Source organism: Dipteris shenzhenensis, chromosome 7 (genome assembly GCF_047967505.1).
Source record: "Dipteris shenzhenensis isolate YYH24624 ecotype China chromosome 7, Dip_SZ_1.0, whole genome shotgun sequence".
NCBI lineage: Eukaryota > Viridiplantae > Streptophyta > Polypodiopsida > Gleicheniales > Dipteridaceae > Dipteris > Dipteris shenzhenensis.
Genome location: NC_141602.1, coordinates 5,102,551 through 5,246,729, shown reverse-complemented (window position 1 = coordinate 5,246,729; position 144,179 = coordinate 5,102,551). Strand labels below are relative to the sequence as shown.

The following is a 144,179-nucleotide window of genomic DNA, read 5'->3' as shown; positions in this document are numbered from 1 at the left end:
ATATGTTAGGTGTGCAGGGTCATGTAGGGCCGATGGTAGGATCTGAGTGAATTTTGATAACACGTAGGGCAGAGATTAGATATCACACTTGCAATAGGGTCTCACTTGATTTATAAGAACTGAAGGTTCAAAATGATGTAGCATTTTTTATGTTGATATAAATGTGCCCAATAAAATATAGATAAATTTTTTATGAAGTATTGTATGTCTTTTTTCAATGCTTATTTTGACGTTGTTACTCTTATTTTTTACCCTTTTTTCAAAAGTTATGTCAATGTTTATAGAGGCCAAGCAACATGGTGGCTTGGATCAAAACCTTGGCAAGGGCCAAAACAAATCAATTGGGGGCATAGAATATGAATAACCAAATGAATCTTAAGTGGGTTGAAATGAGGCATATATCCAAAGAGAACTTTTGAAGGGCTTGTAGATCAACCTAGGAAGCAATGTTTGCTTGAACGATAAGGATCAAATGGACTCTGTGTGGTACATGGTGCCGTATTCAACCTTGTTGATAAACTCTCTAATGGTATTCGGATTACTTTAAGCACTTTAATTGGTGGTCCACACACCTTTGCCCTTAGATGGCACTTTGGTACATGCAAATCTATTGCAACTAGCTGGTGCACATCCACCCACTCGTGGAGGCTTAGCCTAAGAAGAAAACCTCCCCTTCAACAATCATGTTGATCAATAACAAACACTCTTACATGGCATTTGGTTCAATGTCAACTCCCTACTTTGCTACTCTTTGGAGAAGTTTTAGCCACCTACTTAGTGGCTAGATGTTACATTCCTGTACCCTTGGATGGAACTTTGGTATTCTTAACCTATATGGCACCCTACTCCACCACTTTAGGTCAGTGAAGGGCCAACTGCTCCATCAACTCATTCCCACATGGTATTGTAGTGGATAAGCTCACATATTGAACTCTACTTTGTTTTGACTTTGAGCATTCTTGCCAAAAATGAAATCTTGTTATCTCACCGCTGTCACCAATGCTACCACAAGCCATGATCATGGACTTTAATAGCCATGAGTACATTTTATTACATTCAAAATCTCAAGTAGCTTTAAAAATAAGGGCTTGGTTTTTGTTTTAATCCTACTCGCATTTATCCCAAATCTCCCCTAATGTATGCCGAGTCACCCATAATGTAGTATGCCTTTGATGGCAAGATATATAGAAGATGGGCTAATGCATGATTGGGTGTAGCCGTTTTTGTGAAGTTCAGGGAATATATTGCATTTTGTACTTATGCATTTATCAATGGAATTTCACAAACTTGGTGTCTAAACTAATCTACACATTTTGAGCTTGAATTTGAGATAAAAAAATTACACAATTGGCATCTTGAATGAGATCATTAAACTATTGCAAATGCTATAATGCCAATGAAGCATGCATCTTGGACTACACATTATATCCCAAAAAAATTAAAAACATGATATAATTGTTCTACACATATACGAAAGAAATTGTTTATTTGAAAGTGAACTACTTGAGCTTCCCCAAACCAAAGGAGGCAACCAAACGAGAACCTTTGCTATAGTTTAGGGGGTCTCCAATTCTATGCTACAACATATTTTAGGGCAAGCTCAATAACTTTTTCTCAGTTGGCTATAAAGGCAAACTCTTTGAAAAAATGTACTCTAGATTTGTGTGGAGATAGTGCATGGCAATCTTAAAAGTTTGATATTTAGTGAAATTTGTAGCTTAGCTCACCCATAAGTGGATGCACTAGAAAAAAATAAATTCCATGACTCTGTGTAGGTAATTGTGGATTGGTTGACCAAGATGGATCACTTTATTCCAACCAATGAGGAGGTTAAAACTCCAAACTTAGCTAGGCTATTTGTGGAGCATATTTATAAATTATGTGGGCTATCGACGATGAGTATTGTTAGTGATCAGGATAGCAAATTCAATAGCTATTTTTGGAGGGTTGTGTTTATGAGGTTGGAAACTTATAAGCAACATAGATCATCCATAGAGATGACACTCGAAAGAATTTGGCACATAATCATTATAATTCAAGACACATACTCTACCTTGTAGAGCAGGTATCCATCTTCAATAGTATATTTTTTCCACTTGATTCCTTTATCACCAACCTATGGTGCATCACCATTTCCATGATTCCTTAGTGAAAGCTCCTCGATTAGTTGGTTCCCTCCTCATAATTGCTTTTCATATTTTGGAAAGTGAGGATAAATTTCACATTTTTCCTTTAATGATTCTAGGAAATCATTATGGAATTGAGTAAAATTCAATTCATTAGCAATTCACATTTGGCTTAGGGACTCTACTACCATGTTGAACTTCCCCTTCCAGTATGTCAATTCGATATCAAACCCTTGCATTTTTTCAGACCATCTAGCTTTTCTTTCTTTAAGTTCTGCTGATTGCAAATCCATGATAAAAAATGATCTCAAATTATGCACCGTACAAATAATTCCTCCATTTCTTCAAAGCATAGACTATAGCATACAATTCCTTCTCATGTACCGAGTAATTACATTGGGCATGGTCTAACTTTTTGCTTTCAAAAGCCAATGGTTGGCCCTTTTGTAAAAGTAGCACTCCAGTAGAGCAAAATCATTGGCATCTATTTCAACCATGAATGGTTCATTGGCTACCTTTAAGATAGGAGCAAATGCTTTAACCACTTTTAATTTCTCAAAACTGTCCTTTTGAGGTTCATCACATATGAAGATAGATACTTTCCTTCCCGTTAAGCTGGTCTGTATCGGAACAAAAATCTTAGCATAGTGTTGGATGAATCTTCTTTAAAGCCCAGACAAACCTAAGAATGTTTGCAACTCTTTTAGGTTTGTAGGAGTGGCCATTGTGGCCATTCTAATAAGGCCCTTACCTTTTTCGGATCCATATGAATCCATTATTGGGATATAATATGTCCCAAGTACTTCACTTATGTTGCAAAAAATTCAAATTTGGATTCTTTTGCAAAAGGAGAGTTATATCTAAGCAATTGGAATACTTGAGAGATCTCAACAATGGAAGCAAAATGGAAGAAGGTGAGAGAAAGGGAGAGCCAGAAGAGAGAGTCACACATGTTTTTAGTGTGTGTAGAACACCCTAATCTTCTATGTCATCCATATGTATATGTGTTTAAGTATTATACATAACTGGGGTTAAGGTATAGTGGCCTTTAACCCCCACAACCTTCCACTTAAAGGCCAATGTACCTTTAAGGGAGAATAACCAATGAGCATACTATGCCCATCAATACATGACAATACTCAAACCCCTGACTAGCTAGACTCTTTGTCAGCATATCTGTAGGGTTATCATCTGTATGAACCTTGACAAGCTCTATGCGCTTGTCCTCAAGTACCTCCTTGATAAAATGGCACCTGACCTCAATGTGTTTGGTCTTTGCATGAAAGACTGGCTTTTGTGCTAGCTAAATAGAACTCATGGAATCACTATGCAATGTTGGTACACCTATATAAATCCCAAAATCTCTCACTAGTCAATCAAGCCATATAGCCTCCTTGCAACCCTCTATGGCTACAACATACTCAGCCTCATACTCAGCCTCTGTGGTAGACAAAGCAATGCACTTCTATGCGTGAGACATCCATGACACTGCACCACCTGCAAAGGTGGACACATAACCAGAAGTGGATCTCCTACTATCCACATGCCCTGCATAGTCTGAATCTGTGTACCCAAATACATGCATCTCTCCTCTACCAAAGTAGATACACACCTCCTTGGTACCCTTCATGTACCTCATGATGCACTTAAGTGCCTCCCAATGCTTCTTTCCTGGATTAGCCATATACCGGCTAATAATTCCCACTGCAAAATGCAATGTCCGGTCTAGTAGCTATCATAGCATACATATGACTCCCAACTGCTAATGCATAAGGAACCTTGGCCATCATGGCCCTCTCCTCATCTGATTTGGGACTATCTACCTGACTCAATTTCACATATGGAGGCAATGGAGTACTCACTACCTTCCCCCCCTCCATATTGAAATGCTGCAACACTTTTGTAACATACTCCTTCTGTGAAAGCCAAAGGAGTTTCCTACTCCGATCACGCGTGATGCGCATACCAAGAATATGACTTGCAGGTCCCAAATCCTTCATGTCAAAGGCCTCATGCAACTTGGCCTTCAATGCATCAAGCTCATAAGTGTTCTTATTACTAGCCAATAACATATCATCCACATAAAGTGCTAGGAGTATCGGGCTATTATCCTTAGCCCTTTTAGTGTAGAGGCAATCTCACTTCTTTTGAAACCCTAGGACCGAGTGAAAGCATCAAACTTGTGATACCATTCTCTAGGCACTTGCTTAAAGCATAGAGACTCTTTTTCAGCTTGCAAAGCAAATGCTCTTTGCCCTTTTCTTGAAAGCCTTCTTGCTGTACCATGTAAATTTCCTCATGCAAATCCCCATGCAAGAAAGCTGTCTTGACATCCATCTACATAAGATCCATACCCTTTGTTGCCACCACGAGCCCAAGTACACATCTAAGTGTGGTCATCTTCACAACTAGAGAGAATATCTCATCAAAGTCCATACCCTTCTCTTGCTTGAACCCTTTAGCAACCAAATGGGCCTTATACTTAGGCACATCATCACCTGTGACCTTCATCTTGTAGACCCATTTACATGGCAATGCTTTCTTTCCATATGGCAAAGAAACCAAGTCCCAAGTCTTATTCTTTATGAGTGAACTCATCTCTGATTGCATAGCATACTCCCACTTGCACTGATCCTCGTGCATCATAGCCTCTCTGTAGCAAGAAGGCTCCCCACAATCAATAAGCATCACATAATCTACCCCTAGAACAAATCTCTCGGGCGGTCTAGACACTCTAGATGTTCTTCTCAAGGGCATTTCAGCTTGCTATCCTGCCTGCATATCAGCCACATTTGGCTCATCATTGCCATCAATAGATGATCCATCATCTGCCCTTGATTATGTACCTATGAGAGTACTTGGTGACACCATTTCCTGCACATTCGGTGCATGGATAGCTTGCTATCTATCAACATATGCGGGTGGATTCACATCCTGGAAAGCATTCTCCTCATTTTCACATCCCTCATGGGTGTCTTATTCATCTTCTTCTCATTGAAGACCACATCATGGCTTCACATGATTTTCTTTGCTTTTGAATCCCAGAGACGATAGGCCATCTCTCCACTTTCACCATAACCCAGAAAGATGCATTTCCTAGACTTAGGATCTAGCTTCTTCCGAAGCTCTTTTGGCACATGTGCATATATGCCTCACACCCAAATATATGTAAATGAGAGTAAGAGGGCTTCTTGCCACTCCATGCCTCTTCAAGAATACCACCATCCAAACTCTTGCTAGGTGATCTATTGATCACATGCAATGCAGTCTTCATTGCCTTAGTCCAAAAACCACTAGAAAGACTTGCATTGGAAAGCATACATTGCAACCTTTCCTGAATGGTGCGGTTCATCTGTTTTGCAACTAGATTTCGCTCTAGAGTATGAGGGGGGGGATGTGAGCTCCCTCTTGATTCCATGTGTATCACAAAAATGCTGAAAGTCATGAGAGATATACTCTGCACCATTATCAATCCGTAGGCATTTAAGCGTTCTATCTGATTGATTTTCAACCAAAGCCAACCATTTTTGAAATACTTGGAACACATTGCTCTTCCGAGCTATAGCATGAGCCCATACTTTCCTAGTTGCATCATCAATGAATGTCACATAGTATTCAACCCCGCCTAATGACCGTGTAGGCATGGGACCACATACGTCTGAATGCACTAAATCAAGCCTTTCAAGCTCTTTCTTTCCCTTTCTTTAATGGGTTGATTTAGTTTGCTTCCCATTGAGACAGTGCTCACAAAATTCAAAATTAGAAAAACTCAAATGCGGTACATAACCCAAACGGCATAAGAATTTCATTCCATTCTGGCTCATGTGCCCCAACCTACAATGCCACAAAGAAGTACTTGGCTGCTTGGTTATTGCAACAACATGATCAGACACCCCTGATACATGTAAGGGATACAATGTCCCACACTTGGCACCCCTTGCCAAAACCATACAGTCCTTCTGAATTTTCCAACTCTGAAAGCCAAAAGTGGTCTGAAAACTAGCATCATCTAGCTGACCCACTGAAATAAGACTCTTGGTCAGCTTAGGCACATGTCTCACATTTTTCAAAAAAAATGCAGACCCATTTGCAAAAGAAAACTTTGTCACCTGCTCCCACTATGTCACAAGCATAGTTATTTCCAAGATGCACACAACCTGTCTTTCCACTGTCATAAGTAGAGAACCATTCCCTATGGGGAGTAACATGGAATGAAGCACTAGAATCCAAAATCCAATCATGGGAATATGCATCATCTGAAGTGGTGAGCAAGTTTGCAGGTAGACTAGACATGAAGAGAATGTCATTGTCACTATCATCAGTGAGACTGCATTAATCTCCTCAATCTTCCTTTTTCCTTTGTCCTCCCTTAGACTCTCTTCCTTCTTCTTTGCACCCCAATTTGCATTCTTTTTCTTATCCTTTTGCTCTCTTTTCAGCTTGTAGCAATCCTTTTTCATGTGGCCCTTCTTGCCATAGTGGTAACACCCAATGTTCCGTGCCCTGGATTTGTTACAAGTGTTTCCTCTTTCTTGGGACTTCCCCCTGAACTATGATCTGCCCCTTTGCACATTTAAGTTGCATCCTACTTGTTGCCATCCATAGACTTTCGTCTGATCTCCTCAGCCAACAAGCTACCCACAACATCATCAAACTTCAGTACTCCACCAAGTGTAGAGTTACTGATAGCTGTACAGAAGGTATCTCATGAGGATGGCAATGAACATAAGAGAAATATTGCCTTAGTCTCCACATCAAAATTCATCTTCTGAACCTGAAACTGGCTAAAAATAATATTGAATTCATTCAAGTGAGAAGCAATGGAGACCCCTTCCTTCATCTGTAGCTCAAACAATCTCTTCATGAGGTCAACTTTATTAGAGGCAATTTCCTTCTCATAAGTGGCGTATAATTTCTTCCATAAATCTTCCGTAGTCTACTCATTTACTATTGTGAAATAAACTGACTCTGCAAGATGAAGTCTAATAGTAGACTTTGCTAATGCATTCAACTCATTCCAATCATCCTCAGACATATCTGTTGGCTTAGCTTCACAATCCCTGCCAAGGGTTTAATCTGCTTCTTTTGAATAAGCACATCCTTTATCTGTTCTTTCCACAAAGAAAAGTTTGTCCCATAAAACTTTTTAATGTTCAAAAACTCCTTTTCAGACTTGGAAGAGGATGCCAAGATGCAAATGAAACAAAATCCCAAATGCTAGTACCTTTGCAAGAGAGAAATCACACCAAATACTAGGTGCACCCAATATATATGTCTTAATGAAGGATAGTGTTACCAAAACTCAAGGCTCAAAGCATCAAAAATGCATCTAACTCATGTGCATATACTATGCTTCCATGTGAGCAAATCTGGCCTAAAAGAAAATGTCAACCCACAATGACAAAACAATGGCAAATATAATGCCAATAAGAGCCAAATGCGTCAAGCATAAACACTGTCCATGGGCATAAGCATCAATAATGTCGCATCCAAGAGATCATAGCACAACTTGTGCATCCACTGCAATATGTCAAAGCTGTCTGTCAGCATAAAATAGCATCTATGTGCTAAACATCTATCAATGAAGCATCCCACAAGGCAATGGGCCTATCACCGCATCCAACAAGGATCGCAATGCATCCAAATGGCCTATAAAGCATCCACTGCAATCCAATGCAAACCACAAATGAGTGCACATGGCTCAGACTACAACCAAAGTGATTTGCATAATGTATATCCAAGAAATCATGGTCCCATGGCAATGACCACTAGTGAAAATAGAACTTGGGATGTCTCAAAGCATGGGCATCACTACATAATCAAACTTAGCAAGACAATCTGCAAATATCTCTCTTCTGCCACAACTCCAAAATCTCATCCAAGGATGGAGTAAGAGCCAGTCAACCCTTGCATTTACTTGCAAAAATGAACCTTAAGAAACTTAACCTTAGCCAAAATGCCACATGGCAATCAATGAGAAGGTCTTGGAAACTTTGAGAAATTTCCTTTAAAGAGATGACAGAAAAACACAGAGAATCACAACTCCCTCAATTCTTCACGAAATGGCAAGCAGCTTTGTAGACGTGTTTTAGGTAGTCTTGGATCCAACGAGACAGATAGCTCTACAAATGGAGGCCCAGATGTTGAGTTTCCACTCACACAGGAAATGACGGAATGAAGACATTGGAGTAGACAGAGCTTCACTAACAGCTTCAAAACTTCACGGAATGAGAAGTAGCTTCACAGCTAGAAGTTTTGGACTGCTTTGAATCCACTAGGCCCTGTCTAAATTGCAAATGGTGGCTTGGATATGGAGATCTAACACACGAAATCCACTTAGGAAATTGAATTTCGTCACTTTTTGTAGGAGCTATAACTTTTCACTAAAAACTCGGATGACAGAGATGTAAAAAAGGAAAACAAAGTACTCAAAGTCTTCTACAACTTTTCTTTTGATCTTAGGGAGAGATTTAGCTTCTAGAGAAAGATATCTTCATCACAAGACTCTCAGGTCTAAAATAGACTATCTTTTTGCCTCTAAAACCACCTATTAGCTTGCAAAAAACCACTCAGAGAACTTTCCAAAGGTTTTTACAAGGTCTCTGCACATATGGATGCAGGTTAAGACACCCAACAGAGTTTCTCCTTCCTCCCATAGAGCTGTAGAAGCAGACTTCGAGCTCCAGGCTCACAACCGAGCTTAGCTCTAGAACACCCACGCTTTGATACCAGTTGAGAGATCTCAACAACAGAAGCAGAATGGAAGAAGGTGAGAGAAAGGGAGAGCCAGAAGAGAGAGTCACACATGTTTTTGGTGGGTGTAGAACATTCTAATCGTCTATATCATCCATATATATATGTGTTTGAGTATTGTCCATAACTGGGGTTAAGGTATAGTGGCCTTTAACCCCCACAATACTTTCCTCAAATGTCCCAAATGCTTTTTTCTCGTTTTACTATAGAGGAGAATATCATCTAAAAATACTAGAGCAAATATTCCTAAATATGGTCTCAAGACACTATTCATAAGTGTCATAAAAGTTGTTGGAGCATTAGCTAAACCAAACGGCATGACTTTAAATTGATAATGCCCGTACCTACTACAAAATGATGTTTTGCAGACACCCTCTTCTCTAATTTGCACTTGGTGATATCATGATTTTAAGTCAATATTAGTAAAATATTTTGCCCCAGCAAAGAGCTCCACAATGCGAGGCATAGGATGCTTATTTTTTATTGTGATTTTATTTAAGGCTTAGTAATCTATGCATAAATGCATAGTGCCATCTTTCTCTTTGCTAGTAAAATTGTTGAAGACTAAGGTGAACTACTAGGATGAATTCGGCCCTTCCTAAGGTATTCATTTAATTGCCTTTCAACCTCATCTTCTTCCATTTGACTAAGTCTATAGGTTTATAAATAGGGGTAGAGCCAAGAATTATGTCTATTTTATGATCTACATCTTGCTCATGAGGTAAACCATTAAGCAAATCACATGAAAAACATCTTTAAATTCAACAATTAAAAAGTGGTGTTCTAGGAGGATGGATAGCCACCATATGTGCCACGTGTAGGACATTTTCCATAGAATGTAGCTCAAGAACAGCCTATAGATCGTGAGGTGGGAGAGCCACTTCAAGGTGTGCAACCTCTGATTATGCAAGATAATCAGTTGGGAAACCCAAGTGCTCCTATTGAGCAATTGTTGAGACGACGAGGGTATCACATCCTCTAGAGAGATTTACTCCATCTCTTGATTATATCATGTTAACAGATTTTGGTGATCCTTTGTGTTATGTAGATGCTATGTTTAGGAATGACATGCATACGTGGGACAAGACTATGAATTCAGAAATGGATTCTTTGTTGAAAAATGTGACTTGGGAGTTGGTTCCATTGCCCAAACGTAAGCATGCATTGCCATGCAAGTGGGTGTATAAGTTGAAGATGTCTCTAGTAGATGCATTGCCTAAGTATAAGGCAAGCTTGGTAGCCAAGGGCTTTAAGCAGGAGAAGGGGATTGACTTTGATGACTACCCTTCATAGAATGTTGCCAAAGAGGGCTTGGAGCTTGTCCAGATGGATGTTAAGACAGCCTTCTTGCATGTGGATCTTCATGAGAGCATCTATATGTAGTAGCCAGAGGGGCTTTTTATGCAAGGCAAGGAACAAATGGTATGTAAGCTTCAAAAGATTCTTTATGGACTAAAGCAGGCTCCAAGGGAATGGTATCATAATTTTGATGCATTTACACGATCACAAGGATATACATGGAGCCAAATGGATCGTTGCCTCTACACTAAAAACACATCAGCAGATGGGAGCCTTCTGATTTTGATTTCTTTATGTGGATGATATGCTTATTGTTGGGAAGTCTACCTTGGAAGTGGATTCTTTGAAGAAACAGTTGCATGAGACTTTTGATATGAAGGATTTGGGAAATGCAAGCCATATTCTTGGCATGAGGATTGTTAGGGACAATTGCAAGAAATTTCTCTATCTATCTCAGAAGGAGTACATTGTCAAGGTACTTGAATGTTTCAATATGGAGAGGGGGAAGCCCATAAGTACCTCGTTGCCTCCATATGTGAAACTCAACCAAGAGGACAGCCCCAAGACACACGAGTAGAGGGCTAAAATGGCAAAGATACCTTATGCGTTTATGGTGGGTAGTTTGATGCATGCTATGGTAGCTACACATCTAGACATTGCTTTTGCAATGGGAGTGGTTGGCAAGTTTATGGCAAACCTTGGCAAGAAGCATTGGGAGGCAGTGAAGTGTGTCTTGAGATACTTGAATGGTACAAGGGATATGTGCATTTGCTTTGGAAGGAAGGATCCAATTGTGCAAATGCAGATTTTGTAGGGAATGTAGCTCCAAGAAGTCTAAGATAGGATATGTTTTCACATTTACTAGAGGTGCAGTTTTATGGATTTCTCATTTGCAAGCATGCACGGTGTTGTCTACCATTGAGGTAGAGTATGATGTAGCCACCGAGGCATGCAAGGAAGTTATATGGCTTACTTGTCTAATGAGAGATCCATGCATTGCAGGAGTGGTTCCAGTTTTGCATAGCGATAGTAGTCAGAGTGCCATTCAGTTAGCATGGAATCCTATTTTTTATGTGAAGGCAATGCACATTGAGGTGAAGTATCACTTCATTGGGGAAGTTCTTGAGAACAAGCACATTTAGCTTGTTAAGGTTCACACTAATGACAACCCTGTAGATCTTCTTACGAAGAGCTTATCCTTCGACAAGTTTGCACATTGCAGACTGTTGATGACAAGCATCAGGTAGCGTGTCCATTGGTTGCCTCCCTTAAAGGTAGATTGGCCTTTAAGTGGGAGGTTGTTGGGGTAAAGTCCAATGGCTTGGCATGTATCCCGTGTATAGCTATACACATTTTATGTACCATTGATATATGATAGAGGATAAGGAAAGATAAGGGCAATGACGCACCCACAAACATTCAATGTTTGTTCTCTCTCTTGCTCTAGCTTGTGCATCCTTTGTGCCCCTTCATTTATTGTGTCCTTGTTTTGTTCTTTCTCTTCTCCATTGAAAATTGATGGTTTTAAGTCCTTAAAAATGTTAGAGGTTTCTTTAAGTTGAGAGGTAGATCTTTCAACTTGACTTGGAGGACTTGGTGAGGTAGATCTTTCAACTTGACTTGGAGGACTTGGTGATTTTGCCATCAGGGTTACCGATTTGAGAATTAGATAACTTGGATATGGCTTCAGTTAGGGTGTTCAATGTATCATTAACGATTCCTAATTGCATTTCTATATTTTTTATTCAACTTTCTAGATTGATGCATTTTGAATACAATCACCCGTAATCAATGTCCTTCATTTCCATACTATTCTCTTGAATTTTGTTATGCGCTTCCTCATGTGTTTCCTCTTCAACAATAGCTTTTCTAGTTCCAGTCCTTTCCTCACTCTCCTTAATCATTTCATCTCTTTCTAGAGTTGTCATTTGAAAATGAAAATCCTTCAAAAATTTGTAAAGTAGAAAGCTTTATAATAAAGAGAAATGTGTGATGCCCACTTCCTTGGTATTTGTTTTAAGTTTGGATTTTGAATTCAAATATGACTCGCTCGTCTTTTGATCCGACTCTTTAAAATTACTTCGTCCATGAACTTGATCTTCGATCTTTTACTTGAAATTTTGGTGAGGCCAAAGAGAAAGCATAAATCCTTGGAAAGTTGAGATTGAGATGTAGGCCTTGGTTCATGAAGAAGCCTTAAACCTTTGAAAAATAGAAATGCCTTTTATACTTGGGAGGAAGGGGTAAAAATGCCTATATGATTTGGCTTTCCCAAGGTCTTGGAACCTTGGCTGACATGGTCATGTCACCTTCTCCTATGTGTAGAATTCGCATCACCAACTCCTTCTCAGATTCTCCCTTTAGATTGATGTGTTGCCGGTGTGACTTTGTGGGATTGGTAGTAGCATGCTGCTTCTCTTAGAATAAGGTGGTGCTTGAAGAGTCCCATAATTGGCTTCCCTCCTCTTTCAACCAACGGATTCCTGGCTACTAAATAATGAGACGGCAAAGAGCTATGAGCAAGAGAAGGAGATTGTTGGGTGCATTTCTAAACGACCAGTGCTACGCCCTGCTCTAGGCTCATGCATACATAACCTATCTTTAGCTTTGAATCCAATAAATCGACTAGGCTTTCATACTAGTGTTGCACAAACCACAATAGAAGGCTTTTTTGCTATTTACCACCCAACCACGAGCTCAAACAAGGGAGCCTCCTGCTTGCATACATGAGAGAGACAAAGATCTCATTACTTCTTTCTTTCTTTCTCCTACCACTTTTGGGCTCTCTCTAAAACTCTCCCTTTATCCAACACTTGCCATTTGGCTTCCTTTTTTGGTGTCATGTGTCCCACGGGGGACCTTACCATAAGAACGTTCACTTGGGTTCCTTTTGTACCTCCTCATTAATTCACAGGCCTAGGTGCAACCCTAGACCTGAGCCATCTAAGCCCTGTCAAAATGCAAGTCTTGTCAAGCCCTCTGGTTATCTGCCTCACCATAATCAAGTCGTAGGGCTTTCATTGTGGATGACATAATAGTAGCGCTATTGTGAGAAAGATCACTGCTAGGAAGGTGTAAAGGGCCCTCGGTAGTGAGGTAAATATGCGGGATAAATTGAATCAAAAGTGGGGGTTGGGGAGAGATCTAAAGTGGTGGAACGTAAAGTTTTAAGTTATTTGGAAAACTCCTCTAGTCAGGAGGGCTTCCTTCTTTCTATGGAAAGTCCTACATTAATGGTTCCTACATATTTTGTGGGCATGTGCTATTCCTAGAAAAATTTAGTGCATGGTTGTTGTTGCTGGGATAAGAAAAGTGGGCTAGGTTCTCCTTGAAGGCGAATTGAAAGATGGTGGTGCTGGAAGATGGGAGTGGATTGCCATTGACTTTGGCTATTTGTTGGCAGTTTGTACGTGTTGTGATCTTTCTGCCTATGTGGAATGTTTAGAATGAGCTAGTTTTCAAAGTAGAGGTGGAGGTGGGATAGAGAATATGTAGTGTTGGGTTGAGCTAAATCTATGCTGCTAGATATGAGGAGAGGAGGGATGTCTTGGTTGGGATGGTCTAAAAGATCCAAGTTTGGTTTCAGGTTAGTTCTATACCTATGTGGTGATGGCCATGGGCAGTTTTCCCTTTTTGCTTGACCAAAATTTATGATCTTTTCTTCTTTGTAAATAATAAAATCTGGCATGTTCTTGTTTTTAAAAGAAAAAATTGAAGCTATATGTATATATATCTATATTATCATGGAAGCCAATTTGAAGTACAAATAGATCATGGAGCAAAATTAGGATTCATGAAGAGAAAACATCTACAAGGGTGGTTGCCCAGATCAGTATTATTTTTACAAGATTATAGTTTCAGTATGTCATATAGGTTGCTGATGCTCTTTATCACATGTCCAATTGAATGCATCTCAAATTCAAATATGATATGCACCTTTACTTGTAGCTTTTAGATAACCATTGCCTCTTTCTAATAGACTACCTCTATTACCTTCAACTTGATTTAAAATCAATTCAAGCAGCGCAACTAGAAAGTTATAGTAAATGAGTTCTTTTTTATTTTTTGAGTGATTGATAGTTTATTACACTCTCATAAATGCCCATTCTAGCCTCGAATTTTTGTTCTAGTTGAGGCATGCAATCATTATTTACATGCATGTCATGGTCGAGATTTCAATGATCGTTTGGGTTTTCTCAATGTTTTGACCAAGTTGTAGACCAAATTGTTTTGGCCCAAAAATGTAGCATTCTTTGCACCTCTTTCTATAATCTTGCCCCATTGGTCAATTGTTCAAGACTCGCACTAGAAAGCATGCAATAGATATGATATAAATGTACCTCAACTATTTGAATTAGTGGCTTGTGACATAATGGGCCTTTTTCTAGTGCCAACAGGCAAGCAACAACTACATCATACTCTTAATAGAGTATCTGACATGATGGGCAATGCTTAGCCTTTGTAGTTGACTTTAGAATGTGATTCTACATCATGGTTGTCCAGAACATCTACTTTTAGATCAAGGCAATAATTTCAATTATACGGTGCTCAAAATTGTGTTACAGTGCTCAAAATTGTGTCATATAAACTAAGTATAAAGTAACAATTTCCTAGTCCTCATCATTCAATTGTAATGCTTGACATAAAGGTTGAACAAAACTCTATAAGTGACGTTAGCCATGTTTTTTTTTTTTTTTGGGGGCAGAAAAAGAGTTGATGCTTATATTATAATCATAAGATCTATACAATAATCTCCCTGTAGTACAAAAACTTCTCCTCAAAAGAGGGATAACTTCCAATCGACCAAAAGTCCCACTGAAAAGTGAAAAACCAAAATCCCTTAGTCCACTTGCACTTCTCTACCCTTTCTCTACTAGCAAAGAAAACAGGGAAAAAACTAGTCTGCCACTTTTGTTGGAGGGTGATGAACCTTGCATACTCTAAGAAATAAGCCTCAAGTCTAGGCAAAAGAAGTCAGATGTCTAGATCTTCTTTAATAGGAAAGAGAGAAGGGATAGGAAGGGTTTGTCATAGTATCTGTGATGTTCATCCACTTCCACCTGTAGCTGAGAAAGCTGATCATTAAAGTTATGAATATCTTGGTCCAGAAGATATTTAGCCTGGGCTAAAAAAGAGGAGAGTCAGTCAACAAGTACATGAGCATTCTTACCATAGCAACTTATGAATAACTGCTCAGCACTCAAGTACTCGTCATTAAACTGAAAGGCATTTCTGGCAATCCATATAAACCATAGTGCATGTGCTCTGACAATGACCCACAAGGCATAAGGCATCTTCAGAGCATCTCCCAAAAGTAGAGACTTCCAATTTGACAAGCTCTCCTATCTTGATCTCGATCTACTTTGAGACCTTCCTACCTCCAGGGCATGCTATGAATAGGTGAATAATATCTTCCTTTGTTCCTGGGCAAGCTTTGCACATTCTTTCTCCTTTACCAATACTCAAACTCCTACAATTGGTCCAAATAGTTTTGTGAGAGATTTAACCACAAGAGTGTGGACATTTTTTAGAATCTTTTTTTCCTAGATCAAAGAAAATCTAGTTTTCCACTTTCTCACATTGTCAAAGAGCTTCCATCTGGCATTGAGGGTGAGTACCACCTGGGAATGGGTAATAGAGAGGAGTTACCCACCCAACTAAATTCCCTGGAGTAATTTAAAATTCTACCTCTTTTCCAGGTCAGTTCCCCATCCCAGAGCTGAAGTCTTCTCATGACCACTTCTTGATTAGCATTGGCCAGTCTGAATTCTCTTCTAATCTTTAAGCATGTCTTCCATCTGATTGTACCTTTCTCCCACAAGTCATCCCAAGTTTGCAACCCTTTTTTGGAGAGATGCGAGGCTCTAGAAAGGTTCTCATCACTTAGCTGATTGTTCTTGAACAAAATTGATAGCCAAATTGAATCTAATGCCATGAAACATCCTTTTCCAGAGAGACTATTTGACTCTTGATCTATTCAAATCCATTCCATCGTGTTTTCCAAAGCTGACTACCCTTAGTCATACATGGCTCAGGGTTATAGAGAGCAGATAGAAGAGGGAATTCTTCCACTTAGGAGCCCTGTAAGGTTTGACAAACTTGGAGTTTCTAAGTAGTAAATTAGCCCAATCCCTATCAATAGAGGTGATGGCTTTTATAATCCAAGTAGCAGCAAGCTTGTAGGCAACCAATTGTATATTAACCACTGCCAGTCCCCCTTCACCTCTAGGCCTGATATAGTAGGACCATCTGACTTTTGAAATCCTTCTTTTTGTCAGTTCCCCCCCAAAGGAATGATCTGCAAGTTCTAATAAACTTTTCTAATCCTGGGCACGAGCAGGAAAGGTAGAAAATAGAGATTGGGTAGATATAGTGATTAAGGACAACTCTTCTACCTACCAGATTTGCCTGGAAGCCTCGGTCAGTCTATCCTTTTTTTGAATCTATCTAAACACCATTCCCATCTGTCCTTCATACTCACTTTGAAGCCCATAGGGATTCCCAACAATCGGAAGATTTGTCCATGTTGATTTTTTTTACACCCCAACTCATCTAAGAGTAGCTGAGACCTTCCTGAGAGTAATGCATACCCTATTTTATCCAGGACCTTAAAGCTAGGCATGATTGATCTAAACATTCCATGGCATTTTGAATGTCATGGTTAGAATTCTTAACAGTCAAATTTGTATCATTTGCAAACTGTTGGCTGACGAGCTACTTGCTCAAGGGGAGTTCAATCCCCTTAACTGAGTTGCTAGATACATGGTCCTTTATTAGCCACCCAAAGGCATTTGCTGTAATAGCAAAGAGCAAGGGTGCCAGAGGACATCCTTGTCTTATAGATCTCCTTAGAGTAAAGTTTTGGCTCATCTTCCCATGAACACATACTCTGTCTGAGGCATTGGAGAGAAGCAGAGCAACAAAAGATGTGAATTTCCCCCCTAGTCCTAGGTTCTTGAGGGATTGAAGTAAAAAATCTGAGTTTAACTTGTCATATGCCTTATCAAAATCAATTTCAATAAAGCAAACATCTTGATGAGTTTCCTCAACCCTCCCAAAAGTTTATAATTGCTTCCAATAGATGTTTGCCCTTTATTGAAGCCTTTCTATTCCTGGAGAATCCATTTGTCCATCTTGTTTCTCATTCTAAGAGTAATGGCTATAGCAAAACATTTATATGAACAGTTTAGCATAGTTAGAGGTCTCCAATTTTTCTAAACAGCTCTATCACCTTCCTTAGGGATGAGCTTGATGACACCTCCATTGAGGTGTAGAGGGAGATACCCAAGGTTATAACTTTCTTGCCACACTTCCAAAAAGGAAGGACCCACAATATAAAATTCTATTGGGAGTCCATCCTCCCTTGGAGTTTTGCCATCTGCCATGGAGAAAACCTCTTTGAGTTCTTGAAGGGAAAAATCATTTTCCCATTGCATCTTGTCCAGATTTGACACCATTGTATGTCTGACTTGTTGGCATCTCTTCCTGGCTTCCAATATTTGTTCATCAGTTGTGCCCACATTACTAACCATATTTTGAAAATGACCAAAAATGATCTCCATGTTCTCTTCATCTAATATTGCATAGGAGCCATCTTCCTTCTAAAGAAATGGGATTTCTTCCTAATTCTAATAACCTTAAAATTTTCTTTAGTTGGCCCGTCTCTTTTTCCTGCCCACACCATTCCCTGAGGTACACGTTAGCAATCTGGATGCTGATCTGCTCTTGTACTTTGATCTCTTTTCTTTTAATTAGTAGCTGCTACTAGGAAATTGTGTCATGTACCCTTGCTTTTTGTTCAAGCTCTTCCAGCTCCTCTTTCAATTTGTATAATTCTCTTAGCTCTAATTGCAGCCCTATTTTTCCTAGCTTCTTTTAGGATTTTTTGAGCACTTACAACTGCATTTTGCCACCCCTGAGAGCAAGACCCTGTAGAAGAGAAAGCTAGTTTCTAGGTTTCCATGATTTGCTTGTGAACAGTCTGAAGCTTAAAAAGAGAAGGATCAGCCTTAAACCATGAGCTCCCCTTCTTCCCATTTCCCATGTCAAACCAAGCATAGACAGGTTTATGATATGATAATGTAAGTGAAGAGAAAATCCATTGCTTGGCTTCCAAGGCCTGATCTAGGAGGGATTGTGAAACATAAATTCTGTCTAGCCTTGCCTCCCTTCTAAGCTCTCCCAACTACCTATTGCACTAAGTAAAAAGGCCACTAGATCAAATGTCAACAAGTTGCAGGCTTTCCTTGAGGTCTTCCCCAATTTGAAGGTTAGGACCTCTCCAGAATAGAAACCTTATGCAACCATCTATCATGGGACCACTCAACCGTATTGAAATCCCCTAATACAACACAATCACTACCAATGTCCACTAAAGTTTCCCAAGTGGCTCTTCTGGCTATAGAACTAGTAGGGGCATAAACTGAGGCCACTGCTGTGAATGTCACCCTCTTCATTTTGGACTTAATGGAAATCCATATGTGGCTTATGTTTTGTTGAAAATTGGACACATAGTCTTTGTAGTGAGAAAGGACACCTATTACAGTCCCTCCCCCCCTCTTTATGAGAGGAATAATACCAAACTCTTCTATTATCAATACTTCTCAGTCTATTCACCAAAACTTCATTTGTAACCTTGACTTCTTGCAAAACAAGAAAAGTAGGGGAAAGAGAGTTTCCTCTTAGCCAATTAGCTAACTCTTGACTTCTCAAGGGGTCAATAAGTCCACACATTCAATATGAGGAAAGAAAAAAGACTACTTACCATTTTTATTGCTCCCCCTTTTAGCCTTGGCGGCACGGCTTTTAGGAGGGACTCCGTGGCATTTAATAGGGAAATTCTTCTTTTGTTTTGCACCATAGCTTGAGGCTTTGTTTGAACCACAGTATCCTTTTCATTTTGTTTACCCAAAGGTAGTTCCTCCTCTGAGTCATCCAAGTCAATATCACTCATACTAGCATCTTGCTGATTGGCATCATCCTCAAATTCCTTAGACCATCCAAGTTTTACCTCATCTTCTTCCATCTTGGCCCCCTGAATCCATTGCTTAGTTTCTTGCTCTATCAGGGCCTCATATGCATTATTTGTTGCCAATGGAAAGGTGACTGTTTCACTCAAAATCAGATTCTTGATGTCCTTGATTGCTTCTATCCCTTTAACTAGGACACTATTGTCTCTTTTCCCCTCAACACCTTTTGGTATCTAAGGTTTTTACTTTTCCTTAGCAGACCACTTGGGTTTGGAGTTGCTTGGGAGGTTGATAAGGAGATCTGGGGGTCTTAGCTTTACTTCTCTCCAAAGGGCAATTTTTGATAACATGGGAGGATAAGCCACAAAGGAAACAAGAATTTGCTAAATTCTTGTAAACTAGAGGTTGTTTTATGAAGATGCTCCCATTTCTGTTGACAATCACCAGGGTATCACGGAGCTCCTTAGCCACATCTTGACACAAACTTGGGGGTGCCCTCTAGGGTTGATAAACTGTTCTTTTTCAACATCTATCACCTGGCCCAAGCTCCTACAAAGGTTGGGAGCTTGATTAACTATAGAAAAAGGGAGATCGAGAGTTCTACCCACACTGATAGGAAGGTAGACCTAGGTCTATCTAGATTGAACTCTTGGGACTAAAACTCTAAATATAAAGGTTGGTGTCTAATGGTCCAAAGACCATGGTGGAGATCTTTCCAGGCCATATCGTCTGTTTCAAACAGAAAAAAATAGATTCCCTTATAAAGAAATCTCACACTCATAACAACAAGGCCCTTTCTAATCAAGTCATTCTTAAGCCAATTTTCAAGCAAGACAGCTAGGGGCCTTGGGCCAGGAAGAAAACCTGTCAGGGTGTAGGAGGATAACCATTTAATAAATTGATCTATCTATCTTCATCCAAGAAGACAGCCACTTTACCTTTAAAATATGATCCCTCCTCATCTTCAGACTGAGGACTCTCAGGTTGAGATAGGCATGAGCCTGCTAGTGCACTGAAGGTTCCTCAGATGCTTGTGTCTGTTGTACTGGCTCTGCCCATGTACTTCTCTTGCTCTCATCACCTCTACTATTAGCAAAGTTTGCTGGGCCTCCATTTGATCTGCCTCCTTATTGGGATTGGTAGGAAGATATGTGACACATCCTTTTCTTTCTAGCCTTGAAGGCCTTCCTTCCATGCGGAGCCCATTAGGTTGGGGTTACTCTTCTTCTGGTTCTGTCTCCATCCTCTAGGACTCCTAAGAATTTGCTATTGCCTCTGCTTGGAGCTCTTTGATTGACAGATGAGGGCACGTTTTCTACGCTAGCAAGGTCGCCTTTCTTGCTTTGTTTGATGTTTGGTAGAGCTAGTAAAACTACATGTGAAGGGAGGAGTGAATAGGCCTCCCTTAAATTCTTGCACGACCCCTGTGTAAGAGGGCCTTGAAATCTTTTGCGATGATCCACCGACAACAGCTGGCAGATAGGCAGGGCTACTATGTTTGTCTCGTAGTCTTTGCTGTCATCATTTATGCTATGTAGAGGAGGGAAATGGACAGAAGTGTCAAGCTCCTTTGTCGCGTCAAATCATTGTCTCCAAAGCTCTTTCTCATAATGAGTAGTGAGCCAGTAGCAAACCCATGCAGAAAAGGGAAAGGCATCACATCAATAGTTAGCTCTGAGCTAGGAGGAATAGTTGGCACTAAGTTGAGGGGAGTCTCTTTCCCTTAAGAGTCTGTCTCCATCTTCCATCCGCTCCTCTATTAGCCATGTCTGTTGACCCTCAACACTCTAATTGGGATGTATTCCTACCTTATGTTGTAGTAGCCTATAATACAGCTCTTCAAAATCAATAAGGGTGAGCCCTTGTGAAGCACTATATGGATGTTCTCTGAAGTTCCCTACTGAAGTAAGATTGATTGGTCACAATGACATCAAACATAAAGGTTTGTAAGAGGCCCTTACATTTATTTGACAAAATGCAATTGACTAGATTTCTCCATAACAAAGATACATGCCAAAAAATTTCTCCATGTGAGATCTAGTGATGGTTCATAATTATGTTCGAAAAAGAGGTTTAGGAGACAAATTTAGGCACAATAGATTATGATAGAGCAAAAACTAGAGATCACATCTCGCGCATAGAGCGTTATCGTGCTAGATTGTCCAATTATAGGGAGTGAAGACGTGATAACTTGGCGTAGAGCATGATGCTCGAGATGCTTTCTAATAGTTGGTTCTCGATTTAAGGACGAGGAGGAGAAGTAGCAAGAGAGAAAGAGACGAGAGGGAGTTGACTTGTTAATACGGAACTTTAGAGATAGGGCAACTGGTTTATTTAGAGGAGGAGGAATGGACGTTGGCGGCGCAACTGTCTGCGACTACAAGAAGAAGAAGAAGAAGAAGAAGAAGAAGAAGAAGATTAGAATTACAATGATAAGCAGCATAATTCCCACCACCGCTTCAACAACAATCATCAACAACTTTAGTAGTAGTAGTAGTAGTAACAGCAACGACATCCACACCACCCGGAATGCAGGTGTAGAAAGAATACAAAGAGAGGCCCCTGTTTTCGGGTTTTCTCCATATTTCAACCAAACCTGACCACATGCCTTCCGTATTCCTTTGTTCCCCTTCCCCTTGCTCTTCTTCTTCCATCACCGATGGCCCCTTCCATGCCCATCGCCCCACAAGCCCACCTCCCAGTTTGTAGCTTCCCCGCCTGCCTCTCCCCGATTTGCTTTTCCAGATTCGTCCCTTGATTACGTCTTCTTTTTCTGCACTGCTGACGCGTCGTCCCCTCTCATCTCGCTTGCGCCCACATATTTTCATGTCCTAGCCCTATTAGCAGCCCTACAAGATGATGGTGGCACGGCACTGGCAGCAACGCAGGACCGGCAGAGTCCGGCGTCGTCTGGATTACGCCAATTTTATGGTTCTATCGGAGTATCATCAGTCTGCTCTCATGATTTCAGGTATATGACGTCTAGATATAGAATCGGTTTTTTGAGGGCTGCTTACTTTCTCTCGCAATCCATCGATCTTTTAATTACTTCTTCTGGGCAGCCTGCTTCCTCTAATGCTTCATCGTTCTCTGGTGGATCGGCGTGGTGCTCGTCTGCAGAGGATTCATCTCTATCTAGCCAAGAGAATTTTGGTGACATGTTTGTAGACACTGAAAGAATAAGTGTTACCCCGCCAAGTAGGGAGGAATCATCTGCTGCAGAGACTCTTTCGCCAGGTGCCATTGTGGTTTCTGAAGATGGCACTGACGCTGTTACCTCAGACATGAAAAGGTCTGCTTGGCTTCTCCCGTGTTTCATATTTTATCAATTTATCTGCATCATCGTCTTGTTCTTTATTCGGGCTACTTTCCCCATCTTCGGAATCATGAGGGATTTGGATTTGAGTTAGTTATCTGGGGGCATCTGTCTTGCATAAAGTTCAATCCATACTTTAGTTGACATAGTTCATAAAAAGACTGCAATATTATTGTCTGCCGGTCTTAGCTCTTTACAGATTGAAATATTTTCCCGCTTAGTAAAAATTGTGTGAGTGGAGATGGACACCTGATTTGTTTCCATAAACGCTTCCTTGCCCAGTTTGGCCAGTACTTACAGGTGCTTCCTCATGGCCTCATTATAGATGGTGAATGTCATATTGACCTCGTTAGTCATAGAGAAACTTAGTATAATCAAGGCCATCCTGTTGGAACTCTCCGCATCAGTGCCTCTCAAGACTATGTGATGGGTGACCATGACACAGTTTGAGAGCCCTTGATTATGCCACTTATGTGAGAGCCGATTGATGTTTTAAAACAATAGAATTATTCCCTGCTGTGTCTCTTTTACCTTTCTATTATTTTTTCACTAGGCAGCGGGGCACGTGATGGGTCGTGTCCATGTCCTCAACCATGAACCATGATACTAGGGAAAAAGATACACCAAGTGTGGGCCAAGGAAAATGGGGCTCTGCTCCACAAGTGCGAGGGTGGTGTCAGGTGAGCTCAATTGGAGAAGAATTCTTCTCCATAGATGGTGACGTCTTGGATGTGGTCCTTATGCTAGCATGTAACCAATCTTGTATCTGACTCCTCGAGGGCGTGAGTTCAACAATTCTGCCCACCATGGCCCTATCCTGTAGGGACTGAACTGCTAACTTCACTTGTTGTTTATCTTGGGGAGAAAGTAGAACCTTGATGGTAGAGGGAGTCGAAGGTGTTGCCATGAGAGCCCTTCTTGCTAGACAAAAGTTTCCACTAAGCTTCTTTTCTCCTAGGTAAAAACAAAGGTCCCCACACTGCTAAAAACGAAGGGGGAGGCAGAAAAAAAGGGGGGTAAAATTAGGCCGGAAGGCCAAGCAAGGAGCTCAGGCAAGGGGCTGCTCTATGCTTGGAAGGCTAGCAAAAAAACAAAATGAGAAAAGGCCAAACAAGCTGCCAAAAGAGCCTGCAGAGCAGGAGGCTAATAGACTCCACCGATCTGTCCTGAGAGCTTGCAAAGAGAGCCTGGAGGACACCTGGCCAGAAAGGAGCTCCAAGAGGGAGTCCTAGTCCAAAAGTGAACAGGTTGGAGGCTCCTGGGAGCAGCCCAAGGCTCGGGGCCTCTGCTGCAAGCACCTGCGACCAATTCCAGGTGGCTCGGGACTGTCGCTGGTGCTAGCTCTCTTGGGCTGGTCGCGATGATAGGACCAACCACAATCGAAACTGTGGCAACCTTTGAAGATACCGGAGCTGCCCTGAACCACGAAGAGGCTGAAGGCGGCCCAAAACAAATCAGAACCCGTTGAGAAGGCCCGGCTCAAGTTGGGAGTTGGTTGCTGCCAAAGTTTGCACTGTCGGAAACGCTGCGAGCTGCAAGTGAAGGCTGCCCAGGTGCGAACTGAGGGCCACAGAGTAACTGGCTGAAAATAGGCAGGACTAGCTGTAGAACAAACGTGTCACAGGTGCACTCAGCCAAGAGAAACGGGGGGGGGGGACAGTAGCAGGGGCTCCCACTGCCAGGGGCTCACAAACTGCCGCAACAGCTCTAAAAGACTCCATGAGCAGAGAAGCTCTGTAATGATGACCAAAGGGATGGGGGAGAGCAGGAAATGGAGGGCAAGGAGGAAGGAGACAGAAGTAGAGAAGCTGAGGGGGCAGGGGGAGCAGTCCTTTTTCTCTCTGCGACGCGCAGGGAGAGCAGTTTTTTTTCTCTCAGGTTCAAAAGCCACTATCACCAGACTGAGTTTCTAGGGTATGCATCCTCAATATACTTCATTGGAGATTTCAGTAGATTGTAAAACTCTTAGTTGGCGGGGGAATGGGGGTGAAAGCCTTCCGTACAGGCAATGGGGGATGTCTCATTGTAGTTTTTCACTAATCTCGAGTAATCTCGTCAAAAGCCTCTGAGCTGCAGATTAGTGGAAGTGATCGCGAGGCTTCTCCAAGAAAATCCAGCTGCATGATGCTGGAAAGACTAAGTGGTGATCCTGTCAAAGTCTTACAGGTAGAGACGTGCAATCTAAATGATCAAGAGAGGACTATTGGCTTGTGGAGGACCAGTGGGTGACAATAATATCCCAGAGACAGCTGTAGGGATGTCCACAACTGATCGTGCCTGCTCTGCACCTGTCTACAGGCGGCACCGTACAGCTTCTACGGCTGCTCTGCTGAGCTGCTGACTGTACGACCCAATATGCATGCAGCCCATCTGCTGACTGTATGTCTGCTTGTTTTTGTATCTGTAACAGAGGGTTACTTTTTACTTAGGCTAAAAGTTAGTAGAAAGGCCTTTATTGGCTTGTAAGCGTTTTCTTCTTTTTTTAGGGGATACCATAAGTTGCCACGTGGCATCCTAGGAGGTAATCCCATAAGCAATACTGCTTTGTACTGCCCTGGGCCATACCTATATAAGGGCTCTAGTTGTACTTGGCAATTCATTCATGACTTGTACTTCATTACTGAAACAGAATATACAGCAAGAGTTCAATAATCAGCTGAATTCTAAAAAGGATTGACTTCCTCCTGTCCTTGTGCAGCCCCTCACAAGTCCCTGTTGAAGATCCAGCCCATGATCTTCCTCTCCTACCTTTTTCCTAAAACATAAGGTACTTCACTACTCTAACTTTCCTGCATATTCTACCAAATTTAGGGGAGTTTACTGTCAGTTAGGAGCAGTCCCGTTGCAGTATCGTCATGGAATCATCCGTCTCAGACCAACCCTTTATGATACTCCGTACAGCAGCTGGTATGGCTACTGCAGTAGCAGATACAGCAGGTATGGAATGTCTGCAACAGGTCAGCAGTACAGCAGCAGACTGGAGCAGCAAAGGTCAGGGCAGATGCAGGGCCTTGAGAAGACTGTAGTAATGGAAAATGTCCAGCAGACAGGCGCCTACAGCAGGGACCTGTATAAATAGGCAGGAGCCTGTATGGTTGACTGGAATAGCAGCCCACAGACTGGGTCGGCTGGCAATCTGCCAGGTCGGCCAGTCTATCAGATCTGGTGATCACAGGTGAATCTTCCGCTGCAGAGTAGTGTTGGCCTCAAGCAAGCAACCTGCCTCTACTTTTCTAACAAGCTGACCCATGGTGATCTGTACTGCATGAGAAAGGTGAGTCTGTAGGCATCTGGGTGCCTAGATCGATGAAATGCTCTAGGTAAAAGTCCATCTTCGTTGCGAGTAGCTGCAAGGGAGAGAGATCCATGTCCGATGGATGTATTCCTGCCATACATTGTCCCAGATGACCTGATGAATTTCTTGCTGTCGTTCTCGATTCCTCTCTATAGGGCATGGGAAGTATCAATTGGCTTTTATACCATTGAGAAGTATCACCATGGACACATGCACAAACATCGGAAGCAAACATTGACCAAGAGAAATTTTCAGACAATTCACACACACACACACAAGCACAAACACAGAAAGAGAGAGAGAGAGAGAGAGAGAGAGAGAGAGAGAGAGAGAGTCCCATAGTTACGTTGTCATGTAGCTCCTATGTGTGAAAGTTGTTCTTCAACCATAGTAGGCTGGCCTATTGTTGTTGGAGAATTTCTTTGCTTTGGTCTTTGAACTTCTATGTAGATGCTTGCAATTGTTCATTTAAAATTGCTACATGTTTAAAGTCATGCTTTTATTGCATGTTGTGGGTTTATGTGTCTTGGCGACAACTTGTGGTATTTTCTTTATACATATTTGCATTTTTCTAGATTTTGATTTAATGCATCCTTAATTTGCTGGCAGGGTGGTGCAATCTGCTGCAGACATCCCTTATTTGGAAAGGGTATGTGAACGTTCACACCCTCCCCCCCCCCCCCCCCCCCCCCCCCAACTTTTCTTCCTGTTTGTCCTCTCCCTCCCCTTCCCTCCCCTCCTTGCCCCTTGTATAGAGAAGGATTGTTCACTAGAGACTTGTAAGATTTGTAGGAAATCCAATACTCAAGAATCTTTTTATAAGTGCCAAATGCAGAATTTGATATTGAAAGATTCTGCCCAATTTTAGATTAGGTGGGTTTTTCATGTTGTGATGTACGCTAGTGTTATAAAACCTTTTCTTTAATCTTCCTGTGTCCACTCTTACTTGTCATGGCTCACTCGTGACATGTGACCTGAGACTTTCATTTCAATGATCATCTCAATATTTGTTTTACGATGTAGCAGATTTCAATTATGATACCTATGATGAGTGATCTATCATAAATTGATGTTTCGTGTTCATTTTGGTAGTAGTTTGCATGCAAGCCAGTCTTTGGATTTTGGAATGTCAATTCTGAGTTCTGACTTGCAAGTTCTTGACTAGGGTCTCTAATCTCTACTGTTGAATCTTGAATATATAATGTGCTAAATGCGTAGGATCTAAAGTCAAAAGTATATGTGACGCGTTAAATGTTTAGATTCTATGCAATTACTTATATATGGCAGCTTTTGATTATTGCTATATTAGTAATTAAATCTTTATATTTGTGATTAATGAAAAAGTTTGCGTCTTATGTTTTTTTTAAGACACTTAAGACACCCATGTCTAACTTGTCGTGTCTTACCATGTCTAACAACCATGACTTTGTGGTGGGAAGGGGGGCAGTTTGAAGGACAATCTGGTGCATTCTTTGTTGGTGATAAATTGCTGGAAGTTTTGGGTTCTCCTCCACCCTTGCTATCATTGACCATCACTTGAGGGACCTATGGTGCCATGATGGAGGCAAACTAAGATGTGAATACAGTGCGTCTTGGTAGGATGGAATGGGCTTTTTTGGTAAGCCTATCGACCACCACATCGGTCTTGTGTCATCCCATGTCTTAAATGCAGCTCTGTAATACAATCCTTGGCAATAGGTTTGTAGTACAATCCATTGGCAATATGTGTCCACTTGCCTTTCGTGAATGGGCATTCTGAGAGCTTGTTGTCCAATTTGTTTTGTTTGATGGCAAGCATTTTAGGACATTTTTGAACACATCTCCACAAAAACATGTCCAATAGGAACTTGCTTAATGTGATATCAATCGTTTTGACATCCATATGCCCTGCCAGGGGAGAAGAATGCTTTCCTTCCAACACCAACGTTCCGTATTGTGGAGAAGGATGCTCAAGTATGTGTGAGTGTGTGGATTTGTATGTGTGAGAGCATATTTTTTTACTATGGTCTACACCCACTCTTGGGCACTGATGACGTCAGTGGGGATGTCATAGTAGCTAGTCCTTGCTATGTGTGATGGAAATTATGGTTTTCAATCTTATGAGTGACTATCGTGAGATTGAAACTGCACTATGTTGTGTTTTTAGAGGATGAGTTTGGGAATGTTCCTGGATTCATCTAGGTATGTGGTCTCAAACAAAGAAAAGTCCATGGAAGAGGGGCATGTTGGAGATATCATAGTCAAAGAATGTGTTGGCCAGTGTGTAGTACTAGGTGGTCTAGTACTAGTTTATGTGTGTGAGTCTTGTGTGAGTGCCACGCGTCATCATGGGACTTATCCCATATGCACTAGGTGCTAGAGTGTGAGTGAGTAGCCTACATAAGGCTTGTACTTCATTTGTCTTATATATACTTGATGAATGAATGAGAGCCTTTTCATTATGTCTTCATTTGTGCATCATTTCCTCACACCCTAAGCTTCTCTCTCTCTCTCTCTCTCTCTCTCTCTCTCTCTCTCTCTCCACCATGTTTCTAACATGGTATCAGAGCCACCTTCCATAGCTACCACTTCAGCCCTTCTTCTTGCAGCCTGCAGCCGCCTCCTTCCCTTGCAGCCCTTTGCACTCCTACCTGCTCACCTCGGAATCCTCACCATAAGCAGCCGTATAGCCGTACGACCAGGTGTACAATCGTATGAACTGCCGTACGATCTGTGCCAGTCATCGTTGCATTTGCTTGTACCCTACCGTACAGCCACACTGCCCCACCGTACGCTCTTGCCCGACTGTTCGTACTTTCGTATCGTACCTTGCACGGACGAAATACTGCTGCACCACCGTACGGATCTGCCGTACGATTGTACGACCAGCCCTCTGATTTGCCCGTCATACGACTTACCCATACAGTTCATGCTTTGGAGCTGCTGCTGCTCACGACATTTTGGAGGTGCTGACTTTGCCTCTACTCCAGCTTACGACTTGCTCCATGCAGATTTCGGACCTCTAATTGCCCCGAAACCCTAAAAGTCAATTTTTGCAATATCTGCTCAGATCTTCCAAAAATTTTAGGGATTTTATGATTTGAGGGAATTGTTGCAAGAACGCTCTCCTGCAAGAAATTTTGAAAAGCCCCAAAATTTCCCAAACCCTAATTTTTTGCTAAACCCTAATTTTCCAATTTTAGGGCATTTCTGTTCTTTGAATCCCCTGAGCTGTATTGAAGTCTCCTGCATGTAGACATTTGGGGATTTCTCAAATTCATGTAATTTCATTCCTATCTTGTACATTCATTTGGGCATTTTGTCCCCTTTGGGCATATTTGCTCAAATTTTAAGATCTTCTTCGCATTCGGTGCCTCTCCAATCAGCACATTGAGAGTCATGACATGATCTCCCTTGGTAGTTGCTCCTAGTGACTTCATCGGCACATCATTAGAGGGCATCCTTGCCTGGTTCTTCACCGACATACCTCTTCGCATCAGGATGTGCACACTCTTGTGCGGTAGCTACTTCGGGATCATGGGTTCTCTGCCCTTGCTATGCATAAAATGAATGAAAATATTTCTATTTTTATATGTTTGAGTTAAAGGTTCTCAACCTTGAGTTGTCCCTCTAAAATGAACGTTTGAACAATCAATAAGAGGTCCTCTGCCCGGGGTTGTCCCCCAAAAATGATTGTATTTTGTTTTACTTTGGTTGATGGTATTGACCACCCAGTTCAAAGTAAGGGGGGATGACGAGTGATGGTTTGCCCTTGCCGGTCGCAAGCTGACTGAGAAGTCACTATCACACGGGAGGTGTTGGATAGTTGGACTTGCTCTTTGCAGTATTGGGGTGGAGGGGGGATCGGTCTACTCTTGCGTGTTGGGTCTCACACCTCTTTGCTCTGAAGGGGGGTGTTGGAGATATCATAGTCAAAGAGTGTGTTGGTGTGAAGTGTTAGTTTGTAGTACTAGGTGATCTAGTACTAGTTTATGTGTGTGTGTCTTGTGTGAGTGCCACGTGTCATCATGGGACTTATCTTATATGCACTAGGTGCTAGAGTGTGAGTGAGTGGCCTACATGAAACCGGCCTCTAATCACTCAGAGGGCAGTGGAACTAAACCTTTAATCACTTCAGCACTTATTTATAGCTCACAGAGCATATATCACAACCATTAACCATAGCATGATCACCATTTGGCATTTACCTATTTGTTCACAAACAAAACCACTGAAAAAGGGATGGAGGCTAGAATGCCCTTGCTCAACAAACATAGACAAGTGCACCCGATTGGCCCCAAACACCGTGGCGCCCCTTTTGGTATTTCTTTATATTTCACAGTGAAATGATTACAAGTTGCATCTGGGAGACCTTCCCTGCAACTGAGCACGCAGTCCCAATTCATTGAGCCTTCGCAAGGCTTTCAAGCATAGGACACCGTCACATAAGTGCACTTAATCCATAGGCTCAATCCAAATTCATTCTCTTTTCCGAGTGCAATTCCATTGGCTGTCCAGATGCAATCACACTGCACCCCAGCTGCACTCTTTTTGAGTGGTTTCCAAATGGCATTCACAAAGCTTTTCAAAGCTCCAAAATAAAATCAGCAAAGTACCGAACGAAAGAATGAATCATGTAGCACTGCCTGGGCACCTGTGAACCAAGAAAGAGGCGGCACACGAGGCCAACCAATAGCTTATGGCAAAAAGAAATTGCAGCAGCAAAATCACAACTTACCAAGCCGTAAAAACTCAAACCAAGTCCTCAATCGCCAAGAGGACATAGTAGCCAATGCCCAATTGCATTCTCAGCCAAAGAGGAATGCAAAGGCATGAAGAAAGAGCATTTACAAGAGCCGAACAACAAGAATTCCATTGAAAAATGCGAAAAGAAGCACTTCTGTCGCGAAGAAGTGGGAGTTCTTGGGCTCAAAAGAAGCGTGCTTCATAGAGGAATGCATTGAGAAGGTTTTGGAGGAGTTTCATCGTCAGAAAGTCCTCTAAAACTGAGAAAAACCAGTCAACCAGCGCGTGGGACCACTCGAAATTCAACAGAAAGCTGTAGCTTTGCAACAGGAGAGGCCCAGGAGGCTGTAGAAGCAAAAAGGTCCAGAAAAAGTCACTTTTGCAAATTCGACCAGCAAAAGAAGTGCTCAGCTTTGCCCGTTCTACCAAACGCACGGAGGGAAAAGCATATCACTGCGAAGAGGAGGCAGAGGGGAAGCCATCGGGCCAAACGGAAGTCGAGGAATCCAAACGGGTGAGGAGTTATGAAGAAAATCGGAATTCAGCTAAAGGAGGCTGAAAAACCAGTCCAAAATCTCAACAAAGGGAGAAGATGAGAGAGAAAACCACACGTGAAGTTTAGAAGGCCCAGGAAGGTCCAGGAATGGCAAAGGAGCATGTAGAAGGCACTAGAGCCACTTGGAACTCTAGGGGGGTCACTGAAGGTACATGGCCCTCTAGGGGGCCCATTAAAAATGCCACGTCATTTCCTAACAACCACTCTTTTAATTCCTTGGAATGCCTTTGGGCCTAGGGATGCCTTTGGGCTTATGTGCTAGGTACCATGCCGCGTTTAATTACACATTATTAAGCCCACGCTTGGACTTTTAAAACCAAAGTTGTCACAGTCTTGTAGTACATTAAAGTACTTAGAATTTCACGCCCCTGTGACATCTACATAAGGCCTGTACTTCACTTGTCTTATATATACCTGATAAATGAATGAGAGCCTTTTCATTATGTCTTCATTTGTGCATTATTTCCTCACACCCTTAACCTTCTCTCTCTCTCTCTCTCTCTCTCTCTGTGTCTCTCTCTCCACCATATTTCTAACAGGCAAGCTCTTTCTTGCTCGTATTCTCTGCCTAGGCCCCCAGGGGTGTAGAAATGACCTCCAGCCAAGGGGAAAGAGAGAGAAAATGGGGATACAGATTCTGAGAGTTGAAAAGAGAGAGAAGAGCAAGGCTCACGGCCAAAAAATAGTAGAGAGAAGCTGTTCTGCGAAGAAGGGAACCCCAAACAGCTCTGAAAGCCTGCCTTGAAGTGCGTACCAGCTCCAAAATAGCCCGAACAGCAGCAGCCCCAATCCATACAGCAGGGAAAACAGTCCATACAGCAGCGTGAAGGTTCCGTACAGCCCGCCTAGCTCCGTGCTAAAGCAAATAAATGCTTTCATAAAGCCGTACGAAAGCCTTGGAGAGAGACCTTAGGGACAAAGATAAATGCCAAAAGACCAAAAAGATCTTAGGATGCGTGAGAATCAAAGCAAGAAGAAGAAGAAACGTCAAAACCGTGGAGGGAGAGGAAGGGGTAGGGGGGCATGCATGAGGGGCTGCCACATGGCCCTCTCATTAATGCTCTAACCGACCAAAACCAATGAAACATTGGTTTGCCCCTCACATTAAAATCCTAATCCTCTAAACCAATGAAATATTGGTTTCTCTTGGGCCTAACCTTTAGACCCCTCAACCCCTAGCATTTGGGCCTAGTAGGTGCACTAAGAGTTTGACTAGGGACTTTCTAGGAAGTGGGTGCTTCCTCTAGGCCAGTCCCGTCGGCCAAAGCAACCACGGAAGTAGCCACGGGGTTGGCTACACATGAAATTCACATCCGCGGGACATATCTTTGCTCAGCTGAGCCTGAATGAGCCTGTACCACAGTGGGCTCGAGCTGAAATGCTTGCAGGTAGAGCTGCAATACCCTAGGTGAATTTGTCATTCACCTTCCTCCATCCACTTGGCATCCAGTGATGAGTAGTTCAGAAACTTGATCAGATACCTTTTAGAAACTCAACCTCCGACTTTCCTTTCACGGTGTGCGAGAATCTGTTTCAGAACCAAAATCTCATCCGCAATGTGCCCCAAACGTCCCACCACTCTGATCATTTGCCAATGAATCCCATCCAGACTCCCATCCATCTCTGGGTCTCTCACAGTGAGTGCCTGGAGTAGGCCTCCAGGTCCTACACGAAAAAAACCGGGCTGCATGCTGCCTCGTTGCATCATCATTCTCAACTGGACACCAGTCCGAGAAAACTGACCAACTATGTGCTGTCCATCCACACGCAAAGTCCCTCCCACCAGGGCTCAGGGATGGCTAGGTCAATCCCTCTCATCCGCTACCTTGTCCCTCACAAATGCGCTAAGGTGCCAAGCCTGGCCTCTGCCTCCATGGGTAATCTTCTCCTTCTGCCACTGCTTGTGGCATGATTACCGTTTGCCAAGTGACCCAGGCTCTAATATTCCTTGTGCTGTTCGATCGTGCCCAAAGGAAGTTCTGAACCAACCGTTGGGGCTGCCCAATACACCCTTCGTGAAAACACCAGCAGGAGGCGATATACCAGGTCGTGGCAAGAAGGACCTGGTTTGCCACTAAGACACGGCCCGCTAGGGAGAGTTTGGCCGAGCTCTAGTAGAGAAGCTTGCGCCGAACACTCTCGAGGACCAGGGCGATCTGTTGCTTTGTTGTAATAACAATACCCACCTGGCATCTGAGGTATCTTGCTGTTTGGCCCCGTGGTATACAGCGGAAGCCAAAGTCGCTCCCCCACTCTCGAATCTCCTGTGTCTCCTCAGAGCCTGTGAAGAAACCTATGGATTTTGTCTAGTAGATCCGCGCACCCGAGGCCTCACAGTAGATAGCGAGGGCTCCCCTGACTCTCTTTAAACTCGCTGTAGTGCCCTCTACGTACAAGGCTGTGTAACTCAGATTCTAGCAGCTCCTCCTGTCTGATTGGGAGCCTCAACTTTGTGAGGCCCGTCACTGGTGATCTCAAGTAGTAGCCCAGAGCGTCCGCCACAAACAAGAAGAGGAAGGGAGCAAGGGGCAGCCCTGGGGGACTGAGCGAGAGAGAGGAAAGGCCTCGCCCATGTGTCCACGATAAGCATCTGACTAGAGCTCCCCGCATAAAGCGTAGAAACTCCTCTGATCCATTTGTCTAAGAAACCCAATCTCCGCATGGTAACCTCCAGGAAGGACACTCCACCTTGCCGTAAGCCTTCTCAAAATCCAAGAGGACGACGGAAAAAGGCTGTGACTCCTTCGTGGACCAATCCATTGCCTCACAGAACTTGAATATGTTGTCTAGGATGTTGCGCTCTTGAATGAACCCGGTCTGAGTGTCATGGATGATGTCAGTAAGATGAGGCTGTAACCGCAAACTCAAGACCTTGGCGAGGATCTTGTAGGGAGTATCAAGCAAAGTGATCGGTCTCCACTGCCGGATGTCTGACCTATCTCCCCATTTCAGGATCAAACAAATCCACACCCTCCTCAGGGACTGAGGAAGGGAGCCGTAAGATGTCGTGGTAGGCTAGGCGGAAAGGGGTGGAGATGATCTTCCAGAAGTTTCGGAAGGACGACGGAGTCAAGCCATCCTCGCCAGGACATAGGGAGAGCCTTGAGGGCTTCCCAAGGCTCCTCATCCGTGAAAGGCTCCTCCAGACTCCTATACAAATCCTGTGAGACCACCATCAGAACCTGGTCCCGAACTAACTCACGGGCCACAAGACAAGCTAGAGTCATCCTCTCTGTCTGAAAGAGATGCCTGTAAAATCGTGTAGTCGGGTCTAAAATTTCCTGCGGATCAGTGTGCATGATGCCCTGCAGATCCTATAGACGCTGCAGTTGCGTGCTTGCCGATCGTGGCCCATTGGTCTGATTAAATTGTTTCGTACCCACCGGGCTCGGGAGGAGTGATAGGAGAACTCAACTTGTCGAATCTCCGTGTCCTGAAGCTCAAGGTGCGCGCTCTCAAACCTGCCTCTAAGCCAGTGGGATCCTGGTTCCTGCTCCGTGAGCCTCTCTATGGAGGCGAGGTCTCTCCGCGATGCCCACTCGCCCTCCTGAAGAGCCCTCCTCCGTCTAAGGGCATGAGCCTGCAAGTCCTCACTGCTCCTTTCACCAGTGCGGAATCAAGAGGTGATATAGAGGCATAAAAACAGTTCCCTTGTTCCTTCTCAAGCTTCCCTCCACTCTTCTTCCTCGTACACATCAGCCCAAGTTACCTCTGGAGAGACTTTGTCTAAGCCATTTCCCTTGCCCACTCTGCTCACTAATCCTTTGCAGCCAATCCCAGCCTCACTTCACATCCCTTTCTAGTCTCATCTTTTCCATTTGACCCGGGATCCACTTCAACTCCTTTCAATCCTCTGTCTGCAGCCGAATGTGGGCTTCTAGTAGAGATTTAGCGGATGCGAAATTGGGACTACATATAGAGGCTATAGGTTTATATAACCTCATGCATTGGAGGTTGGGTGATTCTCCTTCAGCCTCGAAAACAGGTCAGTTCGGTAGCCCCACCCATCAAGTCCGTGGCTATAGGTTTGTGGCTTCAAGAAAAGGAATGTAGCTTCATTGAAGGAGTTGAAACTGCTTTTTGACTTCTTGTTGAAGGATCAAATCATGCAAATTCTTAGTCATCGGCTTGGTCTTGTAGGTAAAGCCCTTTGGATCATGTAAAGGGAACGGGGCAGATATGAGCTCCAATAGGCCTTGGATATGCCTTAGGTATGGAGGCTCCTTGTTTTCGTTTACCTTGATGCAGAATGGTAGCCCAGTGTTACACTGATCAAGATGGCTCCGAGGTTTTCGATTGCTGCCTCATCTCTAACGACCTGGCCTACAAGATAGGTGTGGAGCCAATAGTGCCTCTGGCACGGAGGGGCATGGACATGGATTATTCATACTCTGAACCCCCATCGAATTTTGTCAGATTGAAAGGCTCAGAACTGTTGGGATTATTGTGGTCACCTACCCACCTGTGAGGACATAGCAGGGGGTGTCCAGCATTGTATGGGAAAGAGAGATGCCACATTGGCAGAGAGAGAGGCTTCCACAGGAGCAGATCTGACAGGGGTAGCAGGGCTGCCATATGAGCAGCATGTATGACTGCATTGAAGGCCTGCACATGTCCTGGACACGCTGTAGTGCTGGCAGAAGTAGCAGCACAAAGAAGACCTGCTGCAGGGGACTGAAGCAGGGCAGCAGCAGCAACGCAGGTCTGTGGCAGGTCTGGGACAAAGGCAGCAGCACCTGCAGACAGAGGCAGCAACAGCCACTGCCATGCAAGGGAAGCACAGTCAGGGAAGAAGGACAGGCAGCAGACCTGTTGGCCTTTCACATGTCAGGCCGGCAGGTAGTGGACACTGCTGGGTTGGGCCAGTCTCCAGATCTGGGTCGGCTGTTTTGGGGGGATTACAGTCCTATATAAAGGGCCCAAGCCTTGGGCTCACTCATCCGTTCATTGTGCCTCACAACAGGCTGCATTTCTTAGCAGCAGGGAGGCCAGGAGTCATCCAAAGGTGCCTCAGCATAGGCTGCATCTAGCTGTAGCAGCAGGGAGGCCCAAGGCTTCAAGAGTCTAGTCTGCAGATCACCTTCCAGGGTGAAGAGCAGTGCATTGCAGAGGATCATTCAAGGTGCCTAGTGCCTCATCCATTGGCTGCTGACGAAAGCAGCAACAAGGTCAAGGAACAGAACATAACAGTACCTCACCTTTGACTGTTTACCGGAGTAGCAAGGAAGTCTGTAGGGAGGGCATCTACTCGGCCCACAGAAGCTCTTGGAGAGCATGCAGGCTGACAGACTTATGAAGGTGCCAGGATGAGGTAGAACAGTTTTGCGGTGCCAGGGGTCCACATCTAGGCAGTATAAGCTTGAGAAGACATGCACAATGTCATGAAGCGATCTGAGTCTTTTGCTAAAGATGAACAAGTTGGATGGCACCAACTACCCCATGTAGAAGTTTGTGATGAGGATAATCTTATAATCTGTCTTGCTCTCTCCCACACTGCCCTACAATCAAAACTGAGACACGCTCCTCAAAACTGGCTAAAGTAAAGAGGTAGGGTCTAATGGAATTTCTCTCGCACGTACACATAGTAACAAGTGGCTAATCTTGCCAGGCTCGAGGCTAATATGTGGGCTTACATTTTCTGCTAATTTGGAGATTTCTTTGATTACTTTAACTGAATTATTTGCTTGCAAAAGTGCTACCTGTGACGTGAAGTCCTTGACAGTGGGTGCAAGAAAGTCAATATCCATACTGGACAATCTTCCTATTTGGAAGCAGTGGTTTTACTGATGCAGCTTGTGCTTGCAGTCTTTGCAGTACAAGAAGCATGGCAGTTTCCCAACACAGCAAAGTCTTGCTTCCAAGCATCTGGGTGGATCGAGTCCTTTCCAAGTTGACGGTGAGCCACTGTTTATTCATAGTAGTATATTTGCAAGTTCCTTCATGCTTTCACCTGTTTTGAGACTATGCTGTTACATGTACCTTGGAAGACATTTTCAAACTGAATACATAGTTCTGTCATCGTACGATTCTAGACTTCATGGATATTGGAAACATATCATTGGGGGCAGGTTCATTGAAGTTCATGACTAAGCGGGCTGATGCTATAAAGGATGAGGAGCAAGAACAGAGGCGTGGCACCAGAAAGCGAAAACCAAAGGTCCCATACGAGGTGCACCCCAATCAAGAATTGAACTCTGTTGATTTTATCCTGCCTGTCTGTTTTCACTTTCTATTGGAGTTTGACATCATAGAGATGCATTCTGATGTTGCGATAACACAGGAGGAGTCAGTATCTCGAAAGCCTCAAAAGAAACTTAGGCAATTGAGAATTATGCGACATCTTGGCCTTGCTGCCCCTCATGGCTCACCATTTACAGGCAATTGTTTTGTAAGAACTGCTGCTTGAAATCCTGTAATCAGTGTAAATTCAGTGGAGAGAGGAATGCTCATGGCTAACGCTAGATAGGTTAAGTTAATATTTTTGATGGATTGCTTTTTGAAACAGAAAGGTGTTAGCCTGCCAATACTTGAGTAAAGGTTAGATGATAAGGATATTTTGAATGTTGAGGAAAGGTTCAACCGGCCGTTTGGCATTAAGCAAGCTCTTTTCTGTAGTTTGAGATCTGAATCATCTTTTACTGCAATGGAACTTTCGCATTAGTGTGGTGCAAAATTGTAAGGGCTGCCTTTTTTCCCCCATAACTTTTTAGCATGGTGCTTTTTAACTGTATATTGTTTTACATATGGGAATTCCGCTTTCATTTCCAAGTTACGATGGTTAGCGTGTGAATTCCTGCCTTTTCATCACGTGGACTTGATTCTTTCCAAATCAAGATCTCTTCCTACCCCTTAAGTTGGTTCATCAACGTAGCAACTAGTCTAGCATTTTCTTGAGTAATTATACAATAAAAACATGATAACCTAGGAATATTTGTAGCTCCTCTATACTGGTCAAATGTGGTCATTCTAGTATGTCCCTCACTTAAAGGATTCATATAGACACCATTTCAAGATATGATATGTCCTAAGATGTTCATTTGTTTTAGTTTAACCCCCCAAAAAAAACTCTTCCTAAACAATTGATATAACTTGGTTGATGTTGCAGATGCTTTTTTTGGGGGTTTCGCCATGGGGTAGAATATCATTAAGAAATACAAGATCGTAATTCTATAGGTAGGGCCTATGATTGTCACAACACATCTAAGGCATTTAATTTCATGATGCTATTATTGAGTTTGACGATTTGTTTGGACACATCTTCTAGATCAAGATATGGTTTGACGACCAAGGTTAACTTCAACCTTTCTCGAGCCCAAACATAGATCCAATATTTAATTCAAAGAAAATTTGAGCATGTACACTTCAAAAACGAATTTGAGGATTGGTTGGAAACTCAATTCAGCAGTCAAAACTCAACAAATGAACTAGAATATGGTTTGCAATAAAGGGAGAGGGAGAAAGAGAACAAGGCACCAGAGTAGGGCCCAGGATTAAGGGCTAGATCCCCTTGATGGTCTTTATTGCGATTGAAAACTCTTTTACAATTAGCACACGGTGGAGCACAACTAGGGTTCTTTCTACAACTAGGAGCCTAGAGGCCCTTATTGTATAGACTAGGCCATCTAGTGAGAAAGCATGTGCTTTCTAAAAGTGGCACCTACTTTTCTTGCTAAAAAGAAGAATTTTTTCTAGAAAGCATAGCTTTTTTCAATTCCTTTGCTTTTAGCTCTGTGGGCCCTCTTTTAAGTTGCTTGCCCCCTTGCCATCTCCTTTCTTCCCAAAATTGGGCGTCACATATTTGCTTTTCTCTTGTGAGATCTTCCTTTAGTACTTTTTTCCTTAAAACAAGGACTATTTTGCACTCTCCAAGGTCTTGCCACAATATCCAACACACTTTAAACCATTAACGTTACCTAATGCATGCATTGTAGATCTCTAAACTAATCCTACTCCTTTGGGGTGTTCTTAACTTGTACATAAATAACTTTTCTCTTGTTGACCAAAAGCAACAGTCTTTGATCAAAGTTAGAATAATTTTCTCTTTTATTTCTTGGGGCATCAAAATACTTGCTTCTTTTTCAGTTGTCCTCAATTGAAAAGCTTCTTGGTATGGCTTCAAAACTTGTGGCTACTCTAAGGAAAACTCCTCATCCACCTACTTGACAACTAGGGCCTTGAACTTGACAAGGTACTTGTTGGTAGCCTTGCCTCTGGTCTTTATTTCTTGGCACATCTAGGCCTTTTTGCCTCTTGGCAAAAATGTGCCCTTCTTTTTCTTGGCAAATCCTTGCCCTTTATGTGACTTTTCATGCTCCTCAAAACAATGGGCAGCCACATGCTCCTCTTTTTTCTTCAGCCTAAGGCTTTGGTTGCTTGTAACTTTTTTGCTCCTTGGAGCACTGGGTAGTCATATGCCCTTGTTTTTCCTTATCAGAAAAACACTTTTCTTCCTTAGCAAAACTATTATGGAGTAAAACTGGCTTTCTCTTCCAAGGGTTATGTGTCCCCCTCAGTTTCGTTAGCTACAATTCCAGCTTTAAATACGGAGCCATAACATGACAAACACTTCGCCAATGAAAACCTCTGCCATATAATCAATTCTTGAGCATATGATACTTTATAGACTTCTCATTTATGAGGAGTGTCTTCCTAGAACAAATACTCCGCCTTGGATATTGTAAAAATTATTTCTTGGAGCCTTTCCTTCCTTCAAATACTTCTCAAGTCTTCTCGAATGGAGTGATTTGGAGATAAACTCCATATTGATACTCTTCTAAGTAGTGTGAATCTCATATTCAAATTGCTTTGTAAAAAACTGTTCTTTAAAGACGTTCTTAGATTCCATTTACTAAAGTGCTTTCTTTTCAACAAGATGTTCTTGTCAACGTGTTTGTTAGGTGTAAACTTACTCTTCTTAACTTGGATGGATCTCGAAACCCCATCAAAAGAGTATAAAGATGTGCCACTTTGGCCAAATTAATCCATGAGAGACCATAAGAATTATTGTAAATCCCAATAAAGGAAACTATAGAATGAAAAAATCTTGAGTTAAAAGATACTTGCCGATGATGTTCATATTAAATATTGTCATATAAAGAGCTGGTACTCAAGCATGTCATGTTCATAATAAGAAAATGACTGAACTGAATATGATAATTGAAATCTTCTGAAATGAGATAGCTGGAAGCATATAACTGTGCCATTATGGAGTAAAACCATTTTCATGAATATCAATTGGGATCATTTTAGAACATGCTACCTCAAGTGGGGTCTAACCTTGAATCCAAAAAACTCTTCAAGCCAAGCTTGAATGATAGATATTATTTGTCCCTGAAACAATTAGGAAGACAACACGCTTCTCTTCCTTAGCACATCCATGCTTACTTTGTAAATACCTCTTCATGACAAACATTTGATCTTGTCAATCACAGGAAGTATTTCCATAGCTCCATATATATCTTTGTTGAGCCCAATGCTTGGGTTTTGTCCCTTTGAGAAGTTCTTTAAAAAATCCATGGAAGTGTAACTCTGGTAAATAATCAAACCAAGTGTCTATTACTCTTGTTTTCTTGAAATAAACAAGGAAAACAACACACAAATGTTCAAGGCTTAGCAACATAAACATAACTATTAAAGCAAACATACTTAGCCATTACTCAAAATTCCCTTTTTAATAAGGAATTCCACATGTATCTAATCCTTTGATCGTTTTGTGATCTTTGTGATCCTTGGTTACAATTACCACAAAGAACTTATCGTGCATGTTAGGTGTAAACTTTCTATTCTTAACTTGGATGGATTTAAAACTCCTCCATCAAAAGAGTATGTTAGTGATAGATAAATTGTAAAGCTATGACACTTTGGCAAAATTAATCCACCATGAGAGACCTCAGACCATAAGAATTATTGTAAGTCCCAATAAAGGAAACTGTAGAGTGATAAATCTACTTGCTGATGATGATGACCATATGAAATACTATCATATAAAGAGCTTGTACTCGAGTATATCATGCTCCATAATAAGAAAAAAACTTCACTGAATATGATAATTGAAATCCTCTAAAATGAGATGACATGAAAAACACATTTTCATGACTGTCAAGTGGGATAATCTTAGAACATGCTCCCGTCAAGTGGGGTATGACCTTGAATTTTGACTCTTCAAGCGAAGCTTGAATCATAAATATTCTATGTTGCTGAAATAATAAGGAAGACAACACACTTCTCTTTGTTAGCACATCCATTATTATTCTTCAAATACCTCTTCATGATAATCATCCCATCTTGTCGATCACAGGAATTATTCCCATAGCTCCATATATCCTTGTCATAAAAGCTTGAATATCTTTGCTGTGCCCACTGCATGGGTTTTGTCCCTTTGAGGAATTCTTGAAAAAATCCATGGAAGCATAACTTTGACGAATAATCAAACCAAGTGTGTATTACTCTTGTTTTCCTAAAATAAACAAACAAAACAACACACAAATATTCAAGACTTAGAGACATAAAATAAAATATACTTAGCCTTTATTGGAAATTCCCTTTTTAATAAGAAATTCCACGTGTTTGTTCCTTTGATCGTTTTGTAGATCTTTGTGATCTTTGGGTTTCTGATTCCATAAAATCAATATTGATAATGTTGTCTAGCATCAAATCTCAAGGTGTTGGAATAATCGTGAACACAAACAACCCCAAATATGGGCTATTCACCCATTTGTCTACCCCTTCTCAATAGCAACTTGTAAGTCTACTTTGAATAAGGAATTGATGTTCTGATTTGCGCTCTCTTTTCTAGCTCATCGCAAGAATTTGATGGGCTGCTTCAAATCAATTGCAAATAGCTCACAAATTCTAGATTGTGTAGTAGCTCAAATCATGATCTAAATAGGATTTTTCAGAAACGTACATTGAATTGCAACTTAAGATAGCAACAAAAATTTGAGCTTCCTTGGATGAAATCACAAACTAAGATAAGCCGAATGGACTAAACAAGTTGTGCCTAAAATTATGATCAAATCGAGGGCTCCTTGTCTAGATCTTGATGTCAAAAACTCTCTTTTGAGCTACAGATCTATTGTCTTCTATAATTCATTGATGTCCCTCCTCTATCAACAAGTAGCTCTTTGGATGGTTTCCACCAAGGAAAGTGGCAGGCTGAGCTTTATACCACTGTAACCATTCTTCAGCCAAAAAACAAATTCAATATTTATAGCACATACACTTTAAAAACGAGTTTGAAGACTGGATGGGAACTCAATTCAATAATCAAAACTCAATGATTGAACTCAAACATGATTCACAATATAGAGAGAGAGAGGGAGAAAGAGAACAAGACTCCACACCAGGGCATGGCATAAAAATAAGGGCTAGATTCCCCAAAGATCTTTATTGCAATAGAAAACTCTTTTACAACAACTGACTCATGGCCATACTAGATCCATTTCCTATTCCGTTCTTAGATGGTATACTTAATCAAGTTATAGGACATGAAATGTGCTCATTCATGGATGGCTATAGTGGTTATAATTTAAAAAAATTAATGCCACAAATATCATGCCATTTCGGCTTAGGTTAGAAACTTTTAGAGACTACTTGATCAAGTTAATTGCTATTTACTTGGATGCTTTTGTGTATACTTGGCTATCTCTATTATTTGGGGAGGTATTTCACAGATGTAGAAAAGTTATTATTTTATTGAACTCTTCCAAAAGTGTATTCTATGTCCAATTGGTGTTCTTCTTGGTCATGTGATTTTTAAAGAGGGCATTAATACTGCGCTAGTTAAGATTCAGGAAATAGAAAGAATGCCAAAGCCTGAAATGTTAACTTACTACCCAAAAGGTCTTTATTGCCATAGAAAACTCTTTTACAACTAGCTCATGTTGGAGCATGAAGCTGATACAACTTAAGTTCTTCTGACAATTGGGAGCCTTGAGGCCTTATTTTATAGACTAGGCTAGCCAGCTAGAAATCATGTGCTTTCTAAAAGTGAGCCTACTTTTCTTACCAAAAATAGGTGCTTTCTCTACAAAGCAATAGCTCTCTTATCAAAAAGGCAACTTTTTTGCTTTTAGCCCTATAGGCCCTCTTTTCAACTGCTTGCCCCCTTGCCATGTGCTTTCTTTGCAAAATTGGGCGCTCCATTTGCACTCTCCAAGGTCGTGTGACAATATCCAACACACTTTGGTTAGCTAATGCATGCATTCTAGTTCTTTGGAGTAATCCTAGTCCTTTGGGGTATCCTTGACTTGTACATAATCAACTTTTCTCTTATTCATCAAAGTCAACAGTCTTTGACCGAAGTCAAAATTATTTTCTCTTGTATTGCTTGGGTTGACAAAATATCTTCTCATGACATTATCAATATGTCATTGATTGAACCATTTTGAGCATGCCTTGCGCCTATGAGGTACAATAAAACATGTGCTTCAACTTGAATATAATTGGCAAATGTTGCAACACATTTTTTGTTATCTTATCCCACACCTGTATCTTACCTATATCATAGTGTGTCACACTTAGGACAAACATTGGTAGTCTCATGTGCATCACTATAAATAATACAATCATTTGGGCATGGACAGGTGGAATCGTAGTCCGTGCCCAAGGCCATAAAAATTTTCTTTGCTTAATGACTTCACTCTAACACAATATTGCCTTTTGGAAGCAAAGCAAATTGGAGCAAATTTAGATATGTTTAGACTAATGGTAATGAAAGTTCATGTCTACTCAAAGAAGAAGTTCCTCTTAGAATACATTAATGTTTCTTACAAAAATGTCACACTTACCATAAGTATCTTTTTAATTCAAAATGTGAAAAGTCTTCATAAGGCAAGATGTGTTGGAACCTTTTTATAACATTTGTATTTGCCTCATCTCTTCCTTGCAACTCATGGGGTGGTGCTGAACTTGCTCCTTGTCTCTTGGAAGGTCCTCCTCTTCATGTAATCCTTTGTGAATTGTAAACGTATGCACGTATGGTGTCTCATGGTTTGGTGTTGAAAGTTCTCCTTGTCTCTTCCTCTTCATGTACATTGAACCTTTGCAAAGGGTCAAAACATGCATGTATGATGTCTTGAATTGCATTGTCCTACTCATGAGAACTGGACTCTTGTTCATCCTGATCTTCATGTTCACCGGATCCTCTAATACCTTCTCCAAGATTATTTCATGGATTACTCTTATACACCTCCTCTTTTCCCATGCTTCTTTTAGCAAATGTTGTTAATCTTAACCTAGTTGAGAGTCATAAAGCCGAGAATGCAACACAACCTCTTGCAAACTTACATAGAAATGCCTTGACCTTCTTAAACTAAAATCTCCACATAAGAAGATTTATTTTGAAGCCCAAACAAGTACGTCCTTAGGAATCATAAATAAAAGTTCACACACTTTCATCATCCTAGGGAGGTTGTAGTGGTTGGAGCTATCCATAGTCTAAAATATGTTTTTTGGCTATGTAGTGTCTTCTTTACATAGCATCCTTTTGTCATGGGCATCCACTTACAAAAAAACTATGTCAATTTTGAGGCTACTTTATGACATCCATGGAGCTTAATGACATATACTTAAGCCTTATAGAAAAGTAATTTGACCATAAAAATTTATTAACAAGCATTGGAATAAATTTACATCTACTTAAGCCTTATAGTAAAGTAATTTTCCATTAAAAATGATAGGAAAGTAATTTTCCATTAAAAAATATTATCTAAACACCATGGAAACCAATTGTATTAATGGAAAATGTTTAAAAAACCATTCATATAAGACATTTCCCACACAACATCAAAAGACTTGTGGAAATAAAGTTGCTAGTAAATTATGGTTATTTTACTGATCATAGGTGTGACACCCCTAAAAATGAGAGTCCTTGGACCTTCAAGAAGCTTATCCATGTGTGCTTCTAGCCAAAGACATGGTCAATGCTTTGCACATGTGCTTTACGACATGGAGCCTTTGTGACCCCTCTTTTTTTAACCTTTTATGGCCATTTAGAGTGGGCTAATGGCCTCTAGATGTATTGTAACTTCACGTGCTAAGAATTTAGAGTAGGCTAATAGGTTCTAGGGCTTAGTAGGATCCTATTCCATGATGGAGTTAAGGTAGGTCCAAGGATCCATCCCCATTGGCATCCATTCAGCCCCTTGAATTCACTAATGCACAAACAATCAAAGATGGCATTGAAAAGTGGTATAACAATCTATTGGAAAATCCATCAAACTTTTGGTGCAATTATTTTGGACATTTTTTAGACAATGTTGTAAGATTCGAGGCAAAAATAGTGATGGAAACATACACATCACGATTTTTAAATAGTATTTTAGTAATGAAGAAACATACACATCATGATGCTATGCTACTTTCTTTCTTTTTAACCTATTAGAATCACCCATCCAGCCCAAGCTTCTCTCCATCCATCTAACACCCTTTGTCCCCCCCGCGAGTTAAGCTTGCAAATGGAACACGAAAAACTCTAGAATAGTAATTTGATCTTATTTTTGTCTTTAGTTTTGAATAATTTCTCTTGTTCCATCCTCTCCCTCCCTCCTCCATTGTTTTTCAAAATTTATCCCCTCCCCCCTCCTTTATTGTTTTGAGGGATCTCTCCCCTTCTTCCATTCTCCTATCCTTCTTTGTTGCCTTCGTCCTTCTCTCCTTCCTCTTTTATCTCACTTTCTCCCCTCCCTCTTTCTCCCTGCTTCTCGTTGTCTCATAGTTTTTCACTTATCAATGTGGAAGGCAAATAAAGAACACTCCTCCTTCTTCTTTACCCTCCCCTCCCTTATTTCCTCCTCCTTATGTTCTCTTTTTCCCACTCTTTCTAGAATGGATAGAAAATATAGACTGAAAATTTTCATAGTTGCCAAAAATTTTAATTTTTTCAAGAGAGAATGCCATACAATGCCATAAGGTTTTGCTTTTCCCTCTTGAAGATAGCATTATGTGTTGAAGTTGATGGTTATCATATAACAAAGCTACAATCTATCAAGACTATTGTTAACTATCCTAGTCTAATTTTGGTTTTCTGCTCCCTTATTTTTTAATACAAATCTATGCTTGTCAAACTTGTCAAATAGCATCTTTTAGCAATCCACTTATACATAGATAAGCATAATGAAGAAAGGATACTTTAATGAACGTGTAAGCTCCAATCTATCATGTTTTTAAAGAGCTGCTAGCTATCGTAGTCTGATTTGGTGTTGTGCACCCTCATTTTGCATAGAAATATGTACTTGTCAGACTTTTTAAATAGCAATCCATGTATACACACTTATGCATGATGATGAAAGGATAGATTGATGCACATATAAGCCCCAAATGATAAGTTTTTTTGAAAAAATTTACTACTATTGAAATATTTATCAATAGTTTGGATTTGTTTTCCTATAATAACGTTACATAATGTCACAATTAAAAATATCAGCGCAATAGTAAAAAATGTCATCAACATTAATATTTTGCCCCAAAACAATTACTATAATTTTTTGACAAATTTCTAGTAGAAAGGGTGCAAGCAATACTATTGCACCAGCTCTTTGAAAATGATTCCACTAGACTTTTTACATCATTGAACACCTCACACTCAAAATGTTGGTCTGTGTATCTATTTCAAGGAACTTGATATGCATCCATTGTCATATAAATCATGTAGCCTTCAAACGCCTTGCTTTGCATTGTCATATCAATCGCATAGACTTCCAAGACCTTGCTTTGCATTGTCATATTAATCACTAAATTTGTCACACTCTCCAACTATGACTTTAAAGACCCTTGCTTTGAATTTTCATATCAATTGCATAGACTTCAAAGATATTGCTTTGCATTGTCATGTCACTAACTAAACTTGGCACACACTTCATGTGGCTAATCACATAGACTTCAAAGACCCTGATCTATATTGTCATATTGCTCTTCAGTGCCATATGAGTTAAACTTGTCACACTCTCCAAGTGGCCCATGGTTATTCTTGTGTACTTGTTTCAAAGACCTTGCTTTACATCGTTCTATCAACTAAATAGCCTAGGAAATGAAGAAGAGGGAAGAGAGATCAATCTAATTGAAGCATTATGCAAAGGTGTAATTGGAAAGGCTTCTATATTTGCATGTTCTTTACCTATGCACATGTATCTCTCTCCCATGGATTCATGTGTTGCATCTTACATAAGGTATAACAAGAGCCAATGTGAAGTTTTGTATGTCTAAAATGGGCAAGGAAAATAATTTATAAAGATGACAAAAAGTTACTCTCTCCTAAATTCATCTTCCCACTATGGGAAAGTTACTGAAAGCATGAATATGAGCAGTTTCCATAGAGATAAATTATTACTTGCTCTTTTAAGACTGGGTAAAACACCTACTATAATTAATAAAGTAATTGTTGGTAGAGTAGATGCCTTTCTATGAAGAATGGATAAAGCGTATTTTCCATCATGTTTTAGTTTAAAAGGATCATGAAAATTGTCTACGTAAAGCTGCATGAGTATACCCTTAAAAATGGACAAAGTAGCTAGCACTCCCTTGAGAATTATGAAGTAGCTAGCACTTCATAATCTTGTGTTGAGAATCATGTCAATAATGTCCAATAATTCTTCCCTTTTGAAGAATCATGATAGCATCAATGTAAACTTACAACAAGTAATGAGAACTTCCTTGAGAATGGACAAGCAATTGGTGCTTCCTTGAGAATTGATAAAGCAATGGTGCTTCCTTGAGAATTGATGGAGCATATGCTCTTTCATGCAAATCTCTTCCATCATCTATATTTTGATGATTATTTAGTTTTCAAAAATTCTATTTTAATATTTTCACTATTTCACAAACATAGCATTGGATCCTATTTTTAAAAAAATCTTGTGATTTGCTCTAGACTAGGCATTGTACTATAGATGGTTTACAGATCACTTGAAATTTTTTGTAGGCTCCACAAAGTAACTTAAACGTACTTTAGCTACTACCAGGGTCAACGTATGGTGAGGATATGCACTTAGAGTTATATGCACTTAAACCTGCTTTAGCTACTACCAGGGTTAAGGTATGGTGAGGCTATGCTTAGAGCGCTAAATGTTGGATTTTGGCTGCTAAAGCGGCCAACTTTCAAGATCTAAGATATATGTAATGTGTATGAAATTTTTTCTATTGGCTACTTGGTGCTTGTTCGTGGTATCAGAATTTCATTCTGAGCAATTGATCATAATATACCAGTAATATCATTTACGGTTTGTTGATTTTTACTGATTTTCATATAGTTTGCCTCTCCACCTCTCCATTTGGCTTGCTTGCTTGCTTGTTGCCTCTCTAGATCACCACTTGCATCTCCAGCTCCGGATTCTCAACTTGGTGGTTTGACTTTTGCTCCTGCTCCAACTCAAGATCCTTGCTTCAGCTCATTTTCAGCCTCTCCTAGGTGGTTCTTGCAGATAGCATTGCACATGTGTCTTGCAATGGGATGGAAGGTTCTAGTTTTGTGTAGATCTTGGGCACATATCTCATTCTAGAAGTGCTTGCCTTTGGATGTGATAAAAGTAGGCTAGAAGGCTATTTTGGTAAGATTTTTATTGAAAAAGCATATGGATTCCAACTATATAAACACGAGAGGTGTATGGGTTAAGAACATGAAGAAGACAAGTTATATCAAAAGCACTCTTGAAGTATTGATGTTCACATGGCAATCATCTTGCTCTCTCTCTTTTGTGGAACATCTCCCCATGGGTCATCTTCATTTTTCTATCATGCCTGGTTGCCCATTTGAGCATATGCAGTGCATGAGGGAGATAGAGAGATCAAAGGGAAACAAAGGATTCATGTACATATCATGGTGCATAGATGTATCAAAGCACTCATCTATCATTTGATTTGCAAGTGGTGTTTTGCTATGATCGAATTTTGGCATTGAGGAAGCACTTCTTTCTTTTGTTCTCCATCTTGATGTTGATCTTGAAGGCCTACAAGTCTTACTACTGATGTATGCTTCATGATTAATCTTTCCTCTCACTTTCTTTTTGGTAGAGACATTGGGTAAGTGCTATGGAGCTATCACAAATGGCAAGTCAACTTTTGTATATGCTGCTTTTTGTCGAATCGCCCTATAATGTCTTATAGATTAGGTCTATTTCAAGAATTTTGAGAATTTCAAGATTGAACATGATGATGTTCTATTACAATGTGCAAAAGCTACAACTAGATCTTTGATTTTTTTTACACAAGAAAGGAATTACCTCTCCAAATGCGTCAACTTTTGTATGTGATGCTTTTTCCAAATTGGCTAGTGTAAGCTTGTAGACTTGGTTATTCTAAGAATGTTAAGTATAAACATGACTATGTGTGTAGTCTCAATGGTGACTCACTTGTTGTGGAGATCTTGAAGGAGTGCCGATGGAGCCTCCACGCCAAGCTACTCCTTATGAGAGAAATGCAAAGCATGAGTCATCCGCAAGTGGTGTGACTTAAGCAGCTCCCAGATTGTTCCAATGTGTTTTTATGAGAGAAAGAGGGAAAGGGGAGAGGGGAGAAGAAAACACCCAAAAACACTCTTGAAAGAGAAGAGGGAGCTTGTGATTCCAAACTTGTGCATCCAACAATGAAGACCAAAGTCAACCACTTGGCCTTTTATACATGTCATCTTTTAAAGGGAGGGCCAGACCTAATCTCTTTATACCAATCTCTCTTCTCATTCTTTTACCACCCTATTGGGCCCATCTAGCTCCAAGACACAATCCTGGCTCTACAGACTTGCCATTCTCCATCAAATCACATCACTAACTAGCAGTGGCATATTGTTAACCAATCGGTTAACACTATGTTTTGCCACATAAGACAAAGGTTAAGGTTGTATCTTTGATTGCTGCACAAGTTTAACTTTTATGTCCTGAAGTATATACTGAATACAAGCTGAGGCATGCGAGTTTTCTTTCTGATGCATGGGCTAAATATTTGCAAGCCTTTTGTTTGAGGTATGCACTTTACCAGTTTGATGCAAACCTAGAGATATATGTTGTTTTATTGCTGCACAATTGAACTTTTATGTCCTGATGTATATACTTAATACAGGTTGAGGCATGTGAGTTTTCTTTTTGATGCATGGGCTGAATATCTGCAAGCCTTTTGTTTGAGGTATGCACTTTACCAATTTGATGCAAGTCTAGAGATATACGTCTTTTTCACGGGATACAAGATGAAGCTGAAGGCTTCTTCCTCAAGATATTTTGGTGAAGAAAGGTGATAGCGATGCTGGTCTTCTAAGGAGAATAGGGTTATAACCCACTAGTGTATATTAGGGATTTATTCGAGGGTTTCGCACACTAACAATTTACATCAGTTAGACCAAAGGCATGAGATCTTACTAGACTTATTAGAAGGTTTAGCTATTACTTGGTATCAAGGCCTTATAGAGGATGTAAAGGATGATTAGATCCAACTTTTAACTACATTGGTAGAGTCTTCTAAAGTGGAGGAGCCAACAAAAGGTCTATTGCGGGGAAACTAGAGGTTTTCAAGTAGCAAAATGGTGAGTCAGGTCCAAGCATGGATCGACGCTACGAGGATTTATTTGGCCAATATGTTCAGGCTACTCTAAGGGATGTGTAAGCAGATGATAAGAGGACTCTTGCTAGTTTTGGTGAGTTGAAGATGAGTTATTTTATATCTAAGTTTGAATCTGCATCAAAGGAGAAGGTATCAAATCTAAAGGGTAAAAGACATATCAGGAGGCACTTGAGATTGTGAGCACATAAGGTTTTGCTAAGGTGCAACAAGAGAGCCTGCATATGGCCGCAACATCAAAGGAAGAAACCAAGAACCAAGGTAAATTTGATTGTTTGATTTTGAAAATTTCACATCTTAAACTTCAAATGATTCAATATAAGATCAAAGGAGGCTAGTACCAATAGTCAGTATGAGAGCATGAGGCTTGGAGAATGTTGTATTTTGAATGCCAAGAGTGATGACGTGTAAGGATGAATTTTCGACATAAGAGAGAGCAAGAAAATTCTAATACAAGACCACTGGTAGCAACTTTGCTAAGACATGAGATGGTCAATAGAGGAGAGGAGGAACTCAATGTCATGCTAGCTTAATAGACTAGGAAAGAAAAAGGAAAGGTGTTTGAAACTAGTTACCTTAAGCCACGATGAGGACATGGAGGAACCAATTGGAGCTAAGCATGTAAAGAAACCAAAGAGGAAGGTCATGAAAGAGATTTTCACCTTGGGACAAGGTATTCCTTCAAATGCTTTAGTAATAGACTTGAAGTCAAGAAAAACTAACAACAATTTTGGATTGTTGAGCTCTCCCCTCTCCCATGCTACATAAGGATTGGAATAGGGTAGTGAGTATCCATGTTTAGTAAAAGAAGAAGAGTATACATACAAAGATGGGAGCCATTGATGTAGAGCTATGTGATGAAGCCTTAGTAGTGGATATAATCAGCAATGGTAGGCCAATCAAGAATTCTTATATTGATGGAGATACATTAGTGAATGTCATGAGTGAGTATGTGGTATGAGAACTCAGCCTATAGACAACTATGTGGTGCCATCTCCTTGTTTGATAAAGTTAGCTAACAATGATTGAGTTAAGGTGCTTTTGGGAGGACCAGAGACTTGGTAATAAATATTTGTAATGTCACTGTCGCTTCTACTTTTCAAGTTATTCCTACAAAGGTAGACCAAAAGGGATATCCTAGTATTTTGGGTGAACCACCACTTTGGAGGGTTGGTGCAATTCAAGATTAGAAGATCCGAAACTTCACATTAGGAGATCAAGAAAGGATGATTCGATATGATATTGGTAGTCAAAGCTGAAGAATCTTAAAGAAAGAAGAAACTACAATGATGAATCTTTTGCCTTAACTAAATCCATGGATTGCGATATAAATATAAATGATGAATGGCAAGGGGAAAGAGGCTTAACCTTTCAAGCCTTTAGGGTACATTATGATGTAGCCAAAGACGTTGTGGCTCAAGGCCAAGAGATATAGGAAGGATAGAAAAAAAAAGTTAATGCGTAGGCTGACACTCACCAAAGATGAGGGAATTTTTTTTGGATGGGTTTGACATATTTCCAATATTTTTCAAGAAATGTGAGGGCATTATGGAAGTTAAAATAACACTTTAAAAGTAACAATAAAGAGATTGAAACATACCTTCTAAAGTAGTTGAGGCATGATAATAAGGGCAACTCTTTGAGGGCATTATGGAAGTTAAAATAACACTTTAAAAGTAACAATAAAGAGATTGAAACATACCTTCTAAAGTAGTTGAGGCATGATAATAAAGGCAAATCTGACCTTCTTCTGTGCCCCCTATTATCAAACCCAAATTCAAGCCACTTACAAAGCAATTACTAATAATCTTTGAGAAGTCCTTCCACTAATGCAATCAATTTGATGTTCTTAACTAGTAAACTAGAAATATTTTATCTTCCATGTCATGTATCATGATATGTGCATAAAGTCTCCATATCCCTTTGATCTCTCTCTCTCTCTCTCTCTCTCTCTCTCTCTCTCTCTCTCTCTCTCTCTCTCTCTCTCTCTCTCTCTCTCTCTCTCTCTCTCTCTCTCTCCCTCTCTCTCTCTCCCTCGCTCGCTCTCCCCCCCCCCCTCTCTCTCTCTCTCTCTCTCTCTCTCTCTCTCTCTCTCTCTCTCACATTCAATCTAATATGCTCAATGCGCAACGAGGCATGCTAGAAACAAAGACAAGTGATGGGAGGGGTGCTCGACAAAACATGAGAGGGCAAGATGATAGCAACATGAACATCAACACTTCAAGAGTTCTTCTAAAATAACTTGTCTTCTAAGATAACTTTCCTTCTTCATGTCCTAAACTCATACACCTTCCATGTTTATATAGAGGCAGTCCATATGCTTTTACAGTTTGATTTTTTCCAAAATAGCCTTCTGGCATATGATTATCACATCCAAAAGCAGACACTTCAAGACAGAGCTAGATGTCTAAGATGTACACAAAACTAGAACTTTCTAGCAAGATCTAGCTAAATAATGCAACCATGGGATCTAGCTAAATAATGCAACCATGGGACCATCCACTCCTAACCTAATCCACTCGTTCAATACGATACCACTCTTTTGACACCAATTTCCTATACATACAATAATAATTCATGTACTAAGAACGAGTTTCCCAATAACAAAAATTTCATGCACATCCTTCCTCTTCTAGGAGTTGAGGTGTATCATACTGAAACCCTTGGTGGGGATGGAACTTCTTAAGTAGGGATTCAGTATCCTTTCTCAACAATTCTCATCCATACAAGTGCCTCAGCATATACGTGTTGGTTGGATATTTCTTCATCACCTTAAAGGGTCTTTCCCAGCTTGGAGCAAACTTCTTGTGTAGCTTTTCAGATGTGGGACATTGAATTTCAAGATCAAGTCTCTTTTTTTATCTCTTCCTTCTAAATCTATTTCTATAACCAAGCTTGCCTCCGTTTAGATGATGGCCTTCAACTTTTGTAGTGCCTATTTCCAATCATCTTGCATCTTCTCTAGCTACCATAGTCTTTTCTTGAAACTTGCTTCTTCATCTTCCTACATAAGGTAACTCATCATGAAAATCTGTACCTCCAATTCAATAGGAAAAAGGGCCAAGTTCTTGCAAATTTTTTGAAAGATGTCTGATAAGCCTATGAAGCAATTAGTAGTTCCATATCCCACCTCCTCATATGTGGAGCCATCGTTCCAAGAGCTCTATATAATGTCCCATTAACACTTTCTACCAATCCATTACATTGGGGATAATAAGAAGTGGAATGTGTTAACCTGATCTTGAGTTTGGCTATCCAAGCTTTCACCACTTCATTTTGAAATCTCGTGCCTCAAGCTATGAGCACTTCCAAAGGCACTCAAAATCTAGCACAAATATTGCTAACTAAGAAAAATGTCACTGTCGATTCCTTGCAGTTTGATGTTGCCTTCACTTTTTCCCATCAAATGGCTTAGAGAATAGCCACCAAGGTGTAGGTCTTTCCATTGGAATACTTGGGCAAATGTCCCACAAAATTGTGTTCCCAATGCTCAAAGGGTCCGTAAGACCCCATTCAACAAACTGATGTTCTGGGTAGTACAGGTCTACTATAGCTCCAAAGGGCAAAGGATTGGCTCCTGCTGGGAGTAAGAAGAAAAGGAGCCACCAGCCAATAGCCCTTCCCAAAAGGCAGTACAGGCCTACTATAGACCCAGAGGTTCGAGACCTCAAAGGCGCAACAAACTGATATGCAAGGGCCTTATGATGAGATTCTTCTTTCCAAATTGTTGACACTCTTTATAGGCTTTACACCACTCATGCACATCTTCATGAAATATGGGCCATCAATAACATGTTTTGCCAAATCCTCCCTACAAAAATATCCTTGAAAGAGTAACACATACACTCATGATATGACTCCATAATTCATGCTACCTCTTTGGGTAATGTGACTTGTAACAATACACCATCAACACCGATCTTGTAGAGACACTCCCCAACCAAAGTGAATGGCTTTGTCTGAGCTTTTATTTGTCACTTACCTTCATGTCAGTCACGGTATTCTCCACTATTCAAGTAGTCTTCCATGGTCTTAACCTCCTCCCATCTTGCATTAATGAGACCCACAAATGGGTGGCCTTGATTTAACTCAAAGGCCTCATGAGCGAACTAATTTGCAAATCCATTGGCTTCTTGTGGGAGAGAAACAATCCTCCACCCATCAAAACATCCCAAAGTAGCTTCATACAAAGTTCATTTCATACGAAGCTTGTAAAGATTCCACACGTATCTTCCATGATCCATAAAGTTATCAGAAAACCAACTAAGAATCTCCATGGATCTATAATTCTTTGATTTCATGATCTACTGGAAGTCCTAGTTCCATCATCAAAGCTCAATACTCTGCCTCATTTTTTGTCTTCACACCAACCCATACTTGCTTATAGGTGGCTAATATCCTTCCTTGGTCATCATGGAGAGTTGCCCCTTAGAGCCTATCTTTTTAGATGAAACAGTAGGATTTCCATCCCATAACTATGACTTTGAGCTCTCTAGTTCCTCCTTGGTTTCTAGTGTATGCAAGTCCTATTGACTTTCCTCCCCTTTTTTGGTTATGAGTGCAGTACAAGATGCTCTAGTTGAATCCTCTATTTTGAAGGAGAAGGAAAATTATTGTAGCTCTCGAAGACATTTTGCAATCCTCCCGCTAGGGTTTCACATCTGCACTAAATATGGATACATTGAAACTTTAATAATATAAGAAAAGGGGTTTCAAGAGAAAATTTGACTTGAAATTCCTGATGGCATACCTAAATTTCTGCTTCATTGGCTTGTATCACTACTTAGCCTTTGCGAGTTGATTGCTTGCATACTAATTTGGATGCATATATACACTTTCACCTTTTTGCAATGAGGATAGCTTTAATTGCATGACAACTGACATTGATGCTTACAAAATAGATTATGTTTAGATTGGTATTGGGTCATCATCTCCTTCAAAGCTAGGAATGACTCCTCCTATTTTTTTCCCCAATGAAAAGTGATTAAAAAGAGTTGTTAGGGTAGGTTTATCACTAAACATCTTCATGAACCATAGTACTTTGTCTTTTCCATCATCTTCCTCAATGTGTTTAAGGTGGTGGTGGTATTGCAAAGAATTGCTTCAATTTTAGAGGGGTCGCCGTCTGTAGCCCTTATTGGGAAATGACATGCCTAAGTAACACTGCTTTCTCTAGCTTGATGTGGCACTTGTCAAGCTTCAACCTCCCATTAGTAGCATCCACCCAGTCAAGTGTAAGGCAAGTTTATCATATCGATCTTCATGTGAGGAGAAAGTGCAAAAACCATCCAAAAAATCTCTAATGAACTTTTCAAGGTAAGATTCAAGGACGATATTCATGTACCCCTAAAATGTTTGTGGCTTGTCTTCACTCCAAATGGCATCAGTCTATAACCAACCACCCAAGGTGTAATTAATAATGTCTTTAGCTATCCTCATCATAGAAACATATCTAGAAATATCTTTCATAGCCATTGCATATTGAATATGTATCATGATCAGCTACTTGGTGCAATATCTCAACTTGAAAAGGAAGAGGGAAGTGATCTTTCTTGGTACATTTGTTACGAGCCTTGAAGTCAACAAAAATTCTTCATTTGTTTTTTTTTTTTGAGTAGCCACAATTGGGGATACCAATTTGGAGGTCTCTATTGGAAGTGTGAACCCAACATCCAACAAGTTTGTAATCTCCTTCGCCAAAGCATCCGCTTTGACCTTTTCCAACCTCCTCAATTTTGAACCATCCAAGCGTCAGAGGATCGATTGGGATGCAATGTGCATCGTTCAATTTGGTAACCATTGTTGAATCAATCAACCTCTCCTACAAAAATACTAGTTGGCACGTTAAATATTCTCAAGACCAGTTTTGTTATTACTAAGGTTAACACACCAACAAAGAAAGAAATAATATTTTCTTGTAGTTTTGTTCAAGATTGTGTTGGAAGTCCCCTTGAAGAGCTATGTTCCCAATTTCTAGAGACAAGATGTTACGATGCTAGAGCAACAAATTAGAACGTATGATCTTGACAGCCCTAATGACCTAAGAGCTATTATTATTCACTCAAACCTATACTGTAAGTTCTTTCATAAAGCAAAATGAATGTTCATGAAATAATGAGTTGTTCACTAGAACCACATTGAGAGGGAAGGAGTTCTTGCCCATAAAAAGGAGATGATCTTGCCTTTGCCAACCAAGAGGTATAGATTGCAATTTGCATCCAAGATGTTAACTCTTTGTATTCTATTCATATTAAATATTTGTGGTTCAAAGCATGGATTCTTTTGTACATGCTCAAATGGGGGTTCAAGAAAACTAGCCTTGTCCTCACATTTTGTTGCAAAAGTGCCCTCCAAGAGTCAAATTTTGTAGGAACCCAATGCAAATTCCCTATTATGCATCTCATATCTATCTTGCACGTCTATTGGAACAATTCATAGGTCATGACTTTTAGATTTATTGTCTAAATCACCTTCATCTAGGTATATTGTGGCTACTACCTTCTCTAAAAAGAACATTTCATGTCCAGTGTGTAGGCACCCAATGAAAATTCTCATCTCTAACTTGTACCTCTATTGGAACAAGTCATAGGTCATGAATCTTAGTTGTATTGTTTGCGTCCTCTTCATCTAAGTCTATTGTGGTTGCTACTTTCCCTTACAAAAAGCATTCCATATCCCATGCAACTTTGCTTTCCCTAAAGAGAACTTATTTCATATCCCATTTGTGATGATCAATTTCACCCTTTATCATAGCTCACTTCTCATGAGGAAAGCTATCGAAGGCCCTCACTTGGTCTTGTTGTCTGATATTAAAAACACTTGGACCATCCTTGCATCATCTGTCCTTTGACATTAATTGCCTCTTAAGTTCCCTTGAGTTCTTCATAATCCTCTTATCGAATGAGCACGCACCTTTCATGACGAGAGGATGGATGGGCATCAACAATGGGATGAGGTTATGGAACAAGCATCTTGTACCTATTTCACCAATGGAAAGTTAACATGTACTAGTCAAGATGCTACATGTTCCTCCAAATGATTTACAAATTCAAATGCGCACTTTTAAGCACCCTCAAGAAGCTTATCAAAAAAATTAGGTCCATCATATGCACCCATCATATGTGCTATTGAAGCATCATTCTGATGCTTGTTCCATTGAATGTTGTAGATCTATTTGACATTTAGAGTTGCACATTCACTAGTCATCCTTTCATCTTTCTCTTTCCTATATACTAGTAGGACATGCCTCTAAATCACAGGGCAATGGTGCCTCTACCAAACATCCAACAAAGAAGCCAACCATAAATCTAGCCACCGTACATGGTCCATGACTTTGAAAGGACTTTAATCTCAATTAGTAGCCATGTTTGATTTGAAAATAGTGTAGTAGATGATAGAAACATATAGTGCCATTAAGGATCTAGAAGTTATTTAGTTTCAATTAGTAGCCATGTTTGATTTGAAAATAGTGTAGCATATGATAGACATAGTCATGCCAACAAGAATGTCAAAGAACTATAGTAGTCATGCCAACAATGATGTCAAACTTTGATTTGATTGTAGTTAAAGGAGAAGAAATGCTATCAAAACCAAAGGAATGCAATGACTTGTTCCAAAAGGGAAGTTTTATGCAAATTCAAGGTTATTATTTTAGCTAGTTAAACAATTTAAAAAGGCCTTTTACTATATATTCTTGTATGAGTGCATCAAGAAGGGTCCTAATAATGTGCCCATGACAACTGGAGCTTGTTCTTTAAAAGCTAATAAAGGGGATCCCATGCATTGCATTTGCTCTTCTATGCAAAACCCCATATATCACTTGTGGTAAGATAGACGCACTGCAAGCTTGAAGCCCAACTCTACATCGCTAAGGACCACTCTAAAGAAAGGGGACTCCAAGGCATACGGTACCACCCGTGTGTATACTATCCTAGATAGTGCTACATGATTACTAGAAAGGTTTGGAAGAAAGTAAGATTTGGTAGGATTAGTATGAACAAATTTTAAAGAAAGATAGAAATCAAGAAACAAATCGACATCTTGTATGCTTTAAAAGCATTTGGTACTAGGCAAGAAAGAGAAGGCCCACTTGTAGGAGTACCTCTATTTCCATTCACAAGGATCCTATATCATCCTAGAAGTGCACCATATGTAAATGAGAACTATGTGCAATAACCTATTTGCACATATCTTTCCTAGCATATTCTTGTTAAACCAAAATAATGGAGTGTCAAAAATTTGAACAGATGCATGTAAAGAAAATTGAAATCTTGACATGATGCATGTAAACTCAAAAAGGATACTTTGGAGAGTTATGGAAGCATAAACAATAGGAAAGGAGGTTCTATCTTGAACAACTAACAATTTGCCCACTGAGTTTGATGTCCACAAAAATGAGAATGTTTAGTACATTAATGGGCTAAAACAATTAATTCAATGAGAGTTTTTATTATGTAAGATTAACACTCTTGAGAGACTTATCAAATGGCCTTGAGTCTATAGAAGGCTTCAATACAAAGCATCTCAAAGGGGGCGAAATACTATGTGTGAAAGAGGTATAAAATATGCACAAGGAAGAGGACAAGAACAAGTTGGAAGAGGTGGTGATCTATTGGTAAAGCAGGAAAGAGAGCAGCCCATGTGAAGATATCAAGGATACTAATAAGTAAGAGAAGATTGGCAACCATGGAAGGTATAATAAAGGTCAAGTAAGTGGAAATGATAACATCATATGTTATGGTGCAATGGCACAATACAGAAAAGCTGAAAATAGGGATGGAAATAAAATAATGTACAACCCAAGCATGAAAGTGTAAGAGAGGAGAAAAGCAATTCAATTGCTATCAATAACAAGGAGCATACTCAAAGTAAGGGGGGCATCCAAAAATGAAGATAAATTTTAGGTTTTATTACATAGAATATAAGACATTGTAGACATTGTTTTCGGCCCAAAGAGTATGAAGACAAATTTTAGGTTTTATTACATAGAATATAAGACATTGTAGACATTGTTTGCGGCCCAAAGAGTCTCTAGTGTATACGGATCATCGAGCATTAAAGTACTTCCAACGGACCAACTCCAGAATAAATTATAGCCTAGACATGCAAAGTGGGTAAGTTCTTGGAAGAATACTCATTTTTAAATGAAGAATAGACTTGGTATTACAAACACAATGATTGATGCATTAAGTAGAATGAGGGCAAATGATGGCTACAACAAAAGAAGAACTCAATTTTTCATTGATGAAGGAGCTATGTAGATGATGAGCATCCTTAGCATGTCTAGATCTTATCTACATGACACCAATCCATACACAAGATACATTATTGAATAAGGTTTCAAAGCAAATCCATTGCATATTCTAAAAAGATCATTGTTGTGGTTTCCTATGCATGTCATAGTAGGGGGTAGCTTGGATGTGCACTAGTGGAATATCCAGCGCTTAACCTCTGTGAACTGCACCTTTAGGCCCAAGCGAAGCAAAGAAGTCATCCAAGGAAAAGCATACAGCTAAGAAAGCAAATACTAAGGAATTCAAAGAAGGTGGGAAGTCTGACAGGTTTGCTACATTTAATGGCCAGTATGGTCATCCAAAGAAGGCCATGCAATGTATCAGGCAGTTTGATGCAGTGTTTGGAACATAAATTTTTTCTAAATCCTCCAAACTACACATGGTCCTCTTACACTTGACAGGGATAGCCTGTGAATGGTGAAGTGCACTGACCACAGATGGATTTGCTCCAAAGAATTGGAAGGACTTCAAAAAGACCTCTACAAGTAGTTTATGCCTAAACACGTTCGAGTCCATGTCCTTAATAGCTGGAAAGCTTACATATGGATAATGGGGACACAATGGAGATTTACAATCAAAAGTTTTGGAATGCATATCTGCAGATTGCACCCTCTAAAAAGGTCCCTAAGAAGACCCAGATAAGAAAGTATAGGGCTGGTCTCAATCCAAAGATTCAGGCTATGGTAAATACCCAGCATCATAAAGGCATACATAACATTATGCACGCAACCTCTGTGCCAAGTTTGATGCACATGCAAGATCCCACTACAGTGCCTTCTCTAAGCACAGAAGAAAAGGCCAACCACTCAGTCTGAGAAAATGGGATTTTCCAAGTCTCAAAGGAGGGAATTTCAGCCTTAGAAGCCGAGAACCAAGCAAAATTTACCTATGAAGGTAAACCTCAATTTTCCCCTGAGTAGAGAGCTACATTCCACAAGGAGAGGAAATGCTTTAGGTGTGGAAAAGAGGGGCATGTGGTTGCCCAGTGCCATGAGAAGCTTTCGGGTTTGAAGGAGCAAAGAAAGCCACAAGGACCGCCAAAGCCAATGGCGGGAAGAATTCTAGATGTTTTGGGCAAAGTGTCAAATCAAAGAAAGAGAGTTGTTGCAAGATAAGAGAATAGCAAGAGATCAGCACAGCTCATGCTCATATTGTTTGATTCAGGGGCTACAACAAATTTCATCTTAGAAGATTTAGACCTAAGGCTGTGAATACTGAAGAGTTGGGCAAGGCCCTAGATGCCGATTAGATGTTCCATTGGGACCCTGTGCCTATTACTCCCTTGATTGGGAAGCTTCAAGTCCATGTACAAAGTTACCCACTTAAACATTATGATGTAGTTTTTCCTTGGTTTCATCTTAAGGCAGTGAAGTTGTCCCTTCCTGAAAGAGTGCTTGAGTTTTTACATAGGGGTCAAGCGCAACGTGTTTTTGCCAGGAATAGAGGGGAGGGCCATCCCCATTGTATTTGATGTTTCAGTTGGAAAAGCAATAAAGTCTATAGTTTCAAGGTACATGGTTTTCATTAATGAAAGAGAGAAAGATGTTGAAATGCATGCTGAAATAGATGATACAGAAAAAAAAAATAAGTTTCTTGCAAACTTTAATTATTTTTTTCAGATGCTTTGCCAAGGAAGTTACCTCCTGAAGACCATCAAATAGAGCTTATTCCTGGCAGTAAGCCACCTAATAGGCCCCTGTACAAAGTCAGTGCAACTCAGCGAGAAGAAATCGTGGCCCAAGTGCAGGACTTGTTGTCCAAAGGACTGATCCAACCCAATTCCTCTCCCCTGTACTTCTTGTACAGAAGAACGATTGTTCATTTCGCATGTGCATTGACTATCGCGCACTAAACAAGATGACCAGTACTACATTTGGGCTATATGAGTATTTGGTGATGCCTTTTGGGTTAACAAATGCCCCGGCTACCTTATGATGGATCGTATCTTCCGTCCTTATAGACAGTTCATAACTACTTCGATGACATAATTGTCTTCTCAAAGTCTGAAGAAGAGCATTGGGAGCAACTTGCTATTGTTTCCAAGAGTTGCGTAATCACCATCTCTATGCAAACAGCAAAAAATGTGAATTTTTCTTTGAAGAGATCCACTACTTGGGGCAATAATTTCCAAGGATGGAATATGGATGGATCCGGCAAAAATCCAAGTCATCCAGGAATGGCCAGAGATGAAAACTGCATAAGTCCATAGTTTCCTGGGCCTCTACTCATATTACAGAAGATTCATCAGGCATTTTGCTAATATTACTGCTCCACTTCATGACTTGACCAAGAGAAATACAGCTTTCAAATGGGGTATTCCACAGAAGAAAGCATTCACTACACTCAAAGAGAAGCTGACTACAGAGCTAATTTTGATTGGTCTTAATCTATATCAGCCTTTTGATGTTGATTGTGATGCTTATGGAGAGTGTGTTGAGGCTGCATTACATCAGAATGGTCATGTAGTGGCTTATGAAAGCCGGAGACTACGAGATCCCAAGAGATACTTGGCATCTGTGAAAAGGAATTGCTAGCTGTGATTCATGCCATTAACATGGAAGCACTATCTCTTGGGTGTAGACTTTACTATAAAGACTGACCACCAAAGTCTAAGGTATTTCTTGACTTAGACTAAGCTCTTAGACAAGCATATGAAGTGGACAAATATGGTATCAATGTATCATTTTCAGATTGTCCATACTCCAATGGCACAGAAGAGAGGAAAAGTACCTTCCACTGGTGGAGTTTGCATGTAACAATACTGTTCACAGCTCCACAGGGAAAGCCCATTTGAGGTCCATAAAAGAACAATTATGGAAAGGTGATTTTGCCACCTATCCTAAGGACTAAAGACGAGATATTTGCACCTGATTAGTATGTCAAAGACCTCCACATAGCTTTCAGCCAGGTTTGGACAGCAATAGAAAGGTCGCAAGAAAAGCATAAGAAGGCTACAAATAAGCACATGAGATAGTTAGATCTCAAGCGAGGGGATTGGGTGCTTTTGAAGTTCGAAAAAGCTAGGCTCCACAAGCTTAAAGGCAAAGAAAAAAGTTCTCTCCCAAGTATTATGGCCCTTTTAAGGTTACATATGAGATTAATGAGGTTGCATATAGATTGGCAATGCTAGAGCATTGGAGGATTCACAATGCCTTTCATGTGAGTCGTTTAAAAAAACATCAAGGACCGGAGCCTACAAAGCCAGTAACAGAAGCTCCACCAGAATTGGATGAGCCAGTGAGGTCCTTCAAGCAGAGTAGATTGTGTACCATACTAGTAGTACGCAAAGATCCTCAAAGGCAAGGAATTTTATAGGTACCTTATAAAATTCAAGAACTATTCAGCATTGAGTGCCAAGTGGATGGATGAAGACATGTCTGATCATCCACAGCTCCTAGATATATACAAGGAAGCTTTTTAGTTGAGGTCACCTGAATAGAAGCCGAGGGGATGTCACCAAGTTGTAAATACTACAAGTCAAAGTTCTAGTTGACCATTTATTTGATCATAATTATAGAGTACTCCATTTATTTAATTATGGTCAAAGAGTTATTTTCATTGGTCAAAGTATTGACTTCGGTCAAAGATACTTAACCTCAGTTAGGTAAGTGAGGTAAGCCTAACCTTGGTCAGGGAGACTTGGCTCACGCCAAGAGGGCTAACTACAGTTAACCAAAGTATTTCAGAGCTAACTACGGTCGGAGAGTATTGGTTTCAACCAACAAGACTTGGCTTTAGCCAAGGAGAATGACTTCACTCAACCAAGTTATTCATGCTGACTCCGGTCGTAGAGTCTTGGCTTTACTTAAGGCGCCTCGACCTATAGTCAAAGCCCCTTAACTACGGTCAAGAGAGTTGACCTCGATCAACCAGAGTATTCTCTATGTTATGTGCGCAGATGTGCTTAGTGGCATCCGTGACTAGGATTAGTCTAAAGTTTATTTTGAATGCAAAAGCGCTAACATTTAATGGGCGCCATGGTGTTATGTTTCATTAAATGGCTGCAGGTGCCAAGAGGGGTAAAATGCCCTATAATTAAGGAAGGCTAAACCTGCTTAGCAAGGGGACTCTACACCAACACATGACCAAGGACTTGGAAGTCTCAACATCTGCCAATTCATTTGGCATGTAAATAGAGAGTGGCTACAGTTCTGACACATGGCACTTGCCAAGAGCAGAGAGATCATCTCTCTTGGAATCTAAATCACTTACGTATGATTTTGTATGAGCAGCCTATGCACTGAAAACTTGTATTGAGATTCTCTCAAGTAATAAAGACCTTTGGGGCGACGATTGTTGTCCTAGGCCCTAGTGCTGTGCAGAGTGCGAAGAGAGAGATAGTGAGAGATTGAAAGAGAGTCAGAGAGAGAGAGAGAGAGAGAGAGAGAGAGAGAGAGTTTCAAAATTTGCAATTGATAACGTCATCGATAAGCACAACCTAGGAGTGACAGAGAATGAAGTTGCTTGAGTGAAGTTTCAAGCGACTCCACCATCGTGCCAAAAGCTCCCCCAATTGAGTAAAGGATGGTCCGATACTCCTTCAAGAGCCCCACCAAGCGGAGCATCATAAAAAAACAAGGCACATGGTTAATTGAATCCATGTTATCAATTGTGAAACCGTGGTACCAAGGAATGAAGTATACAAGGTGCGAGGCACATGGTGAATGAATCCATGTCATTAAGTGTGACGCCGTCGCAGCAAGGAATGAAGTATACAAGATGTGGGCCGAGGAGGAGGGGGTTCTTCTCCACAAGGGTATAGGTGGTGTCAGGGGAGCTTCTCCTCTCCCATGATGGCAACAACCTAGATGTGGTCATCATCTAGTGCTAGGCTCGCTTGAATCCACTCGCGCACCTAGCTCCTCATAGGTGTCAGTCCGACTATCCAGCCTGCAATCGATCTGTCTGGGAGTGACATGATTGCTTTCTTCACTTACTGTTGGTCTTCTAGGGAAAGAAGAACCTTTACAGTCTGGGGAGTCGGAGATGCTGCCATTTGAGCTCCTCTTGTCAGACCAAGGGCCACTACCAAGATTTGAGCCTCAGAGAGAGCAAGCACGAGCTGTACGCTGCCACAAGGGAGGGAGGGGGAGAAGAAAAAGGGAAAAAGGGGAGGGAAAAGAGGGTCAAGAGCCCTCCAAAAAGGCTGGCTGGAAGTGCCAGCATAGAAAAAGAGCCAAACGGCCAAGAAGCAGCCGCTTAGCGAAACAGCCAAAAAGGCTTACAGGGTGTACGGGCAGGGGCAGAGTTCTAGCTGCTACTCCCAACTTGCACGACCTCCCACCAAGGCGCGCAGCTAGAACCTCCCTCGAGCTTCCAAACACAGCCAAGGGCTGTCAACAGCTATCGGGCTCACTGAGATGGCAGGCCGAACAGGCGCGGCTTCAAAGAGGGCACCCAACAACAGGTCGAGCTGAGGGGCAGCCTCAACCCGCCAAAAGCTGCCCAAAGGGACAGCAAAGGGTGGAAGGGGCTAGGAGAAGGAGAATAGCAAAACAAGAAGGGGCGGGGGGAGGAAAGAGTGGAGATGAAGATGAGAAAGAACAAGGCGGGACGAGGGCAGTGAGAACGTTTAGGGAGAAGTGTTCCTTTTGCATTCCAACAATCATGACACTCTTGTTGGATGAAGCCAAGGATGATCAACCTACTGCGGATGCCATGGAAACAAAAAATGATGAGCTCGATCGCATATCTTTTTTGAGCACAAGAACCTAATTGGCAAGGTGATGTCTACCAAAGCCGCACCACGATTGATGTGTACCATCTTGGCAAGTGGCCAAGCAAATTTAATTTCTTTGGATATCACTCTCAATACCGATGTGCTGGAATCCTAGAACCTCACCCACCACACTACCAAGACATTTCAATTCAACATCTCCAACACACACAAGAAGAGTTCAATCAACCCAACTCCAAGCTCACCATTACCGTCAAGCATGGTATGTGTCACGAGGACGTGAATTTATGAACCGTGACTAACTTTGGCTTAGGGGACTAGCCCAGGGGAAGCGGCACTTCCCATAAGTCCTTAGGTGCACACACTAGGCCTACATGCTAGGGGCAAGGTAAGGTTTAGAGGGGTCATAAACTTAGGCCCAAGGAAACCAATGTTTCATTGGTTAGAAGGGTTAGAACTTTATTGTGGGGGAAAACCAATGTTCCATTGGTTTTGTGGAGTTAGAGCATTAATGAGGGGGCCACGTGGCAGCCCCTCATGCACACCTACCCCCTTCCACTCCTTCCACGCTTGGTTTTTTATTAAGGTACGGCATTCTTTGACGCCTCTTATTGCTTGCATTACTCACTTATCCCGAGGTCCTCTCTCTCTCTCTCTCTCTCTCTCTCTCTCTCTCTCTCTCTCTCTAAGGCTCATTCTCCAAGGCTTCCGTACAGCTGTACAGAAGCATTAATTACTGATGTACAGGCTATTGCACGAAATCCAAGGCGGACTATACAAAATTCCTTTTTGTTGGGTGTCGAAAGAGGCACACATCCCTAGGCTACTTGTACGGTCTATTGCATGCCTCCCGAGGTAGATTGACACTGATTTTGAGGCTGATGTACGGCTGCTTTTTGCTCATTGTTCAAGGTGCACGCTTCCCTAGGCGGATCTTGCAGGGTGTGTTGATCTCTTCCTCCTCCTGCCCATGATCCTCCTGCTCTCTTTCTCTCTCTAATTCCAGCCCATTTTCTCTCTTCCTTCCCCTCTCCAAGCTGCCATTTCCTCCTGTTACCTCTTGCTTGTTGGGTCTGCTGCCTGTGGAGGTGTTCTGGACTGTGGATTGGAGTTCCTTGGAGCTGATCTGGAGCTGGATAGAAGTCGTTTGAAGCTGGTTTGAGTTCTCTTGTCACTATCCCTTTCATGTTGATTGCATTTGGTCATTTTGGGAAGCTTGTTGTTGCTCCATTTGTTGTTGGAGGCCCCTCTTGGCCATTCAGACAGTGAATAGGCACCCAGTCATCACAGAGGGTGTAACCAGATTGGAGTCAAAAGGGTCAGTGTGTGGATTTCCTTCATGTATTAAGGTCACTTGTTCAGTTTGAGATCTGTGTTGATGCTTCATCACCCTGAGAGGCTGGTCAGTGGGTTGTGGGTTTGCCATACCTGTTGAGAAAAACTTTCGTGTGGAGCTCCTGCGAGCTTCCCTCCCCCCCCACCGCTAGCTCTACCTCCCCTCCCTAGCTCCCCCCCTCGCCGCGACCACCCCCGCCCCCTGCCTCTCCGCCCTCGCCCCCCGCCCGCCCTCCCCCTCACCCGCCGCCTCTCCATCGCCGCCCTCGCCTCTCCATCTCGCCTCTCCATCGCCTCTCCACCTCGCCTCTCCATCGCCGCCCCCCTCGCCTCCACTCCCCCCCCCTTCCCTCGTCTCACCCCACCCCCCCCTCGCTTCACCTCACCCCCCCCCTCTCGCCGCTCCGCCTCTCCCGCCCGACCCCCTCGCTTCACCCGCCCCCCCATTCCGCTCCCCCCTACCCCCCGCGCCTCCGCCCGACCCCCCTCGCTTCACCCGCCCCCATTCCGCCCCCCTCGCCTCCATTCTGCTCCCCTGCCCCCCGCTTCACCCCTCCGCCCCCGCCACACCAACCCCGCCCCCCCCCCGCCCTTCCGCGCCCCCCGCCTTCCCCGCACCCTGCACCCTTCACCCCGCCCCGTCCCGACCCCCCCGCCCCCTCACTTCGCCTCGCCCGCCCTTCCGCTCCACTCCTCCACCCCGCCTCCACCCTCCGCCTCCGCAACCGTCCTCTCCACACCCAGGCTCCACCCTCCCGCTTCGCCCCCCCTTTTTTGGGTGGCAGCCTGTTCCTCATCGGAAGCTTGCAGTTAGTCTTGGCGGTATGGCGGCCCCCTGCCCGGATCCGGAGGCCCAGTCGGACCCTCCCTCTCCAGATGCCTACCGCGTTATCCTGACAGAGCAACAATCATCTCGTGTTCAGGAGGTTGCCATTGACTTTGCCCATACCTCTGTTTACGGTAGAGTCATTGGACACTCTCCCTCCAGATCAACCATCAGGGACTCCACTCTCCTGCTAGAGGATGGCCATATTGAGGAGGTGGCCCTTATGGGAAGGGGCATCTTCTGGCTCAAACTCTCCAATGAGAAAGCTGCGAGCAACCTGATTGCCGGTTCCCCCACATCGGTGGATGGAAAGATTATCATGATAGTCCCGTGGTACCGTGGATTCAGCGCAGCAGATTTTGATGTTCGGTTCCGTATACCTTGCCACCCAGTGACACTAGTTTTTCCAGGTCTTACTGCTGAGCGATTGTCAGGGACTTGGGCTCCCACTTTGGCTGGGTTATGCACGACACTTTCGCCGATGCGGTGACCACGGCAGGAGCCCCCCGAGTCCGTGTGGCTGTGGCAGATCCTGCGACTCTCCCTGCAGTGATCGAGATTGTGACAGATGCCGGCAGCATCACCCAGAGCATGATAGTCACCGGACAGCCAGGTCAGTGCCTGAGGTGCCACGGCTTTGGGCACTTGGCGGCTGCTTGTCCACGCTTCGCCAGCTCATCTCGACCCCCCCCGCCCCCGCCCCCCGCCCCCTCCGCCCTCGCCCCCCCCCGGACAGCCACGTCAGGAGGAGCCGAGGCAGCCGGAGCCCGGTCCAAAGTTAGTGGGTGGTTGGACCGAGGTTAGAAGGAAAAGAGGAAAGAACAAGAAGATTTCGGATAAAGGCAAGGAGGCAGAGGTTACCCTTCCTGCAGCAGCACCCCAGAGACCTGACAGGCAGCCGCCCCAGGGACCTGGGAGAGCTTCTTCTTCGACGGCAGCCCGCCCTTCAAAGCCTCAGATCCCCCTCTCTCCCGCTCCCCCGCCCCTTTCCACTCAGTCCCAGCCCCTTTCCCAGTTTCCCCTCCCTTCGCCCGACCCGCAGCTTCAGCCCCCGCCTCTTCTTCCTCAGTCTCCTCCTCCTCCCTCTCAGCCCCAGTTCCAGATGCATCCCCATCCCCCCCCTCCCTCCGTCCCCCTCGACTCTCCTACAGAGTTAGCTGCATCGTCGGCTTCCCAGCCGAGGGCAGTCCCCGGTCCGTCTCCTCCACCTTCTCCGCCAGTCGCCTCCGTGGAGTCCGAGTCGCCTACCCCTCAGCCTCCTCCCCCTCCCCCCCCGCTGGCAGGACACCCGGAGTCTACACCACCACTGGAGCAGGCTTCCTTGGCCGCTAGCCCCTCAGTGGCAGACTCTGATGGGTCTCAGCTTCAGGAGAGAGAGCTTCCTCGAGACATTTACAGATCTGGCCCCTGGGACTACTTGGATGTGGCCAACCTTGGGACCTTCCCGGCTTGTCTCGACATCAGTATCTTCCTGCTCCGCAAAGGGGCGGATGGGAAGATTGTCGCCTTGGCCCCTAGGGATGGCCCTAGCTTCGCCTTCACATTCCTCAGCGATGGCACCGAGACCTGGACAGACGACTCGGTTTGGGAGGCTCTCAGAGAGCAGACACACGCCCAGGTTTGCTCCTGGATAGGCCCGTCCGGTGGGCAGCTTCTCGAGACTCAGTGGTCCGAGGGCGATGTGCGCCTGCGGTGGCGTTGCGCCGCCAAACGCTTCCGACTGATTGTGATCCTCAGACCTCCCCTGTCATGGCCTCTCCCCCAGGATGTCAGAGCTTGGTCCCATCAGAAACTCCGAACCTTCTATGGGATGACCACTTCAGAGATCTCGAGCTGGCTCGAGAAAGCATTTGTTCATGGCACCAAAGGCCTCTCGCCTTTGCTGAAGGTGTTGAAGAACGGGCAGGACGACCCTGTCTCCCCCTCCAAACCTTCTCATAAGCGGCAGCGCCTCCATTCCGACATGTCTGATTCTTCATCGACTTCGACCGCGAGCAGACAGTTGTTCGCAGCCCCCCATCCCTCTCCATGAGCCTACACCTCGTATCCTGGAATGTGAACGGGTTTCACTCTTCTGGCACCCGTGGTCCCAGGAAGCTCATTTTGCGACAGGAACTTCAGCCTGCAGTGATTGGTCGTTTGGATGTACTGCTCCTCCAGGAGCACAAGCTCTCTGCGGCTCATTCCCGTAGCTGCGGGAAGGTTCTCCCTGGACGTTCCTACACTTACTGGGAGCCCTCAATTGGCGCACAGGGGAGGAGTGGGGGTGTCTGTACCTCCGTGTGCGAGCAGTTAGCCCAGGGAGTTTTCGGTCATGGCACGTTGATCCCAGGCCGAGCCCTTTGGGTAGGCCTGGATTTGGAGGGATCCAAAATTGGAATCCTCAACATTTATGCTCCTACAGACCTCCGATGCAGAGCCACCTTCTGGAGGACACTTACAGGGATTCTTCCAGACATGGATTCCTGGATTGTTGGAGGTGACTTCAACAATCTGGAGACCTTGGAGGACCAGCAGGGCAGAGGTCCGGAGTTCACAGGTATGGCTCAGGTAGAGCAGTCAGCTTGGGACTCTTTCATCTTCGCGACAGGAGGGAGGGACAGTTGGAGAGACCCGTCCTTCCGGCGTTGGCACGGGAGCCTGGACTTCTCTTGGGGCTTCCGCAGGGAAGGAGGCAGACTCCTGGAGAGGCTTGATAGATTTTATGTCAGTGATTGGGCCATCAGTAGAGGCGGTCAGGCGGGTATAGTTCTAGGAACGACACTTTCCGACCATGCGCCGGTGCTCCTTTCATTAGACTCGGCAGCCCAGACCCTTCCCCCCCGGTCATGCAGGATTCCCGACTCCATTTTCTCGAGGGTGGACGTGCGCAACAGTATTTGCAGTCTTTGGGACAGAGACTGGGGGGAGTGCGTGGATCTGGTGGACTCAGTTGCGCAGGCTCTACAGGAGTCCAGCCAGATCTGCCAGCTAGCAGCCCTACAGGTTCGACAGGATTGGTGGAGTAGAGAGAGAGCTCTTCGGAGGGACCTCGCCTCCATTCAGCGACTCCAGCAGGCTTCCCCGGGCTCGGAGGAGCTTCGGATCCAGGCCCTTCGAGCCAGAGCCCTCCTGGAGGAGACACTCCAGCGTCGCTCAGAGTTTTCCTATCACGCCTCTCTCTCCTTCTGGGCCCGGAAGGGTGACCGGATGTGCAGGGAGTTCTTCAGGACGCATGGCCAGAGAGCTGCAGGTGATCAGCTTCGGAGTCTCAGGACAGCGGATGGTCACATCGTTACGGATCCGGGGGAGGTCCTGGGGTTGGCCACTGACTTCTACAGGACCCTCTTCCAGTAGGAGCCGCTTGCCCCTCGTGCTAGTCGTGCCCGTGAGGAGGTGTGGAGGCACATTCCATCCCTGGTCCAGCCTAGCATGCAGGCGACGTTGTTGGCGCCGTTCACCTTGGATGAGATGTTGGAGGCCTTGATGCCCAGGTGAGGATGGGCTATCCCTCTCTCTTGCAAGTCGTGCCCTGGTAGTTAACCAGGTCCTCCTAGCCACGGCTTGGTATGTGGCTTCCTGCTGGTGCTTCTCGAGATCCAGCGTGGCACAGCTCAGGAGGTTGGTTCGGAACTTCCTTTGGTCTGGGGAGGATGGTCTTAGAGATACCAGAGCCAGGGTTGCTTGGCAGACAGTCATTCTTCCGCAGGCTGAGGGTGGCCTGGGGGTTATCGATCCAGAGCTTCAGAGTCAGGCCTTGTTAGGCAAGCTTGTCATCCGTGGTTTGACCCCGGGGGGGCAGACGTGGAAGATGTTACTTCAGCAGGGAGTCGGCTCTTGTGTCCCGCGCCGAGGTGGAGAGTGGCTACCGTCCCTCAGGTGGATCTTCACTTCCGCCCCGCTCACTCAGCCCCGTTCCCCACTCGTTCGTAGCCTCCTCATGGTTTGGAGGCGGCTCCGCCTCAGTCTCATTCAGTCCCCTCCCAGCTGTCAGGAGGAGATCGATCGCCAGCCGCTTATCTGGAACGGTCAGGTCAGAGATGCCGAGGGCCTTCAGTTGGGGGAGAGATCACATATCAGGTGGGACGGCTGGATGAGGGGGCCAGCCCGGTCCCTTCGAGTTTGGAGGGATACGTACAGACATCTGGAGATGGCTGATCTTGCAGACGCAGCTGGAGGTGCACGTGGAGTCCAGGCGAGACGCACGGAGATCGACGATGCGATCCCAGCTGCTTGGTTGGTTCCACCGGAGCCTCAGGTCCTCATGCCTGGTGACACCCGCTGGCTGGGACAGATCACCCCCCGTGGCATCCCACTGGTGATCGCAGGACGTTTGGATGACTCCTCTATCTCCTTCTTCGCGGTTTCTGGGGATGGACGACTCAGGAGAGAGGATGCGCTCATCGACCCCCTACTCCCGTGGCAGAGGGTTCGGGTCGTAGGCCTTTTGGGGAAGGTCTGGCGTACCGACCCTAGCATCGAGCAGGACCAGTTGCAGCTTTAGCGTCTTTGGCTCTGGGAGGGGCGGGCCTTGTCAGAGCTTGATTGGGACCCAGGAGAGTGGTGGTGGCCAGAGATTGTGACAGGACAGGGGCCGACTTCCTTCTTCGCCTACAGCACGACTCTGGGCAGGCGAGTTCTCGGGAGGATGCAGAGCCGCCCCCCCACCCAGCGACCCAGCTGGTACGCACAGGGTATTTCCAGGTTCTTTTTGCAGGCATTCTGGAAGGCCTTGTGGGAGAGCTGGCGGCCGCGGAAGATCTCATACTTCCTGTGGCTTCTTGCCCACAAAGGTCTTCCAGTGGGGAGCTGGTTGAGGCAAATAGGCCAGGACGGATGCTGCCAGATTTGCCATGCGGATGAGGAGTCACCAAAACATTGCCTGTGGAGCTGCACTCGCGCCCAGGAAGTGTGGAGGTGGACTTTCGGGCTTCTTACTCGCGCAGCACCAGAGCTAGGATTGATCACTTGGGGCGCGTTCTGTTGGTGCAGCACCGCACCTGGTCTTCATCACTTATTCGAGGCATGCCAGCAGGACCCCACTTTCCTTATCACACAGGGGACGTGGGGGCCGCTCGAGGGTATCCCGCAGCACCTAGCAGAGGCTGATACAGGAGTTCGAGAGAGGCAGCCAGTCTGGGAGATTATTAGTAGCATTACAGGGTGGCACATCTAGACCTCGCGCTGCGCGCAGATCCTCGGTGGCACCTCCTTATCGACTGCCCAGATCATGGCGGAGATTTGGAGTGAGATTATTCATACCCTCAGAGGCCAGTGGGACCAGATTCAGGGAGACTCCCGGGCCGGTCAGGAGAAGCGGAGACGCTTCCTCCGGGCTTGGGACACATAGGGCCTCTTCTTCGAGCAGACTACGCAGGGCCTTCGGTGGCACTACTCACCACCCCGATGGCTGTTCATTCACACTCGTCATATCCCTCCGTGAGAGTATGATTTATTATGCTACCTTTGTGAACGCAGCCCGTCAGCTATAAGCTGACCTCTTGTATCTTGTTCTCGAAGTAATATAATTAGCACTGTTTTTTCGGCAAAAAAAAATACCTGTTGAGCAAGTTGGATGCTTGGACACCTTTACAGTTGGTCATGGACAAAGGTGAATGCCTTAGCCTTGCCTTGGCACTTGGGCACTAGTGTGCACTAGGATGGAATGCAGGTTGTAGCCAAAGTTTGGCTTGGACAGTGGAATTGCTAGTGGGGAAGAGCACAAGGGTGAGCCCTTGTTGTATGTACAAATTTCATTTCTAAAGAAATAAATAAATACCGGAAGGGGCAACAAGTGTTTGGGGCCAGTGTGGTGTCTTGTACTTGGTTTCATTGAGCAGGGGCACCTAGCCTCCATCCAGTTATTTCTCAAATTGTTTCTAAGTGGTATTGTTTAAAGTTAAGTGGCTGGAAATGATGGAATGTGGGAATCAAGCATCAACCGACAATGTTTTGAAAGTCCCACAACACATTGAGGGTGGAAAACCTTAGTAGTGTCAAGTAGAGATGCTAGCAACAATCTCCCAACTCATGTCCACAAATGCAAGAGGCCTGTACTGGAGGCTGGAAATGTCACGTAGCCACAGCTCTACAAGATGCAGCTCAACAATGAAAGCCCTAGAGGAGACTTGTCCCTCAAAAAAAACATGAGGCCCTGTCAAAGAGAGCCAAGCCATGAGCACCAAGTGATGAAGGTGGAGGAACAAAAGCTGCCCAAATATCTGCATTCCCATAAGCAATGTTGAATAGACTCAACAACATTGGAGAACTGAGGGAAAGAAGGGTCAGCTCCAAAAGTGATCCTCCATTGACTGACTGCTGCAAGCTCTCCATGAATGAAAAGCCAAAAGAAAAGAGTGACTTTTTTGTTCCTAAGGAATTTCCAAAGCCTCCAAAAAGATCTCTAAAAGTCTGGAATCATCTAAAAGCTCTCCCAGTGAGGGGCCCCGAACGGTCTCCATCCTCTGGCTCTAATCTGAATTTTCCTAGCATTGTTGACTGTAAAGTCAAAGAATGGAAGGCTCTTGGAGTGATTGTTTGCATTCATACACTCCCACTCCCAATCACCTAGATCCCCATTCACCTAGGTCCCCCATACAGCCAAAGCCTCAAAATACCGGGGAAGCAATGCTCCACATGGCCCACAGCTTTGACTGGCTCAAGATGTGAATCCAAAACTACACACTCATCCAAAGATTTAACCAACCACTTAACCAGAAGTGTTTCTTTTACCAAAAGAAAATAAAAGAAAAGAAAGAAATTCTATGACTAGTATCAAAGAATTGGAGGATCACAAATAGCCTGTTGTGCCCACAGCTTGGAGAAACAATTTTCAGCCTTTTCATATTAAACCCCAGCATGAAAAAATAAAATCCATATTTCAACTTGATCTACACACGAAATTTTAGTCTTGAAGGCCATGAAAAGAAGTTTCATTCTTAAGCAAGCATGCCTGCAAATTTTTCACATTTCAAATGAAAACCCTTTTTCTCATTCAAAGGTACAAGATAATATTCAGTTGATGGGTTACACTTCGAATAAGAAGATTATCCACTCCCCTCACTATCTTGGCACCTTAAAGAATATAAGATAATGGAAACCAGTTTCATACTAGTCTGTCATCATAGCCTAGAACAGGTGGTCAACGAGCCTGGGACAAGTATGGAACCAGATCCTAGCAATTAGGGTTCTCTTGAATGTACTTCCCATTTAGCTGATTATTCCAACTAGCTGCTTGGTCCACTTTCTCTTGCAAAGCGATTTGTGAGCTCCACAAATGAAAGCCAAGCTTGATGCATTTTGACAATCTGCAAAAAAGCACGTCAATTCTGAGAATAAGTTCTCAATGCAAGACTGAATTGCCAAATATCATGCCTAGTTCAGTAGGTCTATGCCATGTTGCCTATTATGTTTGCAAGACAAGCAAGATAATAATTTAAAAAGGCTTCCAAAATAAAAGTACTGCAAGACCAAGGTTATGCTCGTCAATACCTTACAGGCAGTACTTCATCGACACACTTTCACTTACCGAGGAGAGCCAGTTTAGATCGTGCAGTCATATGCCTATGGAGGAGCAGTATTCACGGGGCCAATGTTCATGATGGCTTATGTAGCCAAGGCATGACTTACAACGAGGACATGGACCTCTAGCTCAACTTGAACGACCGTCCTTTCAGGCACACTTCCAAAGACCCTCTGACAAAGGGATGGCTATTTGATACACTCGTGAGGCCAACAACCATGTATGCAGCACCATTCAGGGGAGTGGCCTACTGGTGACCAATTGGCGGAGATTCGAGAGGCTACACATGATTATGGGATCGGAGTAAGCCCTCGATCCCTCATCAGATCATACAAGCAGAGTTCACTATAACACCACTCAAGATTGATGCTGTCTTCTAGACGGTGACATATCTTCACAAGGTTTGGGCCTTGCCTAGGTTGGCACTAGAGTCATCCAAACAACTAGCCGAGAGTGGAGTTAGCACGACCTAGTATGCTTGCATATCCAGATGATTTACCAATCAAGATATTCAAATGGACCGCCTCCCGTCCTTCTAGTATAGCTTGGATCTAATCCACGAGATGAGATCAACCATATCATATTGTTGGATTACTCCAGCTCTATACATCACGGACTTGGAGGGGGGACCAGGAGTTTCCACCAAGATCCAGTTCTACGATGACCACTTCCTGTGAGCAGCTTCCTGAGAGTATCGGAGGATGGAGTGCTTATCATACCCTAGTATCTAAAGGACAAATGGGTCTCACACACTTTAAGGATTGTCATTGGACAGATGCGGGCCTCGTCCCATCAACTAACGATCGAGGTAGGGAGAGACACAAGCACACCTAGAGAGCAAATGATCTATAGGTTATGCACATTGGTGGAGGTGGAGGCAAAGGAGCACTTTGGCTCGTCTACTATGAGATCCATGACGGTACCATTGTCTCTTCTAGGAGAGGCACGGTTTTGGCCCACTCTCCCAACTGATCCAATTTCATGACCAGATTTGTGTTGGCCTTTATTTGATGGAGATGCGGCAACACAAAGAGAACTTATTGTAGCAAATCAAACAACATAAGGTGACAATGCCACAGGGGACAGAGAGAGATCAAGCACAACAACATGTCACAACTTCTATGCATTCGAGTCAGCCCTGAGACACAGTGGAGTAGAGCAAGAAGAGACAATGCGGATCGGCGGAGCCAGAGACATAGAGACCACAAACGATACAGAGATCGACCAAAGTGTGCACAATGGGGGTCCAACCCATCCCAACTCTAGTTAGAGATCGGCCAGAGTGCGCACGCACGATGTGGGTCCAATCCTACTTAGAAGGAACGTGGGAGCCAAGGTGTCACTTGTGATATGGCGCATTGGATACAAAGATCACTCAGACCATGCCCCCACCACAGCAAGAGATGACTCAACAGATACAGATTCAAGACATCTTCACCTCCAATCGAAGAGCCACCATGGCACCTGGATATGTATTTTGAGCACTAGTTTTGAGCGTTTGAGTGTTTGAGTTTTTGCTATTCTTAGCATAGCACTTAGCAAGGGCCTTAGTGAACCCTTTTCCTTAGCCCACAGTGGATTGTATGGGTTCCCTTTTGATTGTACTTTGTCTCATAGGCCCACGAGGCCTTCCAAAGACATTAATACCTCTCTCTCTCTCTCTCTCTCTCTCTCTCTCTCTCTCTCTCTCTCTCTCACACACACGCGCGCGCGCGCGCACAAAACACTCCACTCTAGACCACATCTTCACCTTGAGGGCTATCATTAAGAAGGCGAGATCAAGCATCAGAAAGTCTATGCTTGCTATGTAGACTTTTGAAAGACCTTCGACACTATCCCATGATCTCGCATGATTGGGAGGCTACAGAAGATGCAGATTCCAGAGATCTTGATTTAAGGGGCAATGAGCATGTATGAGTCTGCCAGATACAGGATTGTCTAATAATTGGATGCCATTTCACCATTTGGAGTTGAGCAGGGAATTACAGGGTGGGTTGGATGGGGAGTCTGTGGGCATTGGTTTGCCTGTGGTGCAGCTTCCCAGAGACCTTTGTAATCAACCGCTTGGCTTCAAATAAATGTTAAATAAATACCGCAAGGGGTGCCAACGTTTGGGGCCAATTGGTGTCCTTGTTTTTTAGTAGGAGCGCGGTAGCTTCCCTATGATTAAATTTGTGGTGCATATTTATTTATCAAATTACTGTGTATGATGTAATTAAGTGGTTCCTACCACCCTTTACGTTGTTGAGGCTGGTTTCACCGGTTCCATTGCCGGGATCCACCTAACTTCTTCAAGAGGAGAGCTTGTGGTTGGCTTGATGCAAGTCCAACAAACTAGGCGAAGAAGATAGCATACTATTTAGTAAATATGTCTCACAGGGAGAGATCTCTGAATCTTACTAGAGAGGAGGAGGAAGAGCAGATGTCTTAGCCTTATGACGATGACTAGGGTGCAAGAGAGGAGTCCCAGTATGTTGCTGAGCATTAGGACGATTGGACTGATGAGGAGGATATAGAATTATTCAAGGCACAGATGCAGAGGTTCATGAGTGCTTTCACGCAGTTCACACAGGATCCTTGCTTCCAGAAGATGATGAATTCTGATGTGCAGCCAAAGAAAAGGAAGTATGATGATGGGGATAGGGATGTTGAACCTAACAAGAGACCACATGTCAACTTTCGGGATCAGCCCCCTCAAAACCTCTATGGTCAACAGTAGCCTAATGCTATTCCGAGGCCAACTCAAGATAATAATTTTCAGTCCATGGTTTTCGGACAGCAAGGAGTTATGGCAAACCTGGTGCAACTAGGTTATTTTGGTGGTGGTTCAGTGTTTCAAGCTATGGTCAGCCCACAAGCCCAATTTTCGGGTATGCATGCTAGTCAAACAGTTGGGTTTCAGCCTATTTTACAGCCCATGGGACCGAATATGATGTATGCAAATGTTGGAGCATCCCCAGGGATGTAGACAGGTATGCCTAATGCAGCAGTAGGTAACCTTGCTTTGGGAAATATGGGTGCTGGTCTGAATAATACAGCCTTTCCCAATGCTGGTAGTGTGGGAGATAGAGGGAGTGCTGCTGTCCCTTTTGCCCAGGCACCTGTCTACGATAATTTGGCACCTCAAGGGAAGATGAAAGACTTTAAAGAGACTAGTGCAGCAGTAAAATTTGAGACATTCAATGGGGTGCAGGATAAAGTTAAGGCCTTGACCTTTTTGCAGCAGTTTGATGCAGCCTACACAAGAGGGAATTTCACAGAGTCATCCAAAATACACCGGTCTGCAAGTTTTCTAAAGGGGAATGCACTTTTGTGGTGGACCACTATGCTCATGCAAAACACTGCACCAAACACGTGGGTAGGTTTCGAACAGGTGTTTTCAGCTGCGTGGCTTACCACGACTTTTGAGGTGGATATCATGACTACTTGGCATGAGCTGAATTCCAATAATTGCCGTAATTTAGAGGAGTATAACAGCAAATTTTAGGCGGCTTTGTTGCCAGTTAGCTCCTACCAAATTGTTCCTTTCACTGAGTAGGTTCAGAAATATTGTTGCAGGCTGCCTAAGGAGTTGAGAGACTACTGCACGAAGACTAAAGTCTCCAATATGTCTAAGCTTATCGAGAATGCTAGCACAGCATATGCTTTGATGCAGGGGAGGACTTCTGAGTTCAAAGGTGGACAGATGCAGGAATCTAAGAAGCATGACACAGATAAGAGATATGGATTCCAATTTTTCAAGATAGAGAAGAAGGCTAATCGTCAGAAGGCTGCGTTTGTTGCAAGGTGGCGACAAAACAATAAAAAGGCAGCTGCGTATTTGAGTCAAGAGTGTTGGAACACTGAAAGAAAAGAGTAGAGTTGACACAAAATTAGAATACTTGCTTATAGAATGAAGAAGAAAGAGGTCCTTAAGTAGGCACCTCATACAAGGTCACTGACATCACTGACGACCTCAAAGCTCCACAATCATCTCCTCAATCTGCTCCTAGATTCACTCAATCATCCTATGTGGCTTTTCCACCACCTAACTGTGCTTGTGGGCACCTAACTGTGCCTCTAGCACTCACACATAGAAACATAAGGTGTGCCTGAGGCGGTGTGCCTGAGGCATACACCTTGAGATATCCCAACAAACCCCCCCTCAAGGAAATGCCTCAGGCTATGTCAAGGATACATCTAGTCTCATAGTTTCTCATGCCATCTCATGGTGGTCAAGGATAAATCTATGGCTAGGTTCTCATGCTAGCAAGGGTTCCCTTGGGTGTAAGGTAAACAGAAAGGGATACAAACAGACCTTCCAATGGTTATCTCCCCTACATGTACATGCACACAATGTCTGTAGGAGGTACCATGGAACAAAACATATACATGGCCTACATCATAAGGTGACCAGAGGTGTTTACAAAACACACAACACACAATAGTTTATTTTCATTCATTTTGGAGGACTATCCAGGCTGAGTACCTTGACATAAAAGAGAGATCTGGAGCATACATAGAGATGATTTAAAATGCATAATCTTCATGGGATGCCTCATCTTGTGGAGGCAAATTCACTGTAAGTAGATTTGCATTTTCTGTCTTTGCTTTGTCTCTGCAAAACTTCTCACTATGGTTGTTTTTGCCACAGTGCTTGCATGGATTAACTTTGAAGCAGTCCTTTGAAAGGTGATTTGTCTTTCCACAGTGATTGCAAGGAGAATACTTGCCCTTCTGGAATTTCATAACATAAGCAGTGTCATTGCCTTTCCTTAACTCCATATGTCTTTCTTCTTCTTGGAGAGCTGAGATAATGCCTTCAAGGTTTGGATTGGGAAGATTCTTCAAAGTGCTAACAATGTGATCAAAACTTTCAGGCATACTCTTAAGTAGCACTGCCATAGCATCATCAGGGGTGATAGGAGAGTTGATAGAAGCTAACTGAGTCATAAGACTCCGCATATAGTTGACATGAGCAGCTAAAGTAGTATCACTTGCCATCTTTAATTCAAAGAAAGAGATTTTAAGTGATAGTTTAGATATGTGAGAGCTTGCACCAAAAATCAAATCTAGCTTCTGCCATGCTTCCGATGGAGACTCCAAGTCAGATATATGATGTATGTAATCATCACCCAAAGCTAAAGCAATTATACCATATGCTTTTTCTTCTCTTGCTGGATCCCTTGCCGGTCGTGTCGGAGCTGAAGATTCTCCAACATTTGAGGCCGTAGAAGAAGCGGTAGGAGTAGGTTTGACAAGTCCCCATAAGTTCTTCCGCATCAATGCAAATTTTACCTTCATTTGCCATGTATGGAAGCCCTTTCCATTGAACTTCTCAAGATTATATAAGGTAGCCATGAGAGGGTCTAACCCAAATATTGGGCAGTGTCTATCTCTCTTACAAGGCAAAAAGAACTGAAATACTTCCAAAGTATAGGCACTTGATGTAGCAAATAGTAGTGACTAGTTTTCAAACAATGATGCTACTTTTTGCATGCTTCATAGAAGTGGATGAAATAAACACTTTCCAATCACAACCAGGTCTAGCAAGTCAAAACAAAACTGAAGCAACACTTGTAGTGAAGTTATTGAACTTCAAAAGACCAGAAATGCTAGAGTAGCATTTTATGTAGCATCATTTTCAAAAGTATGTCAAAACTGTCAAAACTAGAGAGCTGAACTTGGAGGGCTCATATCACACTCTTCAAAGCAAAAGAAAGGGGGCTTTCTGAGGCAAAAGAAAGCTGGTATACCACAGTAGATCCTCTGGGAAGAAGAGGCGAAAATATGCGTCAGGTCGCCTTCTCCTTCTTGAACAAAGTCGACTGGTTTTTCTCTGTTTTCTCCTTCAATATGCAGCCATTGCTGCTCAGATTTCAGCACAAGGTAGCTCTAGATATGGAGAAGCTTGCCCTGAAAGGAATTAGACAAAGACAGATCAGGCGCAGAGAACTTGCAGGAAGAAGAATCGACGATTTTCGTGCAATGGCGACCAGCAGCGCGTTTTATTCTTCAATTCCTTCCAGCCCGAAACTCGCCCCAACAAGAGGGATCTCCAGCAGAAAGGGCGTGGGAAATGGGTGAGAATCAGAGGAGAACAAGCTCAAGCAAATTTTTGGAAGAAGAGGGAGAGATGGTGAAGAAGAAGAAGAGGAAGAAGATGATGATGTGGCAAAAATGGGCTCAAGGGGGATCAAATGGCTCTGATACCATGTTGGAACACTGAAAGGAAAGGGTAGAGTTGACACAAAATCAGAATACTTGCTTATAGAATGAAGAAGAAAGAGGTCCTTAAGTAGGCACCTCATACAAGGTCACTGACATCACTGATGACCTCAAAGCTCCACAATCATCTCCTCAATCTGCTCCTAGATTCACTCAATCATCCTATGTGGCTTTTCCACCACCTAACTGTGCTTGTGGGCACCTAACTGTGCCTCTAGCACTCACACATAGAAACATAAGGTGTGCCTGAGGCATACACCTTGAGATATCCCAACACAGAGGAGCGGAAAACTCTCTATGAGGAAAAGAAATGTTTTAAATGCAAAGAACCAAGTCATGTATCTCGGGATTGCCCAAAGAGGAATGAGGAGAAGGCTGATGCAAGCAAAGGAGATCAGAAGGGGAAGAAACAGAAGACCATGGCTGGTTTGATGCCTGATGTGATCACTGAACAGCCCCAGGGTAAGGAAACTGAGTTATGCAGAGCTTGGGATAAGGTTCGGGATCAAGCAACCCTTGTTTTCTTTGATCTAGGTGCAAAGGCCAACTTTATTTCTCCAGAGATGGCAGTGAGATTAGGCATTCGGGCCAAGGAGATGGGACCGAGCTGTGAAGCTGGTATGGCTAACCGGGAGTTCACCACTCCTGTCACACCTATCATAGAGAAATTGCGCTTGCATATTCAGTCTTTCAAGCGCAGTGAAGACTTTTATATTATGCCACTTGCAGTCGTGACGTTTTGTTGGGTATGCCATGCATCGTTGGGATGCGATGATAGAAGCCAAGAAGAGAAAAATTACAGTTTCACATAAGGGGAAGACCCATGTAATTGATGCAAAATTAAAAGGGGAGTTTGTCCCAGTTGTAATGGCTTCTGCCATTAATTCTGTAATGAAAAGTCATATTTCTGCGTACATGGTTTTTGCTAGAGAGATACCCCTTGTAAATGAAGAGCATACTGTTTCCTGTTTGGAAAAGCAAAGGGCTGTTTTTCTAACTGAATTTTCAGATTGCTTTTCTAATGAGTTGCCTAGTGAGCTTCCACCAGAAAGGCCGGAGGACCATGGAATTGACATAGCAGTAGTCCACCCAATAAACCACCTTACAGAGTTAGTGCGGCATAGTAGGAGGAGATCATGAGTCAAGATCTTTCGAGACCACAGAGCCTTCGTGGATACATTCTTTGATGACATGATTGTGTTTTCAAAAGATGAGGAGGAGCATCGGGAACATCTCGCAATTGTGTTCGTTGAGCTTAGGAAGCAGAGATTGTTCATAAACCCCAAAAAGAGTGAGTTTTTCATGGCTGAGATTCATTTTTTGGGACATATTGTTTCCAAGGATGGCATTCGTATGGATCCACGTAAATTGGAGGCAATACGGAGTTGGCCATAACCAAAGAATTTGCACAAGGTTCGTAGTTTCTTAGGTTTTTGTTCCTACTACTATCATTTTATCCGTTACTTTGCAAAAATTGCAGCCCCTATGCATGCACTTTCCAAGAAGGAAAGACCTTTCCAGTGGACTCAAGCGGAGAATGACTCTTTTGAGGAGTGGAAGCGCAAGCTTACAACAGATCCGGTGCTGATTTTGCCTGACTTGAGGAAGTCTTTTCATGTGCATGCGGATGCTTGTGGTAAAAATGGTATTGGGGGAGCTGTCCTCACACAGGATAGGCATCCTGTAGCTTATGAGAGTCGCATTTTACAGCCAGCTGAGCTACATTTACAGATTTATGAGAAGGAGATGTTGGCTGTACTTCATTCTTTGAAGGAGATGTTAGCTGTACTTCATGCTTTATCCAGTTGGAAACATTATCCATTGGGAGTTGATTTTACAGCACACAATGATCATCAGTCTTTGCGCTACTTTTCGACACAATCTAACCTGTCCGAGAATAACATGAGGTGGGCAAACTTCTTGTCAATGTTTCATTTTCAGATTGTACATGTTGTGGGCAAGAAGAATGTGGTTGCAAATGCTTTGTCTAGGAAGCCACAAGTTTCAGCTGTGACAATTGCTTATCACAATGAGTTGGATGTAATGAAGGATTACTATGCGGAAGATGAGCAATTTGCTGAAATACATGACCAGGTGAATAATGGATAGAGGCACGAGCATTATGTGCTTAAGGATGGGTTTATGATGATGCATGGCAGTTTGTGTGTAACTAAGCAGCTAAGGCAGAAGATCATGAGTGAATGTCATGATCCACCGTATGCAGGACATCGAGGTATTGATGCTACAGTTAAGGCGGTGGAGCATTTCTTTTATTGGCCTATGCTACGTCGCGATGTTGAGGATTATGTTCGCACATGCCTAACCTGTCAGAAGGTGAAGTATGATCGTAGAAGACTCCTGGACTATTACGTCCTTCGCCCATACCCGATGGACCGTGGGAGAGCATAGCCATGGATTTTATTTTTGATTTGCCAAGGACACCTACAGGTAATGATGGAATATGGACGATCATTGATCGCTTCAGCAAGAAGACGCACTTCATTCCTATACGGAAGAAGATTGGGACAGAACATATAACGAAGTTATCTATGCAGAATATCTTCAAGTTTCATGATATGCTAAAGTCCATTGTGAGTGATAGAGACCCGCGCATGACCAGCTTGTTTTGGCGGGGACTTTTTGAGCATATGGACACTACTCTCCTATTTTCTTCTGCTTTTCATCCACACACTAATGGGCAATCGGAGGAGGCTAATTCCACAGCTTTGGATTTGCTGAAATGCTATGTTTCGGGGCACCAGTCACAGTGGGAGAAGTTTTTACCGTTGGTGGAGTATGCATATAATAACATGGTACATTCTTCCACAGGTAAAGCTCCATTTGAGATAGTGGAAGGCTGACGTAAGATTCCACCCATCTTGTAGACGAAAGATAAAATTTTTGAAGCTGATAAGTATGTGGAGAGTGTTATGCTCTAGCCGAGATAGCATGACCTCGGATAGATCGGTGGGCATTTTCTCTAAGATGACCAACTTTTGTAATAATTAATGTGCGTAATTAAATGGTCAAGAGAAGTAACTGCCAAGGTCCTAGGTGAGGGCGTAATGGCATTGACTAGATAGTTCTAATAGGGCTTGGGCCTAGGTGCATCTAAATGTGAAAATTGCCAAGGGGCAATTTGTTTTAAAGGAACTCCAAGAGAGGGGTGAAAAAGGATGCATCTAAGTAAGGGCCTAAAATGTGAACATGTGGCCAGGAACTATCTAGGGAGATGTGGGTCTCAAGGATAAGGATGAGGAAAATAACGTAGATATTGTGTGTAGAAAAACATACGTATGCAGTCCTTGAGAATTGGCTGGGAGGTATAAAAATTGCCATCGCCCGTGAACGTGAAGAGTTAGTGCGCAGGTTCAATATTAGTCAGGAACTGTAGATTAAGCAAAGGGAGAAATTTGTTAACACTTGGTATCAGAGCGCAGTTGGTGATGATCCTGGGATGGTAGTACAGAATTGTCGATCTTACGGGTGCCCAGTTAGAACGACGAGGGGTGGTGACGATAGGCAGACAGGGGTCGTGGGAAGAGCGAGCGACGGAGCATCGATACCACCGTGGTCTATGAAGGTGGTACGTGAGGGAGCTACGTCGACGGACGGTAGGTAGAGGCGGATGACGCATATGTGTGTGCAATAAACGGTTTACGTCAACGCCTATATCGTCATTTGCGTAGAGAAACGACGACGAGTAGCAAAGAAGCAACGGAAGTTTGCAGCAGGAGAGACGTTCCATCGTGCACCAACGAACAGATGGATCGACGAGCCCAGTACCAATAAATGAATGTCACGCAGCATATTCAATGCACCAAAATCGAAGGGCAACCAAATAACGCCATCACTGGTAGTGCAGTTACATTTCAAACTGGCACGCTGCAGATTCGCAACTATGCAGAAAATCAAAGGGGGATAGCGGAGAAGGAGGCGGACTTGAATCCAGGGAGCGTTTGTCCATTTTGAAAGAAATTTCTAAGTACCTGTTAGTTCGTTTTTTTTCCAGCAGGGATTGTTGTTTATTTTTTCTGTGTATAAGAAAAGGGGGAAATCCACCCAAAAAAAAAAAAAAAAAAAACCCCCCCCATCTTCCATTGCGAACTTAATGGAAGCAGAAGGGCAGAATTCAAGGATGAATCCTAGTGAGTCTAGAGCTCAATCTACACAACAGATGTCACATCACGCAGCACCTACATTGATTGGTAGGATTTCAATATTAGAGGATGCTTTACAGCAGATTATGAACCAGCAGCTTCAGGTGAATGCTGGTCAAAATGAGATTAGGGAGATGGTGCAAGCCTTGTCGGCTAGACCGTCTAGGATTGACAAGGGCAAAGCTCCAGCAGAGCCAGAGCCCAGTGTACATTCCTTAGAGCGCGCAAGGGTCAAAGTACCTAATATCGCTAATTATAGACCGGAGAAGTACGCTGGTCGGATGACCGAGCGCAGCTCTGATGTGATCGAGGTTGGGTTGCACAAGTGGGAAGAAGCCTTCGCCATTTGTGAGATTAGATCCGATCTAAAGAAGATCCGCGAGGCCACACACCTATTTATTGAGGCAGCGGATAGATGGTGGATAAAGCAACAAAAGGATCAAGTTGCTCCAACCACTTGGGAAGGGTTCAAAGCTGAATTCAAGAAACACTTTCTCCCACCTGATCAAGAATCCCGAGCTTGGGATGCTTATAGAAATCTTCGTCAGAGGAGCTTGTCAGTGGCAGAGTACACTGACAAATTCAGAGAATGTGTTATGAAAATAACAGACCCTCTCCCTATGTCGGTTCAGTTAAAAGACTATATCTATGGACTGAACGACAAGATCAAGATGGAAGTTCGGGCTAAATATGTGACTACACTAGATGAATCTATAGCAGTAGCCCTGAACTATGAGGATGCCAGAGGCAGGTCTGGTGGATTTGTGCAGGCAGGGACTCAGTATGAGCACCCGAGGAAAGGGGGATTTCAGAGGAAATGGGTTTCAAAGACAAGTGTCTCGTAGCCAAGTGGCCAAACCAAGCAGGTGAAGCCGGTTGAGGGACCAACAAAAACAAGTACCACCGTTGGGGTGAAAAGGAAAATAACTCCAATGGCAGCCCGGGCTTGGTCAAAGTCCTCGTTGACCCCTGAACAAAAAGAGAAAGCTAGGAAAGAAGGATTGTGCTTAGGCTGCCTTCAGCGACATCAGTGGAAGGATTGTCCACTGAACAAAGATCGTCGCACGGCTAATATGATAATATCTGAATGCGACGTAGAAATGCAGGAGAGTCCCAGTGCGGAACATATGCAAATGCAACTGGCGGGACCTTCTCAGAGGTTAGTACCTTGTTTGTTATGTGTATCTGTTGCTAAGTTAGTGACGAGTGCACCTGATAACATCCTATCTAAGCCCGCAGCAACGGGGTATACAGCCTTCAATGATACGGAGTTAATTAAAATGAAAGGGCAAGTGGCCAGTCATGATGTCATTGTGTTGTTTGACTCAGCGTCAACTCACGATGTGATTAACTCCAAGCTCGTGAAGAGGCTGAAATTAAAGACAAGTCCATCTGACTATGCGTACACAGTCAGGATGACAGACGGAAGTTCAACTGAAGTATGGGACCAAAGGGTTACCCAGTTGGAGCTTCGGATTCAGGACTATGCTGAGAAGCTTGATTTTGAAATGACCAAGCTTGCTCATGCAGATATAGCCCTGGGAATGGCATGGCATTCTAGGAAGAATCCAACCATTGATTGGAAAAAGCACGTATATCAATTCAAGATGAATGATGTGCTTTATATCTTGCGAGGTGAAAAAGATATACCTCAGGGACCGTTGGTTTCCGTGATGGAAATCAGAAAGGTTCAAGTAGAGTTTTTGTACCTTTGCACCGCATCGGTAGAGTCGGTGAATGATTCTTCGACTAGCACTGATGTTACGCAAAGTGATGAGATGGCCAAGTTGGCTAATCTTATAACAGAGGAGTTCTCTGAAAGCTTTAGGGATGAACTACCTTATGGGTTACCTCCAGAGCGGAAAGTTCAGCATAAGATTGAACTGATCCCGGGGGCAGAACCTGTAAATAGACCTCCCTATAGAATGAGTTTTACTGAAGAAGCGGAGGTGCGTAGGCAACTGGAAGAATACCTCAAGTTGGGGCAGATTCAACCAAGTTTCTCACCTTTTGCTTCACCAGTGATATTAAAGAGGAAAAAGAATGATACGTTTCGCCTCTGTATAGATTACAGAGCATTGAATAATATCACTGTTAAGCACAGGTATCCGATGGCTCGGATTGATGATTTGCTAGATGCATTACATGGAGCCGTGATTTTCAGCAAGATAGATCTTAAGTGCGGCTATCATCAGATCCGGATTAGAGCCGAGGATGTGCATAAAATCGCTTTTAGAAGCAGGTTTGGTCATTATGAGTTTTTGGTAATGCCCTTCGGACTTACCAATGCTCCAGCGACCTTCGTCATGCTTATGAACGATTTACTACGTCCGTATATCGGAAAGTTCGTAGTGCATTTCATTGACGATATCTTGATATTCAGTAAAAGTGTTACTGAGCATTGTGAACACTTAAGGATAGTGTTCAGTACTTTGAGGAAAGCCAGTCTTTACGTGAATAAAAAGAAAACTATACTGTGTATGGTTAGGCTTGAGTACTTAGGGTTCATAATTACTCCACAGGGGGTAGAAATGGATCCGAAGAAAGTGGCTGCGATACTAACTTGGCCAATCCCTCAGAGTCTGACCGCGTTGCGATCATTCTTGGGATTTGTCCAGTTTTATAGAAGGCATATCAAAGGATATTCCGAAATAGTATCGCCATTGACTGATCTGACCTCAGATAAAGTACCTTTTATTTGGGGACAGAATCAACAGGAAAGTTTTAACACCATAAAACAAGCTGTGGTCTCAGGACCGGTGTTAAAAATAGTTGATCCCCAGAAACCGTTGTTCCTAGAAACCGATGCAAGTGGCATTGCGGTAGGAGCAGTCCTCCTTCAAGAGGGAAGGCCAGTAGCCTTTGAAAGCAAGAAGCTTTCTCCCTCTCAAAGGAATTGGCCAACTCATGAATTGGAGTTGTATGCTGTTATCCATGCTTTGAAAACATGGAGGCATTATCTGTATGGTTCAGAGTTTTATGTGGATGTGGATCATGATACTCTGAAACATTTCTGTAAACAGCCTGACTTGAGGGGCCGCCAGGCTAGGTGGGCAGAGCTCATGCAGGAGTTTAATCTAACGATTCGGTACCGAAGAGGAAAAGACAATAAGGTAGCTGATGCGTTGTCTCGCATTATGCACAACCTGAGTTTCACGGTATTAGAGAGTGCTCTAATGACCGAGATCAGAGAAACTCAAAAGGTGGACGAGTTTGTCCAGAGCTTATGGCCTAAGGCTCATGTGTTAAAACCCGGGGAAAGTGAAAAGGATGACCTGGCATCCAGAAAAGGCCAAACTTATGCAAGATATACCATAAGGGATGGTATGCTAGTTAGAAATGGCAAGGTGGTAGTACCTGGTCAGAATGATCTCAGGCAGAGAGTCATTCGACAATGCCATGATAGCCCGTGTGCGGGACATCCAGGAGTCGAGAAGACATATGATCTCGTGAAACGAGATTTCTTTTGGCCAAAGATGAAAAAGCATATTCATGAATATGTGACACGGTGTTTCTCGTGTCAAGTAAGTAAGGCCGAGCGGGTGAAGCCACCCGGACTTTTACAGCCCTTGGAAATACCACTAAGTAAGTGGGAGAGCATTTCCATGGATTTTATTGTAGGAATACCTGCAACGCAAGGAGGGTATAACTCTATCCTTGTGGTGGTTGATCATCTAACCAAGATGGCTCACTTCATTCTGACTAGAGAGTCTATTAGTGCCCCGCAAGTAGCGGAGTTGTTTATTAGACATATATTTCGTCTGCATGGATTGCCTAGATCCATAGTGTCAGACAGAGATGTCAGGTTTACCGGTCACTTTTGGACAGCGGTATTTGAGACACTAAGGACTGAGTTGGGAATGAGTAGTGGGGATCATCCTGAGACGGATGGTCAGACGGAGAGAGTCAACCAGACTTTAGAAGATATGATGAGGGCATATGTGTCATTGAGGCAACATACATGGGACAAGTGGTTGCCATTGTTGGAGTTTGCCTACAATGATAGAAAACATTCATCTACTGGGTTCAGTCCGTTTGAACTGAACTATGGTTATAGACCAGCCAATCCAACTATAGTTGGAGTACCTCAGAAAGTGCCTAGTGCCGCGAACTTTGTAGTTCAGATGCGGGAGATGCTAGCACTTGCGAGAGCTAATATCCGCCAGGCTATGGATAGAGCCAAGGTGTATGCGGATGAAAATCGGTCTATAAGAGTATTTGAAGAAGGAGAAAAAGTTCCTTCGCACTCGAAGTCGTTGACTTCAGGAGAGTGTGCTAAATTATCACCTCGATACTGTGGGCCGTGGTTAATTCTAAAGAGAATAGGCAGTGTAGCCTATAAATTAGAATTGCCACAGGGGTGTAAGGTGCACCCGGTTTTTCATGTTTCGCGCTTAAAGAAATTTTTACATGCTGGTGACTCACTAATCGAAGGTGTGGTTTTGTTTCAGGAGATAGAGGATATTGCAAGGCGCAAACCAACAAAGATCCTGGACCGAGGAACAATGCAAATACGAAATCGGAAGATACCCACGGTGTTGGTTGCATGGCATGGTCAGCCTCTATCGGAAGCTACCTGGGAATCCGTGTACCAGTTACGGAGAGCATTCCCAGATTTCATCATCGAGGACGCTGATGCTTGAAGAGGGAAGGAATGTTATGCTCTAGCCGAGATAGCATGACCTCGGATAGATCGGTGGGCATTTTCTCTAAGATGACCAACTTTTGTAATAATTAATGTGCGTAATTAAATGGTCAAGAGAAGTAACTGCCAAGGTCCTAGGTGAGGGCGTAATGGCATTGACTAGATAGTTCTAATAGGGCTTGGGCCTAGGTGCATCTAAATGTGAAAATTGCCAAGGGGCAATTTGTTTTAAAGGAACTCCAAGAGAGGGGTGAAAAAGGATGCATCTAAGGGCCTAAAATGTGAACATGTGGCCAGGAACTATCTAGGGAGATGTGGGTCTCAAGGATAAGGATGAGGAAAATAACGTAGATATTGTGTGTAGAAAAACATACGTATGCAGTCGAGTTGGCTGGGAGGTATAAAAATTGCCATCGCCCGTGAGCGTGAAGAGTTAGTGCGCAGGTTCAATATTAGTCACGAACTGTAGATTAAGCAAAGGGAGAAATTTGTTAACAGAGAGCTTGGACATAGCTTATCAAAAGGTGAAACAAGTATTGCAAAAGTCACAGGAGAAGCAGAAAAAGACAACAGACAAGCACAGGTGCCATGAGGACGTGAAAAGTGATGTAAAGTATCTTCGTGACTCAACCTACGCTTAACTCGAGGTTAACCATGGTTAATTTTTGTAATGGTTTGGCCGTGAGGGACTGGCTAGAGGAAGTGCACACTTCCTAGAAGTTCCTAGGGGCAAAGTCTAGGTGCACCACTAGGTCCTAGGGGCAAGGCAAAGGCTTTAAAAGAGGAGTCTAAAAGTTGGGCCCAAAGGACAATCAACGTTGTCCTTGATATGGGCGTTAGGACTTTAATGAAGGGGCAAATGGCAAGGAGGAGGTGCCATTTGTCATGCATGTGTATGCATGCCCTTCCCCCACCTTCCATCTCTCTACCCTCACTCTCCCAGAGGTGTTGAACGGTTTCAACTGTTCTTGTGCAGTTTTTGAGCTGTTTAAGTTGTTTCAAGCCTGTTTTCAGCCGTTTTAAGCGTGTTTTGGCTGTTCCAAGGCTAGTATGCACTTCTAGGAAGTGCTAGAAGTCATTTCTGAACTTTCTGAAAATTTTCGTACGGACTATACGGATGTGTGCAGCCGCCTCCAGCAGGTGCCTAGGGTTGTCTTTTGTTGTGCTAGACCTTTGTGCACGTGTTTCTCGCTGCGTGGTGGCTTCTGGAGCTGTTCTGGACAAATGCAAGCTGTAGGAGGAACTTTCCCTGTACCCTCTCTTAGGAGAACTTAGGCACAGATTTCGAGGCAATCATTTCGGGGCAGATCTGTGGACCATCTTTCCTCTACAGCTCTTTCTTGTTCACCCTCCGCTCTCTACCTTCATTTCTCTCTTCTCCTAATTGCTGGAAGACACCTGCACCCTACAGGGAGCCTGGACAGAGGATAGGTGCGAGAAAGGAGCTCGCCCCTCTGCCACAAGCAGCGGGAGTTGGTTACAGGTTCTGTTTTTCCTTGTTCTCTCTTGCTTTGCAGCTTTTTTTGCAGTGCATACGTGTTGTTTGCAGTTCTTTCAGGACTCCTACAGGTTCTAGCAAGCACCCAGAGGCAACGGTGATTCTGTGGAAGGCCTAAGGACAGTGTGGATGCATGTGATAGCCTTGAGGCTGCCTTGAGCTCAGTTTGCCAGTGGTTTAGATGCCTGAATGCCTCTAAGTTGGGTCAGATCAAAAGTGAATGCCTAAGTATGCCTTGCCAATGGGAATTCTAGTGGTGCACTTGGATTAGATGCCTTCAAGATTTGCAGAGAGGAAAAGTGCAGGGTTGAACCCCTATTGTAAAGCATTTCCATTCAGAAGCATTAAATAAATATCGTAAGGAGCACCAAGGCATTTGGGGCCAGTGGGTGCATTGTGTACTATTTTCATTGAGCAGGGGCATTCTAGCCTCACCTTTGTTGTTGTTGAAGCTTGTTTCTAAGTTGTGCTAAGTGATTGAAGTGATTGAATCTTGCATTGTGGCCATTTATGAAGTATATGACTAAGTAGAAGAAGATCATTGCCCTTTTGTTTATCGAAGGCCGGTTTCAACAGGTGTGACGTTGTCATCAAGGAAGGTGATTATGTCTTGCTACGTTTTCAAAAAGCAAGGCTGAAAAGTACACGGGGTCGTACTCGGCTATTCCCTAAGCTAAGTATGAGGTATTATGGGCCTTTCAAGGTAGCTTAACAAATTAATGATGTAGCATTTCGTTTACAATTACCTGACCATTGGAAGATTCACAGTGCTTTCCATGTGAGTCTCCTTAAGCCTTTTCAAGATGATGTGCCTACGGATTTGCCTTCGGAGATCCAGCCAGAGGTGGAAGACATGGATGCGATCCTTGTACCCGAGCAGATTCTAGCACATAGGGAAAGGAAGATAAAAGGTAAAGTTGCACGACTCTATTTGGTGAAATTTTGTAATTATTCATCATTGCATGCGAAGTGGATGGACGAGGACGAGTTAGCGGATACTCCTCATGTGTTACAGCTTTATCTTGAGGGTTTCCAGTTGGAGCCCACTTTGCCTGGCACTCATTCAAGTTCAATCTCCACCTTACTTAGAGGTTGGAGGGGAGGTTCCAGCCTTGATATGGCCTACCACATATAGAGATCATGGAAGCCTCGCCCTCCACCACATAGAGAGACCACTCAACAAGGCAAATACGAGATATCCTCATCTCCAAGAGAAGGACCCCACCATGATAGGCACTCCTGGACAATCGAGGCATAGACTCCAGATCTTAGATTATACTTCTAGAGTCTATATTTTTTGATTTTCTTCGATTTTGGGTTTACAATAGCTTTCAGCAAGGGCCCTAGTAGCGAGCCGTTCCACCAGCCCAAGGCGGCTTGTACAAGGAGCAATTTTGGTTATACTTTGTCTCATAAGCATGTGTGGCCTACAGAAGACCTCTCTCTCTCTCTCTCTCTCTCTCTCTCTCTCTCTCTCTCTCTCATGACCACTTCCTTTAGAGTATCAAAGGACGAAGTGATCATCACATCCCTGTACCTGGAGGACAGAAGTGTCTCACATGCACTAAGGATTGCCAGTGGACAAATGTGGTCTCATCCTATCAGCTAAGGATCGAGGCAGGCAAAGCCACAATTATACCTAGAGAGCAATAAAATGCAGGCTTTGCACACTGAGCGAGGTAGAGACAGAGGAGCACTTGCTATGCACGTGTCCAGTTTACTATGAGATTCAAGATTGATAGCATTGTCTATTCCAGGGGGGCTTGTGTTTGGTGCACTCTCTAGGCTGGTCCATTTTCAAGACCAGGCCTGTGTTGGCCACTATCTCCTAGAGATGTGAAGACACAAAGAGACTCTATTGAGACAGCTTAGAAAGTAGGAGGCGAGCACATGCGGTAGAGACGGATGGGCAACAGCGGCATGTCACAGATTCCACGCATATGAGTCGGAGCCCCAGGACACACTAGTGTGGAGGAGGAGATAGCTGACATGAGGACAAAATGGATCAATGGGAAGAGACAACACGGAGCTATAGAGCCAGAGACACAGATACCACTCACGATGTAGAGACTAATTGGACCACACACGATGGAGGTCCAGCTTATCTCAGTCCTACTCGAAAGGAAGCATCAGAGCTGAGGGGTCACTCTCATGGCACGTCGGATACGGAGATCTCGAAGACCACTTTCCTCCCACCGCAGCGTGAGATGACATGATAGATGCAGATGCGAGATATCCTCGCATTCCAATGAAGAGCCACCATAGCACCTGGCTATGGGTTTTGAGTATATTGAGTACTATTTCTGAGTTTATGTTTTGAGCTTTCAGCTTCTTAGTATAGCACTCTGCAAGAGCTTTAGCGAGCCCTTTGCATCAGCCCATAGGGGCTTGTATGAGTTACTTTTTTTATTGTACTTTGTCTCATAGGCCCGTGAGGCCTCCCGAAGACGTAAATACATCAGGGGAGACTGACCGAGACGAGGGGTTACTTTGAACATAGCCCAAGGGGTTCAGAGATCGAGGAGACCACGTCCCCCTACACCACCACAACATGACACAGCCTAACAAATGCTGATCCGAGACATTTTCACCGCTCACAGGCGAGCCACCCCGGTTCAAGGCTTTGGCTTCTAAGCCTGAGTCTCAAATCTCGGATCTCAGATAGTCCGGGTTATATATCTGATTTTGCTCGAGCTATTGAGCTTCATAGAGTTATCAGTTTATCAGCTTATCAGTTTAGAAGTCTTAGCACTCAGCAAGGGCCTTAGTGCGCCCTTTGCTCCAGCCCACGATGGCTTGTATGAGATCATCCTTTTGGTGTACTTTGTACCTTGTCCCATATGCTTGTGAGGTCTTCCAAGGATGATAATACCTCTCTCTCTCTCTCTCTCTCTCTTCCTCCCCCCCCCCCCCAAAAAAAAAATCCCTCCCACCCAGCTTCAGCATCCACACGACATTTGTGTCTGTTCAAACAAGGCCAAAAACTATTGAGATCTCGTCCCACACCAGTGCAGGCTGTTTGAGGCCTACTTTTGTCTGCACGGGATACACTTAGAGGTCTTCTCCACGCCAAAGAGCTACCCAAGTCGGCATCAGGGTTGCTTGATTACTTCAGGCATGTCCCAAGCCCATGAAAGCTGTCACAACCCAAAGATTATGCCAAAGGCACTATTCAAGGGACCTGTACCCTCATCACGATCTGCGCCAAGAGCATTCTTTTGCATGGGAACGAATGAAGAAAGCTCAAGGTGACACCAACATAAAGATTCATGTCAAATCGAGTGATTGGAGCAGCACAAGGGCTCCAAGAACAACAAATATGATTTACAAATCCGACTAATCCTATTTGCAGTTGTCAACTCTGCACCACCACCAAGAATTAGTCATGGGAGTTATTTGAATGCCTCACATATTGTCAATACTGAACATGTTGTTCGAATGCATCAAAGATTATTGTTTCAATCAATGAAAACAAGTCAGAAAGAAATTGGAGTTGCTCAGCCACCACAGAGTTTTAACATAAATACACAAAAGGAGAAGTGCATATGCAGATACTAATATGCAATCCGCGCGTTGCTGAGAGAGAGAGAGAGAGAGAGAGAGAGAGAGAGGGAGAGGGAGGGAGAGAGAGCTCCTTTTGGCACATGCATTTATTAGTTCTTAAATTGCTAATCAATTAAGCTTGCATACTTGGATTGGAACCCGTGCGTTGCTGTGGGGGAGAGAGAGAGAGAGAGAAGAGAGAGAGAGAGAGAGCTCCTTTTGGCACATGCATTGATCGGTTCTTAAATTGCTAATCAATTAACCTTGCATACTTGGATTGGCTTTTGAAATTTTGGCTAAGTCTTAACCCATGGCTTTATCTCCTCCTTTAATTCCATTAACCTTCCATCTCCTCCTTCCTCCCAAAGGTGAACTTCCATTTCCTCCATTCCATTGACCTTCTATCTCCTCCTTCCTCCCAAGTTGCCTCTTGTCTTTCCACCTCCTCCCCTCTCCCAACCTCCATCCAAGAGCTCCTGCTTTGTGACACGTGGCAGGCTCTTCTCTTCCAAGCTGCCACCTATCCTTGCTTTTTTTTCCCTTTGTCCATGGTTAATAGGTTAAAGATGACCCAAAAATTGACCCTGGGCATTGTGACTCCATACTCCAACTTTTACAAGACCTCTAAGAGACAGATGTACGAGGAAATTGTCAAGATGCAAAACAAAAAATGCAGTCAAAGGATATCATGAATGAAATGGCTCAAAAAATGCTCCTTGGACAGCAAGATAGAAAAGGGTATGCCGAAGATCTCATCAGAACCAACCTTGTTTTCAAAAAGGGTCTTCAAAGTTGGGGGCAGCTGTGGGACAAAGACAACCTGAAGTGGAAAAGCTGGCCAGAAATCAGAAGGGAGTTCTCCCTTACGAATAATCAGCATTATTAAGTCACATTGGAAGAGAAGAGATCCCGGAAAAAATTTATACTCTTCTATGGATGAGCTGGACATGGCAATTTGGACAAATGCTAGGAGTTTAAGAATTGGGAAAGGGGATGGTCAATGTAAAAGATGTCCAGGTGTGAGAGAAGACATCTTCCACCTTTTTGTGGCATGCCCTCATGCTCGAAAATTTTGGAAATCGGTCCACTTGCTTACGGGTGAACCTCTGAGCTAGAAGGCCATACTATTAGGGGAGGTTACCAAAGTCAAAAAGGATGTGTGGCTTCGAACTAGAGCGCAGGCAGTTTGGTATATCTGGATTACCAGAAACAATTTTCAATTTAATAATATTGTGTTGTTTGCTGACAATTTGTTTGGTGAATGGTGGGACAGGAACAAAAGCGTCTCCACTAGGCCATTGAGCTGTGCAATGAATCTCATACCCAGTTGAATATTGAGATTGAGTAACGGGTTACATGCTCTTAGTTGCTCGGAAGATTCCCATACTGTTTTTTGTTAAAGTACCAATTGAAGCTGACCAGCACGTTTCATCTAAGGAGATACCTTTGAACACAGATACTGACCCGGATGCCTCGTCACCAGCTGCAATGACTGCCCCTCTGATGCTCATTTTTTCAGAGCTCCCTCATCCCGAAGACCCCCAGCACTCTCGCTGCCAGAGGACCTGATTTCAGGGAACCCGATGCTATTCGACGTCCTACTGATGTTGTAAAGGATAATATCGTTCGACAGACTGCCGATAGCCTCCACCAATTCTGCCCCTTGTGGTTGTACTTCAGAAAAAAGAGCAGGGACACGTGATGCCGGAGCTTACAAGAGAAAGACCCCAACTTCCCAGAAAGTCAAAGATGAAGAGGACTGAAAGCCATATGCTGAAATTTTTTTGTTTTAGAACTTTTTGACTAAGATAACTTCAGCTGTGAAGGACTTCTATGGTGAATCTCTTAAGATTCCAAGGATGTAAATAATATACACCTTTAAATAAAAGGTTGACATGTAAATAAAAAGAAAAGGGGTATGCCAAAGTAATCAACACGAAACAGAGAATGGACTGAAAAATCAAGAAAGGATATGCTAATGTTGTCAACATGGAGCAGGAAATGGAGAAGAAAACACAAGGGCAGAAAGAGCAAGGGAGAAGGATCAAATGCAAGACCCTCAGATGCAACAAACGCAAGATGTCATTAGCTAGTGAAAAGTAAAATGGTTGAAATCACGAGAGCAGGAGCAGCAGCAGGAGGTCTCCGGATAGAAGAAAAGGAGGACGAGGATATAGAAAAGGTTCTAACCAATGTCTCTCAAAAAACAATGCACATTGCAGCCTCTAAATAGTAGGAGGCCTTTAGGGTGGTCCAATACTCCCAAAAGCTCAAACAGCTAGAAATAATCAGAAATGCAAAGAAAGTGCATGCATGAAGGATGGGAAAGCTGTTATTACAGCAAAGAGCAAGGCGGGAAAGAAGCATAAATAGGGATTCGAGACCCTCAGGATTAAAGTATGGAATGTGGGAGGCTGGACTTTGCACAAGGTCATAGAATTGGAAGATGAACTATCGGAGACAAATATACTTATAATTTTGGAATCATGGGAGCATGAGGGAAATGAATAACCAAAAATCTAAGGAATTTCTGAAAACTGCAATATGGAACACAAAAACACACATAGGAGGAAAAGGGTTTGGTGGGATAGTATGCTACATTAGTATGGCATTTGAAAAAACAGCCAAGGTCATAAAAGAAGACCCACATAAGCAACATGTGGTTAAAAATAGCGGCAAAAGAGAGAAATGTCAGGCTGGCAGCATGCTACTTTGCACCCACGCAATCATCGATCTACATACACAGCAGTATCTATTACAGGAAGAACCTCTTATGCATTTGGGGGAGGACATAGACAGGTTTCTAAAGAGCATGCAATTACCTTGACAAGGGACTTCAACGCGAGAACGGGCTCAATGCAAGGCATCATTACAAAGGAGGGGAGAGACCCCATATGGATGGAGAAATAGAAGAGGATGATGATGAAGGAAAAGGCTTGAAAAGGCACTCCATATTTCAAAGAAACCGAGGGATACACCTGCAAAACTCCTCAAGGATCGAGTGTAATTGACTATGTGATCATGAGCCTGCATGCAGGGCACATACTCAACTACCTCCAGATTGAGGGAGAGACTCTTGAGTCCGATTGTAGAGCAATGTCTCTAGGCATCATAGGGACAAAGAATGCTGCTAAAAAACAGAGAATTGCTGCACAACCAAGGCTGAGAATGGATTACCAAAAGGCTCCCATTTATGAGCGGCATATTGAGGCAGCCAATCAAAAGGTCAAATGCCATCTACTTGCCATGAAATGAACAAATACAGAACAGATTTGTTGCTGATAACAGCCCAAGAATGCTTTGATAAAGCAAGGGAAGGAAGATTGGAATGCCATGCAATCACTGGTATGACCAGGAATGCAAAAATGTGAATAGGGCCCAGAAAACAGTCGAGACAACAGAGAAAGAGGGCAGAGCTCGCACATAGAAACCGGAGGTGGAAAACAAAAAAAACTTATTTCTTAAAGCAATATTTCCCGTGACAGTGCTAGCTCAATTTCCCAAGGAATCCAATCATTTACCCACACAATGAGCGCTAGGTACAGCATCATTTCTTTTAAAGTGAGATCTAAACTATCGTAAAATGGCAACATAGATATGTGTACATTTGGCAGCATACCCATTGGATAGCATTCATAAGAGCTTTTTATGGATGCATGTTTCTTGTACAGTTTGTCTACTTGTGGTCCAAGACCCTGTTCCAAAGCTCTAGATGATGCCGAATCTCTACAAGATCTTGAAGATCTGAAGTAACAAAAGATGGACGATGCAGTAGATGATGGAAGGATCTGACATGTTGTATATACAACTGCCTGGATGTTCACGTATGTTCAAAAACTATTCCACCCATAGTGTAGCAGGCGTGCCATCAGAGGCGCATAGGGTACAAGGCTCTAAAGACTCTTAAATCATAGAGGTGTAAGGGGCATTAGTTATGTTTTTAATTTTACTTCTACAAGTAGGGGATATGAGGAAGGGTGGGGGGTGGCAGGGAGGTAGACTTCAAAACTATCACAAATTTTACAAGACATATATATGTACTCATAGAAAATAATCATTATTGATCAGCCTGCATTATAAAATTTAAATTGCTTTGAGCCATGAGGACTGAGGCCATAGAGTCACACATGATATGACTCACTAGTGACCAACACGTAAATTGAAAACTTTAGCATGGATGGGTATGAGAGGCTGATCACTTATGAGCATCAAGCATGAGAACATAGCCTTGAGGAATGGAGACTGGAGAGACCTTGGAGTGGTGGAGAAAACATGGAGAGAGAAGGGAGAGCTACAGAGGTTAAGAGCATAAGCATATCAATGTACGGGCAGTGATCATGTTTAGAAAATTGCAAGTGTTGACTATGCAAGGTATAAAATGCTTGGTACTGCGTTCTTATAACTGGTAAGTAACCCTTAGTGGGTGGGCTGGTGACTTTTGGAAGGGAGGTAAGGGTACAACTTACCCCCCAATCCCCCCCCCTCCCCATTTTTAAATGAATAATAATCCCCCTTGCGGGTAAGAGGCATTCCCAAACGTCTAATGCCCCTTACCGTAAGCGGTGTGTTTCAAATCCAGCTATGATTCCACCTAGAAGCTATTTCTCATGCATACCAAAAATTCATACCCCACCACAGGTAGGCATTACATATCACACGCATCAATCCTATCTAAGATGCAAGCGGACATTCCACCTTTCTTGATAGACTGCATTTGTAATTTATTTGTGCAGTTCTTGAGGCCCATGATGTGATCCCCTGCTTTAAAGGGAGCAAAGAGGCTTGTGAGATCACGTCGTTTTAGGTAGTTGTTGTGTGGATTCCCAACCTTTTAGGCACATGCACCTGACAAAAGGTGTTCATGTCATGATGTAACCCCTGTCAACATGGACTGAACACAAACAAACAGCATCAAATGGTCAAATAAGTGCAGATATTTATAGATGCCCCATCCAGGGACTCATCTACCAGGGGGATTCACTGTCCCCCTTTCATTTATCCCTTGTTCGAGCAGAATAGTGGAATTTTGGAGCTGCTTATGGTCAAGCACTTGAAGCAACCAAAACACTTGGAGCAGCATTTCAACTAGGGCTAAGCCTTCCCTCCAAAAATGTCATAGTGAGGTCACTTGTGCCCATTCAGTAACTTTGTACTGTCAGCTTCCAAAGCCAAATACTTGCTCTGAGGGAGGGAAACAATACCCAGTGATCTGTTGTGGAATGCCCCCTTTTCTTATCAATCTCTTTCAATTATGCAAGTCTTCAATTGTTTAGAAACAGCTGGTCCATGTTGCAGGCATGCAATACCATCAGCATTTTACATGTATGTTACAATAGAGTTATGTGCCACCAGCCCACTTCCATTGTATTAGAACCAACTAGTCCATGATGCATGAATGAAGTAGCAGGTCTAGTCTTCATGTATGTTACAATAGAGCTGTGATACTTTCTCTCCAAACTGTTGTACATCCCATTCTTTTGTGATTAGCCTCATTCCTCATTTGAGCATGCACTATTGTATTAATGTGAGCATACTTTACCTGTCAATCATCGTGGTCAATCTTGTGGTTTTCCATTTTGAACCATAATATGGTTCTTTATCAGAAATTACCTACATACTGCATGCATGACCTCCAAATGTATTTCCTAATTTGGACTCATTGGCACATGAGGGCTGCTAGTACTCTTCACACAACTTTATGCTCACCTTTACTGACTCAATTTTTGACATCACCTGTATTATATATCTAAAACATTGGTATTTTACCATCTAAAACGAGCCTCTTGTGGATGTGGTTCTGTTATAGGAAAGGCATCTCCTAATATGCAGTGTGCCATGCAATCTATGTCACACAATGAAAAGACTCAAAGGATCTACAACCCCCTAAATGCAAGGACCAACAAGCACTATCTGGTGTCCATTTAAACTCAACCATGCCTTGAAATGGTGCTATTCTTCTTTAAAATTTTCTATATTTTCTCTTATTTCTTTTTGTACGTCTCTTTCTCATACATAGCATTTTGTCAGGGAAAAGTATGTCTATATACCTTCCCCCCCCAAAAAAAACAATATTAATTAATACAAAAGAGGCCTGCAAGTGTTTATTGAGAAGATCATTACAAAGTGGCATAGTACCTCAGAGTATGGTGTAAGTGTTTCTGAGCACAGGCTTTGAATTGGTGGCTTTAAAATTGATGATGGCAGCACCTTGCTCAAGAATGCTGAAGCAAGATTCCCAAAAAAAAAGAAGGGAAGTAGCCATGATGCTTGAGGAAAGGCATTCTCTGAAAGATAAGCAGCTGCATGGTCTTCCTTCACTTGCTGCCTTGAATAATTTTCAAGAGCAAGAGGAACATTTGATTCTTGAATCAGAGACTGGGACAAAGCAAGTACATCCTGGACATCAATAAACATGCCACCTTCAAAAAAAGCAACTAAGATGTGAGAATGACAAAACCAAGTGCAATCACAGGTGTTCATTACAGATCTCCTTGCTAATCAAGAACAGGGGAAAACAGAGAGTGCTTAGGTCTAAGAAAACAATAAACCTGGAGTGAAGAGTTGCATCCCTGGCCAAGCGCATTTGACATAGCATGTGCAGCATCACCTATCAGGACAGCCCTCCCTTTGGGATCAAAAAATCTACTGCACTTCACCTGTAAGCCAAGATGAAACATAGATAACAAATGTACAAGTAGAGGTTGTCAGTGAAAAGAGCACAAAAATGTTTATGGCCATCGCAGAAGTCAGTTAAACATGAGAGTGAAGAACCCATGATAGACACAAGATGATACAATTCTTCTTTGAAACTTTCAATTTAAAGAATTCTGAAACTACTCTCCTAATTCTGCTAGTCCATCAATTATATAGTATAATAGAGTTAGACAAACCGAATGAAGAGAAATATGCTCCTGAAATGCAATCCTCACATAATATAAGACTAGCTAATTATTAGAAAAAACAAATCATGAATGATAACCCATGGTAAGAATTACATCAATAGTGACTCCTTTGCCATGATTACAATTACTATTGCAAATCCCAAATCTTTCTTAATTAATTGAATGACTAATTATCCCAAGTGACTTGAAAATTAGGAAATCGCAGTCGATCCACTGACTGGAAAGCAGTTAAACTCAGGCACTCGCTTTCTTTGTCATAAAACATAAAACAATTCCCATTCATGACTCAAAATGCGACCCTGTAAAGTTACAATGGTACTCAACTAATATGGCCAAGGGCTGAGAAAGTGGAAGAGAGGTCCATAAAACTATCGGCTCAGTCAGCTAGGAGGGAGATGGCCTCCACTGTAGAAAATTTCAGTGAATATTGCTAAAGGATGGAGCACTCAAACAATACAAAAAAGCTATCTATGGAAAAAACACAACACAAGGAGTCTCCCCACCCCCTGCAGGCGCCCACCCAATACACACACACAAACATGTCCATGACTAAGCAGACACACGATGTAAACAGGCAAGCATGCACTCAAACATAGCAAAATACCAAAGCAAACAAACCAATAGACCCCACAAAAACATAGAAAAGCACATATCCAACAAACTACTATAACCTCCACAAAGCCCAACAGACCAAGAAACAGATAGACATAGCACCACATGGCACAACCTACCCATGACACAGCAAATCACAAACAAAAAGGTGAAACCAATATATGTAACCCATACAAGCCACTGTGGGCTGAAGAAAAGGGCTCACTAAGGCAAGATATATGTAACCCATACAAGCCACTGTGGGCTGAAGCAAAGGGCTCACTAAGGCCCTAAGGCCCTTGCTGAATGCTAAGTGCTAAGAATGCAAAAAGCTAGTACAAATATAGTAGGAAAGAAAAAAGGGAGCAATCAAATACTGCTCAGAACCAGAGCTCCAAGTAAATGTGGAGGCTCTATATAACCCGGCGCCCTGATGGCCCTCTAATGTGATGCAAAGAGCTCACGTATCTGTGTCTGTCGGGCTGTCTACCGCGGTGGTGGGGGGCGCGGTCTCTTGGATCTTTGTATCGAATGGGCTACATCGAGAGTAATGCCTCGTCTCTGGTGGTCCCCTCTAAGGAGGGCTGAGATAGGTCGAACCTCAATCGTGCGTGCTCTGGTAATCCCACGTGTCATGTGTGGTCTCCGTGTCTCTCGTCCAGCCACATCCTGGTGATGGGTCTCACTGCTGATCCATAGTGCTCTCGTCTTCTCGAGCTCCTCCCCCTTGATCTCATCTAATGCTGGCTCGGATGCGTAAAAATCAGTGACGCGTGTCTGTGCTTGGTCTAGCTCGGTGTCCTAAGGCATCGACTGAGCTGATCTCTCGCATGCCGCACAAGGGAATGTATGTGTCTCCGTATTTCAATCAGGTAGAGCCCAAAGCAAACCTGGTCGGGGAAATGTAGCAGTCGTGTGAGTGGTCCGAATCCGAGCCCCTCCTGAAAAAGACAAAGGTATCGCCCTTGGATCTCATAGTACACCGGACAAACACATAGAAAATGCTCCTCTGTCTCGACCTCCCCCATCATCCATAGTCTACAGACCCGCTGCTCTCTAGGTATGCCAGCCGCTCTCTCCCAGCCTCAATCCGCAACTAGTGGGACGAAACTCGTATCTGTCCAATAGCAATCCACAAGGCGTGTGAGACTCTCCTATCATCGAGGTATTGGGGCCTGACGATGAGACCATGCTCCGATATCCTCAAAAAGTGGTCAGGATAGAACTGGGTCTTGGTGGGGAACTCCTCATCCCCCCCCCCAAGCCCGAGATGTGTGAAGCTCAAGAAGGTCTAACCGTATGATACGGTTAATCTCATCATGTGGAAGGAGCTTCAATGGTGCATCCATGTTGTACTGAAAGGGGGGGATCCTATCCATCTGGATACCGTGGCTATCAAACCATGTGGACACCTGTGCATACCATGCTGTATCAAAGCCTCTCTCTGCCAGGCGTCGGAATGACTCCAGTTAGAGAGAGAGAGAGAGAGAAAGTTTATTAAAGTCTTCGGAAGACCGATGGGTCTATGAGACTGTGAAAATCCTGGTACAAACGAGCTGTGAGGGTGGAGCTACTAAATGAGCATCCACACCAATGCAGAATGCAAAAAATGCAAAATGCTAGTACTAAGTACTAAGTACAACATAGTCATGTCAGTGGTCGACTACATATCAATCTCATCATCATCATCATCATCATCATCAAGACATCAGGATGAATGAGACAATGGAGGCATGAATGCGACGATAGAGTGTTGTCGGCCGCTCACAGGTGTGGCCTTGTGACGTCTCCTAGTCATAACTCTATGCCTAACAAGGGCTACAGTAGCCCCTGTTGGCCGGGCTCCAACTCTCGATAGGGAGAGGATATCCCCAAGTGTAATATGCGCGTCAACCCTCTGTCTGAGTTGTCGAGTCGCTGGCTCTAGGTCACAATCATGTCGAGGTCTCGTCCCGTGGGGGTCCATGTGATCTGCCAGGAAGAACTCCGTGATGGAGCTCTCAGAGGGATCTGCCAAGGAAGAAGTCTGCTCCAGTCTCTATGATCGAAGTAGCCTCTCGTGGTGCCTAACTGCCTCATGAATGAAAGCCACCAAGCATCTCTGGTCTCGATAGGAGAGGAATCGGGACAAAACCCCAAAGCTATCTCTAAAGAGACAATAGAAACGCCCTCGGATCTCATAGTAAACAGGACACCTGAAGATAAAATGCTCCTCTGTCTCAACCTCCTGTATGTCACACAATGTGCATATGCACCTCTCTCTGGGTAGGCCCTCTGCTCTGTCGCCCTCGATATGAAGTCTATGTGAAGAGACCTAAAACTGCCCAATAGAGATCCTCAGTGAGTGGAGTAAGTGGATTTGCGTAACTTAGGGCATGCATCACCGCATACACGTTTTAATATACATGCATTGCATGATTCCTGTTAAACTATTTGTTCCAAATTCATCATACAAAGCTTAATTCATTTCAATAAAGTCAAAATGCAGATTAGAGAACATCCGATAAAATATGAATAGTGGAGGCTTGAAGACCCAGATATCATCTATGTTTTAATATACATGCATCAGATTAGTGGAGGCTTGAAGACCCAGATAAAATATGCAATCCGACATCCAAGCAATAGCAGCAATTAGATGATAGGTAGCAACATACTCCAAAAAGAAAATGTGCAAGCTATATGTTGTGCTTAGAATTGAATAGTGCATATGGCTTGTCCCTGATAACAGAGGATAGCAGAAACAAAACAAGAGTAAAGGAGGCATTGGAAGCAATCTAATAAACTTTCGATGGCTGGTATTTGAAGTTCTGAACCCATGTCTCGTATCATTCAACAAATCTGGTGGATCCAAATAGGATGTGGGCTTAATCAACCGCCTCTCTCTGCTTCAAAACATATCATCAAGCATGCAAAGAAAAAACCTTCATAATAGTCTGAAATCTTGTTGAAATAAAAAGTTTATTGGACGCTCTCTACGTAAGGGCCTTGGTCTATTTGTCAACCGACCCATACGAGGTCATACTACTTTTTGAGTGGAATGTGGAATATGAATGCCTTCGATGATAAGATCTAGGAATGGCCTTTGTCTCTGGCAAACAGTTTCTCAGCACCCATCTTTGTGTGTGTATCGCATATCATGTGAAACTAATTGGTCAAAGACTGTTGAGGTTCTTGGTGTGGAAACACAGGAGATTTTGTGTCAACAAGGCCCAACAGAGGTTATGGCACTGGCCAAGAAGATAGTTCTAAGTTCAAGTCCAAGGTGGTAATTGATTTAAAAGGTCTAAAAGGTGCATGTGACTTGTTGTGGAGCCCTCACACACAGTATTTACATTTACATACAAAAAGGCATTGGTCAACTGACCTGTTCAAGATCACATTCTCATTGGAATGTAAAGTTGGGCAATTTTGCACACAAACTTACTGAAATTATGTCTCATAATATAGTGCCTTGTTAGTGTGAAGGTAAATCTTGCCTCATGGATATGGAAGTAGTATAATTGTTCGTACTCCAATGTGCACGATATTTCCAAAAGATAGCCTTTTTTTATCTGGAACATGCACATACCATTTAATCACAGTCATTACAGGGACCATTGAGTGTTTGAAACCTATATAGATGTAAATATTATGTAAGTTTATGTGTGTTTATGGTTAGTGTTAAACCAATGGTCAAAGTGTTAGTTTCAAGTAAAGGCCATGTTGATCTAGAAGGCGTAAAAGGTGCATGTGACTTGTTGTGAGCAAAGGGCTTCCTGCCACATGCATGGGGAGTGAGGCTCCAGTCAAGGGGTGAGTGCTCCCAGGTAGAATAATTGTCACGAAGTCTAGATGGAGACAGCTCTTGCTGTAGCTGAAGTTTTGATTTGCGTTTGTGATTACTTGTGAGGTTTTTACTCAGAAACGTAACTTTAGTATCACATATATCTAGATGAATCCAAGAACAGACCAAACTCATCCTCTTAATCACAACACCTTTTTTTTTTCAAATGAAGGACTTCTATTAAGTATGGAAAACCCTCCTTGAGAAGCCTCAAGGGAGAAAAAACATGCAGTAATCATAGCAATGAAGGGGGATGAGCATTTTCCGAGCGAAATCTTCTGAGCGTCCGAGCGAAGGAAAAAAAAAGCTTTTAACTATGCAAAAGTATGGCAAAAATGGATCAGAAGAAAACATAGTTTCACTTAGAAATATGCAAAGTATTATATCAATGCCTATTTTATACACAAATCTTTACGTGAATCTTTAGGAATGGTGAGAACATAATGGGATGGCTTTTGAAGAAATCCACATGTAGAGTAGACTTCTCTATGAAAATTCCCTTATGATCCTTCTTAGAGCTTTTACTTAATAGGGAGTGACATTGAAAAACCTCTCTCAACCTATCTTCATGAAAGGGTTTCTTCAAAGAAAACTCATTAAAGAAAGCCATCCAGGTGGTTTCGCCAGCGAAACTCCTTTGAGGTAGGTCTTCCAAGGTAGTTTCACTAGCGAAACTATCTTGGACAACATTTTTAAAAGTGACATAACTTTCACATCCGATGTCCAAATATAGTCATTCAACCACTCAAATTGATCGGAACACCCCATTTGAGCACATCTATGGAGTTATATTTTGAAAAATATTGCATATATGGTATTAAATATTACATGTATTTTATGAGAGTGATATATAAGCCCAAGTTAATACTTATTTATAGTAATTTAAGCGTCATTAGAAACATGTCCATAAATATCTTGTTATTTATGCAATAAAAACACTAGAAAGATATTGCCATATGATATAAATGTGTTAATAAGTAATTATATATGTATAGTATTATTACATTGAGAGTGATTATGAGGGATGTTTCTTAAAGGAATTATTTTTCAACACTTTTTTAAGGTAATAACAGGGGTACAAAGGGAAATCTATAAATAAGAAAATTTACGTTGTGTAAAAATGAATGAGTGACTAGTCTATATATTTTTATGATAAAGGGATCTAGATCTAGTGAAAATAAAAGTGTAAAAACCATGTTTCCTAAAGAAATACAATTTTTAAAATCTCTTGAAAAACATGCTCGGATAAACCTGCTCATAGGTTTTTGCTCGTAAAATTGACGCATCTGCAATGAAGCATCCACGGTTGAGGCTGGAAGTGCCATCTCAACCCATTAGGTGATTCAGAGAAAAAAGGGAAGCCCCTCCATTCCCTGAGATATACCGCTCTCCTAATCCCTTTCCAAATAATATATGCCTGCCTGCAGTCCCAAAGACAATGTTGGATGGTCTCCACAGCAGAAAACAAGTGAAATCTGCACCAAACCTCAACCTTCACTGATTCACTGCACGACACATTTTGCAGTTTCATTCTCATGAAAGTCACTCATAAGGTTGAAACCCATAAACACCATCATGCATAGCAATGACTAGCTACTATGACATTCCGACCAATGTCATCAGCTCCCAATGGTGTGTATAGACCCTAGTATAAAGACATTCTCTCACACATACTTATCTACATGCCCACACATATTTAAGCATTCATTTATACAAAGGTCTTGGTACCAAGTATCTGTCAGCACTCCAGATGTGAAGGGCAAACTCATCCCTAACAAAGGCTACGACAAAAGTACCACACCCAACTGTGTGCTTCCAAATATAAACATGCTTACAAAAGAAAGGCTTATTTAAGTCAAACAAACAGGAGAGTATGCATTAAGTTTATAAATCAAGAATCCTAGCATTTTCCACAAAAGGCCTTAGAGTAGCTGAGTTTAGAAATATGCAACTAATGAGTGCATTTATGATATGTAATATGTACTAACATCTACTTAAAAATCTACATTCCAAGAATTAAAACTCAAAATCAAAAATTTACTCAAAAAGGAAGGTTAAAAGAAAAGAACAAAGAGCAAAAGGCAAAGAAGCAAGAGAAGGAGGAAGAAGTGTTGGAAATAATATTGAAGGAAGTGGCCAATGTAATAATTAGTTAGAAGAGTTAGGGCACTTTTCCCCCATAAGGTGTTTCCCCCAACCATAGTTAGTGGTTGAGTTTAGGTTTGTGTGGGTTTTAACCCTAGTATGGGTTAACCTAGGGTTTCAGGGTGCTGTCATGTTGACAGCCCTTTGTACTTTCATTCTTGTAACTTTAATTCAGTAGTGCTTCACGTTTACACTTGATCCATCATATTCATCTCTCACATTTGGCCATGTGACCCTGCCCTATGCTCCCCGATCTATTCCAAGCTCAAAAAAGGAGTTTTGTTGTGAGGAATCCTCCCCTACCGTTCTAGTCGGCCTGTTCTCTTGCAGCCCCCCCCCCCTCTTCAGCGTGCAGTATGCAGCTAGGCACCTGTATAGGAGCACTATAGGAGCTTCCCTGCAGCTAGGTGATCTGTTTTGGTGCAGGTTTCGAGGCACTTCTGCTGTTTCCAGGATGTATAGACCTATTTCTAAGCTGAAATTACTGCATAGGCTGCTCCGCAGCCTTTGTTTTGAAGGTGACAGCAGGTCGGCTCATCTGGTAGTGACTTTCCCAATGCTCCTTCAGTTTTTTGACTTCTGCAGCAGCAAGGGTTTTAGGACAGGCTCTGAAATACACATACTAGTCATGCACTTCTGTGGAGATGGTTTTGGAAGGCTTACTACAGTTCTCAGGGCCCACGCTGCAAATTGGAGCTGACCAGGGCAACCACCCGAGGTGACCTGTGCTGACAGTTTTCAAGCAGCCTGCACACATTTCAGAGCAGCCTGCTTACATTTCGAGGTGCTGCTACCACGATGAGCCCGAGTTACGGATGCTCCGGAGGGAGGGGGAGTAGGAGTATTCGGAAAATGAATTCCCCAAGGATTTGAAACCTCAATTCCTTTGGGCAGCCGAATAGCTCCAATCTTTGCCATGAGTGCTGAGGGAAAATGAAAGAAAGCCAGAAAAAGGCTAAGAGGGACATGACCTCCAAGACGATGAATAGGGGAAAGCCATGGCGAAGTCCTAATTATACACTCTGCAACAGCTGCCTTTGTTGGTTGCAGTCATTTGGATGCCATATAAACTCTCTCTATTCAAGGAGTGCACAGCAACGTTGCATTTTTGAGGCAGTTTTTTGATCCTACAAAGGGGATGTTTTGAATCTGTCGAAAGAGAGGTCAAAAACCCCATTTTGCTCACACTTTCTAGCTTCATCAATGGGGGTTTATCTACCATATTTGGTGCAGACTTTGTGGTACTTTTCTGTCCGAATTGAGGAGCACAACTTTGTTTTTTGGATTGTTCAAACAGTCCACTCTTTTTAGCTTTAAACTGCTACAATCAGTTGCATTAACCGTGCCAAGCATTCACATGATTTTTGTTGGTGCAACATAATTCAAGGCAAGTGAATTATTTAGGGCAGTTTGTGCATTCATCTTCAGAATCAATATCAAAATCCGGGAGGTGTGTTAAGAATATTGGCCCATGAGGATAAATTGGATGGCACTAATCATTCCCTGTGGAGTTTTATGATGAAACACTTTTCGGTTGCAAAGAATCTTTTTCTGAAGATCAGAGGAGATGGGATGCCAAAGATGCCCATGCCTTGTCTATCAAGAGGTCTATTATACCTCATATACATTCCTCCAAGACTTCCAAGCAAGCGTGGATCTTTGGAGAATATATATCGAGCAAGGAATGAGTGCCTCTTATCTGAAAAGTTAGCTTGACAGTGTCATGATGCTAGAAGAGTGATTCAATGTCAGATGATTTGACTAAGATGATCTTAGAGAGCAGTTATTAAATATTGATAAGGTTATGCCTGATAGTCAGCTTGTGTCCACTATGAATTTTTTGCCTGAGTCTTATTTGTCTTTTAATACGTCTCTGAATCTGTCCGTGAGGTAGTACAATTCCACTCACTTTCCAGGAACTCATACATAGTTGACCAATAAGGGTCTGCAAAATTGTATAGCTGAGACTACCCTTCATGCCGAGAAGGACAAGAAGGATTTGTTGATAGTTACCCTGTAAGTGGATGATATGCTGCTCACAAGCACAAGTGAGGAGAAAATTGCAGATTTCAAGAATATTCTTGTAACTCCAATTGTGTAGAGCTTCACGTTTTTGCTTGCTCCACCATCTCCTGCACAACCGAACAACGTTGAATTGGAGTGGTGTAAAGCAGTTCACAGGGTACTCAGTCTCTTGGTTTGTTCCAAGCTAGGGGGGGTGACTCTGGTTTGTATGCTTTCAGTGATTCAAATTGGGCTACGGATTATGATACCAGACACTCCACCAGTGCAAATTCAAATTGGGCTACGGATCATGATACCAGACACTCCACCAGTGGAAATTCTTTCTTTATTGGCAATTCATTCTTTTCTTGGTTGAGCAAGAAACAATCCACTGTGGCAAAAGCATCATGTGAAGCTGAGTATGGTGAAGCCTTCACCACTACATTAGAATGTGTATGGCTCAAGAGATTAATGGTACAACTTAATGGTGGTTTGTAGCCATCTACTCTCATACTCATTGACAGTGAAAGTGCTCTTGCGATGGCACCAAATCCTATGTTTCATGCACGCATGAAACACATTGAGATACATTATCACTATGTCAAAGAGAGATTGCATGCAGGAAAGATCGGTTTGATCTGCTTTCCTACACATCAAAATGTTGCAAATCTTTTAAGTTGCTTCAAGTGTGGTGCCCAAGTAGCTTGTAGAGAATTGCGCCTCAGAGAAATATAGGACATGCTCTCTTGGTTGGAGGCCATGGAGGAGCTACCATCACAGCAAAAAGCCCCACAAATATGGATGGAGTGCGCACATTCGAGAAAAAAGGGGCCTGGCTCAGGGGAGGTTCGCAAATGAAGTCTCATGTACTTGCAATGAAGATATAGTATGCTCCTAGCTCCCATGAATCACATCCAACACCTCAACATTTACAGTATTCAATGATGTAGCCTCAATGCCCTCTTTTTTCTTCTCTAGTGAAACTTTGGCCTGTCGGACCTAGTGACTTTGGGATGAATGAGGGATCGAATCTCTGCATATGTCTCCAATGTCCTCCCTTTGGAATGCATGGCAATCCCTCGCATTAAAAAGTGAGCTCGAACTCTAGGGGCCGATCCACTCAATGCCACTGTGCAATACTTTGTCGCATCCATTAGAGCTATCATGACGAGCTCATGCATGTGGACTAACTCTGACAGCAGGACTAACAAAAGACTTGCTACATATCACCTGCTTTATTGCTTATGGCATTAGCAATCACCGCATGCACAAAGAGTATAACCGATTTGCTAAGGCTAGATACAACTCAATAGAGTGTAGAGATCCTCCTTGAAAATAAGCCAGAAAACAAGTCTGGCAACTCAGCAAGGAAATCAGTCTTCAGTGCAGTAGTTCAGCTTTTAAATCAGGAGCAGCCCCTAAAGAGAGAGAGAGAGAGAGAGAGAAAGAGAGAGAGCTGTGGCGAGACCTCACCTCCATTGAGAGGCAACATTGTTAGCAGACCAGTACCGTCACACTCGGTTTATAGGCTATAGAGGCCATGTGCACGGATTGCTCATACCACTCCTCAGGGGCCAGGTGGATATAACAGGGTGACAAGATGATGAGGTAGTTCTTCTAGACCACTGGACCTATTATCAGTAGGGACACAACTACACACACGTGCGGGAAGAGGTGGGCCAAATGTATGTGAATTCTCAGGAGACCTTGGAGATGATTGACTCATTCTATAGTCAACTCTTGTAGGCCAAGGAGCTCATGTCCTAGGTGTAGGTTGCTCCAGAGAAGGCTTATGCCTACATTCCCTTTGTAGTCACTCAGAACCATATTGTGAAGTACTTGAGGCATTAAAGCCTGTTCCAATAAAAATGCTCAGGAGATGATGGGCCCTCCCTGGGCTTTTTCTGGCAATATTGGAACTTGGTGAGCAGCCCACTCCACCACACATTTCAGCATTTTTTTTAATTCATGAAGTATATGCAAAGGGTGGATAGAGCTGACATTCAACAGTGGAGATCAATCACTCTCCTAGACACAGCCTCCAAGATCCTAGCCAAGGCCTCAAGCTAGCAGCTGCATCCTTTTCTTTGCGACATTATTCATGGCATGCAAGACAAGCTTTATTCAAGAGGAGAGGAGTATCCTAGACAGCATGTTCACCTCCTAGGAGGTTGTTGACTACCCGACAAGAGTCTCATCCTCTTACGATCCTTAAAGTAGGTGTACGATAGGGTGGGATGGGTCTTCCTAGAAGGAACCATGTAGAAACTGGGCTTCTTGGCATGATGGATCAATGGGGTACCAATGCCATATGCAAACAACTCAAGTCGGCACTTGTTGCAAGTTACACACAGAGGCCTTTTGTCTCTCACACTCAGTACGTCAAGGCTGCATGTTGGCCCCTTTATATTCCTCTTTGTTACAAAGGCTCCAGTAAATTTTCTCTTATCACAGGAGGGAGGCTTGATTTGGATGCACCTCCCGAGATATCAAGAGGAGGACTTTTGGACTCAAATTCCGTGAATGATGCAGCCCTCTTTCATGGAGGGCTAGGCTGCTAGCTAAGACAAAGAAAAACTCCCTCTAGAGGTATATTGCAGGACTTCCGGTGCCAAGATCATTCATCACAAGTTAGTGGGCTTTTTCACAGATACGTATCTCTCACTTAGAGGGAGCCTTTTGGCTTTGGATGGATCCCTAGGCTGAGACCACGCATTATCTTAGATGCAAGGGGGAGATTGATATTTTTGTTGAGTAGCAAGGCCCTCGCTCTAGAAGCATTTGGTGTAAGCTTTTGTATTGGAATTCTACCAAAACTCTCCCCCATGGGTGGAGATTTGGTGGCCAACTCAATTCTACTTGCCACAGCCTACTACACTACATCCTATTGGCACTTTCGCAGAGGGTGCATGGGTCAACCTAGATGGTTGGCCACTAACTTTTGAGGGTAGGACCAAATAGCACCTAGACACTAAGGCAACAGTGGCTAGGCAAACAATGATCCTCCCCACTCCAAGAGGGTATTGGGAATCATTGATCTAGAGATGCAAGGCCAAGCCCTTTTGAGCAAGGCGCCTCTCACAAGTGATCTTTGCCAAGTCTCCCATCAACAAGAGGGCTCTCAAATGATGCAAAGCTTGATCGGGTGTGGAGGCATCTTTTGATGAGTCTTATAATGTCTAGTCCAAAGTATCAAGAGGAGATCGAACACCGCTTATCCATCACTTGGAGGCATCTTTTGACAGGTCTTATTACGTCTAGTCCAAAGTATCAAGAGGAGATCGAGCACCGCTTATCCATCACATGGAGCTTCGAGACTCAAGGGTTGCACGTTAGAACTTAGGGGCCAAGCGGCACATTGGTTGGGTGTACTGAGCTAGTGGCCCAGCCCAAACTATGGGGCGCATTCCACAACCGCCGGAGGAGTGCCTCAGTACTTTGGCTCATATAAGGGATGTTGGATAACAAATAGAGGAGATAAAAGCAGCCATTCTACCAGCATAGAGAGAGGGCATAAGAATGTGGATGAGGAAACCTCAATGGCTTGCTAGATGGGACAGTTCACTACAACTAGAGTCCCTCTTCATGTCCACTACGTGGCCTACCACTACAAATGGTGCGAGGACGGGACACCGCACAGCATGCACTCACCAGCCTTTTAAAGCATCGGAGCTGATGGGACCTTCCAACTAGAGCCCTCTCATGAACTCCATAGAGCATCATGCACTTTCTTTATTACAATGGAAGAGGAGTAGAGTCGTGGGGAGACTTAGCAAGTGCTAGGCCATCAACCCCCGACATTACAGAGATTAAGCTCAGTGAAGGCTTTGGTTGCAGAATGGCCATCTGTTGCGAGAGGTACGATAGCATCCAAGGAGTGGTCTTGGCCCGCCTAGGCAAATCGGCCTTCCTCTTGTTCACCGCACTCATATTTTTACGATTCCAACTAGCCACCTCCCTCTAGACCCCCCTTATGCCACAAGTGAGAGGTACTAGCTGCAGCAGTAGATACAGTATAAGGTTCTCACTAGATACTATTCATGGATCTGAACTAACCTCCAGCCTCGGAAGATATCCTACTCCCCACTGGCCCCATGTTGGCGCAGATGAGGAGGCAGATCTGACCTGCTGCCACTCACGTCAACATATGGGTGGATGTTACACATATCTTGCAGGCAATTTGGAAGCAAGGTACAGAGAGTTCCAAGAAGACCAGTAAGTGCCGTGAGCAATTCTGCAAGCCCTAGCCTGCAGGGACCTGTATATTTTTACAAATCGAGGTCCGTTAGTTGTAAAGTCCACCACACTGGTTGCTGGCATTGCATCGGGTGACTAAAGAGGTAGGCTAAAAGGCATCCAGGAGTTTCTTGCTATCAGGGCCTCATGAATCACTGATTGTTTGTATCGATTTCAAACCTTTCACTAAATAGTACCTTTTCCCTGAGGAAAAAAAGGCTCTCTTAGGGACAAAGAAAATGGGAAGAAGACAAAACATAAGTATTTCAAAACAAAGCACATTACAAACATATGTAAAATCAAGGGTCTACATGCTCAAAGCAGAATAAAATGTAGATAAGCAAAATGAAATTACAATCAGTTCATTTTGCACAACAGTTCAAAAGGCAGAACTACTTGATATAACTATACCTTACCCACATTGAAGATTGCATGACAATAGGTATTTTATCGTTACATTAAGCATAATATATCGCAAGGCATCATTAATTGACAGAAACAAACTGCGCACCCGCATTGAAGATGTTGGTCGCTGCTCCAGAAAAGCTTCGGCAGCTTCTATGGATACTTTCAATGGAGGCATATACCTTTCAACAAATGCTTTAAACTGTACCACAAGATGAAAGGTTCAGAAAAGAAAGCTGACTTGAAATGTTGTTAGCACTGCACAGGCAGAGCTCAACATGAAAGATACCTCTGTAGATGACTTTATGGCCAGCAATTCCTCAGGCTGAGACTCAGGAGTCCATTCAATGACAACAGACATTCCATCATTTGGCGTTGGAAAGCATCCATATCTCACAGTTGAGCCATCTGTCCTTGAAATGAGCAACGAGAAGTCCAAAAAAGGGATCCAGCTGTTCTTCCTCTCTGCATCCCTTTTTGACCTCCTAAAAGTGTGGACTGCATTTGGAAAGAGTTCAGGTGGCCTTGCCACATGAAGAACTTTAAACGTGTAGGGCATATTAATTTGCTGATAATCAAAGCCCTTTTGCCTAATAAACTCTTCCCGGACTGTTGATCGGACTCCATCAGCACCTACTAATAATGAATAATGGATCGGAGATTTATGAAATCCATCAAATGTCACAGTGTGGTCATCAAAATTAGCTGAAATACATCGTTCCTGGAAGTGTATCTGCAAATAATACCATCAAGAGAATGTGCAATACCCGTTTCAATCAGTAGATCTACAATCAGAGAATGTTGCATTCCACAGATTCAATAGTTAAACAAGGTCAAGGGTAAGCACTGTAAGACTTCAGAAGCACAGTGTTCTTGAATGGACACAAAAATTTCCAAAGGTCAGGCTCATAGACATTGTGAGTAATTCTGTCATTAGAATATGTACATCACCTCTCTCTGGGAGAACACTTATCTTCTCATGTGTCCAATGATTAGAATTACCCTATGAAAGGAACCTAGTATCAGATAAAAATCCAAGGTTCCTCATCAAAAGCTTAAATGATCATGCAAAGACGTTCCTCCTAAATGGACCTGGGGCATCATTTCAATGTCTTCAATCTCATGCTTGGACATGCAAACAAATATCCCCTGGAGCTGAACACTGAGAAATGAGAGACCTCGAAGAAAATTGACAATATCATTTCAAGGCAGTAGTACAAGTTGAGCAATCATCCCAGAAACTGGAAGCATACCTCTACTTCATCCTTTGAATACCGATTCCGAAGCTCAGAGACAAGTATGGCAGCCAATGATCTCTGATTAATGAGTAGAGAGGGCTTCTCCGGATTCCGTTTTAATGGAATACTTTTGGAACCTGTGTGAATGACAAACTGGGACGTTGGAACTCCTCCTTGCTGGACTACCTGCCAGAGTCCTTCCACCCTGCTTATGGCATCACGACCTCGTGCACTGAGCCCCACACAATATTGGCGGGTTTTATACCTGCACTCGAGACAGAACATGCACCAATCAATGAGTGCACCTACTTCTATGTTAGAGGAACATGATTAGGAAAAAATGAATCTCAGTTAAAATCTAATTCTGAGATGGGATTCCCCTATCTGCACAAAAGCTAAGTAATATACTCTTAACGAGCTCTTGATGTAACAGCAAACAAACTTACACCACAATACCATTTAAAGGAAATCTGCTGCTTTCACTGCATCAAAATGGTGGGTGAGAAGGTTTTGAGAAGAAAAATCTGTAATTCACAAGTGTAATCCATGTAAATCTGAAAGTGGATTATTAAATAAAACGTGTAAGACCGAAATTTGGATCCTGGTACCACATCCATGCATTAACGCTGTGAGAGTTTACATAAACCATGTTGTTTCAGCATGATAGGTTCCATACTTTTGCCATAACGATGACTTCTTCCAGGTCGTTTTGGATGGTTGCATAGTAGGGGGGTCAATACTTCCAGTATCAGAAGTTAAACAACCAAGAGACAGTCTATGCTTGGCTTGAAACATACTTCAATACAAATGTGGTCAAAATAAAGCTCTCAAATCAAGTTTGACAACAAGAAATTCACAACAAGTTCTTTCCACAAGCCTCCACATTTCCTTGGAGCTGTCCTGTGAAAGATCAAATATTTTGCTTACATTTTTAAGGATGGGGAAGGTAACTTCCACTATAGACTGTGCTTGTGCATCTATAATAGTCTTAAGCATTGGAATAGAAAAGATAAAAACAAAGCTAGTATTCACCAGCTCCATCCAAGGACTGACATTGAATAGACACTCTGAGAGACATATACTAGAAGACAGAAAGGAGCTGCTGCAATTAAGAAGAGATTGCAGGGAAGACTTTGAGAATCAGAGAGAGTATGCCTCAGGGGAGAGGGGGTTTGAAGAGGACAGGATGAGAGAGATGCAGGCTGCAAGGGTGTGAAGTTTGGGATTTCTGTGGAAACAAGCTGCAGGAAACCCCTTTGGAGTGTGTGTATTCTTCTCTACTTGTGAAAGCGTCACGTCAAAAATGAGAGTTAAAAACCCTTGATCTAAGGGCTGTCATCATATTCCTTTTTAGCCTTCTTTCACTATTAGGAAATACGATGGTGTAATTCTCCTAAGCTTAGAAATGTGTAAACCTTGTCATTATTTTTTTAAATGGTTATCCCAGGGATGGTCCCGTGTATTTACTCCATGTACTAGCAAGGGATGAGCAGTAGGGATTCTCAAGTTGCAGATGTCAAAAATTAGCGGGCCCTTTAAACATCTTATTAGGATGTTGGTGGTGTGCATCATAGGCCTTCCTATTCTTATAGGCACGTCCACAGCTTAGCCCAGGGTCAAGTTAGCCCTGGTTAGCCACTCTGAATCTTTATGAAGTGCTTCAAGGAACTGCCATGGCACAAAATTCCTCAAAACAACGTGTGTGTTAGTGAGTCTGTAGTATGCATATAATACCATTATCCTCCTAAGTTAACAATTTAGGAAACTAGAACCGCATAGTTAAGCCCCAACATCATCCACAGTTTAAATCCTTTCTTATAGACTTATTTCAAACATTGAATACAATGGTTCAAGTTTTAGCATTGGTCTGAAGGAGTACTTAATAATCCTTTAAAAATTTGCTAGGCACCCCTAAGCATATTCGTGATCTTGCTTCATGAGGCTGTATAACACGGAGACCAACTGCTCAGGACTCAGAGATGAGATCGTCAGACCCAGCTAGAGTTGCCTCAGAGGGCGATTACTTTCTTTAGTCAGGGAGATGATGCAGCCGAGACCTGGAGAGACACACGATAGACTCGCAAGTACATTGACACACAGGTTAGGCTTGGGGATCTCCTCTCCATGTTTGCTGGACCAGGCATATTGCCAACTGGTGTGACTGCCACTTGTCCGATGGGGATGAGGAAACCCAACGGACCACACAGGTTGACTAACATCAGTACTCTATCACAGGTTTTATCACAGGTTGATCGACATCCGCACTCTATCACAGGTTTTATCCCTCCGCGGCGCGGATCCTCGTCGGAGCCTCTGTGTGTGGAGACCCTCCTATCCATTCTTAGTTGTCCAGTGGACCTAGTTCCATAGACAACATACAAAGGACGCCATAGTGATATTATATTACAGATCTATTTTTCTTTCCATCGGTTCAGGTATTTAGTATTTCTATTTGTCTCAGATGCGGATGAGTAGCTCCACCCATTAAGGGTTTTCCTCATTGATTTGGTTTTTTCAGTCGCAATAGACCCTTCGGTCTGTTGAAGACTTTAATAAACCTTCTCTCTCTCTCTCTCTCTCTCTCTCTCTCTCTCTCTCTCTCTCTCTCTCTCTCTATATATATATATATATATATATATATATATATATCCTTCCTTGCTTCCCCTACTTGTCACTCCACTATCTTTCCTCTCCCTCTCATACCTTAATTCTATTCTGTCCCCCTTTCTCTACATCTAGCCAGTCACCTCTAGGCTGTGGAGAGAGAGAGAGAGAGAGAGAGAGAGAGACAGAGAGAGAGAGAGAATCTGGAGATAATTATCTATGAAACATATATAATTTATATAAAATACAATATTTTTACCTGTTTCTAGATGAAACGCCTGTGTCAAAATCTAGAAATGATTCTTGTGACGCTGACCACCTACCCCAACCTAGGGTCGGGTCTGCTGACTGCCATGGGCAAGCTGCCACGTGGCTGCTGATGTGGCATACAACAGTATGCTGCTGACGCAGGCACTGACGCATTTGCTGGCATAGGCACCAATGTGGCTGCTGACGCATAACATGTATGATTGCTAGTGTGGTGACCTGTACATGCCATGGGTTGTGGATGCCCGTGACATCCCCTTCAACTGAGATTAGAACTAGGGTAGGTGAAAAGCCTCCTCATATGCTGAAAGGAGCTAGGAATAATATGTGAAAAACTCCGCACTCGACCAGTGGTGCCTCTTGGGAGCTCCTATGCTTGAACTTGACTGTGCACAAGAGTCGACGGTTGCCTGTACCCTTCTTGAGCCAATGAGCCAAAATCTTCTCAAGCTCGACCACCTCTGCCCCAGCAATGATCTTGGGCTGCTCCACATCTGGGACCACTGTCAGTGCCGGATCCACATATGACTTGAGCCACAACACATGAAAATTTGGATGCATGGTCCATGCCGAAGGTAGCTGTAACTTCATGGCCACATCATTGATAACTTTAGTGATTGGAAAGGGGCCAAAGCTTCGATGTGAGAGCTTCGGGCACTTCTTCCCAATTTGCTTAAGTTGCTTTTTCATGAACTGAAGATAAACCATGCCCTTCTTTGTAGCCCACATCATGCCTATGTTTGTTAGCCTGCATTTGGTAGGCCTCCTATGCTTTGGCAATTTCACAGTGTAAAGTTCCACACAAGTCCAAACGCAATCGTCAAACAAATTCCTATCCACAAGGCATTTCAAATCTATACACCTCATAATCGCCAACTCTCTCCCTCCCTCTTTTCTCTCTCTACAAAGCACAAGGGCCCGAAACGTGGGATTTTAATTTCTTTGGTTGACCAGAGTCAACCCTCTTTGACTATGATTAACGGGCTTTGGCCAATGGTCAAGGCGCCTTAATTATAATCAAATCTCTCCAACCGAGGTTGGAATATCTTGGCTGACTAAAGTCAACACTCTTGGCCTAAACCAAGTCTCCCTGGCCGAAGTCAAGCCTTCTTAAGCGAAGTCTGGTGTCTTGACCGAGTCAAGTGTCTTTGACCATAATTGTAAATAATAAGAAACTTTGTAACTATGGTCAACTTAAAGGTCAACTCTGTATTTTACTTGGAGTATTTACAACTTGGTGACACACGGACTCCGTGATCTGCTCATATGACTCTGTGATGCAATCGGCCTCGTACACCTTCTAGGAAGTCTTGGTGAGAAGGGACTTGAACTTCTTGCCAAAGGCTGCTTCATAGGGAGTCCCACCCACACTGGTGGAATGGGTGTGATTCAAAATCCCTTGAAACAATGGTAAATACTGCTCCCATCAGGACTGTGCATTTTAACATAGCATTTCAGAATATCGAAGGCCAACTGGTTGTAGATCTCTAATTGGCCATTGGACTGAGGATGTAAGCTACTTGAAAAGCTAAGCTTTGTACCAAAGTTGTTGAAAAGGGCTCTCCAAACTGACCCGTGAACTTGGAATCCCTATCCGACACGATGATACATAGCATACCACACATCGGATACCACCATTTGAGGAGAAGTCGAGCTGTATCCTATGCATCAATGGTACCCTTGCATGGAATAAGCATGACAAATTTGTTGAACCTATCCACAATGGTCAATCAAATGGTATTCCTGGAACCAATAGCTAGTGGAAGGTCTGTGACAAAATCCATGCTGATCTATTCGAATGGCTGATCCGGAATCTCAAGGGGCTGAAGAAGACTTGCAACTCCCCATGGGTTACCTTCATCTACTGGCATATCTGGCAATGAGATACATATTCGTGGACATCGCTACATAAATGAGGCCAAAAAAACTTGCACTCAATCTTTTAAGAGTGCCTGCAACCCCTCGGTGTCCGCCAACTGTGGAATTGTGCATATCATGGAGCATGGTAGCACGGCATTGGGGCAGCACACAAAGGCGTCCTCAAAAAAACAACCACCCATCATGTATGGCATAATCTCCAGGCTGGTTATCAGGCAAAACATTGCACCAATAAACCTGAAAATCTCAGTCGCCATGGTACTGGTTGCGCATCACTGCAAGAGAAAACTCAAGTAATCCTGCCCCGTCTACTGAGAGCATCAGCCGTGACATTTTCTGACCAGGCTGGTACTCAAATCATTCCACCAAACTCCTCCATCAAGAGCTAAGGGAGCAGCGACCAGACTCCCCGTGGTTAGCTAGCCATGGTTGCACCAGGTGGAGCTGCAAGCTATGGAGGCCAGGCGCACTGTGCACTCATGCCACTCCTCAAAACCTAAATGGGCACAGCAAGGGGACAAGATGATGAGATCCTTCTTCCATATCACCAGGCCCAGATTAGCAAGGACACAACATTTGCTGGATGAGGCAGGCCACATGCATATGTATCCTCAAGACATTTTGCAGATGAACACTTCCTTTAACAAGTTGTTTTCGATTGAGCCCATGCCCTAGGTAGTCCAGTGGCAGACAGTAGAGATTTGGGGCCTACGTTCCCTCACAGCTCATGATGAGTTGGCTAGAGGTCCCTTTTACAAATTTTGATTTAGGCTCTTGATGGTATGCTTCCAAGCAATCTCCAAAGGAAGGGATAAAACCAGCATTCACCAATTGAGACCGATGACTCACTTGGACACAGCCTATAAGCTCTTAGCGAAGGTGTTGATGTCTACAACTGCATCCCCTCCTCCCTGACATAATACGTGGTAGTTAGATAGGCTTTGACCTAGAGCAAAGTGTCCTAGACAACAACTTCACTATCTGAAAGGTCCCAGTTTGGGCTACACAAGGGTCCCAGCCCCTACTATCCTTCTTTTGCATTTCAAGAAAGCATACAACATGGTGGATTAGGCCTCTCTAGAAGGAACCAAGAGGAGCCTAGGCTCCTAAGCACAATTGATCAGTGGGCTCTTAACGCAACACACAGGCCCATGAAGGAGGCATTTTCTCTTTGATGCTCCGTACAACAAGGCTGCCTTGTTGATTCCTCTTTGCAGCACACGCCTTGGGTACTTTCTTGGTCACAAGAGGCTGCACTAATCGAGATACGCCTTCTAATCCATCATCAGGAGGAAGTTGTGGACTCGAGTTCTTCTTAGTCTTACCTTGTACAAGCTTGCCTTTCCCGTTGCTCTTCCCTTTGCTAGAAGCCATAAGCATTTGCTGCCTCGCCAAATTTTGGAACCAGCATGTGGGATGACATGTCACATTCCAAAGAGATTCCAATCCACAAAGCACACTAACTCTTGTCACACTTGACTCATCAGAAGTCGCCTTCCTCTTCAATTGTCAAAGTCAAACCTCTGATGCTGGCTTTATCTGTGCTGGATTTCCAAAGCTCTCACCTCCCTTGGCTACGATCTCACTCCTCTAAGCTCTTTCCAGGTTAGAGTAAGGCATGGCAAGCTCTCCTAGAGCCAAACCACGAAGCAGAAGACTTTTCCCAGGTAGACCCAGACTAAAGCAACACTCACAAACACTTATGGGTGACGTGTGCACAAGAATAAATGAGAGAACACTGAGATCTAGGAGAATGACCAGTAATATGGACAGCCAAAAATACATAATGTATATTGAACCCAAAATAGGTTAATTCCATACAAAAGTCTTACCCCAATTGTGGGCATACACCTGCAGCTCCTTCTGCTCTAGAAACACCACAGAGGGCTGCCTAATACTGCTTCAGAATTCCCTTTCCTCTCCCTGTGAGGTTTAGTGGCTCTCAGTAGATGGAGACAATAGGCCTATGGCCCTCTATCTATAGGTGAGGCGCAGCGGCTCCCTGACCATTCATGTAGGCCAACCTGGCTGACGAGCAGCTGCCAACCCAGCCTGGCCCCCGAACCCGCACTTCCCTTGTGGCTGTCGAAACTCTACTGTGGACCCATTCCCCAAAATCCATTCTCAGTCCCCCTTTATCCCTTCCCTTAATGCGTCCGGCTCTGAGAGGGGTCATAGCTCCTGTTATTCTTTGATAGCCCCCTGTAAAAGAGCCGTGAGCTATCTTCTTCTCTCACCAGCCTGCTCAGGCTATTTAACTAAAGGCAGAAGTGAAACTGAAATGAAAGAGATGTGCGCAAGTGCTTTGAATACATGTGAGTGAGGTACACAAGTGTATACACGTGAGTGACGGTGCACAAACCCATCACTGGGAACTAGCCCCCAAAGGGAGCATATTTCTGTATTGATGCCAATAGGCTGAGCTGTTACAACTATAAGTGGAGGACAGAGCCTTCTCATGAGAATGGTGTGGAGAGTGGAAGACTGCTTCTCCTCTCCTACCTGCTGGCTGCTATGGGGCTGTTTACTGATCCCCCTCTATGGTTGTTCAGGCTTGAGCAGCTCATGTCTACAATGAGGGCTTGGTAAAATACCTAGCAAAACATCACAAGCTCTCTATGCGAAGTGGGGTGACAGAGAGCAGTGGGCACACCCTTGCTATCAGCGGTAAACTCACAAAAATGTTTTTTGACTCCTTTATATGCATCGCTCAAGATGCTGAAAACTGACAATTTCAACCATCAAAGGTAGAAAAACCCCATCTTACAAGGTATTTAAAAGTAGGATAATAAGCAGCATCATAAGCTGCACGCTTGGGCTAGCATGGAAGGCTGGGTAAGCATGGGCATGGGCAGACCTTCTAAGGGCCATGGCTGGGGCTATTGCAGACCCAGCAAAGGGCCAAATAAGAGGGGTCAATGGGAATTTAGAACACTAGGTATGTTCATCCTGACCAGCAACCAACACAGATCAGGGTCGATGGCCAGCAGGCCTGGTCAGCTAGATCTTCAAGAGGGTCGGTCAGCAGACTCTAGGTCGACCATCTGTAGGGCCTGGTCAGCCTACTTCAGGGTGGGTGGCTGACAATGCGGGGAGGGCGGGAAAAGGGGGGGGGTAAAGGGTTTTGTGCCTTCTTAGTCATGAAGCCACAAAAGCTCTAGGAAGAAAACACGGCACAAAATGCTCAAGCAAAACAAAAGACTAAGCGTGACTCTGATTTGGTGCATAAACCAGCTGTGTATTGTTACCACTGAAACAGATGTTGAGTCCTTCGTGTGCCCAACAAAACTCAGCTACATCTTGCTAAAGCATTGCCTTACATTGTGTGCAGGCTGCAAATAAACAATGTATACGCAGAAGTAAGCAAAAGTATGCAAAATCCTTTGACTTGGCAAGTGTGCCAGACTTAGGACAGTCCCAAATGCTGTAAAACTTGTCAGAAAGTCCATCCCACTGCATATGCCGTGTGTATGAATTTCTAATTGCTTACCTTCCTAAACTGTCTTTTCCGAACCCAGTTTCAAAGCTGGTGAGTCCGTATCACTGCTTGAGTTAGCTAGATGGCCCCCTTACAAAACATAATGATAGGAAAAAAGAAAAGTGCAGAGCTGAAAAATGAGCCCCTCTTCTCTCATCTGCCAGCAATCACAATGGCTACCTTTCAAACCTCCTACATGGTGAAGCAGCAAACTCAACACCCGCTGCTGCAGACACAGGCCCATTACGCCTGCTTGCTGTGCTGGGTTTTGCCTTATCTGATGCTTGCCATTTGGCTGGCTGCCCGACTCCTTTACTGTCCTCTAGGTGGATGCCATTGTCAAGAATGACACTTCAGAACTAGTTCACTTTCCATCTAGAAATAATGTAGCGGGTATGCAAAACAAGAAGACAGTGTAGCCCAAGGAAGAACATATGTTTCAAAGAATGCAAAAGAACACAGAGACAGAGCATCCAGAGGATTGAGCTACATGAGGTGACCCCACTTACTCAACGTCGTCCCAGCATCACGGCGTGGAACACCTGGGTTGCGCACAACAGCCTACCAGGTTGCAACCGCGGCCACTTTGATCGACCTCAAACAGGATATCATCTACACCGTGTGCGCCACTTGGGAGCATCGGACATCAGATTCTAGACGACCACCAAAAGTCGGGGGCGCTTCTGCAAGGCTTGGCTCGTAGGCATTTGTTACATTTATACGCTGCGAGTCCTCACCCCTGGCTGTTAGCCCTTGTTCCAGAGATTCCCTAGGTAGTGAGTTGGGTTCTCTAGAAACATGTTGGTCTTTTTTTTCTGATTTGGTTTCCCATGGTCGGGGCCTCAAGGACAGCTGACTAGAATGGTTGAGTCTTCCAAGCATTAATAGAATGCTCCTTTCTGTTCTTCTTTTTTTAGAATGCAAAAGAAAGAAGAGTGTTTAGTGCACAAAGGCCAGTAGCCAAGTACAAGCTAACTACCAGATAAGGGCTGCTGATCCGCTCTAAAAGTCCACCATGCTTAGAAATTGTGCATTGCACCAGTCAAGAATTTTGATGTATTGATGCCTAGGTTTGCGTTTCCTGGGTCACCTTGCTGGTCTGCTCATGTCATAACCTTGGTGGTACTTGCGCACTCCCGAGCGAACGCTTAATTTTGAGGAAGGTACCGTATCTCTTCACTAAGCTTTCTAGATGGAACTTTTTACTTAAACCAAGTCTACACGTGCCCTTCATGACTCAACTGATGTTCTCAAGGCGTAAACTTTCGTGATCTCTAAGTTTGATGGCGAACGGCACTTTAGACAGTAGCATGTGCCATGTACATGATTCATAGCACGTCACCAAAAGATGGAATTTAAGAACCCGCACAGTTTGAAAGTTTCGTGTGTTCTGCCTCGACATGGACAGCTGAAGTTTGAAGGGAGCACTGAAGTTGACAGAGTGATAGTTTCTTTGAGAGGGATTCCTTTTTCGAATTTAGAGAAGAAAAAGATGCTTACACGGGTAGGGGAGTACAAGGATCGCTACGCGATTCAAATATGCGGACAGGCAGCAGGTCAGGTCGAGGCTGCGAGAGAATCATGTGAGCTAACAACAGCCCAGCTGGCCCTGCACCCACGATCACTACGCCACTGTCTGCCATGAAGCTCTTTCAAATTCAAAAGTGCAGCAAGCGCTCACATCAGTGAACATGAAACATGAACACCAATCGATCCTCTCCTGTTTCTCACCTCACATTTAATAATAATGTAGCTGCGGATGTCACGAGTGTACGACATTCGAACATGGGCACAGTGCTTACACGTGGACGTTAACAAATCCTTCCACGTGTGTGAACTTATCGGCAATTCTTTGGGAGGAAACACATGATTAGCTTGGGTTTTAGCATTAACGAAGGGATACTTTTATTCATTAAAAAGATTGGGGGAGGGTATGCTTTGCTTGGCTTGGCTTGTTCAAAAGCTTGGCTTAGGCACCTATCGAAGAGTTTTTCATGTAAGCATGAAATGGGAGTATAGTCAATGTCGATTTTAAGCAATGCAATCCCAAAAGCACTTGCTCTCTTTTGGCCTGACCTATTGGGAAGGGTATATCAATGGTCATCCTCCTTAAAAAGGTAAAATAATTATTGGGAGTTATTTTGTGTTTGTTGAGTTACAAAATTGGGTGTTGGTCCAAATATCATGTCTATTTAATAGGGTAGCTATGCCATTCGTGACAATTTTGGATGTTTACACCACCCTCTATTTTATTCGTCTGCATTGATAAGTTCTACCACAATCTCTACAGTGCTTTGGTTTGTGCCTCATCTCCTCATGTACCACACAATCCCTGCAGATCTTAGATTTATTTAGGCTACAGTTATGGTGCCTCATCTCCTCCAATATTTTATTCTACACACTCTAGCTATCGTCTCCCATTTGCCCTCTAGCACTCGCTCGGTCCAATTTTATCTCATAGATTTTCAACAATTTTCATGTAGCTAGAGTCCTTTTGAAAGCCTCTCTATGCATGCACACCTTGTTGGCATATGAGCAGCTCACCATTTAGGTCCAAAACCATGCCGTTTGACATGGGCGTAATGGTGAAAACAATGGAGACTTCTTTTGTTTCCATCGACATTTCAATCAATTGTTGCAAAGCATCGCAATAATACAAAAACCATGAGATCTCTACTGTGCATGCATGAGCCTGATCATTTGGTTGCTCAAGGCATGAAATCATCTCTCAGCACCGTCTTGGTCGTGCTCTGGGAGAGGTGCCTTTATGTTTGGCTCGGGCTCAGATTTCTTGGTGTTGGAGAAGTAAAACTCTTATTTGTCTGGGAAGTATGCTCCCCCTTCTTCATAAGCCATGAACTCTAGCTTTGGGGCTTTAAAAACTCTTGACCTCATACCTAAGAATGATTAATTAGCCATAAACTTAGCATGAGTTACTGAGATTGGCAAAAGGCCTAAGATTGTAAGATGAGCCTCTTTCAGTTTTGTTTGATGAATATTAGTGTTAATGTGCGAGTTATAAGGAAAAGCTTGCTTATAGAACTTGAGTGTCTACCTCAAATACAAAGTCAGACTGTGATGCACCAGTTAAGATGCTCTTTTGTATTATGCCCTGTCTGCACATCAACATGCACCTCGAGGCGTGGGCACACAATTGGGTTCCATAAGGAGCAGTAAGAAAGTTAGCAGATAGATTTGTGGGTAAATGTAGCAAAATATGTTGTCATATAAGCTAGTCAACTCCAAGTATCAACAGACGCGAAACGGATATGCAAGCCATGATTATTACATAGCGTTTAGTAACATTCAACAATATTCTAGTCTAGTGCTAAAAAGAATAAAAAATGCATCAAATGTGGACCGAAGGGATCGACTAACCTTCTCAACGATGGAAGCTACACACCTTGTTAGCGATTTAGTTTATCTGTAGAGCAAGTTGCAGGAAACTGAGTAGCCCATACAATGTAAGGAGGAGCAAGTCAATGAAGAGGCGGAGAAAAAAGGTGTATGAAGCTAAGGAAGCATTTCACCAAAACAATGCGTGACGAGAAGAGAGAACTTGCTTGACAGTTGGTCTGCAAGTTTGTATTAGATGAGAGAAGACTAAGGAGCAAGACAGTAAGTTGAAGAAGCTTGTGGGGTTCCAAATGCATTCAATAAAGGCTTTGTATATAGCTTATAGCTAGGTAGCCTACAATGGGTCGACCAAGGAGGTAGAGCAAGGCAACTATTCAAGGCTATAACAATCATTGCATAGTTGCGGAGTATAATCCTTAAAGAATTGCAAGCTTTGATTGAACGTAATGGGGGCGATTCATTGGCTTCTGCTGTGTTCACCACCTTGGAGCCAACTTGACAGACACAAAATGTATTCTTTTACATTAGCTAAATTACCTCTCAAGGGCAGTCCTATTGAATGTGATTCATCTTGTTGTATTGATGCTTGCATAGTTGTACCCCTCTATCTCACGAAGATGGCTCTATGTCGTCGCTTGCCACCTCCTTCAAGCACGTGAGAGAGTAGTGGAGAGACAGGACCTAGTCTCCATCAAGCATCTCAGCAAGAGGACCGAGGCTCATTGTGGCTTGCAGATCGGCACGAGTGTGTACGGTTTGATCTCCAAGACACAAAGATACATCGTGTAGATTTTTCCTGCCACTCATCCAAGGCCCGGTGGGTACAAAGCTAACAGCATGACCAGGTAGTTCTTTCAAACCATGGGATCTAGGTAAGTGGGGACGCAGCTGGAGAGACTGAGAGATGTGAGCTATCAGATGCACTCGAGTCTCAGACCCCCTCGAAGATTCTAGAGATGACTACAGATCTCTATAGGAGATTGTTTTAGGCCGAGGAGTCATCCCCTCTTGTGCTTATAGTCTAGAGTCTCTTTGGACCTTTATTCTGGTAGTGGCATCTCACAGCATGAGCAGATAAGTTAGAGACACCTTTCACGAATGAGGAGCTTTGAAGAAGCCTTGAAAGCCCTCCCTCTGTAGGAGTGCCATGGAGAGGATGGATTGACACGATCTTTCTTTAGGTGCTCCTAGGAGCACATCAACACCCTCTTAGACTAGCTTTCCAAAAGATTTTTAACTCAGCCCCTCTCCCACTACCCTTGAGCCATGGGTAGATTTGTTTGATCCTGAAGAGAGGTGATAGGGCAGATCTATGGCATTGGAGACTGATTACTCTATTGGACACTACAAGTCCTTGGCCAAGGTCTTGAGTTTGGGGTTGTAGCCCCATCTAGTGGACACCGTTCATGACACGCAGACAAGGTTTGTTTAGGAACATAGCATCTTGGACAACATCTTCACTTTCTGGGAGGCATTGGATTAGGCCTGAGAGAGTCTCAGCCTCTTGCCGTCCTTGTCTTGGATTTTGAGAAGGCCTACAATAGGGTGGAGTGGTCTTTCCTGGAGGCCACCATGTGGAGATTAGGCTCTTCAGACAGATGGGGATGAAAGGGGTCTCGGCCTTGTATGCAAAGAGTTCCATGGTGAGGCATTCTCCCTCTCCTACTCACTTCATCAGGGTTGTCCCCTATCTCCTTTCTCTTCCTTTTTGTAGCAAAGGTGTTGGGATAAGGCTTTTGATCCTACAAGTAGAGGAGCTGTTGGATTTAAAGTTTATGGACGACACGTGGAGGGTTTTGTAGAGCCTTGAGGCGGTTAGGGAGGCTCTAACTGCAAGGCTTCTTGGGCCAAAATCAACTGGACTAAATCAATTGGCTTCCTTACAGTGCCTGAGGAGGTTTAGGAGGTCAGGTTTGGGGGACTTTACATGGATTTCGAGGAGGTAGACATTGAGCTACTTTAGGTGCAAGGTGGGCATGGACGAATTAGTAGAGCAATATATTGCCCTGGTACTAGAGTGTGTGTGGCACAAGCTTCTTTATTGAAGTGCGGTCAAACTCTCCTTAGTAGGCAAGGCCTTGGTGGCCAACCATGTCCTCCTTGCCACATCCTGGTACATAGCCTTTGCTAGTATTTTGAGAGGGGGATGCATGGGTTAGCTTAGACGCTTGGAGCGCAACTTCGTATGGGCAGCTTCAGATGACACATAGAATACTAGAGCAAGGGTGGTGTGGTAGACAATGATTTTATCATAGGCCCAAGGAGGCCTTGGCATCATGGACCTAAAGATGTAGAGCAGGGCCCTCCTGGGCATGTTGGTGGTATGTAGTCTCACCTTAGTCTTTGAGTCGTGGAAGCTTTTGCTTGAGCGACGAGGGCTTCTCAGGATTACCCTGTACAAGTGGATAGTGGCAAGAGTCCCATTGATGGATTTCTGTAGAGGCCCCCCTCACAAGGAGGGGCTCCCCCCATGATGAGAAGCCTTTTTAGATTCTGGAAGCACCTTTGTGATGGACTTTACATGGGACAGGCCCACATGCCATGAGGAGATTAAGCAGGAGTCACGATCTAGCACCCTAAGGTTCATGATCTGAAGGGATGTATGCTAGACAATGGTCACATATAGGTTAGGCACAATGGGATAGTGGCCCAGCAATGTCCTTTGGGATTTGGAGACGGCTCCCTTTGGATGCAGGGGATAGGGTACATGGACTTTCGTTCTGAAGGGGGGTTGGCAAACATTGGTGCAATGTTTCATTATGACTTGGACCCCACATCATTGGTCAGGATAGTTCTCGAGGATAGGAGTGTCTCTTAGGATTTAGTTCCTACAGTAGTCATACTACATGGTGGGGAATGGAGGGCCTCTTGTTGCGGTCTGAGACAAAGAAGGACTATTGGGATGAGGACGACTTGGATGGGCTAGTATGGCAAAGGATCAGGATAGTGAGCCACTTGGCAACCCAGACATAGTCCTATCAAGTCACAAGGGAGCATGATGGTGCCTTTGGTTATGGGAGGGTCAACCTCTCCAAGACATCTAGTGGGACCCGGGTTAGTGGTTGTGGCTTGCTTGAGTAAGCACACAAATAGAGTGGAGGAGGTGCCTTTTTCTCCTATGGGACCTACATTGGCCACTGCTTGCAACTTTAAGGGAACAGCCTGGATCCCCTCGAGAGGGCATCATTGGCTTGAATTGAAGGTTCCCCATGAGGTTCTCTCTTACTTTTGGTCCCGCCAACCTGAGACCACAGGAGATCTTAGCCTTCTTTTGGATGGTGGCTCATGGAGACTTGCTCATCGGCCCATGGTTGGAGTAGATGTGGGTGGATGGCAATTGCCACTGTTGCAGAGATAGAGTGATAGAGATGATGCCCCATTGTCTCCGGGGATGCCCAATGGTGCATATGGTTTGGTAAGCAGCTTTGAGGATTGTGGCCAGCATGCAATGGATTCAACAAGAGACTTCACATGGGGATGGTTGCGTGGATCACCGAGGGGTGTCATGCATCCTAGATTGTCAGACTTAGGGCTAGTGTTGCTACGATTAAGGCATATGATGCGTGGCTCCCAGTCGAGTATGCCTATGCCCTTGTCAGAGGATAGTGTTTGGGAGACATTGTCCAGCACCACTGCCTGGAACATCTGGGTCTCCCGTTGCAGTTTGGTGAGCGGAAGACATCAAGTTCCCCATGCTACTCTTGTTGCCATCTGGCAGGATATTATTTACACCCTACGCACCATCTAGGAGGGCAAGACTTCGTGTTCTAGAGAAATTGTGAAAAGGTGGGAGCATTTCTGCAAGGCATGGCATGCGGGCATTCTATATCCTCACCGTGAGAGGTATTCGTTGGATGTATAGTCTGCCAGCTTGGTTGCTAGCCCTTGTCCCTGGAAGTTCCCTAGGCAGTGCATTGGGTTCTCTAGAATTTTGTTTATGACAACAAGTTCTGTCTTGGTTTTTCCCATGGTCTGTTCCTTTTGGTTCTACTTATCTATATGGTTGGCTACTTCAAAGCATGAATGGAAGTTCCTTTTCTTTGTTTTTAAAAAAGTGATTATTGGAACATTCGATGGCCCCATTGGTGGAAGGTCAAAGGAGTGAGGAAGGAGTTTGGCAAAGCTAAGGGGGATAAACTGAGTGCTAGGTGGTTAGTACTTCTGAACTAGACTAGGATATGTTGGTAGCAGTGTCTCAGAAGATGTCTTTCATTTATAGTCTGTGTCAAGTAGGATAAACCCTAAACTCTCGAAGAGAGCATCCTAGGTAGACCAATCCTCCTATACATTTTTAGGCTGGCACATGTTACAATTCAAAGTTCATCCTTGTATGCATGTGTATACTAGATGCCAAAAGGAGGATGTTTGAAGGGTGGTATTGAGTGTTGGAAATTTTTTGTAAGCCCACCCTTGTATTTATGGCTTCTTCCCACCTCCGATATTGTAGCCACGTGAGACTTATGTCGATGATGTTTGATTTGGCATAGTAGTCAATTAGATCATTGGCAATAAAATTGTCAGAATCATCAAAATTTGTTTAGGTCAACAAAATTCTCCACCAACTTGAGAAGTTCAAACTAATGGATGCATAGGTAGGTCCAAAATAAGGGTGGGTTCCGTAAGGGAGAGTGATGATCAAGGCAATGGCGGTGCGATCTCTAGTCATTGTCTATTCATCTCTTGTTGCATTTAACAGATTTTATGTACATTACTATCTTCCTTGTAGATCAATTTTGGCTTTATAGGTCGTCAAATTTGGTTCTGTGTGTTTGAAAGTGCTTGTCGTGTGCTTGTTGGCCTTGTCGAGCTCCTGTGCAGTTATTGCATGTTGTTTTTGCACTGGGCTACTTCCGCTTGGGTTCCTTGTAGCTGCTTTTGTGCTTCCTTGATTCATTCAGTCTTGAGAGTCTAGAGCATTTCTTTGTCTTATAGTGGTTTGTTCCATTCAAGAGGCATCATATGGAACTCTGCTTGAAAGGAGGAAACCTCGATTGAGCATTGGTGAAGAGCTTCTGTAGTGGTGGCACATTGAGTGAGCATCTAGAGAAATTGCTCTTTCGCTTCATTTGCCTTCTGAAGAGTAGGTGCTACAACTTTTATGGTTACGTTCATGGTAAGAGTTATTAGAGCCTATTCTTGCAATGTCGAGTGTGGTGGCAATTTGGGTACCCAGATATGCTCAAATTTATTCCTAGAGGTTTCCATGGGTTTGTTTCTCCTCCAGCGCCTAATTTCACCTCCCACGTGTGAACTAGCGGAGGTGTACCTATGCAAGAACAGCCTCTTAGAGGATTCATGGGTGGTGACGCACTGTGGTAGTTGCTCAAGTTGAGTCTCTCCCTCCCATTCTAGTTGGATACTTTTACCCTTGTGGTGCTCTAAGAGGAATTAACCTCTCTCTACTAGGGAACCACATGGGTCCTTTGTTTTTTGGAATCTTTAAGATGGGATACCTCTTCCTTTGTGGTATGTTGTGCCATTATGGGAGGAGGCCTTGCTCAATAGGGGACGTCTCCCACTTGGCGACTTAACACAAGTTCAGTGTCAATAACATGGGGTTGCCAATCCACAAGTTGTGATATTGACATGATTTCATTGAAGAAGTAATGTGCCCCATTCAATGCGGCAAGTTCTTGCTAGTAAAACGCACTAGAATTCTAGGCTAATTGTAGAGTGGTGGTTGGACCATCGAACTTTTGTATGCAATGCAAGACATGTTCATGTCCACCAAGCCTTGTAATTTTTAATGTACATTAAGTAGCTAGACAAATTTGGTAGCAATTATTGATAAGCATAAGGCATTCTTGACCCTTTTGTTGATGTTGAGTGGCAGAGTCATAAGGATCATCTAAGACCCTTGTCGAGGAATGGGCCACTATGTAGTTAGCCAAAAATTGAACGGTCCTATGCAAGTTGACTCGGCATGGAAGCACACAAGGTAACTGCCCTAGTCCGATTTGAACCATGTGGCTGAGGACCTGGGTATTTTTGAATGTCGTGTAGCATTCAACCGCATGATAGGTCACTCTAAAGTTGGTCTTTGGCAAAAGTCTGTCTTTGGAGTGGACCACTTGTCCTCCAAGAGTAATAATCCAATCTGGGCCGAGGGGGGAATTCTACTAATTATTAACCGAGTGTTCCATGAATTGAGGGGTCTTCAGGATGGGAGGCACACAGTGAATTGATTGTAAAATCTCCCCTTTTGTAGTAGGTGGTAGGGTCGGAAGGCATACACTTAGTATAAGAGATGCTACTAGCAGATCCAAAACAAAAAGTTGACTGCCAGTGCATGGGAGTGATGTGAAGCAATGTAGATGCTAATTGAAATTTTGATAGAATCTGCTTATAGAGAGAAGTTTTGCAAAAGGTGCCATGGCCTCCACTTTAGAGCCAGTCCCCATGCATCGGACTACAAGGATCCTTTCAGCTCGATGTGGTCGCATCTTGCCTCCCCACCCCCATGGTGGGCTGGATTTTGCTCATTGCCTACACCTACCAGGCGTGTGAATTGGCAACAAAGGGTCGCCTCCCACTGCAACACTTCCCATCAGAGAACCATCATAGCTCCCATGGCTTTTCACCATCTCTACTGACCAGCAAGTGGCATTGACAAAACCCAAAAAAATGAAACGAAAATGCTAAGTTTGAATTTTTGGGTGCTAGGGGGTGTCCTTGCCCACCCCTTGGCATGGGTGGTTTTCTCTGTCTGCTCCAAGTAATGCCCATCTGGTTGGTGGTGAGATTCATGGGGATTCGCCAAAGGATAGACATTGTTAAAAAAATGTCAATCACTGGAGCATGGGATCTAGATCTTATAGAAATTTGACATTTTTCATGCATGGAACTGTGGAGTTTAATGAGGTTTAATGGGTGGAGCTAGGGAATGTCACGTGTGGAACTTAGTTTCACATGTGAAACTGGCCTTTGTGACCTTTGACTTTGATTTTAAATGTTAAGGGAAAAGCAACTCCCTTAAATGCAAAATAATAAAGCTATTCCTAAAAGAGTATTCAGAGTCATTTAAAAACAAGGGTGTGGTGCATAACAAACAATTCACATTTAGCCTATGAATATCTTAATAACAGACATGCAAAAAATACAAGATTTAGTAGGCAAAGAAACACTCTTCGGTATTGTGCTTTGATTCAAAGGTGGCATACATATAGCTAACAAAGTCAGTATTTGAAACACTTTAAATTATCAGTTCTTGGGACGGCCAATAGTTACCGGCTATGCATTGATGTTGAACACCTCGTATTCTAATTTTCGGATTAGGTTAGGCGAACGCTAACTGTCAAGAGCTCGGTGTTGCAGTTTGTGTGCTTTGCCTAGGACCTGAGGTTTAGCTAAAGCAGGCCACATATTGGACTCTACAACTTTGTGCAGACAGATTAGGGGTTGATTCCTCATTTCTGAGGCAGTGGGCCACCAAGATAGGCATTGAGCCAATTATGTCCTTGGTGCGATGCTGTACTGACATAGATTACTCCTGATCTAAACCCACAGCGAAGTCCTAGAGGTCTCAGGTTTCAGTACAGGCTCCCACTCATAGGTGAGCTCTGTTCTCTACTCCCCCCCCTCCCCATAAGTTGGACCATGGTGAGTTGGAATGTGCATGGGCTCCACGATGGCGTGCGTTAGCAGCCGCAACATTTGGTACTTTGACAGGAGTTGCAAAGGGCAGTGGTTGGGTGGACAGTAGACTTCCTCTTGATCCAGGAGCATATGTTTTCAGCCACAAATGTTCGACGAAGATGGCACCTCCTTCCAAGGAGAGGCCTTGAGGTATGGTCTCCCACGGTTGGCAAGAGTGGGGGGTCTGCATTTTGGTGTCCCAGTCCATTGGAGCAGATGTTTACAACTAGGGCGAGCTCCATCCCAGGCAGAGCAGTATGGATGGGTTTGAGGGTTGGGGACTCCAAGATTGGGGTTCTCAGTGTATATGCCCTAGCTTGTAGACAGTAGCGACCCACCTTCTGGAGGCGGTTGATGGAGTCCCTCTTGGATGTGAACTTGTGGATTGTTGGAGGTGACTTCAACAATCTCGAGTTTGAGGAGGACAAGCGTGGGGGTGCTTCTTATTCCGAGATGCCGGTTTCGAAAAGATGCACTTGGGAGCAGTTCATTTTCTCGATCTCCGATCGAGACCCGTGGAGGGAATCGGAGTTCTCTAGATCTTCTGGCAATCTCAATTTCTCCTTTGGGCAACAACGAGGCAAGATGGTCTACTTGATAGACTAGACAAATTCTATGTCAGAGATTGGGCCATGCATAAGGGTGGAGCCATCAGTATTCTAGCAGGGACTACCCTCTCGGACCACTCCCCTATCATTCTTCACCTAGAGCAGCCCCGTCGTGGTCTACCATGGAGAGGGGTCCATATTCCATATGCTTTGCTCCTGGAGGAGGTGCAACAGAGTATTACAACTATTAGGTAGTAGCCTGAGTCCCCCATGCAGGGAGGGTGGGCCATGTGGGTAGCTGGGGTGATTCAGCGGAGCAGTGAGGAGCTTCGCACCCATGCTATGCATCGCCATCGTACTCTTTAGGAGAGAGAGAGAGGGCTTTGTGGTGGGACTTGCCCTCCATTGAACGTCTTTAGGAGCAGAATTCAAAGTCGCAGTGGTTAGCAGAGTAGTATGAGTGCACTTGCCTGGAGCTTCAAGATATTGAGGTGAGATGGGCTACTCCTACCACTCCTCTAGATCTTGATGGGTACAATAGGGTGAAAAGATGACTAGGCAGTTCTTTCAGGCCACTGGCCCTAGATCCTGGCCCTAGATCAGCTGGCACACAGTTGCAGAGATTGAGAGACTGTAGTGGGGGCAGGTGCACTTGGATCCGCAAGAGATCTTGGAGTTGACCTTGGATTTCTATCGGCACTTGTTCCAAGTCGAGGAGGGGTCCCTGCAGGTTTTGGCAGCTCGAGATTCAGTTTGGGCGCACATTCCAGAGGTGGTCTCCAAGAGTGTGAGCAACCCGTTAGATGTGCCTTTATCGGATGTGGAGCTTCGGGAGGCCCTTTGGGCTCTTTCAACCCATAAGTGCGATGGGGAGGACGGGCTGTCCTCGGCTTTCTTTAGGTGCTTCTGGGAGTGCATTCATACCCCCCTCCGCTTGGATTTTTAGGAGATCTTTGACTCGGGCTATCTCCCTTCAATTGTGAGTCATGGCTGGATATGCTTGATCTCGAAGGGGGTGGATCGCTCGGACCTGAGATAGTGGAGACTGATCACTCTACTTGACATTGTGTACAAGATCTTGGCCTTGTGGTGGCTGCGTCCTCACCTAGTGGACATCATCCATGATAAGCAGACAAGTTTTGTCTAGGAGCATAACATCCTGAACAACATTTGTACTTTTTGGGAGGCACTGGATTGGGCCAAAGAGGAGTCTCAGCCTCTGGCGATTTTGCTTTTGGATTTTGAGAAGGCCTATGATAGAGTGGAGTGGTCTTTCTTGGAGGGCACCATGCAGAGGCTTGGCTTTTTGGATCACTGGATCAAGGGTGTCTTAGCCCTTTATGTAGGTAGTTTGAGCCACATACTTATTGGTGGCTACACAAGGGAGGCCTTTTTGCTTTCCCGCTCAGTTCAGCAGGGATGCCCCCTTGCCCCTTTCTTATTCCTCTTTGTGGCCGAGGCCCTAGGGTATTTTTTGAGGTCTTAGTCGGCGGGACTCATGGGGATGAGGCTCCTGATTCGACAGGAGGATCTTTTGGACTTAGAGTTTGCAGATGACACAGCCCTTTTTGTAGGAGGGCTCAGCTCGGAGCTTGGGGAGGCCTTGGTAGTGTATTGTCTAGCCTTAGGCTCTAGGATCAACTAGACCAAATCAGTTGGCTTTCTCGTCGTAATGATAGAGGCGGTTGATCTGGAGATGTAGAGCAGAGTCTTGTTGGGCAAGTTGGTAGTGAGGGGCCTTACTCTAACTACAAAGCCTTGGAAGCTTCTTTTGCAACACGGTCTCCTTTGGAACACCCCCCACGCATGTGGTTAGTGGCAGCAGTCACACAGATGGCTCTTCTCGAAGGCCCCCCTTATTACAGAGAAGGGCTCTCTCTTGATGCAGAGTCTCTTTAGAGTTTAGCAGCGATTGGCAGGGGGTCTCATCCAAGCTAGTCCTTAGTTTTTTGAGGAGTTTACACGATAGCCTTTGATTTGGCACCCAGAGGTCCGAGATCAAGATGATTGCATGTTGGGACAGAGGTTACACATTGGTTGGGCTCATTGGGTAGCTCGATCTTTTAGGATGTGGGTGAGACACTCGGCTAACACCGAGGTAGGATTAGAGACCCTCTCTCATCTTTGGAGTGCAGGCCCGAGGATGGTAGAGATTGAGGCAGCTATCCTAGAGTCTTGTTGGGCGAGCCTTTAGAGTTTCACACTAGCACAGTAGTTGGGCCAGTTCTCAAGGACAAGGGTACCTCTTTGGATTCAGCTATGCCCCCTCCCTCCCATTCTCAGGCCGAGCCTGTGATTCTATAGTGTGGGTCTAGTGGACTCTTACAGTCTGACAGATGGAGATCTAGAGATGGATGGAGCTTTGGATCCGTTAGGGTGGTAGAGGGTCAGAGTAGTGGGCCATCTTGGTAAGGAGTGGTCGATCGATCCCTCTTGAATCTCAAATCTTGATGCAGCTCGCTAGCATTTATATAAGGTTATGGGAGGGTCATCCCCTTAGTGTGGTACAGTGGGACCTAGGTGAGTGGTACTGGGGCCATCCAGAGTAGGCCCCTCAGTGAGGTACAGTGGGACCCAACCGAGTAGTTCTAGCCATCCAGAGTAGGCCACTCAGAGAGAGTGGAGGAGGTGCCCTTCTTCTCTTATGCTGTACACATAGGATGCCACTTGTAGTTGGAGGTGGTAGCCTAGACTCCGCTAAGAGAGAGGCATTGGGCAGTGCAATAGGTACCTTGAGAGGTGAGATCTAGGTTTTGGACATGCCTATAGTCCAATCTCCGATCGCAGAAGATCTCCTACTTTTTCTAGATGATAGCGTACAGAGGTCTTCCTGTTAGCCCTTGGTTGGGGCAGATGCAAGTGGATGGCAACTGCTATAGATGCTGGGATTGGGGCTATAGAGCAACACAGAGCATATGGCAAGGAGTGCTTCCGAATCATGGAGAGGCTTTAGGGCACGCAGAGGGACTTTGCGTGGAGCATGGCTACTTGGTTCTCAGAGGGTGGCCGTGCCTTTCCCATTGACGTGGTCCCTCCAGCATGCACATCCCAATCCTTGGCATATCATGATTTAGGTAGCATGAGAAACATTGACCTAATGATCAAGATGTGTTGCATCAAAAGAGACTTCCAGGCATGATTGAAGTCTATTAATACTTTCTTAGACATTTCAACCATGAGGAAATGTTACGAATAACATAGGATCATTTCAAGACCTTAATGAGACATACATTTAGAGCAAAAACCCTTTTCTCATGTCCTTCATAACCCAAACCAAAATTAGAGCACCTTAGCATATTTTAAGTTTTCCAATTTTGGAGTATGTGAGCTCCCTCAAGTGTGAGCTTTATTAGGAAATGCTTATTACTTAACTTTGGGACCTAAATGCATCCATAACAATGATGATCACATTTGAGATAAATTGCATTGAGATCTGAGATGCAAGAGGGGCCACTCCTTGCCTAGACGGCTCACTACTATGACCCTTTGCCACCCTAACTGATCTAAGGCTCCATCCATCTCGGGATCTCCATCTGTTAGAGACTGCAAGAATCCACCTAGACACACATGATAGAACGGCTGAGAATGGGAGGGAGGGGGCATAACTCAATCCAAAGAGGTACCCCTATCCCTAAGAACTGGCCCAACCACAGTGCTGGTGTGAAACTCTGAAGGCCCACCCACCAAGACTCTGGGATAGCTACCTCAATCTCTGCCACATCCTTGGCCCTGTGCCTTGAAGGTGTGAGAGAGTCTCTAATCGTACATTTGCATCAGTCGGGACTCTCGCCCACGTCTTGAAAGATCGAGTTAGACCTCTATCCCACTGTTCCCAACTAATGTGTAACCTCTATCCCAGCATTCGACCATCCTAATCCCAGACCTCCGGGTGCCAAATCAAAGGCTATTGTGCAAACTCCTCAAAAAACTAAAGACTAGCTCGGATAAGATCCCTCGCCAATCATTGCTAGACTCTGAAGAGAGTCCACATTAAGGGAGAGCCCTTCCCTGTAAGGGAGGCCTCTAAGAAGTTCCATCTGTGTGACTGCTGCCCCTGACCACTTGTGTAGGGCGTGTTCCGAAGGAGACCGCACTAGAGAAGAAGCTTCCAGGGCTCTATACCTAGAGTGAGGCCCCTCACTACCAACTTGCCCAACAAGTCTTTGCTTTGCATCTCTAGATCAATGATGCCCAATCCTCCCTAGGCCTGGGGTAGGATTACTGTTTGCCAGGCTACCCTAGCTCAGGTGTTGCATGTGGCATCCGATCCTACCTAGAGGAAATTGTGCACCAAGCGCCTCAACTGTCCCATGCATCCCACCAGCACGAGGCTATGTACCAGGTGGTATAAAAAAGGAGGACCTAGTTAGCCACCAAGGCCCTTTCTGTAGAGAGTTTCCAATACGAAAGCTTGTACCGAACACTCTCTAGGACCGGGGAGATCGGGAGTCCCAATCTTGGATCTCCTATATCGCCTCTATCATTGCTGCAAGGAAGATGAGTGATTTGGTCCAGTTGATCTTGGAGCTTGAGGCTAGACAATACACTGCCAAGGCCTCCCTAACTACATCCAAGCTTTGAGCTAAGCCCTCTACAAAAAGGGATGTGTCATATGCAAACTCTAAGTCCAAAAGCTACTCCTCTTGCCGAATTGGGAGCCTCATCCCCATAAGTCCCACCGATGGAGACCTCAAAAAATACCCTAGGGCCTCGGCCACAAAGAGGAATAAGAAAGGGGCAAGGGGGCATCCTGTAAAATTGGGGGATCAAGCTCTCCTAGTCACTGAGACAACATCCTAATACAACACTAATATAAGGAGGATGCAACCTAAGTGCAAACATGATGAAGAGAGTGCTCATGATATGTACCTCAAGTCAACTAGGTTCCAAGATAGATTAGCTTGGACTTGTAAAGAGAATCTTGAGATAGTGCAAAGTGCTTGATTGATATTACTTCAAATGAACCTCCCTTTTATAGGTGAGGGTACTTACATCCATATGCTTGCTCACATGTGGGATATCTCCTTGCCATGTGGCAGCTTGCCCTTTACTCATACCTTTGCTCTACATGTGCTCATGGCACCACAACTCTCAACACCTCCCCTTGGTGCCATGATCCTTTGGCTACTGCAAGGTGGTCAAATGTGAGTTACAAGATCGAATCCTCCCCTAGGTGCCTACATGGCTACTCTCAAGTGGTCAGGTTTTGATTTACAAAATATAGGCAAGGTTGGCAAGGTTTTTTATTTCTCAATGCTTGATGTCGATGGCATTCGCATCTTTACTCGATGTAGCTTGATGCATGATTATTTGTTCTTCCATGTGCCTTAATGCTTTATGTGTGGATGCCATGTTTCGTGCTATGGTCATCTCATGCACTTGAGCTTTTAACATGCTTATGACAATGATGTGTGCATTCATGCTTTGCTTTTCCATTTTTTGCAAAGGTCTTACCAATTGATTTCTTTGAATATTGGCAGTGTCTAATTGCATACAATGATTCTGACTTGACAAGCACGTAGATCTTGAAAAGACGATCACTTTTCCTTTTTGGAGTGTGTGCAAATTCCTCCTGGATTGCAAGTTACGCCTTGTCGATGTTTTTGTGAAGAAGAGGGCCTTTGATGATGTGGCATAGGGATTCACATGCTGAATTCCATACTGTGCTTAGCAAGGGACTTTGTGCTTAGGTGGCATTGTGGTGACTTTTTAACCTAGCTTGGTTAACCCAAGGTTACACAAATTCTACCATGGTTCAACTAACCCAGGTAGTTGAACCTAACCACAATTAAATTTGACCACCTTATCTGCCACGTGGCCTTTTTTAAGGAACCTTAGAGATTTGAAGGTTTGCTGTGTAGGGAAGGTCGACGACGAACGAGCGGCTTCGACGGAGGGAGCTCGAGGATGATGGGTAGAGGTGTGGCTAGGAGAGATTCATCTCACGAGCTTGGCTTCTCTACGCAGCTACATCCTTGAACAGCAAGTTTGTATGGAGGGATTCTCCGGAGATGTCGCTGCTGCTCATGAGTGCGCCACCATGGTCTCTGGCAAAGCTCTTGGGAACATCCGAACTGTTGTAGCTTTCGACCCCGAGGAGGAAGTGGTTGAGCTCTTTGCTCATGAACTTGCCATGCCCAAATATCATAGCCTCATGTGTAGTATTGTGGTTCTAGGGCTCAGGAAGGCACTAAACCCAGCAACTCTCCACACAAAGGTCACAGGAGGTCCTTGGAGAGCTGTGACTATGGAGCGGTGGTGGCTGTAAGGAACCTGTGTCTTGGCTTGGAGTTTAGAGTTTCTGTTGTAAGGAGATAGAGCTCTTAGTGGTTGTGAAGGTTGTGAGGCTCATAGAAACTCGTAGTAGAAGTCGCTAAAGGCTTCAATGGTCGATAGGCTATTGCAAGGAATTGAAGGTGTGGGCATGGGTCATTGTGAAGCCGTTGTGTGGAGCTTCTAATCAGCAGTCATTTGGAGGCGTGATTGAGTAGCTGCCTACTATAGTTGATGATGTGGATGAGCTACATGTAGAGGCGACTGCTAGCTCCATTGCTGTTGGCTTGAAGGTAGACGGAAATGAGACTAACGGAAATTTCTAATGCATGATAGAAATTTCTTGAGGTAGAAGAGAACTCTCAATCAAAAATCTACATCTAATCTAGGAGAGCTAGGACCTCTAAGTTCTGATACCATGTAAAATTGGGGGATCAAGCTCTCCTAGTCACTGAGAAAACATCCTAATACAACACTAATCTAAGGAGGATGCAACCTAAGTGTAAACATGATGAAGAGAGTGCTCATGACATGTACCTCAAGTCAATTAGGTTCCAAGATAGATTAGCTTGGACTCGTAAAGAGAATCTTGAGATAGTGCAAAGTGCTTGATTGATATTACTTCAAATGAACCTCCCTTTTATAGGTGAGGGTACTTACATCCATATGCTTGCTCACATGTGGGATATCTCCTCCATGCCATGTGGCAGCTTGCCCTTTACTCATACCTTTGCTCTACATGTGCTTTTGGGATGAAATCGCCCTGGTTGTACACATCCGCTCCAATGGACTGGGACACCGAAATGTAGACCCCCCCACTCCTACCAACCATGGTGGACCATACCTTAGGACCTCTCACTAGAAGGAGGTGCCATCTATGTCGAACATCTGTGGCTAAAAACATATGCTCTTGGATCAAGAGGAAGTCCACTATCCACCCAACCACTACCCTCTGCAATTCCTATTGAAGTAATAGATGCTGTGGCTGCTGCTGATGTGCATGGTCATGGAGCTCGTGCATGTTCCAACTCACCATGGTCCAACTCATGGGGAGGTGGGTGCAGTGGAGAACAGAGCTCACCTATGAGTGGGAGCCTGTACTAAAACTTAAGACCTCTGGGACTTCGTTGCAGTTTAGATGGGGAGTAATCTGCGTCAGTACGGCGTCGCACCAAGGGCATAATTGGCTTGATGCCTACCTTGGTGCCCATTGCCTCAAAAATGAGGAATCAACTTCTAATCTATTTGCATAGAGCTGTAGAGTCCAATACATGTCCTGGTTCAGCTACACCTCAGGTCCTAGGTGAAGCGCACAGGCTACAACACCCAGCTCCCTATGGTGTGACCATGGGTGACCCACATTTCCCTCCCTTGGGGGCCAAGCCACTCCTCCATCATGTCGAACATCTGATACTGCATCATAAGGTTGAACAGTGTGGGAGTCCACTGCTCCTCTCCTGATGCCTGTCAAGAGAAACCCCTAGAAAGGGAGCCTCCTCGGGGCTGCAAAATCAGGACAAACACCTCTAGAC

General features: G+C 43.6%; 2 protein-coding genes across 4 annotated transcripts; one reads left to right on the top strand and one right to left on the bottom strand.

Annotated features, from left to right (window-relative positions):
• The first annotated feature begins 21,712 nt into the window (after positions 1-21,712).
• Positions 21,713-37,699, top strand: LOC147899850 (uncharacterized). Of its 3 annotated transcripts, none has more exons than XM_087377314.1 (6): positions 21,713-22,118; positions 22,268-22,439; positions 26,368-26,407; positions 36,845-36,935; positions 37,108-37,208; positions 37,320-37,699. In XM_087377314.1, exons 1-6 carry the CDS (start codon positions 22,004-22,006, stop codon positions 37,443-37,445), a joined length of 645 nt encoding a protein of 214 aa, XP_087233440.1. In that variant the 5' UTR covers positions 21,713-22,003; the 3' UTR covers positions 37,446-37,699. The 3 variants fall into 3 exon arrangements, with proteins under 3 accessions (XP_087233440.1, XP_087233439.1, XP_087233441.1); XM_087377313.1 differs by having other exon boundaries at positions 37,072-37,208; XM_087377315.1 differs by having other exon boundaries at positions 21,994-22,118; positions 22,210-22,439; positions 37,072-37,208.
• Positions 37,700-74,681: 36,982 nt separating this feature from the next.
• Positions 74,682-126,556, bottom strand: LOC147899849 (uncharacterized). The gene is made up of 7 exons (XM_087377273.1): positions 126,335-126,556; positions 116,623-116,872; positions 115,659-116,102; positions 115,476-115,571; positions 101,812-101,919; positions 101,399-101,659; positions 74,682-74,995 (listed from the first exon to the last, which is right to left on the bottom strand). The coding sequence occupies exons 1-7, from the start codon at positions 126,475-126,477 to the stop codon at positions 74,915-74,917; spliced, it is 1,383 nt and encodes a 460-aa protein (XP_087233399.1). The 5' UTR covers positions 126,478-126,556; the 3' UTR covers positions 74,682-74,914.
• Between the last annotated feature and the right edge of the window lie 17,623 nt (positions 126,557-144,179).

What these genes read in the sequence shown, in the direction of transcription:
- LOC147899850 (XM_087377313.1), top strand. Translation starts at nt 22,004, where the DNA reads ATGATGGTGGCACGGCACTGGCAGCAACGCAGGACCGGCAGAGTCCGG. An exon ending in ACATCCCTTATTTGGAAAGG is followed by an intron (nt 26,408 to 36,844) that starts GTATGTGAACGT and finishes TTGTGCTTGCAG; the next exon opens with TCTTTGCAGTACAAGAAGCA. An exon ending in GAGTCCTTTCCAAGTTGACG is followed by an intron (nt 36,936 to 37,071) that starts GTGAGCCACTGT and finishes GTACGATTCTAG; the next exon opens with ACTTCATGGATATTGGAAAC.
- LOC147899849 (XM_087377273.1), bottom strand. Translation starts at nt 126,477, where the DNA reads ATGGCAGACAGTGGCGTAGTGATCGTGGGTGCAGGGCCAGCTGGGCTG. An exon ending in ATTCAAAGGATGAAGTAGAG is followed by an intron (nt 116,103 to 116,622) that starts GTATGCTTCCAG and finishes TATTATTTGCAG; the next exon opens with ATACACTTCCAGGAACGATG. An exon ending in GATGCAACTCTTCACTCCAG is followed by an intron (nt 101,660 to 101,811) that starts GTTTATTGTTTT and finishes ATTGATGTCCAG; the next exon opens with GATGTACTTGCTTTGTCCCA.